The sequence below is a fragment of the Gordionus sp. m RMFG-2023 genome, chromosome 1 (genome assembly GCF_954871325.1).
Source record: "Gordionus sp. m RMFG-2023 chromosome 1, tfGorSpeb1-WG-v2, whole genome shotgun sequence".
NCBI lineage: Eukaryota > Metazoa > Nematomorpha > Gordioida > Chordodea > Parachordodidae > Gordionus > Gordionus sp. m RMFG-2023.
This window is the reverse complement of record NC_088775.1, coordinates 87,525,017-87,646,478: the sequence shown is the minus strand read 5'-3', so window position 1 is coordinate 87,646,478 and position 121,462 is coordinate 87,525,017. Positions and strand designations below refer to the sequence as shown.

Sequence of the window (121,462 nt, the reverse complement as noted above, 5' to 3'; positions counted from 1 at the left end):
TTAAGCTCCTACTTAAATTTGAAAAGTTAACCAGTTATAATTCCTTACAATTTCTGATTCGCAATTCAATTAAGGTAATTTCAAAAATGTTAGATTTAAGCCTTGTAGATTAAATTTACTTATCCAATTTTTATTTAATCAGTTTTATATACTGTAAGAAAAACATCACTGGCAAATTTTTTATGACAAAATGTATTTTTATATATATTACTATTTGTTTATGATAAATAATTATAGTTTATGTTACTATGTAATATACAAATAGTTTTGTGATTTAAAAAAAAATTGAGTATATTTTATGCTTTTTGTAAATTTGTTTTTTCCTTTTTAGTTTACATCTTGGCAGAATTTGAAATGCTCCTTAAAATAATAAATCTTTAGGCCATATTCTGGTTCGACTTTATTTTGATACTTATTTCTTAGTCTATGCTAAACCCCTTAACTAAGACACCCTATTTTGGTTTGTTTTAAGTGTTTAGGGGCATTCGTTATTTTTCTTTTATACATATAAGCCTGCTTAATAAATCTAACCAGATACTGCCTCAAATTTTTTCTGATTTATATGCATAAAGAATTATAAATAAAAAATTTTTTTTGACCTTTAATTTTATCAATATTTTCTCAACTAAATTTTTCAATATATATGGTTTTAAAATTTTTTTTTACTGTTTTTGAGTATTACACAAAATTTAACCTACTTTTAGGTATCTAAAAAAATTGCTCTATTTTTTTTAAATTTGGTTTACTTAATATCTGACAATACTTATGTTTACGAACATGAATTGAATTTCCTACTGCTCCAGTAACAACTTTCCTAGGGAGTCTTTGGCTTGCCCTAATTTTTATCAGAGGCGTGCAAGAAGTTATTTTTTCATAAACTCGAGTCATGCTTAAGAAATGTTTTTTCAAATACCCGGGCTGGGTCGAATTTATATTTTATAAACCTGGGCCTACCCGAATATTAACCATTTTATCGAGAAATTTTTATACATTCAAGGTGGGCTGAAAATTATTGTTACTGCTGATGAAAAGTTGTGTGCAAATATAACTCAGACATTATTTTTAAAGAATTTATTATAAGATAATTTTCTGCTAATTCTTTAATGCCAAACGGTATGTTATACAATGATATTGATTTGATTCATGTTATAAATAATAAATATTTTACATTTATTGGGAATTAATTAAAATTTTTAAAAATTAAGCATTTCAATTGGAAATTCATAAATTTTATGTTGGAAATAATAAATTAAAAAATATATTTCCGAAATTTATCATTTAATTGATCTAAAAAATTAAATGTAGGTATTATAAAAAATATTTCAGATAAGATTGGAAAACAAATTTATATAAAATAAAAAGTGGGTTATCGACTATTATATCAATTAAATTGTAATTCTTGTATATATATTGTTAAGGTTGGCAAGGAGAAAAACAAAATTAAGAAAGTATTTTAAAAATATTATTTATTTAAAAAATAATTTTAACTAAATTGCAATATATTTTCATGCTTATGTAGCTTGTAAAAATCAATTTATATAAACGAAAAATCTATTTAATAATTTATATAAACGAAAAATTAATTTAAATATAACTATTGAGTTAATATTATAAAATGAGTCGGCAAGGTTAGTATTAAGTTAATATATAAAAAAGAAATATATATATAAAAAAATTTATCAGGTCATCTCAACATAAATACTTTTATATAATTATCAAATTAAACTTCTAATAGTATGCAATTTGATAAGTTATAATATTGTATTACAAATATAATATTCAAATTATAACCTTTTAAAATTTATAAGATATTAAGATATAACATCGACAATCGTAGAACTATTTTATTTAATTAATTGATTCAAAGAATTCAACAAATATTTATTTTTATATTCAAGATCTATAAAATCGTTGAATTGATTTTATTCAAATTTTTTTTGCATTAATAATAATTAAATAATGTAAAATAATTGTACTTTTTAATAAATAATTTTTTAATTTAAATGTTCCAAATCTGCGACGATTTATGTATTTTTGATATAAAATATTTATTAAAATGATAATAAATTAAATTGATTGAATATGATAATGTATAATATTCTAAAATATTCCTTATATAAAATAATTTTATTCAATGCATAATTTTCTAGTGGCTATACTTGGTAAACAGACACTATTGGTATTTAAAATGATGGCAGTAAATTTTATAAATTTTACACCTGGATATAAATATTATATTTCTTACAGGTAAAATTAAATGTGAATTTTCCTAAATTTATAAAAATAAAACTCATAGTTTGAAAAACTGATTATTAATTGAAATTTACATTATAATATTCCTTCTATCATAAAAATTTAATAGACACTAGATTCAAAAGCGAAAAATATGGTATTATATCTGAGAGAGCATCTAGGAAAAAGTATCGCTTCTCGGCCTCTTGGCTAAGATCAAAGTGTAGTATCTGTTCTTATCAGCTTAATGAGGCCGAGAATCCGTCGATCCCCCACAGCGATTCCTAATCTACCATCCCCTATCATTCTCTAAAAGTGCGATGCGCATCGCACCCTATCGAGTGGCAACTATTATTCTTATGCCGCAGTTGGAGTATTCTATTCCGTAGGATCTTGTTCCACAGCCCAGTTATTCTATGCCGCTGCCGACGCCGCGAGGAATGAATTCTATCTGGAGACAGGAATATTGCCACGAGGGACGAATCTCAACGCGAAGGATGAATAAAGCCATGGACACGGAGGACCTATCCCAACGCGACGAATTGGAGGCACATTATCCCAACCTGATGCGATTTGGAGGCACATTATCCCAACACCCGACGAATTGGAGGAACATTATCCCAACGATTCAAATTGGATGAACATATTTCGCGCACTTTTTTTATATATTAATATCGCGTTTTTTATATGACATACCATATCTGTACAATATTTTTATATATTATTGTAAACATAGAGCGTTGTCTCAAATAAAATAATCTGTTCTTATCAGCTTAATATCTGGTACGTCCCCTAATGGGGACCAGTATATTAAACTCATTTTTGGAAATTTTGGGGAGGTGCTCTGGGCTTGCCTATCCCTCTCCTAAGGGTCAACCTAGTATTGCAGTTCATCTAGGAGTGGCCCAAACAATTAAAAAACATAATTTAGAATTATTATAAATATATAAATTTAATGTTCTCTCCACAAAAACTTTTCTATTCCTCTTATTAATCTGATAGTAATTTTTAAAATATTTATCCCCAAAAAGCATATTAATTTTTTAAAATAAATTACTTATTAATCTATTTGTTTATAATTGTCACCAGTACCACCATGTGTTAAAATATTTATTTTGTTTGTAATCAATTTATTTTAAATATCATTATTGAAATATGAATGTAATAATAAAAGTTAAAAATTCATGTATTGAAATTATGAATGATAATTAATAATTATGCTAGCATACTGCTAAAATTATATATAAAATATAAAAAACTTTATAGAAAATTTCTTATAATTTTGCTCTGTATTTAAAAACTGCTAAATAATTTAAAATAATATTATAATTTAAAGTTTAAATAATATTATACTGATTTAAAATGATTTCAAATTAAATATTTTTTAAGTTTGACATGATACTTTAATTTTAACATGATATTGTAATTTTGAAATTTAAATTATATTCTGCAGATATAAGATGTATTTTAAATTTTTTAAGGCAGCGAAGGGGGGGGGGGATTGGGGGCAGGGTGACAATATGAATAATGAAAGTAAAGCAATGCAAGATATTTGGTAAATAGAGATAATATTGATTAATATAAAATACTTATCTATATTATAGTATTAAATATTGGTGATTGCAGAAGAATATTATAGTTTTTTAATATCGTCAATTGAAAGAAGGAGTATTTGACCTGATCAAATACGGCCAAATATCTAAAATGTTATTGGTGAATAACTAAATTTATTTAATGAACTAATATATGTATTTCAGAGACCTGCAGAGGTACCATTTGCACGGTCCGGCCCTGATTAAAAAAGTTTCGGCCCGGCCCCTGAATATTTTTTTTAAAATTTTTTTACGGCACCACGGCTAGGGCTTAAAAATTTTAGGCCCAGCAAGGTCAGGATATTTTAAAAAAAAATTTGGAAGGGGGGGAGGCCCAGCCCGGCCTGAATTTTTTTAAAAAATATTTTTTAGGTTTGGCTCGGAATTTTTTAAAATTATATTTGACCTGGTATATACAAAAAATTTATCTATTTCGTATTTTATCATATTTTTCGGCGATTATTATCATTTAATAAGCAAGTATATTCGCTAATGTTGTTAAACGGTTCATTTTGAACCGATTTTTAAAAACGGCTAACTCAATATTTTCGCCAGAAAAATATTGATTAAGCCTCGAAATTTCGATACTATATTTCTAGACCTTTGCTCATTTTATGAGCAAAATTTTCAGGCTTGCATAATATTTTTCTGGATAAAAAACTGAGTTAGCCGTTTTTAAAAATCGTCTCAAAACGAGCCTTTAACAACACTACACATATTTTTTTTTATTCTAAACAGATATTTAGTATATTACAAATTGATACTATAAAAAATCTATGTAAAAAATATTACCATGTATTTATAAAAATAATAAAAATGATATTTTAATTAATAAAAAATAAACATATATTATATAATAATGCATTTAATCCGTTGCGTATTTATTCCATGGCAGGAAATCTATAATTATATTATGTAATAGATACTAGAGTGTTAGCTAGTGTTAACTTTCACAAAACATTATATTAATCATAACTATATATAATCATTATAACCATATCTAATTGACGAATTTAATAATTCATGTTGTATAAATCTTAAAAAAAAATACGGTCCGGCCCTGGTACCCGGGCCGGGCTTAGGGCCTGGCCTGCAGGTCTCTGATGTATTTAAAGCATATTTATCACTCTAATTTATTTACAAGTTATTTTTAAATATATTTGTATCATCAAGACATCGATTTAATTATAATTTTATATAAAAATATTAAATTTTCTATTAAAATATTAAGAATTTTTCTCATTATTAATTTGATTGGATCTAAATATATAAATAATATAATAATTTTACTTAAGCATGGTTTGAAAAAATTACTAATTGCTAATTTATATTACATTATGCACAATTATCCAAACAAGATGGGCATCATCATCAATAAGATGTAATGAGCAAATATAAATATGCAAAAAGCTCTGAAAGCAGCTGTTGAAGAAGTTGGATATTTGTCCGAGAGATTACCAATAATATATAAAATGATATTTTGGACAAAAAAAAATTTAAATTTTAAACTATTCATAAAAACATTTAGCTATCTTATTGACCTTAGCCCACCTAAAAAACGAGATGCTAATTTAGAAAAAACATAATACAATCATGTCCATGATTTATACCAACCTAAAAAAAATATAAAAGATTAGTTTGAAAAAGAAAAAATTCCAAATACATGTTCTCACACTGCACTACAAAAATTAGTCCATCCCATATAGAGATGATTATCAATATTTTAAGTGATATCATAAATTTCAGAAGTAAAAGCGGCGTATTTAATAGCCAAAATATGTGGAAACCAATAACTTTCATAAAAAAACAATCAGATTTCGGGCTCAAGTTGTTGGAATGGGCTTTGTTCAACTTGAATATAAAGAGAAGTGTCTAAGAAATCCGATTGAAGATCTCGATAACCAGAAAATTGGTAGGAGTATATCATAACCTAAGATTGATTAAAAAAAGTTGAAGAAAATGATAAGATTGAATATAAATTAGAACAAGGCTCTGCCATGGAAAACGAAACATTAATTATGGGATTTAGAAAATAATTTAATATATATACTTTTTTTTACTATTATATATAAAATAGAATTAATATTGTACTAAAAACATTTATTTGAATTTTTGACCGGTCAATTGCACAACCCTGGTTTAAATAAAAAATTTTCCATTGATAAATGGTAAAATTATCAAGAAATGGATCTTTCATGGTGATACGAAGTTTTGTTTTAATAAATTAAATTTTACTCATGACCCTTATGACAGTACATGAGGTAATAGGAATGGTTAATAAATATTTGTATAAAATTGTTAAATTAAGGAAAGCAGAAAAATTTAAAAGTAGACGATAAGCTAAGTTAACGAATTTTTTTTCCAGTCTGAATCATAAGTCTCAGAATTATCGTCAGAAGAAGAAGCTAAATAATGTATTAGAATTTTCATAATCTGACATATCTTTAGATTCTTTAACCTCTAGGGTAATAATTACATCCCCTGTTTTAGCCACCTTATAAATATTTCGAAACTTCAACATTTTTTCAAAAATTTGACTTGAATTTAAATGGTAAAATTCACAGATACTCTCGATATCATCTTTAACGATTAACTTTTTCGCCATTCCCTTTGGTGTAAAAAATTATGTCTGATTTAAAAATTTCATAGATTCATCATGAAATCTTTCATTAAACTGCATAATATCAGATCAAGTGCAGCTTCACATTGGTTTTAAAGCTAAAATAAAATATTATATTTAATGCTGAAAGTATATATATCTCTCCTTTTTAGATTGTAATGTTTGAAGTCTAGAACTTTCAAAATAAAAAGGTAGATTCCTTCATAAAATCTTTTGCCTTTGAAAAATCATCCAAAAATTCAGTGTTATTATCTATTAGGATTAAATAATAAAAGACAATAATTTAAATTATACTTCTCAAATTAATCAGACAATGCTTGTTATCATCAATATTTTATCCAAAACTGATAAAAAATAAAATAAAATTTTTCTATTCTAAAAACTATAATACTAGTCATAGTGGAAGTGGCAGGATCTTCAGAATCCTTTAAATAGCCAGCTTCTATAAATATAAAATAAACATTTTAATTCTAAACAAATAAGATAATATTACTGAGTGGTATTTTTGTTGCGTAGAAATCGTTGCTATTTTGTCAGTACATTACTCTGACAATCTTTGGGCACCTCATATCTTTTAACGCCATTAAAATATACAAAAATCTCGTCTAATATTCCTAAAACATTTCGCAGTTCTTTTATTGACTGACATTATTGAGCAATGATAAAAATCGATGACAATAGCACCAAATAAAAGTTGTCTTTGGCGCCTCCGTTATAATCAAGGCCTGCATTCCATTGATTTTTCCACTTATGAGGTGCCATTATATCTTTGTCCAACTAGGAATTCAAGAGGTAAATTTATCGAGCCAAGTTTGGATATTATATTCTTTTTAATATCTAGACCAGTTATATTTCCCATACAATATCTATCTATCAGTCTTTCAATGGGCTTAGGCGTCTCACTATTTTTAACATCTATCAAAGCTATTGCTTCTGATTTTGAAACATCATATGTACCATCAACTATGATTAAAAAGCACCTGTTAAATTCAATCTCATTTTGAATTTTTTTATATTTTTCATGGTTTAAATAAGAATACTTGGTTATGGATGGGTGTTGTAAAACAATAAAAGAATTAAATTTAAAAAAATTTTTTTTAAAAAAAAATAAATAAAAATACTAAAATTTTTAGAAACAGTTGCTTCAGACACCCCCCTACCCCCTTTCCATTGAAGGGGTCACTGCTAACAGGGTAAACATAAAAAGCATTTGAGTAGCTTTTGTGGGTCGGAACGAATTTGCCGTCATAAATATCATGTCTTAGAAGGTATTAATAAAAGCAATATAAAATAAAAAAAATTCTTTTAATATATTTAATATTTTTAATCCGAATCAAATACGAATAATGCACTATTCGATATGTATTCGTTTTTAATTAGTACTAATCAGGAATAAATTATAGTTTATTACGCGATTATTTTATTATTATAATAAAAAATTGAATTTGATCGATTTTTAAATGATATCGGGGTTGATGTGATCTTCCCAAAAAGGACCAATATTAGTGCCAATCCGATAAACCAAATGCCATATAATAATACCATGACTGACGCATTTATTTAGATGTCTAATAATACAAATTAGCTGATGGTTAACCATTTTGGTTTCCCATATAAACAATTTACATTAAATTTTTATCTTTTTATCTTTTTAAAGTAATAAAATAGAATTAAATGAGAAAACAAAATGGCGTATCTCCCACCTTTTTACTAAACTACGCTGCATGCAAATAAATGAAAAAGCCATCAGTCTAGTTAAAGTAGGTTTAAATGTCATTAATTGAATAAGGTAAAATAAAATTAATTTTTGAAACAACAAGAATTATAAAATGGTAGGTTTGATAGATATGGTTTTTATTAAAATTTCAATATAAAAAAAAATTATAAAAAGGCGAAAGTTAAAAGTAAAAAAAATACAAAGTGATTGAATATCAATTCTCGAGAAATAACTAATAATAAAATATATTCTTTTTGATTGACATTTTATGATATATATGTATAAATATATATCATAATAATACAAAACTACAACAATTTGATAGATATGGTTTTTATTAAAATTTCAATATATATAAAAAAATTATAAAAAGTCAAAAGTTAAAAGTAAAAAAAATACAAAGTGATTGAATATTAATTCTCGAGAAATAACTAATAATAAAATAAATTCTTTTTGATTGACATTTTATAATACATATGTATAAATATATATCATAATAATACAAAACTACAACAGTAGGGAACAAATATACTGAATATATTCAAGTAATACCAATTAAAGTTATATAAAATATCAATAAAAATTTAAATTAAAAATTAATTCCATTATTTAACATTCTCCTTCTTCTGAGATGTGAGAGCTTGTTGTTTAATGGTGTGTTATTTTGGTTGTTCAAGTTGTTTCATAAGTCAATGTAATCGTTGGCTCGTCTGCATCACATTTGATTTCTAACGTTGGTTTATCCACATCGTTAGCTTGATATCCTTATAGTAAGTTGCCTTATTCGATCATGATTTTGTCATATAAGCTTGGTGGATTTCGAATATTTTATAAATCATGATTGGTTTCACTTTATAGAATTCATAGCCTATTGTCTAACTTACATATTGGCTCTTGGTCATCACATTGAGTTACATATTGGTTATTGGTCATCACATTGAGTTACATATTGGTTATTGGTCATCATATTGAGTTACATATTGGTTATTGGTCAGCACATTGAGTTACATATTAGTTATTGGTCATCACATAGTTACACATTGGTTATTGGTCATCACATAGTTACACATTGGTTATTGGTCATCACATAGTTACATATTGGTTACTAGTCATCACATTGAGTTACATATTGGTTATTGGTCATCATTGGTCATCACATAGTTACATATTGGTTAATGGTCATAGTAAATAGGATTCTATTAAATTTACTAATGGTTATATATATATATATGGATATGTTGTTATATATTTTATAATGCTGATGAATATAATAATTATATACGATAAATTCCTAATATTTTATATATACACTTATTCATTCTGTTTGTTTCTGTCCCATTAATAATATATAAATTGGAATAAAGTAATTATGGCAAAACCCCAAATGTGTAAGTCATCACATAGTTACATATTAGTTATTGGTCATCACATTGAGTTGCATATTTAAATTTTATTTAATAAATGGTGTAGAATTATTTTTAAAATCATATCAACATTATCTATCTTGACCATATGTTTTATTTAAATTACCTCTAATTTAAATTTAAGAATTTTGTTTTCCCAGGTAAAGAAGACCCGAGAAATTTTTTTTTCTAAACATAATTTTCCGATCCCCTCCCGGGGCACCGTGTCAATATGGTGCCGAAAGTTAACAAAAGAAAAGTAAGAAGTTGAGTTTATTATTTTTTTACATTAATCTAAAAAACTAAAAAACTATTATCAAAAAATAAGGTACATATATATCTTCCATATTAAATCAAATTTGATTAAACAAAAATAAAAAGTATCAAAATATATTACAAAAATATTTTAAACAAAAGCATGGTTACAAGCTAAAATAATCGTAAGTTTTCATCAACATATTAAATAAAGTCATATTCAAATAATACCTATTAAAGTTATATAAAATAACAATACAAATTTAAATATAAAAAATCAATTCCATTATTTAACAACCCATATCTTTCAAGGATGCAAAACCCTCCTCCTATAAATTCAATAAACTATAACGGCCATGGATGTCAGTTTGAGATTCAAAGTTTTTTTATGAGAATATTGTGATTTGCGAATAGCATTTATTATTATTTTTTGTTTATTGTATATATTCTTTCTATTAAAAAATATTATTTTATTCTTTATTTGAAAAAATACAAGAATATAGAATTTGTTTTTAATTAATAAACCTTTTTTCAAGCCGGATAATAATTTTTCAGGGTTTCACAAATATTATCCTCATATTGTTTATTTATTTATATAAGATCTACTATATATTATACGAGTGGATGGAATTAAATTATAAAAATACATTTGAAAATTTGTAAACCATGTAAATATTATTTGACTATCTTATGAATGTAATTAAATTAAACTGATTTTTTAGAATAACAACTAGTATAAATCGTTCATTTCCTTTCAGGTATTTCTCAATATTTATATCAGACATATATATCCGAACCTTGAACCCTTGTATTTTTGCTGAAACAAACCTTTTTAAAGGTGTGGGGATTCAAGTGTCCTAGTGCCAAAAAAATCTTTTAAATCCATTAAAAATAAATAAAAATATTTTCTTCTTTTTTTAAAATTGTTTGGTTCCATTTTATATGTAATAGGTTTTGCATAAAGCGTTAAAATATTATCCGAGGGGTCACCCCAGATTCTTAGGTATTGGTAATAACCGTTACTAAATGATCCCTACATTCTGAGCTAACTCCGCATTGTATGCATCTCTTAAATATATCGTCGAAAATATTTTACTACCCATGATTCTATTTGTCAACGAAAGTTGATAGTAAATCATTATCTAGATAAATATTTGTTGATTGTTAAATAAAAATCTCCGCATATTCTTTAAGATATCAACCGTTGGCGTAGTCCAAGTGATTGAAGTTGTTGTTGGATCCGTCTTTTCGATAAAGCCTCCATCTAAAAGCCTATCCAACTCAGTTTCAACCGTTGATCTAGCGGAAATGGAGCTCTTCTTGCTGGTTAAGCTATCGGTAATGCGTTAGGTTGTAAGGATAACTCCTCGTTGGAGTTTTATTTCTCCTAATTTTATTTTTAAAACTTGAGGGAACTTCGATGCAAAAGTATCTAAAGTTGGATTTGTATTATTTATCCTAACTCTAAAGCTTTATAGCGAATTCTCTAAGAAAAGACATTCCACAAACAAGGGAATTCTCTCCTTTAGCTACACAAATAGGTAAAAATTTAGAAATGTTTTTTACAACTTTCATTGTGATTTACATAACCCTTGATTTAGATATTATTATACCCCATTATAGTGATGGATTGGCAATGCGTAGACTTCATCTATCCCATAGCACGCAACACCGTAGAATACTATTATAAACTTTAAGATATTTATCTTCGGTGATGGAATCATATGTATGACATGATTTCTACTATTTTGATATGTGGTTTGCCTCACCACATCAAAAGCATATGACTTTTTATGAATATAATTATTATAATTAAATTTGTTGGCTAAATAACTATTATTATTATTGAATTTATTATAGTTATCATGACTATTATTCCTTAAATACTTTTTTGGAACCTTGCGTCGATTATTATTTAATGATTTTGTTAATCTCTACCTGGGCATTCTTTTCCAAGGAAGGAAGAGCGATCTCTAAATGCACAGTATCTTCTAAAGTGGTACTGGCTTCGATATACTTTGACTGAAGATTTTTATCCAATTTAGGCAGCCCTACTCCTAAGATGAAAATATCTCTTAAAAGTTCATCAACAGGCTATTTAAAATTACATAGTGAGCAAATACTTTTTAATTTAATAGAAAAATCTATAATAAATATTATTTCGATATTTTCTTTAAACTATCAATTAATTATATAATTAATGCTAGAATAAATTGGGTAATGAATTTTTTTTACTTTTATTAAGTTATCCGTATCTATGTATGTTAGTAACAAATCTATTTTCTATTATTTTCGACAGTATTTTTTACTTTAAAGATGAGTTTTACATGAATATTTATTTTAGATTTGAAAAATTTTGGGATATATAATTGACTAGATGTTGATGCTTCTTCGTTTTTCTTCAGAACTATCTTCGAATCTTTTCGGCATAGTACAATTCTTCGTCTCTTTAACCTATTAGTTTAATACGCCTCTTTAAACTTAATCGTAGCCAATGTGTTTGAGATATAAAAGGTTTTATAAGAATCAAATTTAATCTCATTTTTAACAAAATGAAAAGATCAAAAGGATAATTTAACTTATGTTTATTATAAAAAATACCTAACGGGGTTATTTTATATTTTTTTATATATATGCAACGATATTCTCTTATTATTAAGGATTCTTTACTCCATATATCAAATCAAAAAAAATATATTTAAAAAAATACACAAAAATCAAGGATTTTTTATACTCTTCTCTTTTTTTCAATAAATATAATTTATTAATAATTTACTTATTTATCATCCTAATTATATAATATTTATCGACTCAGTGGCGTATCCAGGATTTTCTTATAGGGGGGAAAAATTTTTTGGGGGCTTCGCCCCCAAACCCCTTTTACCTGGCCTTCGGCCAGCTTTCCCCCGGCCTTCGGCCGGGTCTTATTTAGCTATTCTATTACAATATGAATAATTTAATAAATTATATTTCTATTTTTAACTATTATTTACTAATTCGTGCTTATGGATAGGATATTACAAGCCTCTTTTTTATTATTTCAAGTTAGGTATATTATATTTAATAAAGTTTTTTTAAATGTAAAGGTTTATTTATATGTAAAGTTGAAATAAAGTGTAATCTCATTTTTTTTATAAAATTTGCTTTAAAAACTAGCCTCAGCTTAAATTCTCATACAATATAAGTAGAATATAATTTTTTTTTATTGAAAATACTAATAGTAGTTTAAAATATTGACTAGAAAATAATTAAATTAACAAGTTTTTTTTAACTTCTTATCAAATACATGATTTTTAATTATTTCGTTTGTCTTTGGAACCAAATCTCTGTGTATATTTAACAGAGCTAACCCATTTAGCCGAGATTCAGTACTTCTTAAATATGTCTTCAACCTTCTCAAGTTGGAAAAAGTCCTTTCATTCGTACATGTTGTAATAGGCAAACATGCAAGAATATAAAACAACTTCGAAATATTAGGAAATTGAGCCAAGGTTTCTTTACACCGATTGAGCGCATCAATAGCATGCTCAGGTAAAATAGCTAAACGTATAAATATTTATACCACAATTCGAATTCACTGATTAAATTTATTTCAGTATCAATCTCATAGGAATAAAACTTTTCTAAATATTTAATTTTACCAATAGTGGCATTAGAAAATGAAGAAGGATCTTTGGGTAATAAAACTTGAAGATTGCTAAAGACTTGTTTTTTATCTAAAACCCGTACTTTTATTTGCTATAAAAAAGTATCTAAGAATGGGATGAAAATGGATATTTTAGAATATTCTTCAGTTGAGCCAATATTTATTTTCATCTCAAAAATGGCCTAGGTGCTAGACGAGGTTTAATTAGTATTATATCATAAAATTTAGCCTTTGATTCAACGTCATATTTATCTACATTCATTCTTATTGTATCTACCTGTTCATGTATATTTTCCGCCAAATCAATAACTTGAACCAAATCTAAATTTGGTTTTTGTAAATTTCTACAAAGTAGTGAGCTAAAAATAATTTATTGATGCAACTAGCAGCAATGATAAACTCTGATTGATCAATTGAATTCAATAATGATATCGCTGCTAACGACACATTACTTTTTTTCATGCTCAGCCTTATTTATAAATTATCGTTTGATTTCAATCTCTTTGACTAAATATTTTTACATTTTATTAATATTTTTGAATAATATGTTGGAAAATTAATATTCAAATATTTGTAAAATTTTGATTTGTGTGGGTAGGGGGGGGGTCTGGGGGGTGGGGGTAAAATTTTTATTAGCTTAAAATGATATTTATGAAAATAGTCAAATTTGCGATGGGGGGGGAATTTCCCCCTTTCCCCCCCATTGGTTACGCGCCTGTATCGACTTATTTATCTATAACGCAAATATATACTAATAATCGCTTTATTTATCTTTGACGCGCATCAATGATATACTCATATAAATTAAATTAGTATTAAAAATAGACTTTATCTCCTCACCAAACTCTCTACTAAATCAATACTCCTATGATAGTTTATATATTGATGGAAAGTATATTGCCATAATAATTCAATTATCATAAATTTAATTGTATCCTTAAACAAAATATAATTTGTTTAAAGTTAATATATTACATAACACATCATTGTATGAAACGCAAAAAGAATTGATTGGCTACTAACAAAATTTTAAATTTAACTTGTTCATTTTTAGTTTACTTTTCAATTATCTTTTTATTTTTACTTCTCAATTCTCGAATTGCCTGTCACATCTTGCCAAATCTTAGTATACTTGTCCGTTTTAATTAACTTGTAATGTCTCTTTACCAGTTTGATATCTATTTTTGCGGCGTGAAATTGGAATTTTTGTTAGAAATATCATTATTATAATGAATGGTAATATTCATAAAAATATATCATTTTAAAAGGTATATAAAGATATTGTTAATCCTAAAATGATATGGGTTGAAGATAGGCATTATAGAATATATGCAACAAAAAATAAAAATGATACTACTTACAAAGAACCTCTCGAAGAAGAGGACATAAAATGTGATGATCTTTTTTAATATTTTAATGTTATGTTGCTGGCTTTCAAATTAATTTTGACATTAAATTCTAACTTGAAAAATTTAAAATATGTTTGTAAACTATGATAGCTGCATATAAGAAATAAGTTTTGCAAATATAACATTTTCTTAAATATATATAAAAAGATCATCAAACAGAGATGGATAAAGATGTTTTTGATATCAATATAACCAAAAATGGTGACTTATTTGAAATGGATTTTCAAATACCTGATATATGCCTTGGGTAAAAAAATAATAAACATTTATTTGTATATAATTGTTTATTTTATACACTATAGATTTGTCATTGGTAAAAATGCCTCAAATTTAAAGCGTATTGAAAATCAAACACAGACTCAATTGTTGATTAATAAAGCAAAAATAAAAAAAAATCTAGTTGATAAAACCAAAACAAGTATAAATTACAAATAAAATATTGTTTTTGCTTTAATATAAAAATCATGAACTAATAAATATAAAATAATGCTTAATTTTTAAAGGTGATTCAGTAAATAATATGATTATAAAAAATCCCATCAATTAAATAACAAACTGGTACAAAAATTCTAAAAATATTTTTTTGACAAAAATATGAATTCTTGCTAATTAGAAGCTAATTTAAAAATATTAATTAAATCATGTTTACTAGAAGTTCACGCATGCCTAATTATTTATTCATGGTCCCCTGCTCAGATTACCAAAAAATATATGCCTTTCATGCTTAAAAATTTTTTAACCCCACTTGCAAAGGACAATATTATGATCAGAGACCTGCAGGCGAGTTCATATTTTAGTTTTCTTAAATATAACTATCCCCTCCAAAAAAAATAAATCGAAAACAAAATCATGTTTAAAATTTAATGATGATACCAAAAATGCTAACAAATATTTTATAATTAGAACTTAATAGAAATAAACTAAAGTTTAAAAATATACTAGTGTTTATTAGTAGCAATTTAAAAAAAAAATTGAAGGTGATTTTAAAAGGTAAAATTAAAAATACACATAAATCTCCTTTATGAAATATCCATAATTAGAAAGCAATAAATATTTTTTTTTATGGAATCATGTTTAACATCCCTCCCCTTTGGTGATTCATAAAATGCAAAAGTGAGTTAAAAAAAATAAATATATCAGATAATTTTTTTTATAAATACTTAGACTAGTGATCTGCATCGGGCCTAATTTTTCAAGCCTGGCCCAACCCAAAATTTTTTTAAAAAAGTTTTGCCGGCCCGAATCCAATTTATTTTTAAAAAAAATTTATTGGCCCGGCTTGAATTTATTTAAATATAGAAATTAATTTTTATAATTACTCAAAATAAAAGACATGTTATATGTCGTTTAATTTCAATAAATAAAATGAAATATTTTTATTTTACATAAAAAATTCAATATAAAATTGAGAAATTTAGATATATTTAAAAAAAATTCTAAGGTCAGACTCGACCCGGCCCGAATTTTTTTAAAAAATATTAGGCCCGAACCCGATCTCGGGCCGGGCCTAACTTTGCAGATCATCTCCACTAATTAAGAATAAAATTTTTTTAAAAAATAATGAAGTCTAGCACCTTTAAGGTGATTTAGAAAATACAATATTTAATTTAAATATAACAAAATTCATATTAATGAATAAATTATCACTCTATTTAAGTATTATAATTTTAGTGCAGAGCTAGAAATTTACTACGGGTATGGGATGTGGTTATTTTTTATATTTTAAAAAGATTTTTTTTTTGGAACGTTAAAAATTTATCAAAATTAATCATCATATAAAATTTATTCTACTAATCAATTATATTTGAAAATATGATAATTTCGAGAACGAATAATAAAATATTGGAAAAAACAAAATATTTTAAGAGCGAGCATAATACTTTTAGAAAATATTATGGCTATATAAACCGGTATGTAAATCACAATAAAATATAAAATAAAACATTTTATAATGAATTGAAGAGTTAATCAAAATATTCTTCATATTTTATATATAAATATTTAATCTTTGCGATTGCGCCAATTTTTTTTAAAAATAATTTGCTATATTGGAGATTAGATCTCAATGTATAATAAGTTAAGCTAGTCCATTCAATCGATTGTAAAATGTCGTATTTTGAGATAAGTTTTTATTCTCTATAATGAATAAAGGGTATTTTCATTTGTGCTTATACTAATTGGTTGGCATTGCCAAAATGTCACACTATTTCTTGGAGCATTTTCTACTAAAATTAATCTTTCATACCAAGATCAAAAGATCAAAGGTAGTTATGAGATATAGTGTCTGTAAATTGGATAGAGCCATTTGATGAATCGCGAATCGTTCATTAATTTGAGTCAAAGATATATCCAAAAGTGGAATAAAAATGGTTATTTTATAGTAATCCTCAATTGAGTGCATGTTAATATTAGCACGATTTGTTTGTCGGTTGAAGTCGAGGCTTGCGGATCTCAAAATCATATAATTTCACTTTAACCTTAACATTCACTTAAATCTCAATAAATTCTTGGTCAATATTATCTCTTAGCTTTCTACGTTGTAATATTATAATATTCGCGATTCTCATATCATTTATTAGAAAAAATATTACTAAAATTGTTGTGAAATAAATAATTTATTAATATTTCAATGAAAAAACAAATCGGTAGTCTTGTTAAATCTAATAATGTATCAACTTTAGAAGAAATATCTGTTTCAGGCCATTCTGATATTTCTCAAAGGGCACTCAAAATTGTTTCTTCTAAATCCAGAAAAGGCAATAACAGCTTGATGTCGAAGACTCCATCTTACCTGGCAGTTTCTTTCTTCCCGTAATACAAAAAGTCTCAGAAATAATTATATTCAGCAAATAATGTCCATTTCGATATCTGAACATTTCATATACTGGAATAATCATAATTATTAGTTGAGATAAATTAAATAGATTTTTTTTTTGGTTGATATAATTTTCTTATATATCCTTCAGTGTTTAAGGTTTAAAAAAAAACAATGTAAGAAAACTTTAAATTTTAAGTGAAATAAAATATTAATATACAGGAAATAAATTTTAACCTTTTGCTAAATATTTAGATTAGAATATTTAAAAATTTTTACTACGGGCCCCGCTGGCCACTCGTCTGTATACTACCAAAAAATATATAATGAAATAAAAACATATTTATCGATAAGAATTTTTTTTAAAACACTATTTTTTTTGGCTCCTAGTTTGATCGCGTTAGAAAGAAAAGATTCAAGTTTAGAAGAAGATATAATGGTATAAAACTGAAACGTTTAGATTGAAAAATTAATCGCTCAGAAAAACAGGGTTCTGGACCCGAATTTGGGTTCAGAAATTTAAAATTGTTTGGTTGGGCATTTTGACACTACAACAGAGACCGAATGGGCAACTCTTCGAACCCGGGGTAAGGACCCGGGGCGGGATCGGACCTCTTTTATAAATCGGTTTTCGATTAGGTTGCTGATGTCAAATAAAAAACCCTGTAGAAAAATATATGAAACTCAGTAAATCGTCTTCGCTTTTAAGAAAAAAATATCCGAGAAATTCAGTAAAAATTTCCGAGAGTTTCAGTTTTTATTCTGAGCGAATGATATAAGTCATTTTTTTAAAAAAATATATAAAATAGAGATTTAAAAATATTTTTTTCTTACCCTCCTCTATGTACTAGTTATCAAGGGCAAATTAGAAAAAAACTTGATTTTGGCGCGGAACATGATAGAACAGAGCATCCAGAAATACAGGAATATTTGTACGCCCACTCATTTCGTATCCTTGCCTTTAAATGTCCCATCCATTCAATCGAATTTCGAATTATTCAAACAGGAGATATTGGAAAAATATGCTAAGGTTTTTAAAAAAAATATATATAATCATTGACACTTTGGGTGAAACATAATTTTTACTCTAAATTAGATGATAGGACTGATAAGAATGAAGGGAAAGATTGGAATGACAAAGGGAGAGAGAAAGAAAGAAAAAAATGAAAGAAAAAAAAACGAAATGGGAATAGAGAACAAGTTTTTTAAAAAACATATATTAATTTTGCGAAACAGGACAAAGGCATCAACGAGCACCTATTTCAAGCACCACAAAAATTGCATTTAACTCTGGTCATGTTAAAATTATTGGATCAAGAAGAGGTTGACAAATGTGCCAAAGTTTTAAAAGATTGCTACGAGGATTGCTTAAAGTATTTATTCATTAATTTTGTTACTAAATTTTTTTTTTAAAAAAAATATAGGAAAATAATAAATGGGAAAGTTTTGCGGGTGAGGCTGAAGGGCATTGATTACATGAACGACGATCCATCGGATGTTCACGTTTTGTACGCGAAAGTTGACCCATTTTCCGATTTAGACAGGTTTAATTATAAAACTATTATATAGGGAGTCCTGAAAATATAAAATCCGGGCCGGGCGGTACCTCTGTAGGTCTCCGTGAAAAATGAATGTGGATGTTCATATTATTTATGGGCTTGTGTCGATCCGCAAATTTTTTTAACCTATCCCATCCGACATTATCCGATATTCGTATAAAACCGATCTGATGAATCGATCCGATATTTAGATTTCTTTTTATTTCTCACCCATCTTTGTAATATCATAGAAAAAAATCGATATAATTTTCTAGCTCAAAAAAGATAATAACTCTGTTAACAATTTTGCAAATTAAAAAAAAAGAAGACGCCTTTATTCGTTTTAAACGGCTCCGATTTCGGTCGATTTTTTAAAACCGCCCGGATGCCAGCGTTGCCCTTCCCGCCCTAGCCAAAATAATATTACGTAAACCCGAAGATTTTGCTCATAGATGCCAGCAAGGTTTGGGCCCTCTATTCAAACCAAAACTAGAGGCTCTGATATAATAATATTTTGGCTAAAAATCTTAATCTGGTCGTTTTCAAAAATCGGCCCGAAACCAGCCTTTTAACAACCCTACCTTGTTCCCAATTTTAGCTTTTAATGCCAACAATATTGGCGTCAAAGTCCTTCCTCAACGAAGTAATTTATTCAATGATCTACCCGATTAAGATTTTAGCCAAAATAATATTATGTAATCCTCAAATTTTGTCTAGTAGAAGCCCAAACCTTTCTTCCATCTAAGAGCAATTAATCATCAGGCTTACACAATATTATTTTGGTTATAATTTTAATCAAGCCGTTTTTAAAAATAGACTCATCGGGCTTTTTAACAACACCAGTGTCTACGCCCTAAATGAACGGGGAGGAGGTAGGAATAATCATTTTTTCTACAAATCCTTTTAGACAGGTTTTATTTTTGCAATTTAAAGAAATATTTCAACCTAACTAACTAACAGAGTGCAGTCGATAGCAGATATGATAGTAGACAGGTTGGTCAGGGAGTGCATCATCGAAAAACGCCTGGAGAACTTAAAGCTGCACGCTACCGTCATGATTTCTCAACACAAGGAAATTGACGCGTCAACGCGTAATTTTTTTAAAATTTAAAATTTAGGTTAATGGACGAGAAATGGGGGGGGAACAAAGCGGCGTAAATGTGGTTCATTATTTTTGAATGTCCGGTCTATTGTTCAGTCTGCGTCTTAGCTCATCTTAATTTTTTTATTTTATATTCAGAAAAATACCTAAAACATACCTTTTTTAAAAATATTTTTATAAATATAATAGTTATAAAGTGATTGATAAAAGTGCCAAATTAAGTAAGGTTATTATTTTTCTTAGTATTATAAAAAAATATGTAATTCAGACATCTAAAAAAAGAGAAAGGAAATTTTTTTTTTCTTCACAAATTTTTTTAATCTAACCTTATTTTAAATAATTTTTCAAAATAATTAAACCTGTTGTTGACTTTGACGGCATAAATTTATATATATTTTTCTCGTGGGAGATTTTTTTAACAAAAAGAAGTATTCTTGGCGCATCCCTTAAATTTTAATCTTTATATGGGAACATTTACTCAAATTTTTCTAAACATAGAAGAGATAACATACAACCTTTTATATTAAGAGCTAGACCTATTCAAACGTATTCGTAGTGTTGTTAATTGGTTGGTTGTGTAAACCCCAGACCCGGGGTTTGGGTCTAAAAATCGACCAAACCAAGCCAGCTCTGAGCACGAACCCCGAGTACGTCCAGACCCGGAGTTCGGGGAGTGCTCAGAGCAGCCCTGAGCACAAAATTGGGTGGTAAATTTTACGACCAAGCAAATTAACAACATTACGTATTCGACTCTTTTAAACGAATCGAATAATTTTACTATTCGTAATTATTTCCAATCAAATATGTAAACTAAATTCTAATTTTTTTAATTTACTTAATCAATTTGTTTAAAGGAATCGATTAACATAATGCATTATTCCTTTCCTATTCGTTTTTTGAATAGGCATAATAAGTAGTGTTGCTTTAACGGACCCCGATTTGAGTCTTTTTAAAAACGGCCCCAATAAGATTTTTACCCTAAATAATATTATGTGAGCCTGAAAAATTTTAATCTTAAATATCGGAATGGTTTGGAACTTCTAACAAAATCTCATCCCGAGGCTTGGAATATTATTTTGGCTGAAATCTTAAACTTACCGTTTCTAAAAAATTGCTATAAACCAACAATAAACGATAAGAAAAGCAAATACTTATACTCATGAAATATTATTTATTAATGATATTTGAATTTTATAGAAAATATGCCAGATGAAAGTCATACTCGTAATTTTAGATCTAATAAGCCACCTCCTAGAGAATCATTCGATGCTAGAAATATCCTAAAAGTATATTCTAATTTTTGTTTACACTGAAGGCACCGGTTCAGATCTTTGGCAGAGACAACGATTCCTCCGACTTGAATGCGGAGTGTCAAGCGGTTCGAACCGGTTCGGTGCTGACCTTTTCACTTAAACGCAAATCTTATTTATTATATATTTAAATTTTGAAATAATGATTATTTTTTTTAAAAAAGAGTGTATAATAATGATATAAGTTATTATAATTTTTAATACAGTAAACCAGTTGTGTTATATACTGAAGATTTTTTTTAGAACTTTCTTATTTATTTCTTTGCCTAGGATCTCGCTCAATACGATTTCGGGGAAACGGAAATTCCATGTCTACATTTATCTAAACGTTTCGCTGTGGATAAAGACGGATATTATCTTCCTGCTCTAGTCCTCGATTTGGAATAACTTCATTTTTTTTATATTTAAATCTTAAATTACAATGCCCATATTTTTAAAACTATTATATATATTTTTTTAAAAAAGTCTATGTATATTTAGTATATTAAACTCTTAACAAAAATAAAATAACAGATTTTATAAAAAATGATTAATTCAATTTAATTAAACTAAAATATGGAATATGAAAAGTTCAATATATATAAATATATATATATATATATTAAATGGCTACGGAGACGGAATGAGCATTAAAACCTCTTGGGAATAATGAAATATGTCTATAGTATTGTCTATGACAGTTTGAGTAGAGTTTTATTAATTTTGTTTGATTTTTCTAATGGGCGTTAGGTTTGTCTAGACACTATGTTGTGAATAAATTCGTATTTAAAAAGTTTTTTTTCTTCTTAGTTTCACTTATGCCCAACATAAGTTGAGCCAAATTAATAACATTATAGGAAATATTATTCCATAAACAACAGATGTGATTTCATAATTTTTAAGAAAAAATCGGTTAATGGTAGACGTAATATTGGACCAAATTTCGATGAATATTTTCGTAATAATTTTTTAGGACTTAAAAATAAAAAATCTATCATATCAAAAATTTCTAACCTCTTATTTATGACTAGATGCATGTAAAAAAAATATTTTAAAATCAGCTGATATGATATTTAAGAGACCATTTCTTTATACTAAAGACCTGCACAATTTGCCCGGCCCGGATTTAAAAAAATTTCGGCCTGGCCCGGATTTCATATTTTCAGGCTCGACCTGGATTTTTTTATAGATAATAATGGCGATTTAACGGTTTTAAAATATTCGACCCGGCCTAGGTATTTATCGGATATTTTTTTTAAAAAAAATTTTAAGCCTCGCCCAACACGGGTATTTAAAGAATTTTTTTTAGGCCCGACTCGGGTTTGATTTTTAGGCCCGCCCCGTATAGGTTCGGCCCCTGTTCCCGGATTCACTAAATAAATGATGAGAGGGGAGGATGAATTGATATGATTTTGTTTTTAAATAAGAATATGTTTATAATTATAAATTAAATTTCTATTTACATATTTTATTCTAGTAAATAAAACAGTTAAGTATTTATAATTCAATTTATCTTTATAAAATCTAAATATTTTATTAAAAATTTTATTATAGATGGCGCTAGTTAATATAATAATTTAATATGATTTAATTTAAGATATTATCGGCAATTATTTAAAAAACATAAAGGATTTCATAAATAATGATATAAATTGCAGATATTAAATAAAAAAAATATAGATATATTGAAATCTATCTGATTTATTAAACAAAAATATTTGTAAGACACTATATTTATATATAATAATAATATTATATATATATCTGATGAAAATTAGCCTAAAAAATGATATTTATAAAATTGAAAAAATGTAATTAATTGAAAGTTGTAAAGAATACACAACAATATATTTTAATTTTTTTTTATTTTTATAATTCCTTTGGAATATCCTTATCTAAAAACTTCGTTAATATTTTCACAATATTGTAAAAAAGCTCCCCTTTATCGAATACATTTCATGAAATAAAGTAATTACATGTCACTTGCAATTGGCAGGTACAACAGTAAACACGTTTTTTTTATAATATACTATTTATTAATTTGTTTCTAATATATGCGATTATATAATTGTATAAAAATAAAAATTCCCTAGATTCTTCTTTTTTAATTTTGTGAACTAATTTCTTTTAAAAAAACTAAAGTTGCTAGGAGTAATATGTCCACTGGCAGAAGTTGCAATTGGCGAGAATATGAAATTACCGAGGCTTTTGTATTTGTTTATTATTTAGTCTTAACTAGAGTAAGCAGGTTGCTATTTAAATTGGTGGGGAAGGATGAGGCACATGTATAGTCCCAAATAAGGGATTTGACCATGATCCAGGGGAGGGTGTTCAGGGCATCTGTTGAAAGATTGCAAGGTTCTATAATAATAGGTATGCGAGCCTTTTTTAAAAGGAGGCTTAATAATTTATTTATCGAAAAGTATCGATGATTTCGACCTTGTTTTAGAATTTTAAAATTTATATCTATGCATCTTTTTACCATATGTTTATTATGATGTGCGCATGCGCAATAGAAGGTTAAAAATAGTGGAGCGAGAAAAAAGCTTTGGTCGCGGTAATAAAAGTTGAGTGCGATTTATGGTATTTTAAGACTCGGAAAATAAGAGAACCAAAAAGTTATATTTACAGAGAAAAACAAGTTAAAATATTGTCACGCTAACACGAGTTAACGGATCAAAAATCACATTTGGGAATTATGAAAAAATCTTTCAAGATTTTATTTGAAGGAGCATTTAAAACTCAGATTTATAAAAAGAAAATAGAGTTTCAAAAAAAATCTTCAAAAATTTTTGATTAAAAATCCTTGAAGAACAGAGTTTTTGAATCAAATTTTAGCTAACATGCCAAAGTCTTAATTTTAATGTATAAAATATCTTATCAAGATAAAATGGAAAAATTTTTGAAATTATTAACTTAAAATTTTCTTTGTTTCCGCCTTAGTTAGGCCTTCCTTAGTTTCACGCAAATGATGAAAAATACTTGTTGTTTAGTTTTTCTAAATTATTTTAATTATGGAGGCTCGAAAATTATGCAGGAGGTTGAACATGTCTACTTTATTTGTGTTTAATAACCAAATTTCATGATATAAAGTTATGAGATGAATACTAGATCCCGTATTTATTTTATGGCGCACACGTTTCATATCGGATATATTAGCGTAATGAGGCGAATACCCATTAATAAATGAATACTGTATATCTGCGCTGAGTGAGAGGCGTTGAATTGGCAGTGGTGTCAATAATGATATGCATGGAAGAAATTTAGAGTGATGTTTTCAATTTTAACTGGTAAAAATGTCTCTAGCATTGAAAGAGAAGTTTATGCTAGATATGATGATGTTACTATAGCGAGACATAGTTAATGAAGGTAGGCACTTTAGGCCAGAAAGAATAGATGATGAGAGATATCTCTGAAAGAGAGAAAAGCAATCAAATAACTGATAGAAAGGATTGGGATATAAGCGATAGCATATCGTGAGAAGAAGTTGGCTAGGTTTAGACAAGTTGAAGACAAAGGACGATTGTATGAATATATACCGTTGGCTGGAAATGTAAGGAACACAACTCAACCTAAGATAAGCCAATTGAAAGTGGTAGATTAGATGATGATGACATGAAAACGCTAGGGTTGAAAGAACGATGCCCAGGACCGCTAAAAATGGAGAAAAGAAATTAAGAGGTAAATTGACCTACTCTGATAAACCTGAACTAGTTCTCCCCTATTTTTTATCGAATACTATATATTATTATTAGAAGCTGAATTTATGAGTTAGCAAATAGAGATAGGTTTGATAATATCTAAGTTCATCATAATGAGTCAAACATAAACAAATCCATTTATCAACTGTTTATTAGCTTCTTCAATATTGTTCATATTAGACCAGGATTAATTTATATTAGATGTCTCTTCAGGTCCTTGTAAATAGAGTAGTATTTGGGAAAGCTGTCATAGGCCGCTAAAATTAGATTGTTTTAGGGGCCACAAAATTTTGGTTCTTCCTTATAACCTAAATCATATTTAAATATTAGCGCCCTTTTGTGGCTCTCACTTTCTAAAATGCGAAATTTGCTTGTCAATATGACAAAAGCGCGTATATACATAGTATAAGAACCTTAAAATCCTCCTAGGTTAATCATTTGAATTTCGCCCCGATGACTACAAATAAATACTTCAGAGAACACCCTCTCGAGTTATCGCCTGAAATTTTTAATGACGCAATCTGCGACTAAACCGTAACGAACCATTATAATTTTCTAAACAGTTAGAGGAAAATTTGAAAGGAGGAAGACGGCTAATAATTGTCTTTAAAATTATAGCAAATTTAGAACAAATTTATGCTATTATCCATATTTTATGTTAGCAAATTTAGAAATTCAAATTATATTGCCTTTAATTTTTTTTAAAAAAAAATAAATGTCGATTAAACCATAGGTCAATTTAATAAAAAGACAAAATGTATCGAAAAGTACTGATGTAAATTTTCTAAACCTAAAATGAACCAACTGTTTTGCAACTTTAAACTAATATCCGAAATGGAACGGAATGAACCGTTATACTAGACTGTTTGATACCTCGGTTTTATTGAAATTGAAGGGAGATAGGTCGTTATGAAGACTCTTATCGTCATTCGAATAAAATTTAAAAGGGAGTTTACATTCGGATAAACTTTTTGTTGTTGTTGATGCTAAGTTTGGTAGAACCAATGACATGTAATAATACCTAGACTGACGATATATTCATTTAAAATGTACATCAATGAAAACAGCTAGGGACTCCATTTTGATTACCCATATCAGTATTAAAAAATTTAAACGAGAGCCCAATTTATTCCTATGTCTGTTGCAAACTTTATTAAAGAATTACCTGATCATCGAGATAAAAAGGAACAATTTATCAATTTAATAGTAGTTTTTAACATGAGAATAATTACTATATGGGTTATCAGAGGGTCCAGCTGATTTGCATTCAACGACGGTTTCAAAAGCATTATTATGAATGCATCAGCAGTCTAGGTATTATTATATGTCATTGAGTAGAACTAGGAGGATACTGGTGGAGTGAATTAAATTTTTGAGAGGAGTAAGATCGTTATTGGTTCACGAGGAATGTAGAAATTCCTGCTTAAGCCCTACGAAATTAGTGAGGCATTTTAAAATCGATAATTTATTTTTTATGGTCGTTTATTATTTAAATGCTCAAATTATAAACGTTAGATTAATTTTTATTGTTTTTTTTTGCTAATCGACACGTTATTATAATTAGATCAGATTGGCTATCATCGTATAAAATAAAAAATTAAGTATTCAAAATGTAAAATCAAAAAAAAAACAACAACATTTAAAATAGAAATATAAAATAATATAATCAATAAACTGGACCATAAGAGAAAATTCATGATAAAAAGTTAATTTTTTTTTAAATAAAAAAAGAAGCTAGATAGATGATAATTGATTTATCCTCTTAAATTTCAGTTTATACTTATGGTGGGGGAATTTTATATGATCGATTAGCAATCAAACTTGTCAAAAAGTATACACTTACTCCTATTAATATAATAAATACTAATAAGGGGGTAATCATTTGTTAGAGCGATAGATCCTTGGTTAAGCACAAACTCGAAAATGACCAAATAAAGTCTTAGTGATAGGACTGGTGCAGCCATGCATAGATGCCATGGAAAAATCTTTTTCAACCAAAAATCGACCTTTAGTAAGAAAGGCATTTTTCAGACTCGACTCACCCCTAAAAAATTTTTTTCTACTAGTCGAACCCGAAAATCAATATATATATAAAAAAAAGTTTGCCATAAAGTTTGATTTTAAAGAAGTAAGTTTTAAAATAATTGAAACTGATTTTTTAAAAAAATATAAGTGAAAATAATGTATCAAACTATGAAATATTTTATTATACCGATTTTAGATCACAATAAAAATATTTTTAAACCTAATTTCGAAATAAAAATGAATTACTTAAGGTGGGGTTTGAATAAAGACCTCCAATCTAAATAAAATAAAACATTTTTTAAGCTTTTTTTCTAAATTGTCAACTTGCCAATCAAATCAGAATATATGCCTTCCCCTATGAGTCAGCAAGATTCTAAACTATGATATGCACCATTTCACGTGATCATTAAAAATTTATAATAAAATAATGATGATTTTTTTTGGAAAGAGATAAATAGACAATTTAACTTTTTAAATGACAAATACTATTAAAAGTGACATTTTTTTATTTTGTCTCAATTTCACCAACCACGCCACAATTTAAAAAAATACAAGAAATATAATAATTAAAATTGTCCTCTTTAAATTTAGGTTTTTTTTTATAAAATATGAAAAAATATTTTATATAGACTATTTTAATTTTAACACCTTCGAATTTTTTTAAAAATAATATAATATAATTAATTAATTACAAATGTTCCTTTGACATTATAAATCATCTTTATAATTACATATTTAAATTTTCTTGTGTTTTTTTATATTTTAATATTTAAAATCATGACTTTGAAATTATTTATCTTTTTTAATTATACAAATATCATTTTTTTTGATATCCTTATAGATTTTTTTAAAAATATAATATTAGTATACTTATACTTTACACAACAATGATACCGCTTGAAAAGAGGGCTTTACATTATAAAAAAAAAATGCCCTCAACTATAATTATTAGATTAAAATTTACAATATATGTATTACGTAAAAAAAAATTTGCGATATTTATATGACAATGACACAAATGAGACAATTTAATTGTAATGTAATATAATTATAGATACTTTTATTGTGTATTATAATATGAAAAATGTAATTAAGTTTCACATGCGTGATATAGACTTATTTTGTTTGTTTAATTTTTGCCATCTTGAAGAAGTTTTAATTTTTACACAATTTTGTCTAATTATCTTTCCACCAATATATATAATATAAATCGTAAAAACGACAAAAAAAAATTCAAATAATATTAACAGATGGAATAGGTAAAATAAAAACTGAAGGAAATATTTATAAAAAATATCCAATTAAATAATATTTTTTATTAACCCTATAATTGGGTTAATTTTTCTAGAGGTGATAATGCCCATTTATTTTAAAAAATATCGTCTGCGACTAAAATTTATAAAAAAATATATTATAATTATTCATATTATTTATCTATTGTCGTGGATTTTGATCTATATATACATATAAAACACAAAAAGTAACAAAATCATTTTTACAATCATATATAAAAAAAGTATTCATAATTTTATGTAAGTTTATATAAATAAAGATGAACATTTTAATTTATCCTTTTTTTCTCCTTATAAAATATGTATTATCATTTAATTTTATTTATTCAAATTATTAAATATGTTTATTTTTTCCCCCCTTCTTCCATATATAACTCATTTTTTTTTCAATAATTTATACAAATCACAACTTTTTTAATTTAAATAAATTATTTGAAAAGTTTTTGATTTATTTTTTAAAATAAAATAATTTATAAATTATATTATATTATAAACCCTAATTAGTTAGTACCTTTAAAATATTTTATTAAATATTTTCTTTCATTTCTAAATTTTGACTTTTGAGTAATATTTTCTGTAGGAGGGGGGGTTTTATTTTAATTTCCTCTGCCTTCATTAATTATAAATTTTTTTTTTTTTACATTTTCACATCAACAATTGAATTTCTTTTTTAAAAAAAACTTAAAAATAATTTTTTAAATATAATTATTTATTAGTTCTCCATTGTTTCAATAATTTTTTAAAAATTTTATAATAGGATACTTTTTTTTTTAAAAAAAAATATGAAATTAAAAAATATTTATTATGAAAGAAAATTAAAACGGAAATTCTAATTAGAAATTAAGAATTTATTCATTAAATCAACTATGCAGATAAAAATGGAATCGCTGAAAAATATTCCGCTCATATTCTTCCTTTATTATTTTTTGTGCGTTTATCATCTATCCTCTCAATCCGATGATTTTTACGATTCCGATGCCGCCATTGATTCTTTAAATGATGAAAAAGGTTCCGTTTTTTTATTAGAAAAATGTTAATTTTTAAAACCGACTAAAATAATGAAATTTTGTAACACTAACTTAAAGGGATCAGCTTGAATCGAAGAAGTCATTCAAATTTTTTCTAATAACAATTTTCCTGTCAGGTCTATACAGCTGGGCCTTAGGCCTCTACCCGCTGTGATGATATATATATTAAGTCATCATCTTAAATCTCAAAAATTGATAAGAATGAATGAAAAAAAAAATATCTATAAAATTTTTATTACTTAAGGTTTCGTGAAAATTATGACCCTTAGGGGCTGAATAATTAACTAAAAAATAATTATGGATTTATTTGACTAAAAAAAAATGTCAAAAATAAAAAAATAAGAATTTTTTGCTTTTAATTATTTATTCCTTGTAACGACCCAAATATTTTTATGTCTCCTAAAATTATTTATTCTTTTTTCTTCCGTAATCAAATATAAAACCGAGCTAAAGAAATATCTCAATTTTAAGAAATATAATTTAATAAATTCTTAATAATTTGAATTTCCCGCGATTATTTAAAATTTAAAAGATCGCCTTCTAGTTATGGGTTCAACAGAGCTATAAGCTACGTATTCCTCATTTCCATTTAGAACTGACTGAATATCAAAAAGATTTGGGGAGAATTTATATGAGGAGTCCTTTACAGATTTTGGGAAAGGCTCACGTATTTATATACGAACAGTCCGAAGGACTGTTTTTTTAAACGTTTATAGGCGGAGATAAAAATAGTTGGGGGGTAAAGATGAAGTCTATAAGAATCACACATATATTTAATCACTTTATGGGGCTGGGTAAGGTATGATTTTTTAGTATATTATGAATAAATTTCTACCATCTAGAACATAAATAATATATAAATTTTGTCCATCCCGTCTCATCTTCTCGTTTACATAATGTTAATCTTGATCCAATGAATTCCCAACTTATTTTTTTTTTATCACCGGAAAAGCCGAACCAAGCCTCATTTATCTTTTTCAAATTTAATTTTCAAATTTAAATCTTTTTTTTATTGTTGCGGTAGAACCAGATTATGCATTTTCCGGAAATCTCCATTAACTGTGCTTAATATAGTTTACAACATGCCATTTCTTTATTGCCTCGAATCTTGAAATACGTACAAGTATCGAATAAATCAGCAGCGGAAATAAAAAATATCTTTGAGTTCAAATAAAATTTGAGTATTTGACGGTCATTCCCTAATGGCATCAAGCATAATGAAATTGGGGTTATATTAGCCTGCGTTCACAGTTAGTGCGAACGCGGTGAAGTTTACTTGTGAAAAAGGAAAATAAATTTAAAAAACTAATATAAAATTATATAAGGAACATTTTGAATAACTTTTATGAATGGCTACAAATTTATTTCAATTATTAAGCGTTTTAATAATAGAAAATAATTTTTTCTTTGTTTATTCACAAAATAAAACTAGAATCTTATTTTTAGAAAAAGTCCTTAAGATGTTGTGAGAAATGTATTGCCCTGCAAAACTTTGAAAATATACATAATTAAAAGTTGACGAGAAAGAAAACGTTCCATCTTACCACCACCTTAATCTCTCGAAGTATTTGCTAACCCCCCCCCCCCTTAAAATATTTAAAATTGATTCACCCGTTAAAGAACTATTTTAAATTTAAAATATGACCACACGAAAACGCAAATGGAAGGTGGATATATAGACTCTGCATGAATGTGAAACCGGAGTTTGTAATCAGAATCCAAAACCCGTTGAACCCTGTTAAATATTAGAACCGGAATCAGGGGAACCTATCTAAAAAAAAATAATATTCGAAATTGGAACAAGTTAGAATTCTAAAATTCTTTAAGTTTTCTAAAACAGTTTAAGCGGAGTAAAAATACTTTATCAATGATCTCTTCTCTCTTTAAGTTATGTCCCAAAACCTTCAATTTTTTTTTGATATTATATTCGAAAAATTTCAAAAATTTATCGAAAAACATGAAATAATAGAAAAATAAGTGAAAATTTTAAACCACATCATCATTAGGTTTCCTTAAAGTTTTTTTTATTTTTTAAAACCTTTGAAAATGTTCGAAAACACACCATAGAGTTAAACCTTAGAAGAAGGAAAAGGAAAGTTATATAATAAAAATATAAAATTAAGAGGCATTATGCATTAATTTTTAATAATTATCCCAATGAATATTTTGTTAAAAATTTTTTTATAAAATGATATTTATCATCTTTGTAAGGAAGTCTTTGTAAGTTAAAGTATTAACCGAAGAAAAGCACTTTAACATATTATATTTTTTATTAATCAAAGTATTCTGCTAAAAAAAAACATGAATAATTGTATTTTCATGGTTGGGTAAATTGAAAGCAGATCCGATAAATCATTTTTTTATCCAATAATATATAGGATATTTGAATACATACGCAGAATCAATTAACCTATTAATGGTTAACGGTGCACGGCTGATTTTTTTTTTAGAATATCATATTAAGGCATTAATCAATATATTTTGGAAAAATATAGCATTTTTATCCACCAGAAGGATCTTGACCATTAATGGGTTAAGCTGTACTACTAATAAGACTTAATTGCCGGGTTTCGCCATTGTGTATCATATAAAATAAATTCATATTATTAACACACATTTTGGCGTCTATTAAAAATCTTTGACGTCACCGGGGGGGGGGGGCAAAATAGGATTTAAATCGCTTAAAATTTGATTTGTTGACTAGTCCTTTTTCTTTTTTTTAAAAAAAATTTCTATTAAATGGTAATTAATATTTCTGAGCAATTATTTACCCGTACACATTCTGGTTATGTGCGCGCTAGAAGCAATACTCAGTTTCTAAATTAACCCTCATACTGATTGGATGAATCAGGAATCGCTGGCTTAATTATTATTTACAAATAAAAAAAAATGAAATAAATCTTAGGAGGTCATTAAAATAACTGATTTTAGTATTTGAGCCATGCAAATTCAAAAAAAAATAAATTTCTCGAGAAGATCCCGATCCGATCTTTTAAAGTCCGAACCCGGGGTTAGACCTATTTTTAACGTTTTGATGATGAGCTATCTAGCCCGCCCTAAGCCTAACGACTGTCAAACCCCCTCCCATGATAACTTGAATGAGAAATTTATCAATTATAAAATGAATACAGACTATATATGTTAATTTGAGAGAGTGTATTCCCCCCCCCCTTCCCACCTCACCTAATTTACTTCTCTAAAATCTTAACTATCCTACTACATTCGTACACCCCCCCGAGTAAAAAAAAACAAATTTTTTTTTCTAAATCAAATTAATTTATAATTATATGGCATCATAAAATATAATTTTTCACGATTATAATTTTTAAAAAAAAATTCTCACCGCGTTGCACATGGTTATGGTATAATTGTTGTTGGCTATATATAATAAAAAAACGAGTGACAACATAAGATATAAATGTTATGGCCTAGGTAATTGTAAGTAAGCTCACCTTTATACCAAATATAAATTTAATTTGATTAAAATTCATAAAGTGTTTTTTTATAGCTTATAAATTTTATGGGGCCAATTACGTGGTTTTTTTTCCCAATGTTTATTTATGTTTTTTTTGAAGGGCTTTTTAAAACTACAAAATAAAGTCAAAATTTCAGATTTTATTTTTAAGTATATTTGGAATTTTGGGTGATGCCACTATTTTTAATCATCTCTGAATCAAACCTAAAACAATTTATAAACAATTAAGACAATCCTAGTTTAATCCACCCCTACCTTAACTTGTCCAATTTGTTTAATTTGAGCTAGACATTCCGTCAATGCCGCTCAAATTTAGTCAGATTATTTGTATGAACCGTTAAGGTTTTCAGATGGTTGTAAAACCTCCTACCACATACAAAGGTTTTATTTAGCTGTAAAGGCAGAAGTTATAGCATGCTACCAATAGACGTATAAAATTAAAATTATTATAGGATTTTTTCCTTGTTTAAAAGATAGTTATATTTGTCGGTAAATAATTTTAAAAAAACCTTTGATTACTTTTTGTAATTTAAAATTCGTAAAAGCTATTTTTGGCTAGGTCCACAATTTTTAGTTTTAAAACTTTCATAAGTTTTAAAATTTGAATGAAATCGTGTATTAAATTTTTGAAATTTTTTAAAATTGTCTAGAATTATATTTTGGACACGTTTTTAATTTTTATTAGTGTTGTTAAACGCCTCGTTTTGAGCCGATTTTTAAAAACGGCTATCTCAGTTATTTATCCAGAAAAATATTATGCAAGCCTGAACATTTTGCTCATAGAAGGAGCAAATGTCTAGACATATAGTATCAAAATTTCGAGGCTTAGTTAATATTTTTCTGGCGAAAATATTGAGTTAGCCGTTTTAAAAATCGGCTCAAAACGAGCCGTTTAACAACATTAATTTTTATACAAAAAAGCTTCTTTCTCCTTTTTTTCGATAAAGTTTTAAAAAGTTTGCGAATCGAATTAATTATTTTTTTGTAAATATGATAATAAACTTTTAGGGTTGATTCCTAGTCATAGGCCTCTCCAAGATTTTGCTAACGAGGGGGGAGAACTACTAGGTAGATATTTCCTTATAAATTTTTATAGTGGATCATTAGGTCCACTTATTTTAGGCTCATGGCTAGTGTTGTTAAACGGCTCGTTTTGAGCCGATTTTTAAAAACGGCTAACTCACTATTTCATCCAGAATAATATAACTCAAGCCTGACGATTTTGTTTGTAGAAGGAACAAAGGTTTGGACATCTATCAGCAAAATCTCAAGGCTTAGGCTATATTTTTCAGGCCAAAATATTGAGTTAGCCGTTTTTAAAAATCGGCTCAAAATGAACCATTTAACAACCATGGCTATATTAGAATTTTATAAAAATATAAATGTGGTTTTTTCGCTTTTTTTTTTCATTATAAAAAATGCTTAAAAATTTTTTTTTTTGAATTATAGTACTTTATTTTTGAAATTTTTCTTTATTAAACTTTTACTAATTTGTCCTTCAAATTCTTCCTTAGAGTTGTGTACGTAGTGTTGTTAAGCGCGATTTGGGTCGATTTTTCAAAACGGCCCGATTAAGATTTTAGCTAAAATAATATTATGTAAGCATCGAGATTTGGCAAATAGATGTCCAAGCATTTCTGCCAGCTATAAGCAAAATCTTTAGGCTTACATTAATGATTTGCATCGGGCCTGATTTTTCGAGCCTGGCCTGGCCTGAAATTTTTTTTAAAAATTTTTGATGGCCCAACCCGAACCCATTTTAAAAAGTTTTGCCGACCCTGCCCGAATTTATTTAAATATAAAAAATTAATTTTTATATTTACTCAAAATAAAAGTCTAGATATAAAATCAAATATTTTTATTTTACTTTAAAAATTTCAACGTAAATTTAGAATTTAGATTTATAAAAAAAATTTTCTAAAGCTCAAAACGACCCGGCCTGAATTTTTTTTAAAAATAGGCCCGAACTCTATTTCTTTTTTAAAAAATAGGCCCGGCCCGAAGCCCGTTCGTGCAGGGTATCGGCCGAGCCTACTTTTGCAGATCTCTAGCTTACATAATCACGAATCGGGCTTTTTAAACACACTAGTTGTATGCATTTGTTTTTTTGGTGAGAGGAACTCGTTTTTTCTTTTCTTTCTTTTTTTCCAAATAAACAGCTGTCTGTTCTGAATGGAATGTCCAAATAAACAGCTGTCTGTTCTGAATAGCAAAATACCATCACATTATAATGGAAGTCTTGGGCTTTTCTATTAAAAGAAAGAAAAAGAAATGCAAATGACGACACACTAGGGACGCACCCTAAGAGTTTAATGTTTCAAAGTCTCGCTATAACCCCATTCAACAAGGGTGTGCTCACCTCCGCTATATAGATGTGTAACCGGTTTTGTAATAATACATTCATCTTAACAATTGGTCGTTATCTTTCGTCGATAAATAAAATTGTAATTGACATTCGAATATGTCATTTAAAATCAAATAAGGGAAAAGGAGGTACCTCGTGGATGGATAATTTTTTATATATTTTGAACAAATGATTTCTCAAAATCAATATTTATTCTGAGTCTTTTTTTTTTATTAAAAAAATAATAAAATAAAATAATTATGGGTTGCGATCATGTAATATAAATAAAAAGAGTAATAAAAAGTGGAACCTTCGACTATATATCTTGACCGCTTTCTTAACTCGATACATTTATTGCAACCGAACCCTCAAAAAAAAATCTGAATCAATATTAAAAAAATGGTTTTTATAAAATAAAATGTCTCACTAAATATATTGACCACCTTTTGACCATCTTTATTAAAAAGGTTCACCTTATTAATTATTTATAATAATAAATTGTGAGAGAAATGAGTGAGTATATAAAAGAAGTACATGCAAATAAAAAAAATAATATAACATAAATTTTTTTTTGATAAATTAGAAAATCAAAGGTAAACATTTTATAATTTTATTATTATTATTATTATTATATTGCTCAATGTCAATTGTCCCGGAGGCCCTTCATCTTCTTACACTCTTTGAAATGATAATTTCATAAATTAAAATATTTTGTACAAAAAAAAAATATTAAAGATTACTGGATGAGATAAATGAATAATTTATAATAATAAATTATTTTTAGAAGAAGGGTAAAAAACATCGGAACATAAAAGTACGGGGCAGGTATGCCCCATTTTTTAAATAACTTGCAAAAATCTAGGGGAGGAAAGGGACAGTCTGCTTCTGGAAAAAATAAAATAGGCGGACATTTTTTTATATGTAGCTAAATGCTAAGACTTATAATGAGTGTTTTTTACCATTGCATATATATTATAAGGCGCCATTTTATTTAATCTTTTTTTTTAACCTAAAGAAGCTGGTCTATTTCCGGTCGTCTTAAATTTAGCGAGTGGAGCTAAAATATGGACGAACGCTACCTGTGGCCAACACGAACCCGAGACGTATTGCAAATTGATGGAACATGTCGAGAAGAAACCATTTGATTGGATGTATTATATATTAACTTTTGTATTTTAATGTGTAATCATAGTCTTGTTAATGTGGAGGGAGTGAACGAGCATGCGCAACAATCTCAAATTAAATTTGAATGCGCCTAAATTATTTTCTATTTTTGAGCAATTCGTATTGGCTTGTTTACAACTAATTTGTCAAATTTTATGTCGGAAAAAAGAAAGAAAGTAGAAAGTAAGAAATAAATAAAGATAGTTAGAAAGAAGAAAGGAAAGAGGAAAATCTCAACTATTTAAAGAAATAGAAATAAAGGCCTGCTCTCTTTTTGAAATAGTTGTTTGTCTATTTGGCGTCGTGTCAAGTTATCATTCCAAGCTCCAACTGCGAATTTTTTTTTTCGTGAATAATTTTTATGTTCGATTTAGAAAATACTCAATTTAAATAAAATAAAATGAAATGAAAAGTTCCAACAAACAATGCGATATTTGCGACGGAAAAAGCGCCATCTTAAGTCAAAGGCATCCCATAGAATACGCCATTGATGGGACGCAAAGATGGTGGCAAAGTCCTTCTATAGCCAAAGGATACCAATATCAATTCGTGGATATTATCATTGATTTGAGACAGGTTTTTATATTTTAAATAAAAAACGGGTGCCATATTTTTTTTTGTCATTTTAAGTTAATCAAAGGAATTTCCTGTCTATCTATATTTTTTAAGTATTTAAAACTTAAATGAATGTTTTAAAATAGGTATAATGGATACACCAACTGTTTAAAAAAAAACTCATCCTTCCACCTTATGCGTCAATAATCATAAAAACCAGATTATTTTTAAAATTAGAATAAATTTCTTGAAATTTTTGGTTTCCCAGAAAAAGTTTCGAATACGAAAATATCAAAGTAACGGGAACTGAACATTTTTAATTTTGAACGGAAGGAGAATAGAATGCTCCTGTTCCCAGTCCCTATTACATATATTCGGTTACATCTATCCCATTTCTGTAGGTAATTTAATTTGAAATCCACGTTCGGTTAGCTTATTCGTTCAGAGACTCCGATATTGTACGAATATTTGTAATTGGATAGATTAAAATTTAGCCTTGCTTCCCATGGTTACAGACGCTAGTTTAATATTTAATTGGACTAAAACTCTTCAGATAAATAACTCTCTCTCGCTCTCGCTCTCCTTTTTCTGATTATTAATTAAATTGCTTTTTAAAATACATTATTATTTTTTTTGTTGTCATGTTTGGTTAAAAATTTCTTGCATATAATAAACTATATGAATATTATATAATTATATTTAATAAAGGTGTACCAAATATACTACTTGATAATTAAATCTGGACCATCGCCCAGGCCCGGAAATTGGATTTTGGAGAGGTCCATAGACGGCATAACATTCAAGCCTTGGCAATTCTTCGCCACTAACCCTTACGAATGTAACGAGTTGGCCAGGGAGTATTATTACGGTTATAAAAATGATTAATTAAATTATTTCACATTTTTTTTTGTGGTGGCCGAAATTTTATTTTATAAAATAGGACATAACCTAATTCTTACAATCCATTTTAAATAATATATCAATATCTTTTAAATATTAGGTTTGGTTTTTGATATTTAGTTTTTTTTAAAAAAGGTAACTATTTGAAATTCAAATTTTTTGTTATCTCGATTAATGTTAAAACGCAACCGTTATCGAAATAACAATTTGATAAACAGTGACCAAAATTAAATTTTTTTTCCTGCCATATATCATATCACGTAAACACCTATATAAAAAAACCCCGGTAGTATAAAAGTCATTTCTCAATTCTACAACTATAGTGACCGAGCTATAAAGGTTACTCGAAAATAACAATTTTATTTGTACCACATTATAAACCATATGTGGTAGGAAACATCTTCTTTCAAGTTTTAACATTAACCATATTTATTTTCCAACCTTCAGCAAATTTCAGCCGACTCCAAAACGGCTTAGCTCGAGTTTTTAGGTGAAAAAATAAAGCTAAACCTAGTTGAGCTTAGCCCTAAAAATAGTCTAAAACTAATTAGTTAAAAAACTAGGCCTCAGTTAAGGGTCAGCAGTTACTATAGCGTTATGCAATAAAATAATTATATAAAAAATAATTTTGATATATAAAATAAATAATAATTAAGGGTATGCATAATACTCTGCATAACGCTGACGGACGATCAGCCGATGCCTAATTTTTGACTAATTAGTTTTAGATTTTTCCGAAAGCCTGATTAGGTTTTCCCGATTTTTAGGCTACGCTTAAATTAGTTTCACCCGTAAGCGAAGTTTTTAACCAATCAAGCAACACTACCAAACACCTTTAAAATATTATAAAACGGTAGCTCTCCATATATATATTTGTTAAAAAATTCTCTGGATATGAATATAAAAAATACATAATTTTGTTTTTACTTTTTCTTTACCAAAATTATCTTTGTCCCCTTATCAGAGCTGCTTAGAATGTTTTTGATTAGCCATCCCCCCTCCCCCATCCCTCTTCTTCCTATGATAGAAGAAAAAATAGAAATCACATGTTAAATATCCGCGGATTCTGAATTTTTATTAAGTTAGGAACCAAATTCTAAAAAAACATAATTTTATAAAAAAAGTTTTTCTCCTGGTTTTTTGAGTCCTGCAAATCCGGACGCGAAGCTCGGTACTAACAATAGATAAAATAACTGAGAAAGCCTAGGTTAAGTCTAAAAATGTGGTGGGGGGGGTGTCATGGATCGAAAAATAAATTGGATTGTAGTGCTTTTTATCTAGTTTAGAGAAATTAATTTTGTTTTCAATAATAATTTTTATAAAAAATTTAAACAGACAATCCTCAAGGAATGAAAGATTTTTCCTTCGACTCAGGGGCAATATTGACCGGGACATTTTGGTTCGAAAAGGATGATCAAGTCATTTGCACCAAACAATTTAGCGAATTGTTACCTTTAGAAGATGGAGAGGTTTATATTCGATTTTATTAATTCATTTAAAATTTTTCTAAATTTAAATTTCCTCCTTTAAAAAGTGTTTTTCAAAAATAAGTTTTAAATTCTATTGAAACCTTATTTTTTTTAACTCCTAATTCGCACTGAGTAATTTTTCCAGAAAGATACTATATTTAATTATTTTAATTTTTTTTATAAAGTTATAAACTGAAATTAAATTAGTCAAAAATAAATCCAAATAAGATAAGGTGATTATTATCATTTCCTTGCAAATATAACTATGGTCATAACTTACTATATTTTTTTTTCCATTTCTTTTTTTTTAAAGAATTATAATTCAAAAATTGAATTTTAATTGGTATGTCAATAAATTTATGCTTGTCTTCTAAATGACAGTATATTGAAAATTGAAAAGAAATTTAGTATTTTTTTTGTGCAGAATTTTTGAATATAAAATATTGATCCGAATTGTGGGTAGAAGAGGAAGAAAAAAAAAGAAAATTGAGGTAAATATATCTTCTACGATTTTGTGTATAAAGGTACAAATTATACAAAATGAACGATTAAATTTTTACGTAGATTCACGTGTCTCTGATCAATGGACGACCCGGCATTAGCGGACCCTCTCAAACGTTGATAGTAATATAAATTATAATTTTAATAATTTGCAACTTTTAGTGTTAAGAAACGAACATTGCTGAGTTATTTAAACGATAAATAAATTATATTACAAGCCAGTTATTTTTTAGCACCCCCATCTTTCGGACGAAGGTTGAACCAGAATTTTATCAAGTTAATCAATTTCTTAACTCTTAAATCTTCGTTTTTTAAATTAAACATTCCTCTCCCCTTCTCGAACTTAGAAAAAAAGAAGCTTAATCGAAAAAAAATTGGGCCCATCATACCTTAAGAAAACAATATTATGCACGCAATTTTCCGAGTGATTTTGATGAATAATGTTTCTTTTGTAGCTCAATTTCTTCCCCCATCCCTTCTCTTCTAATTGTCACGCTTTTTCGATTAATACAGGAATTTACTTCGGCTCGATACATCCGACTAAGACTGACAAAAATAAGAACTCTAAGCGCTGACTTCATGACCATGGGAAACAGGATTCATAAAGACCTCACGCCGCTACGGCGTTACAACGAAAAAATAGGTAACGCTACTAAACGCTCCGCGGGAGAATTTCGGAAAAGGGGTGGAGAGAATTTTCGGCAAGAGGATTACGATAGCGAAAGCAGTAAGAAGGCCAGGGACGTGAAGGATCAAATATACAACCAAAACTACTATTCATCCTTTACGTTGGATCAGACTGTCAGTAGAAGGGTAAGTAAAACAAAAAATCTAAAATATTAATGGGCATCAGAGACCTGCAGAGGCACCATTTGCACGGTCTGGCCAGGCCCGGTTTTAAATTTTTTAGGCCCGGCCCGGATATTTTTTAAATAAATTTTTTACGGCCCGACCCGGCCCGGATTTATAGATTTAAGGCCCGGCCCCGATAAATTAAAAAAAAATTTTTTAAGGCCCGGCCCGGATTTAAAAATTTAAGGTCGGAATTTTTTAAAATTATTGTCGACCTGGTATATACAAAAATTCACCTATGAGGTATTTTACCAAATTTTTCAGCGAGTATTATCGCTTATTATTTAAAAAATACATGAAAAAAGCTAATATCTATTGAATTTATAAAAATTATAAAACTGTTATTTATAAAAATGGATATTTTGAGCATATACTATATTTTTTGCATTTATAAAAATAAAACTAATATTCATAAAAATGGTAATAAGAGCATATACTATATTTTATATTGCATTTAAAAAGAATAAAACTAATATTTAATTTATAAAAATGGAAAATATTTTGAGAATATAATATATTGTATTTAATTTACTATTTAATTTATAAAATAAAAATAAATCGCTATTTAAAAAAATGCATGTATAATAAATAGTATTTAGAAAATATAATCTAATTGCACAATATTAATATAATTTATTTTCTAATTTTTAAATATTTTATATTACATTTATAGGTTGGTTTTTCAGGTGTAAAAAAAAATTATTAATTTTCATGGATTTACCATCACATTTATGTCTTTTTAGATGTGATGTACCATGTTTATAATTATAAGATAATATACTTGAACAATTCTTATATTGTACGTAGCCAATGTTTTTTTTATTTTCATCTATGATGATGTTAAATTTAGCCCATATTTCAGATTTTAAATTATTATTTGTATTTCTAAAAGAATAAATATTATTTTTAATTTTATTAATTATATCATTAGTATTTTGTGCCATGATATTCCTTTATTTGATTGTTTTGGTAAATATTCTAAAAATTTAGATATGAATTATAAAAAATATATTATTAATACTTGAATATTGGGGCTTATTTAAGATATTCCTATTTGATTGTTTTGGTAAAATATGTTGTAAAAATTTAGATATGAATTATAAAAAAATATATTAATACTTTGAATAAATTTGCAGGAAATTAATAATTAGATCGATCTGTGGGTGTTAGGTGTGTTAACCATTACCCAATATTATATTAATCATAACTATAATATAATATAATCTTATAACCATTAACTCATAATGTTAAAATTTTTATAAAAATTATTAAGGCCCGGCCCGGCCCGGGTTTAACAATCTTAGGCCCGGCCCGGCCGGGATATATTAAAAAAAAAATTTTTTAGGCCCGGCCCGGCCCGGGTATATTTAAAAAATTTAAAATACGGCCCGGGCCGGGCCGGGCTTAGGGCCGGGCCTGCAGGTCTCTGATGGGCATTATACTATTCGATGACATATACTTGGCTAAACGGAATTCATACATTAAAAAGGCATTATGAGATATCGTTAATTACATATCAGCCAGTGCAACGCCATTTTGGTTTCCCTATTGAAACTCTGAATTTTTATAAAATAATATAAATTATTGAAATGGGAAATCAAAATGGTGTGTGAATGAACTGTCTTTATTTGAATTGATATTATTATAATTTTAATAACTCTTTTTTTTAAGATTATAATTTTCAAATTTAAAAAAAAATGGCAGCCTTTATTTAATCTTCTAAAGAAATTTTTTTTTTCGAATCTTCCCCGAGTAGACCACAATGGCCTAAAGAATATAAATATATTTAAAAATAAAAAAAAAATAGGATCCATCGTAGTTGAAAATATTATATAATCTAAATTTTCGATATACTTTAGTTATGTATCATCTTCAGCAAATTTTGTTTTTAAAAAGAAAAACCAGAAATATAAACGAGAGAGAATGATTGGAAAACTAATTCTATCACATATAATAAGAAATAATGACCACAGGATTTTTTCTTATATATTATTATAATTAGCTTCCATTGTGTCTTATTTATATTTATATATTTTTCTTTATAATTTTCCCGTTTTTCTTTATAATTTTCCCGAAAGATGAATTCTTATTTAAAAAAAAAAGTGTTTGTCCAAATTTAAAACATATTTTAATCAAATATGAGGCCAAGAAGTAAGAATTTTAATTTAAATGTCCAAATTGATCTAGTCCAAAAAAAAATCAACAAAACATTGAAAAAATTTAAGATTATTCATTTTTTTTATTCTTCTTTTTTTTTTATAAAATGGAACTCCAGTATTACTACTCTATACGGGATATTTCGATAGGAGGCCAATGCATCTGCCACGGTCACGCCGAATTATGTTTGTATGACTACGCGACAGAGGTAAGTTTATTACTAAAAAAACCCATTTGTTTATAAATTTTTGACAATATCAGGTAATCAGCTAAAGTCAAAAACCGGGCCTAAAACTGGATCAAAGATATCCAGACCGGACTTTAGACCTATTGCAAAATAGATAACATATTTAAAAACACAAAACTGAACCGTTGACTTCTGCTACATAAGGCGGAAACTAGGTTTCCTCTTTACAATCCTGATATCCAATCCAAGCGTCTCAAAAATTATCGAACCCTCCCCCCCCCCTCATCCTCTTCAAAAAATGAAGAGGCTAGTATATGGGCTAGCAAATGCTTTTCATGAAATACTTATTCACAATTTACAAACTAAAAGCACGATGGGTGGTAATGGATAACTATTGATAAAGAAAAGTCTTAAATAAATCAGTAGGACTTAATTTGGTTCAAATATATTTTTTGAACTGAAAAATAGGATGTTATAATTGCCCGGGGTAACGAGAATATTTTATGGGTGTGCAATATTGAATTTAGAAATTTTGATTCTCTCTAACTAAGCTGAAGGTTTCTTTAGGAGTTAGAATATCTATATTAGTTGTCGAGAATAAAATTGAGCCCCATCTGGGTTATAAACTGAAGAGGTAAGGATAGATGCAATTGTGTATATACAGAAAATATTAAATTAATAAATATTTATTTTCCCATAATTAAAAAAAAGATGTATTATATTCTATTTAAAAAAAAATATTAAGAAAAAGATATGCAAATGCAATCACAACACTTGCGGAGAGTCTTGCGAGGTTTGCTGTCCGGGCTTCTACCAAAAGCGATGGAGTCGCTCTACTTCTAAAACTAAATTTATTTGTCAAGGTTTAATAAGGGTGAAATAAATTATATAGGCCATATCTTTTACATATGGTTTTCCCCATCATAATCTAATTAAATTATATTGTGTGATTTTTAGATAGAAAGAAGGAAAGAAGGGAAAAAAGAAAGATTGATTTGATTTTTTTTTTCAAAAAATCGATATGTCGAAAGACACTTTCCAGACTAAAAGGTAAGTAATTTAAATAAATGATAATTTCCTATTTACACCACGAAAAGCTTGCAATTGTAATTCACATTCCACGGATTGCGTGTACGACGCCAACGTAGATAAATACAGTCAAAGCATGAATTCGATGGGTCTTTACGAAGGAGGTGGAGTGTGCGTACGTTGCCAGGTAAAAATAAATATGTAAAACAAAGGATCACGAGATTTTTGAACAAATAATGAGTAGATAGTAAATAATATATTTTAAAAAACCTCCGATAAACATGTGATTAGCATAACACAGCCGGTATAAACTGCGAAAGATGCCAAGACGGATATTTCAACCCTCAAAATGTACCCATGAATACGAGTGACGCTTGTAGACAATGTCAATGCCATGGGTCGGGGGTGGCTTCCGATATATGCCTCAAGGAAAAAAATTTGATGAACCAATTAGCCCACTTCACTGATATGGTAGTTAACCAAATAATATTTGTAATTTTTTAAGATTACATTTATACTTATTTAAGATGCCATAATAGGTATACTATATATTATACTTATATCAGAGACCTTACAGAGGTAACATTTTTCGGCCTGGACCAAATTTTATATTTTTAGAACCGGCCCTGGCCTGCCCGGGTATATTAAAATTAAAATAGACCTGGTCCCCCGTGTACTCAGGTCGGGCCAAGCTTATAGCAGGGCCTGTGGGTCTCGGATACCTCATTTGTTTGGCTTTAGCTTGATTAATATAACCTAACTTACTATATAAATGATTTTTTTAGCAACCGGGTGACTGTTTTTGTAAACCAAATTTCCGGGGACCAAAATGTGATAAATGCGCCAAGGGCTACAGGAATTTTCCCGAATGCACCCCCTGTCCGTGTAATATAGCCGGAATGAGCGATATCGATGATTGCGATGGTGATAATTGTAAATGCAAGGTTTGATTTTGTTTTCTTCACGGCATTCTTTTTGTCCCAAACATCATTCGTCACAAAAATCGTATTTTAACGTGGGACGGCATGATTCCTTTCTCGACACAAATCTATGAATTTTAAAAAGTATCTTTAGTAGAAATTTGCTAACCGGAATTTTATCTTAACCGATTTTCCGAGAGTTTATGAGAGGGATCCAAACCCACCCCTCGTCCATATTACCCGTGATTGGTTGTGCATAAATTTGTCCTGTCGAACCAACAATTTTTAAATTTCTAAACCCTAAATTAGGGTTAACAGCCTTGCTCCCCTTCTTTACACCGACAAAATGAAACATATAATTTTTTTGGGTGTTAAAATAAAAACAAAAATTAGAAAAATGTGAGGGGAGATTATTGTCAAATTTGTGCTGACGGATATTTCGGGCTCTCGGAGGCGAACGCTAAAGGTTGCGACAAATGTTTCTGCTTCGGCCTATCTAAACTTTGTGATAGTCAAGAATGGTTCATAAAAGAAGTTATAAATATTTTTAAATATGATTCATTAGTCGACGGGTATAAAAAGTGTTTGGTAGAAACTCCACGGAAAATATAGAAACCGGGTTGACTGTTATAAATAATCAAAAAATCTCTGGCGGGGAGAAAAATTGGGAATAAATAATAAACAAACCCCGAGCAATAAAATGTATTTTTTTTAAATAAAAATACCCAGTTAACAAAATTACTTATTATAAATAATAAAAAATATTTATGAATGGGTTAGTATATTAAAATATGTCCTTAACAGCATATCTTATCTAACGTTTCATTCGCAAAGGTGTCAGACAACGAATAAAGATTTGTAAAGAAAAAAAAACGTCTCACATATTTTCATTCAAAGTTGTTTTTTTTGAAAACATAACATAATTAAAATGGATAAGCAATTAAATTATTTATTAATTGTTAAAAAATGAAGTCATTTTAGAAATTTGCACAACTTAACTTTCACTTGTAACTATAACAATTAAATTGTCTCTATGGAAAAACACTTAAATTTGTTATTAATATTGTGTAAACAAATTTAAAATAATACAATATTTATAAATTTATGAATTATATATAAACACTAGGGTTTTAATAAGATTATTTTAAAAAAATCTAATTTATTATTATGAAATAACGCTAATTGGATAAATGAACGAAATAAAGAAAGAAAAATAATGAGAACATATTACATTGAAGGGAAAAAATATATAAAATATTATAACACAGGTGTCGCACATGAGAGGTTGGTCTATATCCGATATAGCAGGTAAGATTAACGTGCCTGTTCCGTCCCTCGAAAAATCTGCCGGCAGATCTAGTGTGCTAAGCTTAACGCGGGAGCAGTTAGAGACTCTTATGATGACTTATACCTCCTCCACGAGCAATTCGAATTCCATATCTAATGGTTTTTTTTAGAAATTATAATTAAATTCTTATATCTCAAATATTTTTAATATTTTATATAATTGTATAATCGCGCGTGTGTAAAATATTTATAGGCCTGCAATGGCGTAATAATGAACCTCCCAGACAAATCTTTTCCACCGACCACTAATAAAAAAATATATAGCTACTTTCGATCTTTGTTATTAACTTTCGAGCCACTCAAAATTTTGAGTGAAGTCCTCCTGCCGCTCAACTCTTGTTACCTTGTTTGTTACGACATTGTAGGACTAGGAGCCAATATTTAAAAAAAAAATCAAATATTGTTTATATTGATTTTAAAATATTATTGATTGCAAAAAAAACCAATAAATATTTGATTGTACAATAATCAAATAGTTCCGCTCCTAATGTACCGTACACTCTTGTAATTGTATTTAAAATGATAAATATCATTACTTTTTTTGTATTAAGTATTTATTCTAACAACTTAAAGAGTGTTATGTATTTTGTATTTGTATTAAATACTTAAACTGGTATAATAATTACGATTTGAAATAAGTTGCAAATTAATTTCAATTTTTTTTATTAAAATTGATTTTATGCATATTCAAGGGAGATCGGTGGCGAAAAATTTGTCCCTCCTTCCCCTTTAGAAAATTAATCAGTTTACATAAATATAACTATAAATTAATACCTACCCATCCCTTCCCGATGATATGATTGACCACTCGTCATACTTAATTGCGACTATTGAATATAAGCAAAATTTAAACAATTAAGATGTTATACATAAGAAATCCGCAAATTAATTTATTTCAAAAAATAATTATTTTGTGATGAGTTGGATAAAGAAAATAAAATGAGGATCTTATCTGTTTCACCCTATTTTATTAAAATAAACATCAATTTTAGTGTTGTTAAACGGCTCGTTTTGAACCAATTTTTAAGAACGGCTATCTCAATATTTTATACAGAAAAATATTACGCATGCCTGAAGATTTTGCTCATAGATGGTTTCAAAGGTATAGATATAAAATTATCGAAATCTCGAGCCTTAGGTAATATTTTTCTGCCTAAAAAATAGAGTTAGCCATTTAACAACACTACTAAATTTATATTATAAATAAGAATTTATCGGTATGTCCGGTATGCATTTACATGGGTTTTTTTTAAAATATAATTTGTTTTTTAATTTTTTATAACCCTTTTCTGCGGTAGTGCAAATATAAAACTACCTTTGGACTAGTGTTGTTAAAAAACCCGATTTGGGTCTATTTTAAAAAACGGCTCGATCGAGATAAATACCAAAATAACATTATTCCCCTAAAGATTTCTTTCATAGCTGGCAGAATTGCTTGAACATCTATTCGCCCAATCTCGATGCTTACCAAATGACATATATAATATCTAGACTGAGGATTCATTCATTAAAAGTGTACATTAATGCAAATCAGCTGGAGACGCCATCTTGGTTACACTAATCATTATTAAAATTTTAAACGAGCGCCTAATTTATTCCTATATCCGATGCAAACTTTATTAAAGAATTACCGGATCATCGAGATGAAAAGGAAGCAAGTTATCAATTTAATAGTAGTTTTTAACATGAGAATAATTACTATATATGTTACCAAAATGGCGGTCCAGCTGATTTGCTTTTAACTACGCTTAAAAATGCATTTTAATGAATGAATCGTCAGTCTATATATATGTCGATGCCTATATAATAATATTTTTAGCTAAAATCTTAATCGGGCCGTTTTGAAAATTCGACCCAAATCGGGCTTTTTAACAACGCTACTTTCGACCTTTATATCCACTAAAGGACATCATATAAAATGAAACCACCAGGAATATAAAAATGATTATTTATTATTATTTTTTTTATAAAAAAAGAAGATGGAGTAAGTTCGAATTTAGATATTTTCCGTTCCAACCAATTTTGGCATTATTACTGGTCCGCCCCACCCGATAAATACATAGACGATTACAAACTCTATTATTCGAGGGGCCTAAAAATTAGCTTCGATATAACTTACTACGCCGACGCGGAGAGTCCAGATTCGTACGCTAGCGGTAATGCGCTGAGACACCAAAAGTATAATTTCGAAAAAAAAATGAATAGGTTTTTGCATACATGGTAATATATGAAGTGACGATTAGAAAAAGAAGAAATCAAAGAGAGACCTGAAAAAAAGAAATTGTGAATTCTTACATTCACTATAATTTTGTTTTTTTTAGTTATTCTGAATACATTTTTTTTTGGATTCTATGGTGGTGTTACAAAGTAAAGATTTATTACAAACACAAAAGTTTTATTTATCCCATATTTAATAAACCAAAGACCCTATTTGTTAATAAAAAATAATGTTATATTTATAATAATTCTAACTTATAAAAATGAAAGAAATATGGCCAAATTTTTTAAAATAAGGAACTGTTATCCTCTTTTAATAATACCTACCTGTCCTCAGGACTTTTTATTGGTTTGGCAAGGACAAAATTGGGCCCTGTTCCAGGGAGACGTTTGACCTTCTTTAGAGAATATCTCAAAGTAGTTTGGGTTTTAAAAATTTAACGAACCATTTTCGTATTATATAATATATGTATATAAACGAAATCACATTTAACCTTTTCTAAGGTGACCTTCCTAGAACAAATATGATTTTAAGAAATGTAAAATGTTATTCGAATAAAAAAAATATTGTCATAAACAATAAGTTTCAAAAATACAATGATCAATTAATATCTAAGTGTTTGCTCTATAAGAAGACTGATAATTTTTGGAAAGAAGTGCTTTTAGTTATTCTATATTATGTGATATTAAGACACATTTAAATTTGTATTATTTTATGGATAACCAATTTGGTTCATCATCATTTTTATTCTAGGAAATGTTTTTTAAAAATGTTTTTTTTATAATATTCATATTCATATTTAAAATAAAAAATATTTTTTTTATAAAAGAAAGAAACAATCCATGAATAAAACTAGCCAAAATTTCAAAAAATCATTTGTAGACTGTCCTTTCAACGAATCGCCATTGCTAATAATCGAAAATCGAAACGGAAGAAAAATAGGATATTACGACAATGAATCAAAAGTTTAAAAAAAATTGAATTGTTACCATGTAAACATACCCCCCTTCCCGCCCCGCGCTTCGTTAGAATATAAAATTAATGTATATTTTTTTGCGTAAATTAATATAAAAAAGGTATAACAAATGTTAGATTAAATAGTCTCTAGTGTTTGTAACGGTCCGATCTCATTCGGCATGGTCCTTTTTTTCTAAAATGGGACTGGACTCATGAACCGTTAAGTTAGGTGAGACCAGACCGTGGGACCGTAGGTCGTTGTCTGGTTTCATCTAAAAAAATGTTTTTTTTGTTAAAATTTTTATTCTGCATTTGATTTATTAAAAATAAAATGTGCCTATAGGGATTTAAATTTACATTTCTAAAAATAAAAATATAATAGCTAATAAATTCAATCACACCTAAATTAAATTTTTTAATGAATTAACGAAACGTAAGAATATAAAAAGTAAACGATGAATGAGCTATTATAAAGTGTTACTAAATAATCATGTTTTACTTGTTCATGTACACTAAATAAAAAGCAATTCATAGTAAATTTTTATATTTTTAATCGATCTTCAGTTAGACCGGACCGGATTACCGGGCCGTGTTGTTGTACCGAACCGTTTAGTTGGACTTAATAGTCAGATGAGAGAGGACTGAACCGTAGGTCTGACCGGACCATTGCAAACACTAATGGGGTCCAGTGTCCTTTACAAATCATTAGCTCATAGTAAATATAAAGATTTTATGCAGAGAAATCTTTTTATAATATTTGCCATAAATTTAAGACATTTTCTCCAAAAGAAAGAAAGAAAGAAAGAAAGAAAGAAGGCAAAAAATAGTGGCCTTAAAAATTACTTAAGCTACCGATTATTTTAAAAATAGTCTATTTATTTTTTAAGAGAATTTTTTTTAATAAAGAAAATACCTAGTCCCGACAAAAATCCCCAAAATGGTGTCAGGCAAAAATACGTAATAGAAATGGATCATAAAAAAAATTGGTTTTTGCTGGCCCGGGATAAATTAGACCAAAGTTATCATATATTTATATCGTTTTTTTAAATATATTACAAGTATGATCTTTGTTTAAAAAGTTCAGGTATTTTTGTAAGAAAAAGAGAAAATTATTAAGTAACTTGACCTTGACCTAAATATCAAAAATATAATTAATTAAATTTAATAACTTTAACGGAAAAAGAGAAATAAGCTATTTTTAATGTTAAAATTAAATAGTGGCCTGTATCATTTTTTCCAATTTACGAAATTTTTATATTTAATAATTTTAGCTTAAAATTTATAGAGTTGTGAAATTTTTAAGAAAATTAGGTAATATAAATATATGTATATTTTTCAAATAAGAAATGGGCACCTATATTAATCATATTAGGAAGTATAAAAATAATTTGGTAAGAATTATAAATTCAAAATTTAAATAACTTTTAAAAAAGTTTCATGAAAGATTTTGGTCACGTTTCATAATTTATAAAATTACGAAAAATTATAAATTTTGAGATTTTTATATTTTTGGGTCACATTACATAAAATATTTTTTAGAGAAGAAAGTTTAAACTGAAAATCCGCCAAATTCACATGAAAGAAGCCATATATATTCACATGAAAGGCACCATATTTTAATTTAATAAGAATTTCCTTTTTAAATAGTTATTAATTAAAAATTGGGCAGAGTTCACAGATCTTCTTTTGTTGTTCGTTATTCTGAATAGAACATTCCATTCAAGAAAAAAAGATGAAAAAAAATAAAAATATGCTAACGTATTAAAGAAGAATACTTATTTTATCTCTTTTCTTAAAAGTCTAAAAATCACATTTGAGAAATTTAAATATAGTTATCAAAGACCTGCAGGCCCGGAACCCGGTCAGACACAACACGGGCCTAAAATGAATATGATTTTAATAAAATCTAGAAATATTTTTTTTTTCCAGTTAATACTGAAAAATTATTTAAAAGTTTAATTATTCATTTAATATTTTTTAAATTTCTCTTTGAAATAATTTTCAAAAATTCCGCTCCGAGCTAGGGTATGGGAAATCGATTTTTTTTAAAAAAAACTTTTTAGATAATTTCTGATATTTTAGCGCAAGTTACGCTTGTTAAGATAGGACTTTAGATAAATATAGCGTATGACGTAAAAATATTGCATTTAAAGTATTAATATATATATTTTACATAACCTTCCTAAAAAAATCAAAAAATAGTGCAAACTTTCAAAAAGCAACGTTTATCTCATAAAACATTCGCTACAATCTTAGCCGGAGCTAAGCGATTATTGATACGGAGTCAGTACTGCAATTCGCAATCGTTAGTGTATTTTAGGAACTTTTTGCTGACACATGCCTCGCCACATGATGGGATAGAAGCGACTGACCTAATAGGAATAATCAAGTCAGAAACTTTTATTTATTTGTCTTACGCGTGCTTATTTTCCAGCTTTTTGTTTTTTACCAGGAGCTTCAGGAAACCTATATTGGGAATTTTCCAATAGTTTGTTAGCCCTAATCATTATCAATAATTCTAAAAATATTTCTTAAATCATCTATTTATTTTTTTAAAAAAAGAAGGAATGATAGTGTAACCCCGTATCATATACCACCATCAAAAAGACATATAGTCGAAAGCTGCCATTGTCAGAGCCCGGGATCACAATCGCCAAGAAATGGATCATTAATTTCCAAGTATATTGATCTACTATTTTTATTTTCCTCGCGTATCAATTTTTTTCAGTTAGTATAAATTGGATGGAACTAATAAAAATTAAAATTAGTATTTCAATTTTGGTTTAAAACTAATAAAATAAAATAGATGGGAAGAAGACAAAGAAGATGATTATTATTTGGATTATCAATCAAACCAAGAACAATCTCCATCAAATGACGATTACAAAGCGAATAACGAAAATAATTATACCGGATTATCCTGCCAATCTTGTCGGAAAGGTTTTAGAAGAGTCTACGATATCACCTACAAAGGGTTGTGCAAACCCTGCAACTGTAACGGACATTCGGATAGCTGCGATAGTTTTACCGGGAAATGTTTGGTAATATTTTTTTAAAAAAATTATTATTATCAAACTTGTGATTCCGAGCCTAATCACCTCTCCTGCCAAAATCTTAAATGTATAGCCATAAGATAATCAAAACCATTTTATAATTTTTTTTAAAAAAATTGTAAAAATCTACAGTGAAATAAAAAACAATCGAAGGATCAATTCAAATTCTTTCTCCAACCCTCCCCCCCCCTTTCCTTTTATATTATCAGAAAAGTTTAAAGTGCATTATATATAAAAAATCGGTTCGGCCAGTAAAAAATTGGCACTAGTTGCTAAACCCGGCACGTTTAACAGGGATTTGAGTCGAGCAGGGTTTAAATGTATGTTTATAAAATATACTTTCTCAATTCTTTTATCATTACAAAGTGTAAATAATCTTAATTTTTTTCTCTTCCCAATACACAACAACGCATTTATATATAAAGTCATGCAAGCACAACACGCGCGGGTTTAACTGTGACTTTTGTGAAAACGGTTTTTACGAACTCGCTCATCATCTCCTATCCGCCCGACTTAACAAAGTTCACGATCATTCGTGCCTTCCTTGCAAATGCCCCTTCGCTGACAAGAAGCACCCGACTCAAGATGGGTTATGTACAGCAGCTGCGAATTCTCGTATAGACAAAAATGATGATTTCGTGTGTACCAGATGTCCCCCGGGCCATACTGGAACTAAGTGCGAAAGGTAAAAACAAATATAATCCCTAAAAGAATCAATTAACATTTTCTTTAATGTCTAGAAATTAAACAAATAATAAAATAATATTTTTTTCAAATTCAAAGACGAATTGTTTTTTTTTGGAATTCAAAAGTTGCTCATGTATTATTTGTTAAATATTTGATTGCCATTTTATTTTGAATCTCATAGGGAAGTAGGATTGTTAAGCATAATATGTATACTATATACTGGTTAATGGGTAAAATAAGACACGTGACCAAATATATTTTTATAGGTCATATGGTCTCATACTAGTCACGTAACCCTACTTACATATTTACCGGAAAAAAATAAAATAAAGGTGCATGCAGGGATGGTACGGTGACCCAATAAGAACGGGACAATTTTGTATCCCTTGTCAATGTAACGGGAACAATTTGGCTCACCCCGTATCTGTATCTACTCCCCATCGCGATAAAATGGCTTCTTCTTTGATAGCCGACAATAATTTAGAGCCAGTTAGTAAGATGGACGATTATAAACAAATATGCGAGGCGAAGACCGGAGTTTGTTTGAATTGCCATAAAAATACGATGGGGAAGCACTGCGAATTGTGCCGAGACGGGTTTTACGATGCTAGACCTTATATGGGATGCAAAGGTTTGTCAACCACCTGAAATAATATGTCTGAATGAGAGAGGGATAATGAATGAGTGCATGAATGAATTTATTGTTTCGATGTGAGTAAAAATAAATAATCAAATTTTGTATAAGATTACTTTAAATAAATTTTTTTTTGGTTAGTTTGCGATTGCTATGAACGTGGTTCAATCTCGGATAATTGCGATAAAATGACGGGGCAATGTATTTGCAAAGATAGATATGTAGGCAAACGATGTGACACCTGTCAAGTAATCGTATAATTAAAATTTTAAAAAATGTTTGCATATCTTCTAAGCTTTAACGTAACATGCAACATAAAGGCCAACCGATCAAGCTATCTAAGTTAATTTGTAGGGTTGAGGTTAATAATTAAAAATAAATGGAAGAATCTTCGCTAACAGAAATTTTCGAATTTTAGCCGGGTTTTGGTGATGTAACGTCCGGCTGCTTGCCGTGTAAATGTGACGAAATCGGTTCATTTTTCGGTTCCAATCTCGCGTCTCCGTGCAATCAGATGACCGGAAATTGCGTTTGCAAACTAGGAGTAAGTGGAGCGCATTGCGATAAATGCTTACCGGGCCATTACGGACTAAATCATAATGGATGCGATTGTAAGAATAAAAAAATATTTTCTGATAACTTTTTATCGAAGTTGAGTTTGAGGTGATAATTAAGCATAAATAATATAAAAAAATTATTTTTTTTTGGAAATAATTAAAAATTTACTTATTTATTTAAATATTTGTTATCATCTTGAAAGATTTTAATTTAAATTTCATAAGATTTATTTAAAATAGATTTTAACATTTTTAGGTAAAATTTGATCAAAAATATGTCTTCAAAAAAAAGAATATTCAAATTTTTTTGTATATAAAATCAAGTGGGCTTTACTATTGAACATTCGAGTAATAGCTAATATTACGTAATATTTTATAAAAATAAATAAATTTCACAAAATCGAACCCGCGAAATTTTAGTTTACTATTATCCAAAAAAAATTTCTCATTACCTTACTATAACAGATATTTCTATCTATATTATCTTTACTAACTTATAATATTTAATACATGATATATTGTATCATTATATCATTAACATAACAAATCTTTCCATAAGGATAGCTGACAAAATATATTAACATCTGATCACACATATTAGATATTCAACCATTACACTTACATACATATTTAATTTATTATCCTTTTAAAATAAAACATTTATTATTGCCCAAACGATTAAGTTTGTCGATGCAATCAGATGGGATCTAATGGCACTGATTGCGATTCTATCTCAGGTCAATGCAATTGTTTGCCTAACGTTGTGGGGAGAACCTGTGACACTTGCAAAGTTTATATAAAAAATATATATATAAGATCTAATGAGATCACTGTCCTGATGCAAATTGAGAAGAACTGTATGGGGAGATCCTTATTACAGTTATTATCCTCTACACGAAAGATCCTTATATTTTCATAACCCTACCCATCTATCATTATTTTTTGCCACTATTTGTTAAGATATTTAAATATTTTAAGTGTGATTCATTCTGTAAAATATACTACCATTTTAGTGCTGGCAAGATCTTATACATTCTTATTTTTTTTTACTTCGATGTTTTCGTCTCTTCTTTATTTCGACTCGATTATATCTTAATCTAACATCTGAAGGCTTAAATTTTTTTTTGAAATACAAGGTTTACAACGAATGGCGTCTCTTTATCTCTCTAGTTTCTAGGCCATTCTCTTTATATTTTTTGACTTAGATAGATTTGTTACCCGCCTAATTCATTTTGTGGATTTGGTGTCTAATTTGAGGCATTTCTAAAAAACAGCTTTCGTTGTTTCTTGATTGGCGGGAAAGCCGATTTTACGCCCACGCGATCAAATTATCATTACCAAAATCCCTACGGAATTTAAAGACTTTCTATTTGGTTATTTTAGGATACCTTATTTAATTTTAATATATTTTTATGCTTGTTTAACAATGTTTTATCATATTTTTTTTTTTCAAAACCTGTGTAAATAAATGATCATTCAACACAAATAGGATATCCATCTTTTCTTCTTCTTCCTGTTTCTCATTTTAGGTTATCCAACTCTTATAAACTTATAGCTTTGTCTTTCTAAACTTTTTTTTAAAATCATCGTTATTCAAAATATAGTCAGGGCATTGGGGCATTCATCTTTCATCCTCCTCTTTCCTCAAAACCACGATTGGCATTATTAATAAAGATAAAGAAACCAGAAATAGTACGATGGGTTGCACGCATTGCTTATGTAACCCGCTGGGATCGGAATCGCTTAGTTGCACGCAGGATACCGGAGAGTGCGCTTGCAAATATGCGGTAGAGGGGAAGTATTGCGATAAATGCTCCCGCGGTTTTTACGGAAACTTGATTGTCCCCTCCTCGCCGAATAATGGTTTTTTTAAAAAATAAATTATTTAATTATAAAATGGCGTTATTATGACGTTAAAAATTTTGCTAATTATTAAAGTTTTAGAAAAAATTTTAAATCTTTAAAAAAAGAAGGGAAAAAAAATGAATGAATAAATTATTGTTACGAAGTATAATAACCGATATTTTTTTTTAAAAAAAACTTTAGAATATGAAGGAACCGATTCTTCCATTGCTTGCCGACCCTGTCCAAAATGCCGAAGTAAATATCATATGTGTGACAGGCTGACGGGCGTTTGCAAGTGCCCTCCCAATACTATGGGAGAAAAATGTGACAAATGCTTACCTTACACCTGGAAATACGATTCCAAATATGGATGCAAAGTTTCTATTTATTGCATTTTATTATTTAAGAAGAAAAACTGCAAATCTTACTTTTTTATATAAAAAAAGAATTAGTTTTTATTATCCGAACCGATACCTTACTGGCAAATGGCAAATTATCTAAGTCTTCGCCCATCGGTCTGTTTTCTCTAATAAAGACAGTGATCCGGTGCGGGGATCTTAGGACCCGTCGTCAGGACGGCTTTTTGGCCTTTGCTAGTCGAAAGCCCTAAAAAATCAAAATTATTTGCACCCTAAAAATCCTTTCTTTTTTAAAAAAAAAAATATTTAAGGCTTGCGATTGCAATCCTATCGGGTCAAAATTTTTGAACTGTTCAACCGGCGAAGGAATCTGCACGTGTAGATCTGGATATTCGGGTAAGGACAAAATATACTACATTTTATTTTATTTATTCTTCACGAGAAGGGAAAATAAAAGAAGGAAAAAAAGAAACCAAAACACGTGTAAAATAACATCTGATTAACTAAATGACGAGGCTATCTACCCATTTGTGGTTATAAATAAGTTGTTTTAACTAGCATAGTATTTGCTTGGTTTTGATGAAGAATTTTTCCGGCATTTTTTTGGTTTTGCTTTGGCCACTTTTTACGAGCCTTCCTTATATAATCTATAATTGTTTTTTAAAATTTCAACTTTTATATTTCCATATACCAAGGGAGATATTGCGACACTTGCTTATTCGGTTATTTCGATTTTCCTAGATGCCGTAAATGTAGATGTAACGTCGTAGGTACAGAGCCCAACACCTGCGCAGAAGCAAATTTAGGTTAACCCATACATACATTAACTATTTTTTTTTATTTTAGTTCTTCGAACCCATTAGTGATCATCAAATCTCGGTCCGATTCAGTCAGATTTTTTAAAAAGAACTGTTTTTAGTAACGGGTTAAATTAGACCAGACTAAAAGGACCCCCAATTTTTTTTATAATGGCTGCTATTTTAATGAATTATAAATAATAATTTAAATATATAATAATGCAATAGGTGATGGACCACTATGTCAATGCGCAGATGATGGGCAATGCAATTGCAAAGTGAGTATTTATTTATTTATAACAAACAAAATGTACTCTTTTTTTCAGAATGAAATTGAAGGGGGGGGTCATATTTAATTATTTTTAATTTTATCACTTTATATTTATTACAAAATGTTCATTTCTCCTTACTTTTATTTTTATAAATATTAGATTATTAATTTAAATTTTTTATAGAAGGTAAAATTAACCATTAAAAAAAACTTCATGATATATTTGTATGTGATATTGATAGCAAAATTTGCTAGTTTTTATAAAAACCAGCATATATATTTTTTTTTATAGAAAAATAAGATATAGAAATAAATATCTTTTTATTTGTTAAAATTATAATAAATATTTGTTATAAAATGGTCATTTGAAATGCTATTCATTTTTTTAAAAAATTAAATTCACTATCAATTTAAATTGGAATAAGACAGGATGGTTAGAACCTCTACTACGATTTATCAACCATGAACAATGAATAACCCTGCATTCACAGCTTAACATATTTTATACTTTTTCAGGGTAATCCCTCATTCACAGTTCAAACTCGCGGCGGAGAAATACAGCGTATTTTGTATAATTCGCCCCGAATTTGCCACTTACTATGAATGAGGGGTAAGGAAAAAAAATCCTGAATTGTTTCCCGCCATTACTTATATCTAGATTTTTACTAATTTTCTTCAAAAATATAACAACTATTTTTATGTCTCGAAGAAAAATGCGAGGGGCAAAACGTGCAATCGTTGCCAACCCAATACGTTCGGTTTATCTCCATCGAAACCCGAAGGTTGTACCTCTTGCTTTTGTTTCGGCAGGAGCAACGACTGCGAGTTAGCACCGTACGATACGTCTCAGGTGACTCTCAACACTAACATGGAAGGCAATTATTTGCCCCCCGACAAGGAGGCGGCTGATGAGAAAATGGGCAAAATTTTTTCCTCCCACAGTAGACCCAAAAAATACGAGGAGTTTCTGACCAACAAAAATGACAAAGGTGTTAACGATTTGAGCCCTCTAAGAGTCACCGTTATATTTGACCAGAGCTCGGAAAAGGGATTAAATAAGAGTGGCGGTAATAGATTCGAAAACGACGATAACGACAACGGCCCGATAACGGGAAGCGGGGATAAGGACGCGTATGTTGGTCCGATTAACGTTTACGGGGAAGATGGAGAGTTTGACACTAAAGGAACTTATTACGGGGGGAGACGAAAGGGAGCCATCGATATTCGGGATTCTGATTTCGTTTATGCTAAAGAGAGTAGAGATTTAGGGTTAGAATATCTTCTTTTTTTTTAATAAAAAAGAATTATATAAAGTGTGCGCTGATTGTATAAAGGACATTATAGTAATTTGAAATTATATAGTTTTAAAAAATAATGTATTAGATTAGATGCCCATCTAAGATTTGGTCTGAAAAGTTAAGAAGCGAGTATTTACAAATTAAGGGAATATCTGTAAAATTTTTATATATAAAAAAAAGAAAATTCGCAAATATCCCCCCAAAAAACAATGGGAAGAACTAAACAAAATTTATATTATAAAAAAACAAGATATGACGCTGTTAGCAAGGATGACATAATAACGGACGACTTAAACAGGATTCTGAGAAAGAGGAGAAGTCCCTCCGATCAAAAATCTTCCGAGGACCAAGTTTTTACCGTAGATCTTCAACATTTATCTAGACCTAGTATGCTATAAAGATTTGTTTATTATTATTATTATATTCATCTCCCTTAACCATATTGATATTTATTTATACGTATAACTTTTTTTTAAATTTAAATTTAGATAATTTTTTCGGAGGATGAATAAGCATTTCTTTTTTAAAAAAACGTCCTCTAATCTTTAAATTCACAATCGGAAGTGACGAATAAATTTTCTTATTTCTTAAACATCGAAAAGAGTAAACTGAGTGATGACTTGTCTGTCAATCAGATATAATCTAATCACACATTCATATAATAAATTAATCAATAATGTGATAAATCTTTTTGAAACAGCTCTTTTAATTAGAATTGATAACAAAAAAAAATCTAAATTTTTATATCAGAGTTAAGCTAGGTTCTGGTTCCAATTTTAAATATTTTTTGAAAAAAAGAAACAAATATGTTTATGGACCCTAAAGATTTTATTCCAGTTCTTAGATTTTACGCGCTTAGAGTCCTGGCAGGTACTTATGGGCGCGGCGAGGTTTTTCTCCCCTCAAAAAAAATTAATGTGTTTAAGTTGACGTAAACCGAATATCAGACACATTATTGTAAAACTCTTTCTTCGTGATTCTATATAAGGAAAACCTTTTTTTTTGAAAAAATACAATGACAGATTTAGATCACGATCAGCAGGATTTAGCGATTCTGACACTAAAACCTCCCGTGCAAGGTCAAACTTTCTACTGGAATTTGCCCAAACAATTTTTGGGGGACAAAGTTCGTTTTTATATTTACTTTCAAAATATTAGGGATTTACTGAATAATGAAGTGTCGCCAAATCCGGAACGGGATTTTAAGGAGATCGATATCCGGTCAGTCAGTCTTGTGTAAAGGATCGGCTCTGTAACCGGTTCTTATATATTTAAAAAAATTAATAACATGATCTTAATCAATTTTCCCGCCAAAATTAATTCTTTGTGTTTTATTCGAAGAAGGTTAAAAAAAAATATATATAATATATTTAGAATAAATTTATTTTTAAATTTTCCTTTGGGTCAAATAAAAAAAATTATTTATTCATTTTTGTTCTAATTATTTGGGGAAAAACAGTTACATTTTTATGGGAAAGCGCTGATTGGTATATTAATATAGTTTTGTGTGGTAAAACGGTAAATGTCAGAAGTGCGTAAGGGAAAATCTATTTGGTTTAAATCATGATTTAAATCAGGTGATTTTTTTTAAAAAAAGACATTAATTTAAATCAAAATTTTTTTTTCTATTGCAATTACACGTGATAATTATCAAAATTCATAACTTACAAATCACTTGACATTAATATATAAACATATTTTAGCTATTTTAATAAGTGAAAATTATTTGGCGACCTTTCCTAAACTTCAATATTAATTTTTCCTTCGCCATTTTAGTTGATCTTATATTTGAGTGTATAACTTAGTATTCTATCTTAAAATGCAAATTTCAACAATTACAAATCAAATTAAATATATAAGATTTTAATCATTAAAATATTTTAAAATAAAATGAATTTTTCCAGATTTTATTTGTCCACAAAGCCCCATTAATCTTGTGTGTTTAAAATTATTTTCATACTAAATAAATAATATGAAAGTATTCCTCTTTAATATGTAGAATGTATAGGCATATTTAGAATTTCACTAAAACAGAATACGTAGAAAATATAGGCATATCAAGGATTTTACTAAAGAGAAGGGGCACTATTAGATGCCCCCCTCCCTTCCCTATAAACTATGTTAGATATAAAAATTATTTTGAGATTTCCCTTGTTTTTTTTTCTAAAAATTTGACTCGTAGTCGTTATTTTTTAACTCTTAAATTCTTGTTTATAATAATTTATTGTATACTTTAAAGGATGGGGTGTGCGGGAGACATTTTTTATTAACTTAAAATGATATTTAGTAGAACAGCCAAATTTCAGGAAGGGGGGGATTTCCCCTTGCCCCCCCCTTTGGCTACGCCTATGGTTAAAAGATATTACCAGGCGCGTAACCAATGGGGGGGAAGGGGAAATTCCCCCCCCATCGCAAATTTGACTATTTTCATAAATATCATTTTAAGCTAATAAAAATTTTACCCCCACCCCCCCCAGAACCCCCCCCCCCCCACCAATCAAAATTTTACAAATATTTGAATATCTATTTTCCAACATATTATTCAAAAATATTAATAAAATGGAAAAATATTTAGTCAAAGAGATTGAAATCAAACGATAATTTATAAATAAGGCTGAGCATGAAAAAAAGTAATGTGTCGTTAGCAGCGATATCATTATTGAATTCAATTGATCAATCAGAGTTTATCATTGCTGCTAGTTGCATCAATAAATTATTTTTAGCTCACTACTTTGTAGAAATTTACAAAAACCAAATTTAGATTTGGTTCAGGTTATTGATTTGGCGGAAAATATACATGAACAGGTAGATACAATAAGAATGAATGTAGATAAATATTTTCATAATATTTATCTAGACGTTGAATCGAAGGCTAAATTTTATGATATAATACTAATTAAACCTCGTCTAGCACCTAGGCCATTATTGAGATGAAGATAAATATTGGCTCAACTGAAGAATATTATAAAATATCCATTTTCATCCCATTCTTAGATACTTTTTTATCGCAAATAAAAGTACGGGTTTTAGATAAAAAACAAGTCTTTAGCAATCTTCAAGTTTTATTACCCAAAGATCCTTCTTCATTTTCGAATGCCACTATTGGTAAAATTAAATATTTAGAAAAATTTTATTCCTATGAGATTGATACTGAAATAAATTTAATCAGTGAATTCGAATTGTGGTACAAATATTTATACGTTTAGCTATTTTACCCGAGCATGCTATTGATGCGCTCAATCGGTGTAAAGAAACCTTGGCTCAATTTCCTAATATTTCGAAGTTGTTTTATATTCTTGCATGTTTGCCTATTACAACATATACGAATGAAAGGACTTTTTCTAACTTGAGAAGGTTGAAAACATATTTACGAAGTACTGAATCTCGGCTAAATGGGTTAGCTCTGTTAAATATACACAGAGATTTGGTTCCAACGACAAACGAAATAATTAAAAATCTTGTATTTGATAAGAAGTTAAAAAAACTTGTTAATTTAATTATTTTCTAGTCAATATTTTAAACTACTATTAGTATTTTCAATAAAAAAAGTATATTCTACTTATATTGTATGAGAATTTAAGCTGAGGCTAGTTTTTAAAGCAAATTTTATAAAAAAAATGACATTACACTTTATTTCAACTTTACATTTAAAAAAACCTTTACATTTAAAAAAACTTTATTAAATATAATATACCTAACTTGAAATAATAAAAAAGAGGCTTGTAATATCCTATCCATAAGCACGAATTAGTAAATAATAGTTAAAAATAGAAATATAATTATTATTAAATTATTCATAATTTAATAAAATAGCTAAATAAGACCCGGCCGAAGGCCGGGGAAAAGCTGGCCTTCGCCAGCTAAAAGGGGTTAGGGGGCGAAGCCCCCAAAAAATTATTTCCCCCCCTATAAGAAAATCCTGGATACGCCACTGGATATTACATAGAATAAGATGGTATAAAAATTTTATACGTAATTCTCCTTAACGCTTTTTTATATAAAATGCAACTTTTCTTTAAAAAAATCTGTACAAAAAAGTCCCACAATTTAAAAAAAAGTGTTTTTTTTAAAAATACTTTTATCAAAAAATCAATGATTTTAAATATACCTTTGATTTAAAATTTTGGGTCAAGCACTGGCCGAAATTGAAAATTCGGACTTAATCGGGTTTGGTTCGGAAAGAAATAATTTGCCGAACTTTATCATTTTACTATTTTTTTTTTCAATACCACTCATATTATGATGAAATTTAAACAAAAAAAATTTATTATTTCGAAGATACTTTCCTATGGTTCTAACTTGAGTTTTAAATTAAATACGTTCCCCATATTACCGGACCTCGATAACCCTACTTATTACAAAGAGCCTTTGGTGCAAGTCAGAGGCGGGAACGGGAAAATCACCCTCTTATATTTCCCGATACTACCCGTGCAACGAAATTCAGCTGATTTGGACATTGATTCGTCCGATAATTTAGTCGCAGAGCGAGAAGTAAATTTAATGTTACAAAATAACTCCTACATTTCATATTTGACATTTTTTAATGGATACAAGTAATTCATTTTGGAAGGATTTTACTTAGAGAAAGTTGATGGTCCTTCCACAATATTTTATTTTCAGATGAGGGGTGGGGGAGAGCGAGGATTCTAATGTATAGAGAAAAAAAAATCTTCTCAAAGAACGCCTAACCAGTGATAGGACTCATTCCAAGATATAGTAAATCGGCAACCTTTTTTTTCTAGACATGACCTTGATCCCTAATATCGTTAAAACATCATAACTTAAGGAAATAAACAGGATTCGCCATTTTGACCGACGGAAAACAAAATTCAAAAAATAAAAATTCATATTTTTTTTTCTTAGCGGGATCGAGAAAAACTCAAAGACGCCAACCTTATGAGGCTCGCCGACCTCATGCTGAGCACCGAAAACGATCCTATCTCGAACGTCAGAGACTTTAAAAACAGTCATTCCTACAACCGATACAATCGTCATAATTACAAGCGTAATCTGGTGAGAGAGGAGGAGCAGGATTACCTTTACAATTTCATTTTCAATACTCGAGATCCAAATAGGTTACTAACAAAGAATAAATATTACATTTATTACAAAAAAAAATACAAACACCACCATGGGAGATTTTGGTTCCATGTCAATTCAGCGAAGCATTTATCGCGAATCCACATTAACAAATACTATTCCGCGAAGACAATATCGCGATATTTTTTTATAGCGAAACCCTTATCGCGTCGCTGATCAAAAAGTTTTATAGCTAAGTCATTATCGCGAAACCCAAATTGGGAGGACAATATAACGAAAATATAATGAAGATATTTATGGCGAGGTCAATATCGCGATAATTGCTAATAGTTACTATTTCTTTAAAAAAAATAATTATTTTTATGATCATAATTAATTGAATAATATTTTTAAAAAAAAAAAAGTACAAGATTGATTCAATGAACATATATTATGTTTTCCCCCTTAAAATTTAACTTCTTAAAATAACTTTCACTTAATTCCCAAGTAAAAATTTTTGTTTTCTCACAGTTGAACTACTTAGAAAATATATAATGTATCGCTCAAAAAATTTTTGAAGCAATGATTTTTTTAATTTTTAATCATTACTTCTATATTAGTGTTGTTAAAAAGTCCGATTTGGGTTGATTCGTCAAAACGGCTCGATTAATATTATGACCAAAATAACGTTATGCACGCCTAGAAATTTTGTTCATAGCTGGCAGAAATTCTTGGACATCCATTTGCCAAATCTCGATGCTTACATAATATAATTTTAGCTAAAATCTTTATCGGGCTATTTTAGCAACACTACTCTATATCTTCTGGTTTTAAGTCATGAAGGGATGGGAGGGGGGGGGGGGGTGGGATAATCATTTTTTTTTCAAATATAAATCTAGACAAGGGCATCAAATGGAATCCAATAAAATGATTTCCTATTAAAAGTATCACCCACTCATAGGCCCTCGTTTCAAGGTTTGAAGAGATTAATATTTCTTTTACAAGAGATATACGACAAGTACATCAAATGAAAGTGAATAAAAAATTTTTTTTTGATTGCTATTATCCCTCCTAGGTTCTTTGATCTAGCTCATTGATAGGGGATGGGGGGGGGCGATGTAGAAACCAACTTAAAAATAAAAATATAAGAGTATTGAATGAACGCTAATTTAAAAAAGATATTTAATTCATGTTAAGCCACTTAGTTTCAAGTCTGAGCCTAGTTGGAGGGACGGGAAGGGTAAGATATTTATAATATATATTTTTACATGTGTATCAAATGAAAGCTAATAAAGGATTTGTTTACATTGTTACTCATCTCTATGTTTTTGTGGATAAATCAGGGAGAGGTGGGAGGTGGTGTAAATTATAAAATAATATCTCTACAAGAATCTCACCACAAATCATGAGGAAAATCAAAACTTTTTAAGACATATATCTTAGCATGGAAGGGAGGGGGGAATATTACCATACGCGTTTATGATTTTAGGAACATTTGTGGGTAAATTAATATTGAATATGTTGTTTTCCTTTAAATAAATGCATTCACAATATATTTATTGTTTCGCGGGAATTCGTTGGCAATAATGACGCGCAAATACATTCGCGTAGAAAATTCGCTATAAATGTTTTGCTAAATGTATTAGCTCTATAGTATTCGCGGTTAAGGTTTCGCACAAATAAATTCGCGATATTGTCTTCGCTATAAATATTTCGGAGAAAAAATTTTGCGGAATTGGTTACGCGATAATACCTTCGCTAAAAATTTCCTTCATCAAAAAGTGTTTCGCGGTAAAGTGTCGCTGAATTGACCTGATACGGTAGATTTTACATACTTTTTTCTCTCAGACGGATGGCTAGAAATTTTCTTTGGGACGAAATTATCATTAAATTTTTATTCTTGATAAATTTTTTTAACAGAAAAAAACCATGCAATAATAGTTTTATTTTGAACAATGAAATGGTGTTTAGTGTTTGTCCATTTGATAGAATATCTAATTATCAATGGCATATTTAGTTTATATTTAAATATGGATGTGTTTTATTAAGATTTTCATATTTTTTTTCAAAATACTCATTTAGAAAAAAATAATTAAAATATGTTTGTAGGATTTAAAGTGGCGCATATTGATATTACTGTCGGTATTATAGTTACAAAAAAAATAATTAAAGAACCCCGAGGAAAATTTAAAAATATAAGATTTATTTTATTTCCCCACCCCAGATACAAAAGATCCACGTCGCCATCACCAGCCGCTATCAATCGAATACAGGTGAAAAATACTCGCCACCACTCACTGACGAATAAACGCCCCAGAATACAATACGATAGGGATATAGTAAGGAAAGATAAGGGGAGTCTGATTTTTAGAGTTCCATTGCTTCCGTCCAAACGTTGGAGATGGAGTCAGAATCCGAATCACGAGGTAACGAGAGAAATTCTGATGCTGTGCCTGCAATCGGTCAGTCAAATAGCCGTGAGAGCGAATTTCGAGAATTTAGAAGATGTGGATAACAATGATAAGAAGAAAAAATTTGTCGGATTAGAACTAGCTAGCATATCGCATCTGGCTTTGGGAATCGGAGTTTTGCCCGATAAAGATATCAGTATAAAATGAGATAAATTGGAATTTTTTTTTCTACTTTTCTTTTTCCTCGGGGGAACGAAAAAATGAAGTGGGGGCATGCTTGGTAAGGGGTAGGTTTGGGGTATAAGCAAAAATAATTTTGAAAAAAATCAGGTTTATAAAATAAGAAGAGGGTTCATAAATTATTTCTTTCGAATACCTCTTAGATATTCCAACAATTTTTACATTACCTTATCTTTTTTTCCAGAAATATTATTAAATATTTTATTAATCTGGAATAATAAATCGTTAACTATTAAAATTTAAAATACCAATACAAATGACTTCTTCTGTCTCCGTTAAATGGCAATTTCTAGGTTTACCCAGGGTTGGCCAGTTTTCCCTTTGATTTTTCCTTTCCATTTTTGACGGTCGAGCATCAGTATTTGTAAAATCCATCTTTCTCATATCCTCCGCTATCATTTTTATCCACGTCATCTTGGGCCTTCTTCATCAATTCAATGACCATCATAAATAAAATAATATACATATTATTTTATCCGTAAATAATTTATAAAATTTTTCTAATCATGAACTTTAATGAATGAAAAAAAAAATTATTATTATACCAAATGTTCTAAATTAATTGTAAAGTTTCAAAGGTTTCACCTATCCCGGTCGAAAGTGTCGAATTATGTCGGTGCAAAACTTCAGCCTATGCCGGAACGTCATGTCAAAATATTGGTTCGGGGTATTACAGGAGCTATCAACCTCGAATACAAGGCACCGAGCAGTTTAGCTCTATGGGTGCGAATAACGCTGATAAGGAACACGATTATGGTACTTTTTGTGAAATAGCTTTGTGGTCGTTATTTACATTTTTTTTTTTAAATATTATTTAGCTAAAGGAGGGAAAATAGTTTCTGAAACATGGATAAATAGCGTAATAGGTTCGGCGGAGATATGCGATTGCAACGGTTACGGAGGACGGAAGTATCAAGACGGACTCGAAATATGCGATAGCGAAACCGGAAATTGCTTGTCTTGTAACGGTAACACGGCGGGACCTAGATGCGGATCCTGCGCGTTGGGATACTATTATACTAAAGATATTTTTGAGAATGGTTTAATTAAATATATATATATTTTTTTTACATAAAAATGTAAGGAATAATTGGTGAAAAATATTTTTATTTGACGATTTTTTTTTGCTTTTAAAGAATCTTTAATCTATTATTTTTTTAAAAAACAAATATTGTAGAAAAATTAACATATTTTATTTTATCGTGAGTGGTGTTGTTAAACGGCTCGTGAATTCAATATTTATATCCAGAGAAATATTACGCGAGCCTGAAGATTTTGTTCATAGAAGGAGTCTAATCATATTATCCTCGGGGACCTAAGCAATATTTTTTTCTGGCTTAAAAATTGAGTTAACTCTTTTTAAAAAACGAGTCAAAACGGTATAACAACATTAATCGTGAGTTATGAGTAGAAAGAAGGTATTATCAAACGTTATGGGAGGTTTAATAATCAAAGCTAAGTCGTTTTTTTATTATAGTCTTAAAGTACTCGGCCATTTCTATGTTATAAAAGTTAGCTTGTTTAAGTTAAATTACTTATTATATACCTTTCCAAATACTCTATACCAATGTTAGACAACAGCGCACCTCGTCGACATACGTGCTTACCTTGCGCTTGCCCTCTGACCTTAGCGTCTAACAGTTTTTCTCCGACTTGCAGGCCTAAATTTATAAATCTCCCTGACCACCCTTTATCGCAAAATAGTTTGGAGACGGCAGAAAATTTGATTTGCGATGCCTGCGCTATCGGCTACGCTGGAGATAGATGTCAGTTCTGCGCTCCAGGGTAAATATATCATGACAAAATTAATAAAATACGTATAGTAATAATTTTGTTTCGGTAACAATCAGGGTTGGTGCAGGATTTAATCAAATTGATTTTAATCATGATTAAAATCAATTATTTTTTGAATAAAAATCGAGATTTAAATCAATTATTTTTTGAATAATAATCGCGATTTAAATTTTTTTATTTTTTTGAATAAAAATCGCGATTTAAATTAATTATTTATTTGAATAAAATACGCGATTTAAATCAGTTATATTTTTTTGCTTTGTAATCTATAATAATTAGTTGAATTTTTTCTTTGTAAATTAAAACATACTCTTATATCTTTTATATATTTTATATATAATTTGTAAAATTAATTTCCAAATTTTATTAAAAAAAATTATTTTATATACTGTAGATAATCTTAGAATAATTTTTTTTAAAAATTATAAATAGATTCCTATAAAAAGAAATCATTTAAATTATTATTGTTAATTTTAAGATACATTTCACTATAATTATTTTAATTTTCCCTTTTTTTTAAATTTTAATAATTCGTACAGATACAAAATATTAATAATATCAGTTACTTTAAATTCAAAATTTGTAACTTAGTATCATATCCTGATCTAATTAACTTTGAAAATGGAAACTGAGAAAGTTCAAATTGCCACTATGTGTATGAAAAAAAGAGACAATATATAACTAAAAGTAGCAGTTGTTAAAGGATCTAGATACAAATATCTAGATATAAAAATGTGGTATCTGTTTCTAGATAGATTTTTGTTTAAATAATCTGTATCTAGATATTATTTTAGACGTTGTATCTGTATCTAGATCCATTTAAAAAGTATCTTTTAACAACTCTGAAAAGTAGTGTTATCAAAACGGCTCGATTTTTTAAAAATTGGCACTCAAGTCTAGAAATTTTACTGATCGATGGCTGAAAGGTTTGGACAATATATTAGCCAAATCTCGAGTCTAACCTAATATTATTTTGACTAAAAATCTTAATTTGAAAATTCGCTAAAATTCGCAGGCTTTAATAAACACTTAAAAGAATTTTAAAAATTTTTCAACTAAATTAAAATAAACGCACATTATCCATAAAATATTTCTTCTTTAATCTATAATATATTAAAATTGAAATAAATTAGGTCGAATTTTAAAATATAATCAAAAATTGTATTTGATAATAGAGTATTTATTTTTGTTAATCCAATATAGCATGGATGTTTTAAATATAATAAAAAATGAAAGTGTGTTTAATTTAATTAATTTTTTTTTAAAAAAAGATCACGGTTCTATCTTTGGTCAGACCGGACAGCAGACCGAATCAGGGTCATTACAAAAAAGATCTATCCAGACCGCGGCCTTAATAAAAAGACCACTCCTGAACCCTTCTTTTTATTTTGTTATTATTTTAAAAATAAATATTTTTCGTCCTATTATTATTCTTGTTTATTAGGGACCATAAGTAAAAAACTTCTTTGAAAAACTGATGGTTCTCTATTAAAAAAAATTTAAAAATCAACTAAAAATTCGCAAAAAACTATCTAGAAAAATAAAACGAAATAAAAATATACCAAAAAAAAAATTATTTTAATTAAATAGTAAAGCAAACTTAAATGTTAATAAAAGACCGATCCGGAATGCCCTCAATATCTACAAACAAGTTTATATATTGTGTAGGTAGCGTAATACATTTGATTTTTTATATGTGTGGCATACTTGTTTTTTTATTGGAGGGGTACACCGAGTTGTCCAAAGACTTTTGATTGACGGCCCGGGGCGAAAATAAAATTCAAAGTCCCTTTAAAAAAACACGACGACTTGATTTACCCTAAACACCCCAAGGAAAACAAAATCAAAAATTAGTAAAAGAAGAAAAAAATCAAATCCAAACTCTCCCCCCTTCCCTGGTAACAAATTTTTAACCCATGATTTCTGAAGATGCTTCACCCTGCATTAACGTTTAAGATCAAATTCACAGCGAAGTATAGAAAATATGCCCTATTTTTTTTTGTATTCTCACCTTGTTGAATGACGTCATTGAAAAAAAAGGAAAAGAGAAATTGAATTGATTCGTAAATTCTTTTCTTTTTAAATCAGATATCACGGTTCGCCTACCATAATAGGAGGAAAATGTCAGCCATGCGAATGTTCGTTGCCAGGCTCGGCCGATAACATATGCCACAACCAAACTGGGGCGTGTAATTGCTTGCCCGGCATAATGGGTTACCATTGCGACTCTTGTTCCTTGCCCGGTCACGCTATAACCGATCACGGAGGAAAATGCATTTGTATGTATTATATTTATGAATCACCATCTATTTCTTACTGCAATACTTTTAAACCTTTTTACAGAAGGCAATATTACCTGTCCACATTATGATAAGCCCGAGAATTAACACTGAATTAATAGCGGTTGTAATGCATTATCTGGCAAAGTTTTTGATAAATTGTGCCGTTTGCTTTGGGTCTTGTAATATTATTTTTATCTATATTTGATTTAAGCATTAGGAAATTGTCATAGCATCCATCTATTGAGTAGAGCTTACCAATATTCGATATTCCAACAAAATAAAACATTTTTATTGGTTAAGCTTACGAGATTTTACGATTTTAGAGGAAAACATATTTATATATAGTGGCATAAACAGGATTTTTTGATTAGGAGTCCAATAATTAAAAAAAAATATATTTTCGTGGCTTTCGACTTTTTGATTTTTACTTTATACATTTGTTTTACGAACTTAAACGCATATTTATTCAATAAGGTGCAAACAAATTTCACAAGGATTAACCAAAAAATTAAAGTTTATTTAATATTTTATAATCGGGGTATTTATTTTTTTAAAAAATAAATAATAATATAACTGCTATTTCCTAAGTAGTAAAATTGCACATGGTGATTTTCAGTTATTAAAAATGATAAATTCAAGGGTAAATATGAATATACGGGAGTAAAAAATGATTTTTTAAAAAAAAATAGTTCTCTTCCCCTATTCTTCTAATATATTTTCATGGTTGGGAATGAGATCCCGTTGGTTTGCCCGTTACTTATTGATCGAGGAGAAGTTATCCATAAGTAACTTTTCATTCAAAAGAAAGGAAGATAGGCCTCTGGGATTTTAAGGGCAGCTGGAAAGGCGCAATATAGCTTAAATCATTGTACAAAAAAAATTGGTTATCTCTAGTATTGATATTTCATAATCAACTATTATATCGGAAGCATAAAACGGAGCTATATATTTATATTAATCATAATATCGGTTATGCTGTAAAGTAGTAATGTCGATGAAAGTAGCCTCGTTACTATTTTTTGAGGAAAAGGAACGCCATCGTTACCTATTTCGAAAGGGACCGATTAACGCTCTTTTTTGGAGTATCACGTTTCCCTTTTTCATAAGGTAACGTGTCATTAACCCGTTCCTTTTCCAAATGTAATGAGTAACGTTATCGATACTAGTTATAACTGATTTTTCGACCAGATGATAAGTTATACATTTTTTGGTAATTTTTACAAAAAAGAAATAATATTTAAAAGAGTAAAAAATATCCCTCTTAAGACCGTTTATCGTAAAACTTTGAAAAAGAAAGTCATATATATATTTACTTTTTCTTTATCCATATGAATCACTTTCACTTATATACCTAAATATTAAAAAAATAAATATATTTAGCCTGTTATGTGGGATGCAGTGCGGACTTAATGTATGATTTAGACATTTTAGAAGAGAATCTCAAATCCAAAAATTTGAGCCAAATATCCCCCATGCCTTGGGGCAGATTGAACATCATCTCCAACATCACCAAACATTACAAGGTATAAAATTAAAAATCACACATAGGGCTAACCCCTTTTTAATCTATAAATAAATTGAATAATCATTTATACGCCTAAATTAATATTTACAACCAGGATCGTGTGCTTAACCTGACCAAAAACGATATGGCGGTCACCCCGGGACTTAATAAAATAATAGCTGCCTTAAATAATCAAGAGAATTCGATGAATATCTTGCAAACTAAGGTATTATTAACAGACTTTTGAATCTATAAAATGAGCGGAAAGAGGAAAGAAAGAAAAAAATAAGGAATAAATGAATGAGGGAAGAAAGGAAGGAATGAAGAAAATAGATAAAGATAAGAAAATTTAAAAAAAGAAGAAAAGAATTGTCATTTTAAAAATAACAGGATCAAGGAATGAAAGACGCCTTGAACAAAACGATGCTCGAATACCAAAAATACATCAACGCTTCGAACGAATGCAACAACGAGATACGGCAGACCCATAACGATTTGATAAGTCTCTTGATTTTTTTTTGCTTTGATTTATTCAGTATTATACATATTTGTTTTTAATGAAAGAATATCGTCGCTAAAAGCCTTATAAAATTAAATCCACTATATATTTGTATTGAATCGCAATGACCAACTATAGGAAAAAAAGAAAAGAAAGAGTGAAAGAAACTATTTATGATTTTGACCTAAAATTTAAACAGAATCAGGGATTGAAATGGAATTTAATTACCTAATAATCATTTTCCTTTCCAATCTTCTCCGAAGAAACGAGAAAATAAATCTCATACTTTCCTAAATATACCATTCTATTTTTAATATTAAACCTTCATATCGCTTTTCAGCCTCTAAATCTTTTTTTTAAATGTTTGGCCAGACTCGGACCTCGGCAGAAATGTTATAATTATATTATTTTCAATAAATAAAAAATAAAAAGGTCACCAAGATATCTTTTTAATTCTAAAGGCTTATCGTGCTTTGATAAATCGTCGGCTTAGTATTATAGTGTTTCTAATATTAAACCTTCATATCGCTTTTCAGCCACTAAATCTTTTTTTTAATGTTTGGCCAGACTCGGACCTCGGCAGAAATGTTAAAATTATATTATTTTCAATAAATAAAAAAGAAAAAGGTCACCAAGATATCTTTTTAATTCTAAAGGCTTAATCGTGCTTTGGTAAATCGTCGGCTTAGTATTATAGTGTTCTATATCCAATTAAACATTGTTTCAAGAGAGAATTTTAAAAATAGGAGATTACTTTATTCTAACATTTTTATTGTGGATATATAAGAATATAATAGGCCGGTCCTCTCGATTTAATTTGGATACTTAATTGCTTCTTTTTTTTAGTGTAGTCTAAGAAGTTTTTTTTTGAACTAGGACACCCTATTTTTGGTTTGTTTTAAGTATTTGGTGATATGTTATTTTTCGTATTTTATTCTCGTTTTTTTTAAATGTTTTTTTCTTTTTAAAATGTTTTTGTTGTTTTTTGTAATAAATATTTTATTGTTTTGACCTAGGACACGACCATAGCACTGAAGAATTAATTTATTAAACTTTTTCTTAAAAATAAAAGTGGATATAGAACAATATAATACTCAACCGACGAATTATATTCTCTAGAAATATATCGCCTATCAGAAAAAGGTAGTTATATGTAGATTTTCAGGAGATATATATTTTTTTTTTAAAAAAAATCTCATAGATAAAATGAAAGCGAGATTAAAAAAAACTAAGAGTTAAAATGGCTACCAATTTTTTTTTTTAAAAACATGTTTTCAAAAATAAATTATTTTAAAATTTTAGATCTGATAAATTCCTTATCCATTTTCACTGGTCGGGTCAAAGGAAGGCTTCAAGACACTCCCTTCCATCCTACAATGACGCAATTCTTTTCATCTGATCTCGATTCGAATCGTTCCAGATACGATGAACTAGATGGTAAATTTTACCTTAAGTTTAAAGTCCGATATTTTACTATTCTTAAGTAATATCGCATTAAGTTACAAACAACTCTTTGGACAGTTGTATCTTAATGCGTTATTTGCTTTACAAAAGGCAAAATTACAGCTTATGGAATTTTTTTATTTAAAAAAAAAGAAATCCACCGCAGGGAGAACAGTACGTTGGCGGTTCAATCTCTCATGGAAACGGTGGAGGCGGAACTAGAGATAGAGAAGCACTTAGTGATAAGCGGTGAAGAGAATAATTTTGCCAAAGAATTTAGCCACGAAATTCGAATGTCCTTGTTCGATGGTGGCGAAGGAGGAATGGGCATGAACGCCAGTGCGAAATCTAGGGCTTTGCAAGCTCTGGTGGATGTCGAGGAAAAGATCGAGGAACTTTCCCGGGAATTTATAAAGAACCCTGAGGGATCGATTGATAAGGCTTTGCAGTATACCAAGTCCGGTCATGCCTCCGACGAGATAATCAATGGGTTGAAGGTTTTAACAAAAAAAAAAGACAATACTTTTTAACCTCTAAATTGGGAGGGGGTGGAGTGTGACTGGGAGTCGTGTGTTATCATTTTTTGAGCAAATTTTTATGGGAGTCCGAGCCCACTTTTGTGCCCCTCCATAGTGACGTCATTGATTTTAAGTATTTTAGTTTGGAAATTCTTTACCACCCCATCCTTGACTGGGGAAGTCTATTTAAATTATATTAAATATATTTGCTAAAAAGTTGGATATAATGGCTATCACAGAGATGACCAATGGTACACGGGATAACCTGCGAGGAGTAGCGAAGTACCTAAATTTGACGGATGAGACTCAAGATGAATATCTATCTTTGTTGAGGGTATATTACTATTTGCAAAAAAAACAAAAAGATGAGGGAAGTGGTTAATATTTTATAAGAATGGCGAGGGGTAGTTAAGAGTAAAACGGAAGGCGGACTCAGAGAGTTTAGAACATGGGTTAAGTTCGGCTTCTATATATTTTATCCAAAATGGCAGTTCTACTTCCGGTTTCTTAAAGTAGAAAGAGTTCTTGTCCTGGTTTTTAGATATAACCGGCTTTTTGTTCCGGTTTCAAACTCAACTTTTAATATATATACAAACAAAACACCCCCGATAATAGCTAATTTAATTTAATATTTTATATGTGTTATATTATTCGATTAATAAATCATTGAAGCGATTCAATATCTTGATGGATGAAAGTAGCTCAACGTTAGAAAATCTGGAAAACGATCCGTTAGCCGCTCCCATTGATAACATCGATATGGTTGTTAATTACGATTTTCTTGGGCCTAGTAAATCTCATTCGTTAGAACTGGAAGATAAAGCTCTTTTGTTGACTAAGTATATTATAACCACATAAAATATATTTAAAAAAACAGATAAAATTAAATACGAATCAAAAATATGTAAATATATGGGGAAGTTTTTATTTCTAATAAATTACGCCCATTATACCTTAGCCATACAAGCCAGCCCACGGAGATTTTTTTTTCGTCTCGTCAGGGTCTTTGTACATCTGTCAACGGATGTTCAATATAACAATGATATTAGTATTATTGTTTTTAAGATAACTACAGTTATAATGAGTTTAATTGCATTTTGATGATTTTATAAGTTTACGGACAGTAGTTAAAGGACTCGGTTTTTTTGATAGAGGTTCAGAGGGGACCGAATGTCCACTTGGCATAATACAGAGATACGGCGACGATTATTGTATCAGTCATTATTCGGTTTCGGCCTAAACTTTCGATTTTAACTATGAATGGCCCAATTTCTGAACCCAATAAGAAAAAAGGTATTTATTTCTAAACCAATAAAAAAGGAAAGTGGCAATTTTCAAACCAATAGAGCGTGCTGTTAATTTTTTTTACCACCTCCTCCTATTTCTATTTTACTTTTATAAATTAATTATATATTTTTTAAAAAAAATGATAAAATTGATAAATTCTATCTTGGCATCATAATTTATTGGTATCAGCGAAAAACAAGTGATGTGGGGGGGGGGGGGTGACTCCTTAGAAATTAAGTTAATAAAATTCTATCTCATGATTTTATCATTTTTTTTATCCTCTAAAAATTATACATTTTTCAACCGAAATTTTATTTTTATATCATTTTAATAAAAGTTTGCTCGGCGCGACAAAAATCGTGTATTCGAGACCCATGGACGCCTTAAACAAATTAAAATCTATTTACTTTGTTGTGCATAACAATTCGATAGGATCTTTCAACTCATCCAAACTTTTGGACACTGTTCTGGACCAAGTAAAAAAAATTTCCCCGAATAATTATTCGAGAGGGTGGTGGAGGTGGGGGTGGTGTTTTAAATCTCATTGATCCGGATATTTAGGAGTATACATAGTCGCCATTTTTGACCAAGGTCCAATTTACATTTTTCTAAAATTAAATATTTCGCAACCTACTAGGGCATAAAAATAAAAATTCCGGAGTCGAGTCGGGTTCAAAATAAAATTAAAATAGTGATAGATTTTTTAGCGACTTATTTTTAAAAGTGCGCAGGCGTTAAAGCATAATTTTGACTTAGAAGAACCCAAGAATATTTTGTGTACATTTATTTATTTTTTAAATCAAAAAAAAAAGGTGATGGGTTATCTAAACGACCATCTTAACGTTCCCAATGATATTTTTAAGAATGGACAAATTATTGAAACCAAGGCCAACGTATTTAATTCTCACACATTTACGGGTAATAAATATTTTCTATTATAAAGAGAAAGAAAGAAAGATAGATAGATAGATAGATAGATAGATAGATAGATAGATAGATAGATAGATAGATAGATAGATAGATAGATAGATAGATAGATAGATAGATAGATAGATAGATAGATAGATAGATAGATAGATAGATAGATTATTTTTCCGTTCCCAAATTTTATCACTTTAAAAATGTTGCAATATCATTTTTTTTAATAATTAGAATTTGAGAAAAAATATACTATAAAGAATGAATTATATTATTCGCTAAAATGTTATTTTGACAAATGGAAAAGGTATGAGACAAGATATAAATAATTTGCAAAGTAAGATGAACCTCAGCATGGAAGGCGTGAACGAAGCTTATCAACAACTCTTGCTTTTGGATCAAGATCATTTCATAATTCCCAGTAAAAAAAATATTTATAAAATGACATCTGTGTTGCAATTTTTTAAATTTCAGATGTAGGTGTACTATACGATAAGAGTTTCATTCACACATAGTAATTAGGGCTTAATAAATAATTTAAAGTTTAATTAAAAAATAGCAAGAAAGGGAAGATATTTTACTTATATAGGCTTGAAATGATACGTTAATCCATATAACAGTCAGCCATTACCACATAATCATATATATTATTAATTTTAAATGCGCAGATTCGAGCATCGCTATGTCTCAAGCGGTTGCCAGTTTGGAGCGGGCAGATGATTTAGCTTTGAAAGTCAATGAGATCAAACAAAAATTGAACGGGGAATTTAAGGATAATTTTTCGAAAATCGCTTCCTTGTCCAGCGCGAGGAGCGTTAAAATAATCAATGATCAAAGTTAATATATCAAAAAAAAATACATATAACATAAAAAATTTTAAACTTCACCAAATAATAGCGGCATATTTATTGCTCCCCCCCCCCGATGGTTATTTTTAATGTTTTAAAGTTAGGAAACATTTAAACTAGGCAGGTAACATTTCTTTTTAAAAAAAAAAATCTAGAACATTCATCAGATTTAAAAATCTATCCATTCCAATTCCAACGCCATAATTTCGTAAACAAATTCATCAACCCCATATATTCAAATAATAGAGATTTAGGGCTGCATCTAGTTTGTCTTTTCCCTTTTTTAGAATAAGAGTGTCCTAACTATTTTTCTTAATAAAATGAACACAAATTAATATATATAATTTTAAAAAAAACAAACCAAGTATTTCAAACTAGAAACAATGTTAGCTTGATACAAAGTAACGCGATGATATTGGAGGAAAAAATCAGGGGTTTGAACGATCAAAGAAAAGAGTTGGAGGTAGAATTGGAGTCCTTGAAGGATATCATACTCATGGCTAAATTGACCGCTTCCAACGTGAGGAAAAAATGATTTATTTATTTTTTAGTTAATTTTTATTTGTTACACGAGATAAGATGTGCACTTTAATATATGTGATTCTGTCATACTATATTTATTCATCGATAATGATTGATGATGTCGATATATGTTAGGTAGTTAAACTACACATTATTATATAAATCATAAATATATATATAAATTCATATCTAATTGACGAATATAACACATAAATATCCAAGTTGAAATATATTTTTTTAATTTCCTCGAGGAGAGGAAAATAATTTGAAAATTAAAATTAAACGAAGTATAACCTCTTTTTTTTACAAGTTAATTAGATGATTATTATATTTTTTTATATTTCACATATAAGATTCGAGTATCTATGCAATCAGCGACAGGAAATTGCCAGCGATCTTACGATGTCCATAATTTGCTGACACCCAGAACTATCAACGAGATAACGCTGGCTTTTAAGCCTTCTTCTTTCTCAAAAGATGCTCATCCGCTTGAGAATGGTAGCCATTCTGGCGATGATACGCGTATGGATAGAGAAAATGGATACAAGGTTTTTGGTTTCTGGCTTATTTTTTTAAACTTGTAAAATTTGAAAGAAAGATTAACATATTTCCAAAATTAATTGAGAAGTTTATCTTCTTATTATTTAAAAACTTTATTTTACATATATAAAAAAATACATACTTTGCCAAATTTTTAGTTTCCATAAATATTTTCTTTTAAATAAAAGATTCCGATAATTTCTTTAGTCAATTATGACCCCGAGACAAACGATATTGGCGATGCTAATCCACATCGCGAATTGAAGAATAAAGATCGACTGAGTCTCTTCCTGAAGGATAAAATATTGGTATTTGAGTGGAGCATAGGGAACAACTCTATGGGGACGATTTCCGACAATTCAGTAATTTTTGATGATAAAACTGTCGCCAAAGACGTATGGTATACCCTAAGGGCTAAAAGGTATTATCGATGTCTAAAATACATTTTTTAAAAAATAACTTATTTCCTAATAACTGATTTCAAAATTTATTTTTTGAAAATGATCAATTTTTTTGTTCCTTATTTTTTTCAATTTTTTGTTTTGTTTCCTAGCCTTATTTATATATATATATATATATAGAATTGGCAATAAAGGTGTACTAAGAGTCAGCGAAACATTATTGGATAGCATCGAAAATAATCTATTAGAAACACAGCACATCAACTCCGTCAACCAATCCAAGATCCAAAATACTAATCCCGTTAACGGGATTGACAATAGTCACAATTATCCTATCTTCAAAATCGATAAAAATACGGTCCTGCAACTCGGAAACTATGAAACCGAGGTTGGCTCGATAAATGAAATGAAAAGATAGAAAGAAAGAAAGAAAAATGGAAAAGGAAGCCCAAAAAAAAAGATTTCAAAAACGAATTAAAATATATTTTTTTTTATCAAATATTTTTTTTTGATTCAAAAGGTACTCAATGATAACGGAGAAAATGAAATTATTAGAAACAACGGTTTTCGCGGTTGCGTTAGTGATCTTACGATAGACGGCAATAGAATAGGGCTTTGGAGTTTTAACGAACAAAAGGGCGCTTGCGATGGTTGTTTGGAAAGGTTTTTTTTAAAAAATTTTTCTTTTTCTTATATTCGTTTATTTTATTTTTGTATTTTCTTTCCTATGTTCTAATTTATTTTATAAAAAACCTAAATTTGTTTTTTTTTAAATAGAAGAAGAGGGCCAATTATATATGGAAGTGAGCTTGAATTTTTATTTAGTTCTAAGAAAAAGATGTATGATTCGTTTCATTTATTTACCCTTTGTTGATCTCATTGCCAAGATCTCATATAATATGTAATTATTTTCTTTCGGTGCGTTTATTTATACGTTTTTTCAATCAATATAATCCCAATCGGAAATGTATTATTTTATCACGTGTTATAAATTTCTATTTTTTAATTTACAATTTGAAACCAATGTACATATATCACCGCTTCAGTGTTGAGGCCAATCTATCTAAACACCTTTCTTTTAAAGATGATAAAATCAAAATATTTTTTTTTTTAAAAAAAAAAAATTGTATATAATAAAAATCTATTTGAAACTAGACACAAATTTATTTATGTATTTCGTTCTTAATGTGTTTTATATATAGATAAAGATATAAGTATATTATATTCAAATCAGATTTCATTCATTTCTTCATCAAAAAATGCCAGATTGAACACTTAACTTATTAAATATCAGATCTCATTCATTACTTTATTAAAAATGCCAAATATTTTGCTTCAACACTTAAATATCTATCAGATCTCAATCATCTTCATCAAAAATGCCAGATATTTTGCTTAATACTTAAATATCTATCAGATCTCAATCATTTCTTCATCAAAAATGCCAGATATTTTGCTTCAACACTTAACTTATTAAATTTAAATTTAACGGTTTAGCATTTAATTTAAAAAAAACAACTTTTTTTCGCATCATCTCCCTCTGTGAAATTTGAAAAAAAATTAGTTCTTTTAAATCTTGCAGTGCTAACATATGATTTTGTATAGTGAAGCTTGGCCCATGATTGACCGTTAATATTACATTTTGATAAATGTGAAATGACCCCCGTTAATTGAAATAAAGAAGGTGTTGGGTTTTTTATAGACCTTATTTGTATTTCGTTTCGTTTTTCGCTACTATCTTAGAAAAATTATATTTAAAAAAAAAAAAAATTTTTCCTAATAAAAAGTCCTAAAGAAAGCCGTGAGGATTTGACTTATCAGTTTAACGGACGGACCAGTTATGCCAAGATTCCTCAGATATCTCGTTACAATTCTAAAAGGTATTCCTTGACTTTCCAGTTCAAGACTCACCTAGCTAATTCTTTGCTATTCTTCGCCCAAAATCGGGAACAGGTTTTTAAAAAAAAAGATTTTTCTGGGTTAGGTTAATTTACTATAAAAAAATTTTTTTATAAATTTATAAATGATGGGAATAGGTATATAGTAAATGGTCACGTGAGATTATTATATTTAATAAACGTGAGCATGCGCAGTATATATTTGTTTTTTAACTTCTAATAAAAGCATCCTTTTAATGAATACGCTTTTACGTTTATATAATTTCCTAGGGATTTATATTACTGGAGGAGTTATAAATTGAATTAGAAAAAGGGGAATGAGGGGTGAAAGATTATTTTTTATTCTATAAATGCTATAAGTTTACTCAAGAATAATATTATTTTTTTAAAGGAACAATACTTTAGCATAGAATTGAAAGGTGGCAAAGTTTTATTCAAATTCACTTTAGACGGGAAGAACGTAGCCAGTATGCAAACTGCTCAACTCTACAACACCGGAGAATGGATATACTTTTCGGCCGAAAGATTAAATTATAGAGGTTTGGCTTTCTTATTGTTTAAAATAAAACTAGTAAAATAAACATATCCTTCCCAGGCCAATAACGATAAAGCTTTCCTTTTGCCCATGATATAATTAAATTATTCATCACTCTTCTAAAAAAATGATTGGTATTTGTTAAATTTTATATAACCGAACCTTTAAGCGTGGGGATTTATGAATAAAATTTTTGTACCATCTTATTTACATGATATTTTTTTATTCAAATTAACTGGAAATACCTTCAAACTCGAGAAAAGATTCTTTTTAAATGTAATAATTACTAAAAGTTTCTTTAAAAAAAATAGTCTCAGAGTTAAGTTTATACGGAATTGTATAATGATGTCAAATTTTTTTGCCTGAAGCTTCTTGGTAAGGGGGAAGGGGCTCATGTTTTTTAGCTTGGGCCTAAAAATTGTTTTTTTTGAGGGTGTGGGGTTATGCGGTAACCAACACTCGCTAAAAACTTATAAACCAAAATTTTAATTTTTACATTAAAAGACAAAATTATTTTTCAATTCAATAAATATATGAATGTTTTTTTTTGTTCGAGTATTATACACAGTTATCGAAAATGAGTTAATTCATCAAGTTGTAAAATAAAAAATATTCTCTAAATTATATTTTGTATCAGGACATTTGAAGGTGAATAATGAAATTGTGGAGAGTTCGGCTAGCCCTTACGGTACTCAAGAGTTAGCGCTAAACGAGGCGGAATTGTATTTCGGGGGTACGCCACCTGGTTTTAATGTCAAAAGGTATGTCTTTCTAAAACATTTATATATTATATATGTTGCAGTATTCAAACCGGTCACACCTACAATATAATCTAGAATAAATTATAATGAAAGAAAGAAAGAATGAAGGAAAAAAATCAAACAAATATTAATTTCTATTTTTATCTATTTCCATTATAGTAATTGGAATTTGACGGAGAACAAATACTTTATGGGTTGCATGAGACTCATACAAATCGGTCAGACTTCCATTGAATTGTTCGAAGGGCAGATATATGGACTAGAGGCCGGCTGTGTAGCTAAGGTAAATTAGATTATAAATATATTTGTATTATTTTTAAATTGATTTTCTCATCAGCCAAAAATTGGTACATTTATTTAGAAATTAAAAATTATTTATTAATTGTCTGTCGTTATTCATTTAGATTTAGTCCATCTTTGGGAATCATCTTTTTATAAACAGTAAATCTTAAGGAATCCAATATATATATGGTAATATACCCAATAGAAATATACAATTTCCTTGGCTTAAGTCGTTATTCATTTAAATTTAGTCCATCTTTGGGAATATCTTTCATGGACAGCAGACCCTTAGAAATACAATATAAAATGGAATAAAAATTTAGCCAATAGAAATCTACAATTTCCTAGGCTAATCCTGACCATGCATGATAAATACAGCTATTGCAATTACCAAAAACATTTTTAAAGCCAATATATACCGTCAATTTCGTGGGATCGGGCTTTGCCGATTACAGGCTCAAGAGGTTTGCGAATGACGACATTGAAACTTTGAGTCTTACATTTTCGACTCTCAGTGCGGATGGCTTGATATTGCTCATGTTGATGAAACGAAGGATGGGTGAAACGAATTCCGCGGGGAGCGTATTGGATCAAGCGGAGAAAGAGGGGGAGGAGGAAAAGGTGGATACTAAGAACGTGAGTTTATAATCAATTTACGGACGTTTCATTAGTTTTTACTTTGTTTATTTAAAAAAAAAAAAATAAATAGAACTTCGTATCCATCCATCTGCTGAACGGCCAGATTTACGTTCAATTAGGTAACAGAGAAGCCCGCCGACTTTTGGCGCTGAAAAGCTACACTGATTACACTCACGAAAATGAATCCGAAAAATCGTCTAGGGACAAATCTAGAAGTTACAGCGACGGGAAGATGCACGTTTTGACTCTTTCCAAAAGAAGATACACGTAAACTTTTACCTCATATTTTGGAATTATTTAAATTGAAGAAAAATAAAAAAAAATGTTTGCACTTGAATATTTGAGTGCCGAATGCAAGAGAGGTTAAAATAAATTGCAAATGTGATGTGAGAGATGGAATGCCCAAAAATGGATACTGTGCTTGTGAAATTTAGGATTACCAGTCTTTTTACGGTATTTTTTAATATCTTTTCTTATATTTGAACCCAAATTTCCCCTGGCATTTAAATTTATAATTTGGTTTGGCAGTATAAATTTCTCACGACACAACGGCTCATATGATAAATTATTGTTTATATTTATTTTGTAGATTCATATTTATTTAACTTAAAACATAAATAAACACCAAAATGTATAATTATTTCTTACCAGACTATCCCTCTACATCGACGATGAGTATCTAACTTCCGTATCACTCCTCAATTCGCCTCCATCTCTTTCAATAAAGCAAGACGCGTTCCCACATTCTTTTGACCTTAATGATACTAAACTGCTATTCAGTTCTCTGGATCCTTTCTCCACTTCGCCATACCCCGATACAAATAATCCCGAACTTTCTATTCTCAGGATAACTAGCTTCGATAAAGCCAAGAACGTCCACCTTCAAGATGCAGATGGAGAGATGACCGAAATGGAAAAAATTCAGAGATTTACGAAAGAATACCGTGATAAGGATGGAGGGGGAAAAGTTGGCGAAAAAAATGGCGTGATCAATATATACCTAGCTTTGGGAGGATTGCAGCATGAAACCTACAGCGCGCTTTACGGAACCAGTACAACCTCACCTTACCTGAAACCGTTCAAGGGTTGCGTATCGGATATAGTGCTCAATGACGAGTTTTTTTTATACTTAAACTTAATGTTCCTTGCTTTAAAAGTTTAGTCAGCTTAAAATAAGCTTTGCATAATTTACATAAATTTGGATAATTGTCGCTTAGAAAAAAGACATTAATGAACGACATTTTGGATATAATTTAAGTCAGCATTATTTAGGCATCTTAATAGAAGTAGCCCTCACAAGCTATTAAGATGTGACAATCGGTGGCACTTTTTTGCGCGCATCTTCAAAAAAAACTAGGTGATATGTAACTAGCAATTTATCACATGTTCTTTATTTATTTTTTTTAAAACATATTCAAACGAATTTTTTTTTATTCTCTCATCTTTCCTTTGTTTTTTTTAGATTAATTTCTCTTCACGACCCTTCGCGTTTCGAAAAGATGGAATTCAATTCGTGCTCACTCACCCACCGCCAATCGATCACCTCCACCGAGGACCAAGTACTTCTCGATCTACGGGGCACATCCGATCTAGATTCCTATGATAATAAATATATAAATTACACGTCCTCCACCCCGCCCCCCGACGAAGCGGTGGATGAGGGGAAGGAAGAATTTTACGATTACAAAGATAAAGGCGAAAATATCGAAGAAATTACAATGTTGCAGCCTACAATCAACGTTGATGGAAAAATGGATTCCAATGGAAGTTCCTGGGATTTTATAAGCACGGTACCGCCTCCCATTCCTCCCCCTCCACCCCCACCGTCTACTCATTTCATATTTAGGAACAACGAAAAAACGGATCAAAGTACATTTCATTCACAAATTTTATTCGACAAAACAAAATATCTAAAAAAATCTTGAAATTTGTAAATGAAAAGGGTTGATGAATTTTTTAAAATCACTTTTTTATAAAAAAATGAAAGAAAAGGAAGCTCTATATTTGATATTTTTCCTTTTGTAGTAACTTTCTGCATTTACCCGGGATATTTTTATCTAGTCAAATAAAAAAAATTTTTACAATAAGGAGTTATTATTAGGATATTTGAATGAATATTCTATCTCGATATTTACAATTAGAAAAATTGAATATCTTAGGTACTATCAATTACTCATTCTTTTCGGTTTAAATATCTGATGAGGTCAGGACAATACTTTTGTATCTGTCTTGGAATTCCTCTTATATATATAATTTTTTTTTTAGTTATTTCCCACTATCATGTGACTAGATGAGCCTTGCAAAAAAAATCTAAATAATCATCTTGTTAAAAAATAAATTGTGCATTTGATGTTCCAAAAAATTTTATGCGAAGGGAAACTCGCTTTAACAGCAGGTTTTCCGTGCAGATTTGAGTTGGGCTTTCAAATTTTATCCGACCCTAAGAATAATTTTCTATGAGAGGGCCAAGGAATTTGTATATTTTGTTTTAAAAAATAAAATTCCTTGGGTTCTGATGTAAGGGCTCTATTTTGCCGCATATATGAGGGTCCAAATACCAAACATCCTGGAGCATGCTAATTTATCATTAGATGATGGCCTAAGACTAGATGGCTTAACTTCTGTCCCTTGGTCTTTAGGTAAATCCTTAATTTGGGACATCACATGCGTCTCTTCATTTCCAAAAAATTTAAATTTTGACCCGGTTGATATATAGCCAAAAAAAACAATTAAAGATTCGAAATTAACAAATTTTGATTTTTTATCGTTATCTCTTCTTCTTGTGCATATGTCATGATGGGGAACTTTTATAATTTTAAAAAAAATATAGGCGCCATTTTTATTTATTTATTCATTTTTAATATAATAATGATAAAAAAAAAATTTATAAAAAAAAGCACCTGAAATCAAAATAAAGGAACATTTGGAGGAAGAACAAACCCCCCCTAACGTCAGCTTATCTATCGACGAATTATCAGCTAAGAGGCTAAAATTGATATCCGCTAAGAAAAACTCGACCTCAAAACTCACCAAAGAAAGATCGAAAGATGAGACTAAAGTTGTTTTTTTTTACAATAAAAATTAGCAAATTTTAACCGGTTTACTTAATTATTTAAAGGTATTGAATATTTCAAGTGTTAGACACGCATCTTGCTCCCCTCTCGTGAGAAATCACTCGATAGATTCCAGCGCTGTTAGCTTTGGCGAATCTTCCAATAGCCACGCTAAATTTGAATTCAACCATAACGTCATGAGGAGAAAGTATGTATATTTTCAAACATATTTATCCCCTTATAGGGAAATGTACACTATAATATATTTTATTTGTTTTTTTTTATAGACTTGATATAAGCTTGGAATTCAGAACGTTTTATTCGGAAGGTTTATTGATATACCTTAAGGATAAAGGACAAACGGAATATTTGGCTATCCAGCTCAGGGATTCACGATTGCAAATAGTTTATTACACTATGGGCGACAAAGAAATACTATCCCCCGCGGGATTGAATGACGGAAAATGGCATAAGGTTAGTTTCATATTGATTCAAAAATAAAAATTGTTTTAAAAAAGTATGGGGTTTCTTCTTTAAAAAACATTAGCTCATTTAAATATTATGAAAAATATAATCTTTATGTAATCTAGAAAAGTTTCATCTGTCGCTTATTATAAAGGAACATTCTTGTATATTTTCATCCTTTAAAAAAAATATATATATAGGTAAGCATACGCAAAGAGAGACGTAGTTTAATAGTCAAGCTAGACGATTACGAAGAAATTAGGGCGCCTATAGTCAAACTGCTAAACGTGGTTGCTCCTGGATATATAGGAGGTATCCCAGAATCGTACATCCCTAGGCCAAACGTGGTTTGTTAATATGTATATATATAATCATGTTATTATTTTTATTTTTATTTGTAATAAACCCTCTGTCTTTTTTTTTGTTCTTAGAAGTTTTTTAAAAAAAGAAGCCTTGTAAAGATTTCACCAATAACTTTAGAAATATACTATGATAATCATACCAGAATTTATCAGAGGATAGTCATCTGTCAAATTCGTTTAATTACGGTGAGAGTTGTGTATATATACAATTTATAAATATATATATATATATAAACAAAAAGAAAACTCAGAGTTTTAAAGGTTGCATAAGAAATCTGATGATCAATCGAGAAATTCACGATATTTTTCAATCGGAGTCTTTTATCGGACTCTCTCAGTGCTTCATGAACGTTGAAACGGGGGCACATTTTACGGGGGATTCCTACGCTATATATGGTTTGAAAATCAAAGGAAGGAAGGAAGGATAGAAAGAAAGAAAGAAAGAAAGAAAGAAAGAAAGAAAGAAAGAAAGAAAGAAAGAAAGAAAGAAAGAAAGAAAGAAAGAAAGGGAAGAAAAAAGAAAAGAATTATTATACAAGTACATAAAATTTTTGGGAGTTTAAAATTTTAGACCGTTTTTACAACACAATTACATGCAATAATATATTTAATTTTTTTTTCTAGAGAAAAACTTTAACGTTGGTAGCGAGATGGAGATATTGATAAAATTTAGGACCACCCAAAGGAACGCTGTGCTAGTGAGTATAGGCGAAAAAGATGGGTACCCTTCGTTAGGACTCTCATTATTTGAGGGACAGGTTATAAAAAGATTTTTCTTGATAGTTTTATGGAGGATCTATTGCTTTTTAATATATTTTACTAAGTTTTTTTAAAAAAAAGGTCTTTTTGACGAAAAAGAAAGAAAACTAATTCTCGAATTTTAATCCCTAATGTAAAAGTCCTGTCGGGGTTTTTTTTTACTGTTTAACCCAATATTATTGTAGAGAATTCATCATTTTAAAAATATAAAAAATTGGGGGGGGGGGGATTAGGTTTACCCGGCCAGTAGTAAAAATCTGTTTATAAATTGTCCGTCCCGGCCTGTGGAAAGCGATAAAAATCATGTTTAAAATATTTTCTCTAAAAACAAAAAGGATAGAGCAAAATATGAACTATAAATTTGCCTATCCCCATATTCTCAATTATCATTATTTTTATTTTTTTTAAAAAAAGGTGGTATTCTCAGTCAATATGGGAGAAGGTCTGGGTCCTTTTAAGGCCATCAAAAAGTTTGACGATTCAACCGAAGTTGGCGCTGCCGACAGCCCAAATCCTTTAGGTGTGCATACTTCGTTTTCATAGTCTATTTTTAATTTGTGAAAATGCAAAATTTAAAAGAATATATAGGTTTGGGTGGGTTTGTTGAGGCTGTGTCCAACATTTTCAAAATATTCGAAAAATTTCAAAACTATCACAAATTTTAAAATTTGCCAAAAACATAAATGTTTTTATTTTTATATTTATGATAGTTTAATTATTTATTTTCATACTATTTCTAATTTAATTTTTTTTTTTTTGAATAATAAGATTACAGAAACTAAAAATATGTATTGAGTATTTATGAAATCTATTCACCTTGGCACATAACAAAAGTTTATTTAAATAATAAGCCGAAAATATTGGCCTAAATAAAAATGGGGTTTAAATAAAAGAGAGGATCCGACTTTAGAAAATGGATAACAAATTTTTATTTTTTTTATTTTCTTAAAAAGGTGGCAATTACATATGCGACGATAAATGGCACACCGTGTTAGCAGCTTATGTTAAAAATATCATAACTCTCAAAGTGGACGAATTTGACATAGAGTTCGGTTTCGACGAAGGCAATCTCAAGGAAACTAAAACCAACAACTTTTTGTATGTCGGCGGTTTTCCCGGTAATCAAAAAAATAAATAAAATAATTAAACTTGAAAAAAAAAAAATGAAAAGAAAAGAAAAGAAATGGAGAAGTTTTTTTAATAAATAAATGAGAGGGGCTCTCTTTCGTTCTTTCTTTTAGTTTTACGATTATGTTCTAAAAATACAGATAAGATGAAGAATAATCAAGGATCAGTGCCGACGCATCAAAGATTCATCGGTTGCATGAAGTTTGTCAGCATCAAAAAGAATAAGAAAGATTGGGAAAATATGTATTCACTTCATAATTTGAACAATAATTGCCCCATCACACCGTAAATTTTAACAACGTATATAATAAAGCAAGATTTTTTGACTTTTGTGATTACTGTTTATATATACAAGAAGTATGTATAATATTTATATTTTCATAAAATTTTCCCAAGAATTGTAATAAGTTTTATTTTTTTATATCTTTTTATACAATTTTTTTTTAATACTTTTATTAGCTAAATATAATAAAATTTGACCCCATCATCGTGAGGACAATTAGGCCTAATAACTAGATATGTGTATGTTTAAAATATCTATTAAATTTATTTGATTTTAAAAGGGCTATGGATTTCGATAAAATGCAAACAGGCATGTATGCTATATGAGCTAGGGTTATTCTGTATGAAAGGGCAAGGCTTACATTTATATTTTATATCAATAAATAAAATGTTTGCTCGAATTCACTTTATAGTAAAAACTGATTTGTTATAGCTCTCTATACTAGGTATCACGTCAACTAGGCCCATGACGTTCAGCAGCGAGTGTTTAAGACAGTTGCAATATATTAGTATAAAACTAAATGATCATTAAATAGAAGTCATGTTGAGGGTTAATTATAAAAAAAAAATTAATTTAATAAACAAATATTTATACTCTGATTTCTTTGGTGGACCAATTTACCATGTCATAAGATATGTTTGAACCAAAAAAAATCGATTTATTTTTTTAGAAGTAAGGAATTAACAATAGGGAAATCTCATGCTAGAGGTTAAATTTTCCAATCATATTCAACTATAGTATTAATTTATAAAATAATTATTGACTTAAAATTAGTCTTTCCTTTAAGACCGACTCATTTAATAGATTTATTAAAAATCCTTAAAATAATTCTTATTGTTCATAAAAAATAAATATTCATTTTAAATCACCTTAACCGAACTGTTATAATATTCTTGAACCGATTTAACCCTGTTCACAAGAGTTTTTTAAAATAATTAATTTTAAATTATTAACCTAAATTTCAAATTTTCATTTTCCTTGGTGGCAATTTAAATTCGTGATTTCCTTTCAAATTAAAATTTTTTATACTTAGCTATTATCTTTATATCAATAAAAAAATTTAATCTCTAGCATGAGACTTCCCTTTTGTTAATTCCTTACTTCTAATAAAATTTTTTTTAGATCAGCACATCTTATAACATGGTAAATAGATCCATCAAAGAAATCAGAGTATTAATTTTTTTTATTTTTGATAACCAACCCTCAACATGACTTCTACTTAATGATCCTTTTTGTATACTAATAAATTGGGACTGTATTTGATATTCACCGAATTGACGCCAGCTGTTGATGCCATATCCAATTTTCCTCGCCGAATTGACGTGATACCTTTTTAACACCACTAGATTAAAATTACAACGCACCAAAGCTTAGTAAAAATTTCCCCTAAAGCCTGCCAATCAACCTCCATAAATCTCTGTCTAAGCCACTTTACAATATCTCGATGAATAACTAGGATTTTTGTTAAATTTCCAAAGTCCGACCAGAACCGAACCCAATTATTTTAAATAGAATTAGGCCCAAGCCCGGCCCGAAGCCCGTTCGGGCCGGGTACGGACCGGGCCTAACTTTGCAGATCTCTAATATATATTTCTAATTTTTACAAATATAAAAAAATTTCTTAGCGTCCTTTATAGGCCGGGTCGGTTCGTGGCTCAGTATTTTCTAACGGGCCTGTGCTGGGGCTTAAGGTTCTAAAAAATATTTTTAATGGGGCTTGGGCCTATAATTTTTTTTAAATTTTAAAATTAGCATATTTAAAAAAAGTTGTTAATTTAAAAAAAAAATATTGCAATTTTTTTATTAATAATAAATTTTAGTATTTGCAAACAGAATGATTGCCTTAAATACACTAAAATATTTTTTGTTTTTATTAAATATAATGAGTTAAAATATTTGGATATCGGCTTGAGCCGGTGGCTTAGCGAAAATTTTTTTAAACTTATTATGGACTTGAGCAGGGCCCGAAAGTTTTTTTTATTATAAATATGGCCGGGCCTAAATAAATTTTTTACTGCGGATCTGGGCCGGGCCTAATCAAAACTCTTCTTTTTATAAAAAATAATCGAAAGTATTACAAATATTCTTCAAAAATATGCATCTAACTACAGATACGAACGAAGTTCAGATAGAAAAGATTTTTAAAAAAATTTTTAATTTAAAATTCACGTTGCATAATTATTATTTTTTTGAAAATTAACTAAAATAAATATGAATATAGTATAATTCTATTTTTTTAAAACAAAGAAAATGTAATTATATATATATTCTATTAAATATAATATATTTTTAATGATAATTTTAAAAATATAAATAATTGCCATCGATAATCATTGATAGTTCGTTTAGATTATTAACTACAACCCAAACAGGGAAATATTTGGGATGAGGTAGTGATTTTTTCGTAACTAATTTGCAATTCGGTTTATATTATTGCCGATAACTCCGCAATCTATTAAGATTTAAATGATAAAAATAATAATAGCTATATAATGTACAACATACCCATAGAGCCAATTTTTTCATAAGCGCATTCCATATATGCGGTTGAAGATGTAATCTTTTGTCTCGAATAAAAATGTCTCTCTCTTTCCTCCTAGATCCACAACACAAGCATCTAAATATAATAATGATAACCATTTTAAAAAGTTAATTTAAATAATTTAACGCACTTGAGTTTTTCGTAATTCCACCCATGGCCTGAGTATTTATCCTCAGAATAAGCTGTAGGTTTCCAATAGCTGCCAAAAGAAAGGGGGGGGGGAAATCAATTACCGAAAAAAATGATTAATGTTTAGTTTGAAAATTTGTAAATATTTAATTTAAAAACATAAACTATATTTACTTTGCTTAATTAACCTTGAAATTTTGTTAATTCAAATGGAAAACATAAATAATTATAGTTTTAGATGTCTTATAATTTAAGACGGTTAGCATTTTAACCAAGAGTTGTTTGTAATCAATCATTTGCATAATTAAGCTGCGAAGTAAATTTGTAATAAATCACCATTCTTTATTAATATTAATTATTTTTGCCTCATATTAATATAGTAATTTTAACAAAGCTCGATAATAACAAATAAATCAGGGAACTTAAACTGGCAAAAAATTTAAAATAAAATTTTGACTTGATAGAGATTTAAATTAAAAACCATATGAAATAATATTAGAAATTAATTATATTATAAAGAAGAAGAAAAATATTAGAAAATATTTTTTAAAAATTTTGAATTGAGTTCCCAAAAATTAAATTTAAAAAATGTCGATTTAGATTTCTTGCCTAAGATAGAAAAAACTCCTTGGCATCATTTGTTTATTTTTGAACTTAATGTTTTTAAAAAATTGAAAGTAGGGAAGACCTGGGATCTTATGAACTCGAGATTCTTGAGAGCATAGAGGTTTTATTCTAGAGTACTCAACTCTCTAATGGTTAATTTTTTAACCAAATATGTATAAGTGCATTATGCATATGAGGCTATAATTTTTTTTAATGTTCAGATCACATGTATTTTTTATAACACAATATATGACTCATGCCCTCAGAGGTAACATTTTTAAATAGTACAATTTATAAAAAAATAATAAAGGTTTTAATTACCTAACAACTATCTTATATAAAAGATTAAACCCTATTCTATATAAAATTATTCTTTATTTTTCAACTACTAAATATGTTTAGGGGTAGCCGATTTTTTAAAACGGCTAACTCAATATTTTAGCCAGAAAAATATTGCCTAGCCATCGAGATTTCGAAAATATATGTCTAGACCTTTGTTCCTTCTATGAGCAGAATCTTCCGACTTACGTAATATTTTTCTGGATATAATATTGAGTTAGCTGTTTTTAAAAATCGGCTCATAACGAGCCATTTAACAATACTAGTTGTAACAATATATATGGTTTTTATTTTTAAAAAAATACTCAATCTTAGCAACTCTAATGCGCCTCTGGGAAAGCTCATCCTTCCTCGGGTGTGGCTCACCCAGTGGCGTAGCTACGGGGGTGGTTTTCGGGTTTGGACCCCTCCCAGAGCAAATTTAGATTATACATTCAAAAGACTTAAAAGTGACTTTGTATCAAATAAATACCATTAATATTTATATTTTTCTGGTTTTGATGTTTGAGAAAGGATATTATATTACTATTGAAATTATTCTGGGTAGTATTATTATAAAGTCATTGAGAATAATCTACTAAATTATAATAACATATTATTCATGCATTTAAAAAAAATATTTATTATATATTGTCGAAGATGTGGTTATGATTTTTAAGATAAACCCGGCCGAAGTCCCGTTAAAGGGGGTCTGGGGGCGAAGCCCCCAGGGTTTTATATGTATGAACCCCCTCTAAGGAAAATTCCTAGCTACGCCAATGAGCTCACCCTTTCCCAAATATTTTTCTCGAAAAATTAATATTGTTAAAAAATGTATAATTTTTTTAAAAAAAAATTAAAATGGGATATAATTTATTCAATATTATCAATTAATTTTAATTTTATTGACGTTTGCCTTTTAAGGCTCGCATGTTCTTTTGTCTTACCTAATAAGTGAAATATACCTAAGTTTTATATAGGCTATAGGAGTAAATATACAATTTGTTAATTTAGCATATATTACTGGATGCCAATGTATAGAGGGAAAGACTCTATTCGAGTAAAATCCCGAATGAGAGATTATCCCAGGCTCTGTAGGATTGTTATTTTGATACAATAAATAGATCAAGATAATGCACATGCAAATTTTAAAAAAATGCAGATAAAATAAAATTGCATAGGTATATTGTTCAAGATTAAATACTAAAATTAGTTTAAAAGCACACGGATGAAAGTGCCATTGAAAAATCATGAAATAAATAAACTATAAATTCTTATAAATTAATAGAAATTGACTAAATATTTTAAAAAAATAAAAATTTTACTTGTCACGCAAAGGCTCTCTAGTAGAAATATAAGTCCAAGAGAGTTTATTTTTGGTATACAGCAATTTTTAAAATAGATTATTGTTAAAGTCAAATAAAAAATCATTAAATCCTAATAGACCCAAATAAATAGGGTTTGATAAATTATATTATAAAAAATGATGTTTATAATAATTTATAAAGTAGTTAAATGTAACGAGTGCTATTATAGGTGAAACTTTTAACTGTAACTATATACTTTTTTGAAAGTAAAATAAAGGGTCATAATCATTTTAAAAAGTTGCAGAGAGGTTCTGTCTACGACGAGTAGAGTGTCAGTTGATCTCATAGATAATTTGAATAAAAAGATTTGCTTTTGTTTAGATTCAAACGAAAAGACCAAATCGATATAAGGATGAATTTTAATCAAAACTTTCTATTGTTTTAAACAGCGAAAAACATATTTATCAGAGACCCTCAAAGCTCGACATTTTAGGACCGCAGCCCAGACCAGAAAGAAAAACATTTTTGAGCATGGGCCGGATATTTTTTTGGATCCTTATACGACCCGACCCGACAAATTTTATTTTATAAATTTAACTATTTTTGAATAATTTTGACTATATTTTATAAATTTTTTCAAAAGAAGAATTAGAAATATAAACATCTGAACTGATTAATCGACAGAATTGAGAGTGAAAAAATATTAATAGCCAGACAAGGTTTTTTTTAAAACAAAAATTGCCCCGGACCTAGGCGTGCAATTCTTATATTTATTGTAATTTCAATTTTTTTTCTTCTTCAATTAAGTGCAAATTTTAAGTATTTGTTATTTTGCTATGGATCGGTCTATTTTTATGAGAGGGAAAAAATTGTGTATATACAGTTTTTATATCAATGCACAGTTATTTAAATATGAGATCTTACATTTTTTAAAAATTTAATTTCACAGTTTTTTTAAAATAAGTGCGCCAGCATAATTATATTCAAAATTTTTAAATTATTTTCCCAGTTTTTTGAAGAGAGAGTTTTATATTTATATACTACAGAATTTTTAAATTATTTTGACAGTTATTTGAAAAGTTTTCTAAATAAATGTTCAGTTTTATGATTATATTTACTAATTTTAAAACCCACTAAACCAACCCACTAGGAAAAAATCTAACTTATACTTCGCAAAGCGGCCAATAAGTTCCTGTTATATTTTACCAAGCTTCACGGTTCAGGCTAAGGCATGATGCCTAGCTCGTGGACAAAGCTCGAAGTTAGCTTACTGCTATGACAAATATAAGGGTTGGTGTTTACAATTAATGTTAATTACTAATTTTATTAAACTCCCAAACCCACTACACTAGATGAAATCTAACAAAATCTGAAAAATTTTATTCAGATTACAATGAAATGGTAACATAATTTTTTTTATAAATATAACTTAATAAAGAAATATGACTAATAATTCGTTATTACAAATCAAATATAACAATAATTTTTTTTATAATGATAATTTAAAAAAATATATATAAATTTCGCAATTATATTGATAATATTTGATAAAAGTCGCTAAAATCATCAATCACAAACGTAATAAGGGCAACACTGAGGATAAGTCAGATTTGTTTTGGACACTAATTCGCAATTAGGATTAGGAGGGTCGTCCAAATTATCGCATCTATTAAGATTTAAATGATAAAAATAAATAATAACTTTATAATGTACATACTTTTCACAAGTAATTATATAAGTGCCACCTCTGGTACATGTGCATCCAATACATCGAGTTGTAGGTGTAATCGTTTTTCCCTGAGAAAATGTGTATGTCAAATCATCTACTTCCCAAATACAAACATCTGAAGATAGTAATAACCATTTTAAAAAAATAAAAGATAAATAATTTAATTCACCTGGGTTCACAGTCGTAGATTCTGTTATTGAAGCGCATTGGCCAATGAACCCCAAAATAAGCGCTAAAATTCCAAAAGCCACCAACGTATACGCTGTCATTTGAACAAAATAAAAATTCAATTATAAATGAATGATGCTTAAGGCGAAAAATTGATATTTATATTAAAAAAAACATTAAAAAAATATATTCTTGAAATTTAATTAATACAATGGCAACATAAATAACTAAATGTCCTTCGATAGAAGAGATAATTTATGTTATAAATTCAAATTATTGTTGGCATTTTAACCAGGAATTGTTATAACCATTTATTCATATTAACGCTGCACAGTAAATTCTGATGGTGTGATTCTTTCATGTTAAATATGATATTTTAAAAAAATGGCGAATAAGTTTTGCGATATTATTCCCAAATATTAAAATAAATTTTAAAAAAAACTGTTGTTAAATGTAATCTAGACTGAAGTTGATAATTTTTCTTTTGATTATATTATCATCGAATCAGGCTTATTTTAAAATCTGTTTTTGAAAATTTATCATCAGTTTAATCAATGATGTGCATATCGTTTTTGGCAGACTGGCGATGTGCGACCTCGTTAGGCAATTTTTTCTAGCGACCTTATTTTATGGGGAGTTTCCTCCTCCCCTATATCCCTCTTTTTAAGGGCTTTTCGTCCGCTTTTACTTGGCCTTCGGCCGGGATGCTTTTAATGGCCTATCCTTATTATACATGTTTTTTTTTAAATATTTTTTTGGAAACAAACATGTTTTAAAAACGATATGTTAAACACTATATTGTTCTATATTATTTTAAATAAGAAAAAGACTTATGACAGCAGTTCTTGGTGGAAGAAGCAAATTTTCAATGCGAACCTTGAAGACTGAAGTGGAGAAGGGTTCCATGTGAACAGCAGTTGCACATGGGTCAGTCGATCCTATGCCAAAGGAGAAATCCGTTGTGAAGCGGTTTGACTACGGCTACCGCCTCGCTTGGATATATTTTATTTTAAAGATATTTAAATACATACTCATTGCACATTTTACAATATACTTATCTCTTTATAAACATACTTGCTCATATAAAATTATATGTAATCCTAGATATGAAATCAAATTATTTGCACATATAAAATTATTTTGTAATTTATACCTTTTTATGATAAGGTTATAATTACGAGAAAAAAAACTATTATAGCTATGTTGACCCCCTCCCCATCCATTTCCTTTGATATGTTGGTATACTAATTATTACTAAAGTTCTCGTTCAACTTGATTAATTCTATCTTTTCAATTCTAACCTTTCTCAATAAATACTACCACACTCTAATCTAATATCTACATGGTGGAGGATAGGGGCACCAGTTTATTGGAGGATGTTGGGGAAAGAGCCCGCATGCTTCCTTCGCTCGTTATTGAAGATGAAGAGACACTTATTAAAAGAAAAATTGATAATAGATACTTTATAAAAAAGAAATTTTCCATTTGTTCCTGCGCAAAATTGAATGGTATTTAAAACAAATAGCTGAGTATTGAAAAGTTTGTAATCAGCCTTTTTATTATACAGTTAAAAAAATTTTAAATTTTTTTTGTTGTTGAGCATTTAAATAAAGTAAACATCATTTTTATTAACAATGATTAGTATTTTAACGTAATATATTATAGGGCCTGTCGTAATATAATAATTAAATTTAACTCATTATTAGTAAAATATTATTGTAATAATTGTGAAATTTAGAGCCTAAAAATAAAATAGAAGAAATAATATTAAATACTCTTTCCTTTATTAAACTCTTAATTATAAATTAATCAATAATAAGCACATAAGGAAAAAGTAACAAAATATAAAAATAAAAAGATTAAAAATTAAAAATTAAAAAAATTATATGCGAAAAATAAAAAGTAAATAATTCTAATTGTTAAACTCTTAAAGTATGAAAAATCTACAATTATCACGCGTTTTCCTCTCATTTGCATAGTTTAAGACTTAAATAATAAAGTAACAATTTTAATAAAACATTATTTTTGTTTGAATATTATCACAATTTGAGTAATAGATCCTTTTGTAACAGAATGTTACAACAATTATTATATTATATCAATTAGCCCATATATAGTGTAATTTATGCCTGTATATGTCAAGGGTATAATTACGAAAAAAAATTGTTATGGATAGCTATATTGACCCCTCCCCACCCATTTCCTTTGATTTGTTGGTATACTAATTATTGTTATTTTATTCTTTCCCCAATATATCTACTTTCTTCCCCATTATAATTTAATAAAAAAATATTTCATAAATTTAAATTTTAGTCATTAACTCTCTTTTTTTTTTCATTTTTCTCTTTCTCAAAAATAATGCCATAAATTATTAAAGAAAAAAACATCATTTTATTTAGTGATCTGCATCGGGCCTAATTTTTCAAGCCCGGCCCTGCCCGAAATTTTTTTTATAAAGTTTTGCCCAGCCCGACTCAGCTCTAACCCGAAATTTTTTTAAAAAATTTTGCCGGCCTGGCCCGAATTTATTTGAATATAGAAATTAATTTTTGTAATAACTCAAAATTAACGATATATGTTATTTGGCGTCTACTTTCTATAAATAAAATCACATATTTTTATTTTACATAAAAAATTCAACATAAAATTGATAAATTTAAATATATTATAAAAAATTTCTAAGGCCCGACCCGAACCGGCCCGAATTTTCTTAAAAATTATTAGGCCTAGCCCGGTCCGAAGTCCATTTAGACCGGGCCGGGTACGGGCCGGGCCTACTTTTGCAGATCTCTAATTTTATTACGTTAATATTACTTCCATATGTTATATAATTTTAAAGGTAATTGAACATAGTTTATTTTTATATTTTAATTGATGCATGTTGTTATATTGATATTTTTATGTTTATATTTTACTGTTTTAGGCGTTAATTTCATATTATATTAATGCAATTGATTTTAAAAGTTTATATTTTTACTATCTGAAACGATATTTTACCATATAAAGGAGACAATTTATTTTTATAAAATCGAATTTTTGACTATATACCAGTAATTGTGACATTAATAATTCGATTTGATTTATTTTTTTCATATCAATCCTAATAGTAATCTCGTATAATTTTATTTTATTTACGTAAGCTGCTATCTACTTCCTTTAAATTATATTTTTTCTATTATAACGTCTCGATCTTATATCTCTGCTTCAACTTAAATAGGGTTCCAAGTGAGTACATCGAAATAGAGAATAACTCAAAATTCAATTGATATAAACTTATAAATATTGATAATAGTTATTAAGGCTTTCACTAAAGCATTTAAACTTCAAATCAGCCACCACCCACCCTTAAAATAATTAAATTATATTGTAGTTTTCGGGTATTGTCTTTTGTTTTGCCCAATTCTTTTGTTAATAATCTATAGACGTTTAGACAACAGTTCTCTGGCTGTTTTACGTATAAGTACGTGAGGCCTGCCCCGTGTAAAGGGCTCCTCATTTTCTCACCCTAAATTAAATATCCAGTTTGATGGATTTTGAGTAAGACCTAGGGACGCGAAGCTCTGTTGTTCCCACAACCAGAGGGCGAAAACATTTTCATCATCTCGTAAATGTTGTTATTCAAATAAGATACCTTTTTTGACCACGTTTTATTTTTTTTAATATTTAGATAACAATTATTATTAAAAGAAAAGAGATCTTTTATTTTTCATTATTATTATTACATAATTGAAAAAAATATGTTTAATAAAAATATATTATAATATGATTACTAGTTCGCACTTTTGGTATTTAAGATTAAAAAAATGATGGTTGAATACCATAGCCATTATCTTACATAATGTGTAACTGCAATGTTAAAAAGTAAAATTATAAATAGTTGTCAATCACTTAATTTTTAAATAATTACAGTAATGGCAATCATGTTGGAAGAAATTTTAAAAGTTTTGCAAACCTTAGCGTTAGAAGGTATATATATATATGTTTTAATTGTTCGTAATACTTTTAATTAGGTAAATACGCGGAACTCTATGATGGAATATTGAAAAATTATGACATCTTTGCAAAAAATATTTCTTATATAGATAATTACATAGCAAATGTTGATATAAATGAACATTCTTTATTAATACTCTTTTACTTGTATGAATATTAATAAATTTTGATCTAATTTTATGTAGGAAAATTAAATTCAATAATTTCCCAATTGTGAATGCAACAGTTAACAAATTTTATGAATTTATTGATGCGATTGATGTTCATCAAATAAATTGTGCCATAGATATATGTAGATTTTGATTATATATCTATTTATTAATATTATATATAGATTCAAATGTATGTCATAGTTTCACACAATATCTAATCATAAACAAAACAGTTAAATATTTTTAAATTATTTTTGAGAATTTTTTTTATCCAGCCTCTAAAAGGCATGAGTATAATTGCAAAAGCAATTACAAATATACAAAATGAATCTTCTGAACTAACTACAATACATTCGGATTTATTGCATGTATTAAATTATTTATTTAATTAGTGACACACAATAATATTTAAGTTATGTTTATCATCACGTGATTTAACACCTTCCTTGCAATTTTTGGATATTGATATAACATCTATTAATAAAGAAGTAATTATTATATTTATTTATATATATTATTATTATATAATTTTAGAACAACAAATGTGATAGCAAATATATACTTTTATATTATTATTATGGGGGCCTTATATACCTTGCATTAAAAAATTATGAACGCTCATTCCTCTTTTTTGAAATTGTAATAAATTATTTAGATATAATATATTAATTTTAATAAAGGGCTTAACTATACCAGCACATTCAATCAGTTTAATCATGGTTGAAACCTTAAAAAAATATATTATTTTATCTTTACTAACCCATAATAAGGTAATTGTCATTTTTTTAAATAGAATATATATATATATATCTAAACAATTTGTCATAGGTTATTAATCTCCCAAAATTTACATCAAACATTGTTGTTAGAGTTATAAAGGTAATAATTGAAACCATATATTATATTTATATTAAAAAAATTATTATTTATTTTTTTTATACAGTTTTTAATTTTTGGGGGAAATAATTACTAAGATTACTTTTGTGGCCCTTAAACTCAATTTAATCATTTTGTGTCATTCATTATTATTTTATTTATCATAATTTCTTTTTTAGTTGTTATATAAAACCATTTTTTTTAGAGGGAATAACTACATTATGCTATCTTCTATAAAAAATCAAATAAAACATTTAAAAACGAATAAATATGTGAATTAAATATGGAGAACTAATATTAAATAATAGGAGGAAATGTATAGGAACTAGGTCTAGAAATTGAAATTATAATTGATTGACTTACCCAAAATTGTATCTATTACATTTAAAAAAGAAGTTTTTATATTTTACCAGTATAGTCTTAAAATTTAACTTTAATAATAATATTTGTTTTAAATTCTCTTTTTTTTGCTGTCCATTTTGATAAGAATCCACAGTTTTTGTGAGAAATATCTAATTAATTTGTGTTGTTGTATAATATTTTTGAAATATTTAAATAATTTTAATTTATAACATGATTTAGCCAATCTGTCAACCATATTTGGATATTGCCAATGCCTACATGAATTCGCCTAACAATATTGCTTTGCTGGAAAACAAATTAGCCGAACATACTGAATTACTAAATAAGGTTATATAAATATAAACCATGTTCTAATGATATATCAAGGGATATTTTCTAGAGTTTGTTTGTTTCTTAAAGCCCCTATTATATCTATCACATTTGCATAGAATTGGAGTGCTTCACTTGACATTTTTATTGAATATAACAGTTTTTTGGGTGCATTTATTAAATTCAATAGGTCAATTATCTAACAAGTTTCATCAAATTCATTATTCTTGAGATGTTGTCTTTGTTATATGGGATCTAATAAAGGCATCATAAGCAATTGTATTTAGATCATTTTTTTCTTATTTCAAACTTATTTTTATAAAATTTTCTACTGATATAGAAAATATTGGGTATTGGAACTAAAGGTCTGCAAAGTTATTTTTTCATGGCCCAACAAGCCCGAATTTAATTTTTCAGTCTGAATTTGAGTTTGAATATTATAATATCCAAAAAACAATTAAAAATTATGTGTATTACCTTAAATGAAAGCTCATTTGATCGACCTAATGTATTTATATTAAATTGGAAACATATACATTTTATTCAGTATAAATATTAAAAAAGTTAAAAAACAATTGAATTTAAAATTTATTGGCAATATATAAAAATATGTGCATGATATAATAAACATATAAATCATTTCTATATTATATTAGTGGGGGTGAGGGGTTACCATTCAATGTTTATAAATATATATATATTTATATTAAAATTGATATTGATATTTTATAAAATAGAATACTAATAAGAAGCAGTAGATACATGCTGGGAGGGGGGGGGGTAAATATTATCATAGTCTTTAAGGATAGTGAATAAAAAATTTAGGTGTAGGAAGTATTTTTCTCTCATGTAGATGCTGCTAGTTTAAAATTTGTCATTAGACCCTCAAACTGCTAATGCAAACCAAGGTAATTATGTTTACCTTGATAATATTTTTAACATTTAATCAATGATTTAACATTAGCCCATGAAACTTCTGCCTTAGCCTATCAAACTTTTATTTCAAATCAAAGTAATTCAGGTGCTTTCAAGTTATTAATTCAGATATTGGAATTGAAAGTATCCAATGCACAAATTGACAATTTCTAAAATATGTTTGTAGGTAATAATGATCTCCCTTTAGAAGTAGCCCAATAGATCTGCATCAAAATATAGTGGTAAAATGACACATAATATAATAGCCCTAGATATTTAATATAGCAAAAAGTAATTTTTTAATTATTTTTAGACATGATCCTGGGATAATTAAAAAATATTTAACATATCCTTTTTAAAGATAAATAAGAAATCAATAATTATTTATTTGTTTAAGTATCTGGTTCTGTCTTATCTTTTTATAAATATTAGAGCTCCTTATTAAGATATGATTTTTATATTTATTTAGATCCTAGGTTTATTAAATCTCAAAAAGGAAAACTTCTTCTTTTTTTCAAAATTATTTATATCGTTATGATTATCAAAAAGATGATAATATACATTATCGATGTAAAAAAGTTGGCTGCAGTGCTTCATGCAAACTTGACGCAATATACATAATCTCTGGTTTGCATGAACATCAAAATAAAATCGGTCTCTTTGAAAAACTTAGAACTCACCGGGTTCTAGAGGATACTGTTGCCGAAAATCCTCTAGAAACTAGGCATAATATTTACGAAAAAGCTTTAAATAAAAGATTCTTGGAAACGCCAAACATGAATATGTATCCAGAGGCTATGCCCTTCTATATTTCAATAAAAAGTACAATAGATCTATTATTACAAAAAAAAATCGGGCCTCTTTGCCTCAGTTTGTAGATGACATAGTTCTATTGCCCGCCACAAATAGGAGGCTCTATATTCTATTGTTAACCCTAATACCTAACATTTTCGTCATATGGGTTGGGAAATGTGGAAGAAACAGTCTATAAAAACTTATAATAAATTAAGCTTTAATTACTATTGTAGGGAATTACAAATCTTAGAGCTGATATCGCAGCAGCTTCATAATCAGTATGCCCGTATCTAGGATTAAACCAAATATTATTTTCTGCACAACATCTTAGAATTATTTGAAATAATTCTATATATGTAGCTAAAAATATTAAAAATAGCCTAGCTATATTAAACATCAAGGGTTATTATATTATGTGACATTCTGTATTTAATTATTTTATTTAAATAAATATAAAAAAATAGCCTTATAAACATATTTTTACCACTAAAATTTTGATGTAAATCTATCAACATATTGGCTACTTCTAAAGGGAGATCCCTATTATCTATAAATATATTTTAGAAATTGCCAATTTGTGCATTGGATACTTTCAATTGCAACATCTGAATTAATAACTTGATAAGCACCTGAATTACCTTGATTTGAATAAAAGTTTGATAGCCTATGGCAAAACCAGAAGACGGGCTAATGTTAAATCATTGATCCAATTTTAAAAATAGCAAGGTAAACATAAATACCTTGATTTGAAATAATATTTTCATGAACTAGCGCATCTGAACGTGAGGTTTGAGGAGCTGATGCTGAATCGGTGATTCAATGTTAAAAATATTATCAAGGTAAATATAAATACCTTGTTTTGCATTAGTAGTTTGACTTTGAGGGGCGAATAACAAATTTGAAATTTGTCAGACTAATAATTAAAAATTAATGTTTAAAATAAAAATATCATAAATACCTTTGATATTTGAAATAATATTTTGATGGGCTATGGCATCAGAACTAGAAGTTTGTGGGGGTTAATTGATTCAATGGTAAAATAATATTATATAAATAATTACCCTGATTAGCATTAGAAGTGTGAGCGGCTACTAAGCTTTGACAGTCTGAAGAATGTTTGTTGTGTGGTGATAATTAAATAGAGGTCAATCATTAATATGGCTCTATCACCACATCTTTCGCGACAAGTAAAGTAAACGACCTTTAGCTTATATAGTCCTTCTTCTTCTGTGTTTGCTGAAAGCAAAAATAATAAATATGTAAAATGGTTTATTACTTTTATTTCAAGATGTATGTATTTAAAGATAATTTTTAAGGTTTTCTGCTATAGTTGGAATCATATCAAACATATGGCGGTCATTTTTGTGATTTTTTTTTCCCGAACGTTATTGTGAATATTCACATTTTTTGCCATTGTTACTCGCTATTTATGTCTCTTACAGATATATCATTATCAATAATATCACATTGTGAATAATTGTGATGTATAAATTATGATAAATCGAGTTTTTCAGGCTTTAAACGAGTCCTCCTGTCTGCAAAGGCCCTACCAGCTGCTGAAAACGCTCCTTCGCTACTAGCCGAAAGAAGCAGGGAGAGCCAGGAATTTAAGAGCCAAAACGTTTAAAGGGGAAGTCCTTTTGGTAGGTCTTCCACCTTGTCATCGCATGTAATTTTGCATTAAGTTATTTTTGAAGTTCTTAAGGGAGACTAACAATTCGTTATCTTATGTTAGCGATGAAGTCGATGAACTTTGCAAAAATACCTTGACGTAAAATTACATATTGAGGATGACACACAACTTAAATTGGTGGAAGACTTACCAAAATGGCGTTCTAAGTTCAAGTATTTGGTTCTTAAATATTTGGCTATCCATGCTTCTTCGTCTAGCAGCTAAAGAGCCGTTTCAGTGGCTCCTAAGGCCTTTGAAAATAGGATAGATGGGTTGAGTGACAAACTCGACTTCCCATTATTTACATATCACAATTATTCTCTATGCGATTATATTAATAATGATATATTTTTATAATATGATCGTTATATTATGGCAATAATTTTTAAATTCAATATATTTTAACTCTTTTACAAATATTTAAACTGATAAAATGTATATGTTTCCAATTTAAATGAAATACACTTAACATTGATTAGATTTATGTAGGTTAGATAAATTTTTATTTATGGTAATATAAATAATATTTAATTTCGGAATTATATTATTCCAAACTCAAATTAAAATTTTTCTTTAGTCGGGCTGCGAAAAAATCGCCTTGCAGACCTCTAACGGCACATCCATAATATTGAATTTGGTTAAAGGCTGATCTGGAAAATTCCAAGAGCAGCTTTCATATTATCTGCATTATTCCTAACTAAAGAAATACACTTTTCTAGGATTTAATATTCTTCGATTGTATTTTTAAATTGAGTGGGATAATATCCGCAACCTTCACTTCTATATTTTCGAAAGATTTATTATAGATAAAAAAACCAAGCCAAATGCTTTCGACCGGGTAACTTATAAATTAAGGGCGTATTGTTTTTTTAGAAAAAAAAAACTCTTTTATATATGGATAGTTGTTTAAAAATAACATTAGAGTGTTTGACCTGCCAAATATGCATCAACCCTGAATTTGACGATTCTTTTTTTTTCTTATATGGTTCTTGATCACTTTAAATGTTTTACTCCTTTCATATGAAATCAAGTTTTAGTTTATAAAAATATTAATGATTGACATCAGTCCTGTCTCCTGTCTATCATAATTATACCTTTTTTCCGGTATTCTCTTAGCTTTTTTTTAAACTCAAATCTTCTAATAATATATTCATATTTTAAACTTTTAAATACCTATTTATTTTTTTAGGATGGAAACATGGGTTTAGCTAAACAATTGAAAAAAGCTTTTCATAAAAACCACTTGAAAAAACTATCGAAAGTTTGAAAGGACAAAATAAATATATGATCTTATTATTATTTTTTAACGATTGCTCTGAAATAAAATAATAGTTTTTGTTTTTCAGACAGGGGCGGGCCTCTTTGGACCAGGGGCAAGAAAGGAAATATCTTTAAAAAGGCTATCGTTTTATTTAGTTATTTTTTTAAATATCTTTTATTTTTTTAATGCATTAAGATATATTTGACAATCTCAATCGATAATCTGACCAATCAGCTTAAGTTACAAAACGAGAACCTAACAAAAAGGCTACTGATAGAAATGGTTTGCTTTTTTTAAAAAATTATTATTTATTAAAATTAAAAATAAATACTATTTACGAAAATTATAACTTGGAAATAATAACTATTTCTTGTATCATATTTTAAACTTTTTACCATCTTACAAAGAATTATTCGTTTGTAAGATTTCCGGTCTTTCCCTCCTTTATAAATTTGGCATCTTCAGCTACCGATTCCTTGATTTACTTGGAAAACGGATCTCGGGGGGGGGGGGCAGCGATTGGGTTCTCATAGTTATTAAGACTTCGATATAAATACATTAAATTTAATTATTTTTCCGAATTTTCTTTTAAGGGAAATTAATATCAATTTTTTCTAAATTACCTTAACGATTTTATTTGCTATGGGTTTTTTAAAAAAATAACAGATTATGAACGGTGAAATTCACGGGAAAATAGATGAATACAAAGGGATAATGGTTTTTTATGACGAAGATTTTAAGAGTTATTACAGCGATGGAGATAAATTAATGAAAACTCTTAGGGAAGAGGTTTGTAATATATCTTACATTATTAACATTTTTCAAAATCTTATTGAGGGGGTTTCATATGTACTTCTTTAAAAATCTCGGATTATAAGCTTATTTGTTTTGTATCGAACTAATATAACTTTTCTAATTCATGAGTTAATTAATAATCAAGATTAAGAGAATAAAAACAATTGTTTTTAAATTAATTATCAAAATAAAAATATTATCTTTAAAATTTATTATAAAAAATTAATCATTTAAAGTACAATTTTAATGCGCTATATATAATAATTTCCTTTTTAATAAATTTACATTATAAAAATTGGCAATTTACATATCTGACGAAACTAAAATTGCACCTATATCAAAATACAACATATTTATTATAAATTATTTTAATATCACATTTAAACTTTCAGCTAATGCAAATATAAAAAAATTATGATCCATCCTTATGACAGTTCGATATTAATGATATAACATTAAAATTCTAATAAATGTAAAGTTTAAATTAGGGCTCTAAGGAGTATTTTGATACCTTTTTCCCCAGCAGTTACCACGTAACGATAACGTCTTGTATCATTAGCTAGGTTAGATGATTTAATCAATATCATATATAGAAAATGAATATTTTTTTCCCCCCCCTTTTATGCCTAAAGGGTCAAAAATGCATGGATCTTCGAAATCACATGGAAAAGATTACTAATAAAATATCCACAAACCCTCAATACATCCAAAAAGTATTTATAAATATACAACCTAATTGACATTATATTTAAAGTTTTGCCTTATATTCGAAGATTAAGGGAAAACTTTGAGAATTTTTGAGTCTATCACATTCTATTTTTATACTTTAGTTATTAGGAATGGAAGATATCAGTTCGGGAAATTTCAAAAATATAGTACCTTATCCTTGAATCTATTAAACTTTATTATTGTAAATTTTTATTATTTATATTACATATTTTAAAATTGTATCATATATTTTTTTGCCACTACCTGTACATATTAATTTATTTATAAATATTTACCATTGCACAAAATACGAATATTTCTGGCATCAAATCATTTTTTTTCGTGTTATATCTATATAAAAATGTTAGCGTTTCAAAGTTAAAAAATTAAACCAAATATTCAGAATAAAATTAGAGATCATCATGATCAAACATAGTTTGTGGAAGTAAAAATCAATAATTTGGATGAATCGGGGCCAAGCCAAGAAATATTTGGCACAAGTTGCCTAGCCTGCTGGCTTTCATGCCATGTAAGTCTTTTGTAAGAATGATCATTTTTTTAAAAAATAATCAGATTTTGTGGCTAACATTTAATTTTTAACATTCATCCTTATTATTGGAGTTTTTAAACATCTTAAAATCCAAAATAAGTCCTATCAATTAAAAAAAAATGTCCAATGATTTTATTCACATGTTTTTTAAAAAAAAAATCATATAACATCATTTTAGGATGAAAATTATTATAATAAAGAAAGAAAATATAAAGTATTGTTATTATAAATGCATAAATTAAAATAAAAAGATTGAGTTTGTTATGAGTGCCAATTTACCTTAAGTTATTACAAATATGATTATCATTTATTGATAAAATTATGGCAATTAAAAATTAGATATATTCTTAAAGGATTAATTGAAATACAATAAATATGATACTCTATTATGAATTTAAAAAATAAATAGATGTAATTTAAATACTGCCAAATTTTAATTATGGTAAATAATAAAATTTTAATGATTTGATAACGGAGTTTTAATATGTGACGTTCCAAAAGGTAGTTGAATCGCATTATTGATTATAAAAAGTGATGAGTATTTAATTAATTTGTTTAAGGTATTATAAAATTATATATGGAAAGCTATATAAAAAAAATTATTATTTTTAAAAGGTGTTAAATGTTTTACATGATTCCTAATAAAATTTAAAAAAATATTTTTTATATAAGGAATGGCATATTGTTTTAATATATCTCTTGATAACACAGCCATTTCAAATTTTATAATAAATAGTTGTGATAGAATGTAATAATACTGCTTTACAACAACAAATAACACATCAAAAGTAATATGTCATTACTATTATGACAGGATCTGAAGAAATTTGGTTGAGACCAAATTTTTTACATAATACTCTATTTTAAAAAATATCTTCTGTAAGATTTTTTCACAAATGAGCAACTATAACGGTATTCGTAGATAACTGTTGTTCATCCGGTTTTTCGGGAGGAAAAAGACCGAAGCTTTTGGATCTACTCAAGTTGTTACTACATGAATCTACGAGATCCTCGACACAGTCAACTCTATTCGCGTTTTCTTCCTCTTCGATTTCGAATTGGGCCGTTATGCTCAGGGGAGTTCTTTCGTCGGCAATCTTAAAAATCGTGTTATAGGCCGAGTCAGTTACATCGATGCTAGGAAGTCGCTTCGGAGTTCCCGCGGTTTCCATCGAGTGATGAGAATGAGTCGTAGATCCCTTTCGTTCAAATGAAAGCTTTCGCAATCTGGATTATTTTATTTTTTTTTAAAAAAAAATTAATAAATCCAATAATATAAAACGTCCATTTTTAAATTTTTGACGTATACAGGTAAGAAAAATATCTGCTAAGCATTGAGAGCTAGTTAATTTATATATGATTTCGACAATGTTGAGCTGATGATTTGTATTCAAATACAAATCAGCTGATGGTATGTCATTTTAGCTTCCAAAAAAAGATATACAAATTAGCTGATGGTAGTCGTTTTAGCTTCCCATGTAAACAATGTTTGTTTATAATTAAAAAAAATTGAGCGTGAAACTAAAATGGCGTGTAATTAAGTTTTTATTCGTCTAAAAACGGAGCAAGCTACCCAGCTACATATTTGTTATACACATTTTTTTTAATGAAAATCAAGGGTGGGAATCTATTTTAAAAGAGTACATACATTGGAGTCAGCTGTAACGCCATTTTGTGGTTTGCACTTGGACTAATTGTATTATTTGATAATAGGAAAAATAAACCTCTCCTTTAAAAATTTCACATAAAAATAGTTTTTTTTTATTTAAATCAAATTTGACGCTATAAATAACACTTTTTGAAATTCTCACAAATAATATAGAATTTCTTCTACGAGAATATCAAAAATCGAAGAGTGGTGGGGAATTATTAGGGATGCTTTATCATATTAATATATGGGAGTTGGGTAAAGCAAGGTTAAATGTGGTTTTGATTTTTACCTTTTTGCTAATTTTTATTTGGAATATTTTATTTTTTTTTAATTTGAATTTATATTTCTTCTTTTTGCTAATTTTTATTTTATTTTGATTTACTTCTTGAAGGAGAGGTGAATAGTTTTTTTTAAATATCTGGGCTGGGCCCAATATTTTAAAACGCCATTATTATTTAACTATAAAAATTTAAAAAAAAATAAATAAAATATACTTAAAAATTGCTTATCATAGATCAATATATCGCATTCATTCATTTATCGTATTTCTTATTTCCATTTTTTTTTTTGAAAAATCAACTAATCAAATATTTTATATCTCAAAAATAGGAATTTTTTTTAAACAAAGATTTCTCTGAGAATGCTCATTTCAAGTAGGATTTTTGATCAAATTTCAATCTTAAATTATCCATCATTTTAAAAATAGAAATGTTTAGATCTTCTTAAAATATCGCTCAAAAATTTAGACGAAAATAAATTAATTTTATTTGAACCCTGAAATTAAGCCATTTTATTAAAAATTAACAATCAAAAATTTAGATTTTTTAAAAATAAACATTAAAATAAAAATGAGTGAGTTGGATAAATATCCTAGAAAAGCACGGACTAAAAGTAAACAGATAAAAGACGGAGGTTCAAAGACTTGCCAACCAAAGAATCAGACGAGAGAAGTCTACAAACTATGGCGATGAAAATGCAGATGATGATTGCTGGGGTATCAAGAAAGGATAAGGTGCGAATTACAAGAATATTAGGAAGTTTAAAGGTAGTGCCTATTAAGACTAAGATAATGGTGAACAGACTTAGGTGGTATGAACACACAATGAGAAGGCCCATAAACTATATAAGAAATAAGGTTAAGAGTTTGTAAGTGATGGGCAAATGTATAAGAGAAAGGCCAAAACTTCAATGGGGCCATAAAGTTAGAGCCAATAAGAAAAAATATAAATTAGATAAAAGAGATAGCATGAATAACATAAAGTGGAGAGAGATATTGAAGGAGCTTACCACCAGAAAAAGGTGAAAACTAAAAAGAAAAAAAAAAGAAAAATAAACAATAAAATCCAATCCCCCCCCACTTTAATTTTGTATTTTGAAGAAAAATAAATAAACTACTTATACAAAAAGATTCCGAGAGGAGTCTCACAAACAAATAATTTTTTAAAAATAGAAGTAAATATGAAATGGTATGATAAAAAAATAAAAATAAAACTTTCAAATAAATTGTCGCTAAAAAAAGTAAATTAAGTGTAACGAAACGACAATTTATCATACACAAAAAAAGTGTTTTAGTTCAAATATTAGTTGATATCTTATAATAATTAATTAACAAAATATACAAATTTTAAAAATTTAAATTATTCATGCTTTTTGGGAACTTGTAGTCCCAACTCCGTTTTTATAGAATGATATTTTAGGAATTTATATAAACATAATGATTAATAAGGATAAAGGTAAATAAAGGATAAAATATTTAGCAAAAAAATTTTTTTATTAGAAAACATTTATTGATTAATTTAATCTAATTCAAACCTTAATTATCATATTTATATATGTATATATGTTGCATTGCGTATCAAATCAACTGAAGATTCACAGATTCCACCCGACCCTCTTTGATTTATTATAAAAATTTGTATGATGGTAGCATATATATAACTAGTAAAAAATATATAATTTTAATTCCCATCTCAGCTTTACTTCATGAGATTATGGGACATCTTTAGAAGCGCGAAAATTCCAAAATACACTATATTTAATTTTAAATGTTATATTATTTTTTTTCAACTTTAAAATCGTTTTTTAAGCGCGTTTTTTTTTCAAATTTTGATTTTAATACATTTCCGGTAAAATCAACAAAATTATCTGAAATTTATATGGTAGGTATTCCAAACATGAGGGGGCATACATTTCTGGTAAAACCAGATTTTTAAATTTTTTAAAAACGCGATCAAAAAATGATTTAAAATTTTAAAAATAACATATTGCCGGAAAAAAACACATTTGACGCTATCATATATATACTACCAACATACAAATTTTTTTAAAAAAATCGAAAGGGGGTCGGGTTGAGAATAGATTTGGGTTGATTTTTTTTTTTTGGGGGGGGGGGGGGATAATATGTAGTAGATCGGACTCGACCACGTGATTCATAATATATATTTAAAAAATAAATGGAATCTTATTGTTCATATAAATTTAAAATATATTATCAATAAAATCATTTTGAATCCTTTATTATCAAGTTTAAAGAAATCTAATTATACAATTTATCTCGTAAAAAAGAAACGTGTTTTGATTATATAATTTTAAATAGACGCATTCGTAGTATAAACTCTTTGATGATTTATTCGACAAAATTATTTATATTATATATTTAAGGTTAATTCCCTCGTAAAAAAAAATTATATAAATTTAAGCGTAAATGATGATCGATAAATCGTCGGTTGAGTATCAAAATGTTCTATCTCCATTTTTTTTAAAAATTGTTCAGATCATTTTTTAAAAAAAAATGTAATAATAAAAATATTTTTATCGTGAATATTATAAGAGATAGTGTGCGGCTTAAACTTCTCGATTTTTAAAAACGGCTAACCCAATATTTCGACCAAAAAAAATATTAAGCAAACCTGGAGATTTTGTCTAATAGATGGCACAACGTGGACATCTATAAACGAAATCTCGACGCTTGCGTAAGATTTTTTTGCTAAAATATTGGGTTGGCCGAAACAACACTATATAAGAATACGGTACTGACCACTGAAGGACACAAATTTATATATATTTTAAAAAACAAAAAAAAGAAGATATAGAACACTATAATAATATCCAACCTAGAAGTTTATAATAACTTTGGATGGTGACATTATATTCCTTAAGTTAATATTTGATCAGGTTATAAATTAGACTTTTTTTAAAAAAAGGAGGGTCTCGAGTTTTGAATATGTTATTCGGTTTCCGAAATTTTTTCGGTTGTACCCGGCTTCGATGTTTGTTAGAACGGATTTCGTTTCTTGACATGGAAACTTTAAAAGCGAGTCCCGGAAAGGATGCTCCGGGTCTTGAATTTAACCTAGACGATTCCGACGGTCCTTTTTACGAAAACTACTTAATTTGTTGGCTCCGATCCCTTTCCCATCCTTCCTCTTCCCCATTCCCTTCCTCGACTAATACAATATTGAAGTTTACATATTACACAAGAATTTTGCTCATAAATGGCAGAACAGGTATCGGACATCTATTTACGAAATCTCGAGGCTCGCGTAATACTATTTCGCCTAAAAAATCTTAATTTAAAACGGGCTAAATCGAGCCGTTTAACAATACTTCATAATAACATACAAAAAAAGAAATAATCCCAAACCAAACATTTCATGAGGAAGATAAATAATTACCTTTCTTCGGCCTTGGCTTTTTCTTTTACCCATTTTCTGTACCCGAACAGGCAGATAGCTATTATTATGATAACCGATCCCAAGAAGCTTGTCCAAGGAGGTATTTTGCGCTGAAACACGATTTGTAACAATATGGTAAATACTATGGTTAGGCTATTAACGGCCGCTATAACTCCAGCGTTTTCGATTCTCAGAGCCAGGAATAGAAATAATTGGCCAAGGGTACCTAAGAAGGCGGAACCTAAATAATAAAATTTGATTAGTATAAAAAAAATTTTGGAATATAGCCTAATTATTACTTTAATAGCTTCAGGGATTTGACCCGTAACGAATATGGGGTGTGGTGATGAAAAAAAATAACGGTTCGGAGTTAGGATTTAGTTCGTAAAAAAATGATAAAAGAGGTTCGGTTAAAAATTCGCTTTTGTTATAAATAATGTGATAAAAAGAAATTCGATTTTGAGATATCCGTCGATTCGAACCCGGCCCGGGTTTTAATTTTTCAATCTTGATAATTTTTGGTTCAGTTGTATAAAAAAAAATTCGGCCATTTTTAAAATTAAACATGTTTGAACTTGAATTGACTTGAAATATAAATGGTGGAAGGATATTTCAACAGCAATAAAACATTTGATTTTATTATTATTATTATTTGATGATGTATTAAAAAAATTTTATTTTGGCAATGTGATGGGAAAGGGAATTAACCTCCAATTTTTTTAAAAAATTTATTTTAGAAATTGAAAAGCAGATTGGCAATATGGTGAAACCGGAATTAACCTCCATTTATCTTCATATAAAGGCTTCCATTTTTAAAATTATTTACAAAAAAAAATTAATTAAATTAATCGAATTTTATTGCGCATCCTAAAAATGGCGTGTTTGAAATTCTAAGAAATTCTTTATAATATGAATATACATATTATTTATTCATATATTTTAAATTTAATTACAATTTACATTTTATAAATGATATAGTATATTAGAAGGAAGCCTTTATATTTCATACATTCATTAAGCACGTTACACATATTTTTTTTAAACACGTTTTAAAAAAATTATAAAATTTATTTTAAAAAGCGGGAATTTTGAAAGTTTTATATCTGACGAATTGAACAGAACAGACGACTTCTATTTATTTAAAATATATATTTCATGATATCGCATATACGCTTAAAGTAAAAAATAGATATTAAAATAATTTTTAAACATCTGGTGGGCGGGTTAAACTGGGGTTAATTTTTTGTTAAATGGACCATAGGCTGTCAGGCAAACGGGTTAAATTTTTTCTAAACAATGGGTGGGCGGGAGTTTGGATTAAAACCCTCATTGCAGACCTACAATCTGTAATTTGTATTCGTAACTGGATCATAAATCTTACTTTTTTGTGAATTTATTATGGACAGCTCTTAAAATTGAAAATATATAGGAATACGCGTATATTGTAAATTAATTTAGACCTGACCTCTTGAGCCGGGCTTTCCAGATCTTTGCTTTATATATATTCACAATAATTGCATATATACAAGATATCCATAAACGGCCATTTTTCGCCATTAACCAATAAGTTTTTTTTTTTAAATCTTGGCATCAAAATTCGACATTTTACAAACGAAGTCAAAGATTTTTATACATATGTATGTCAGAGACCTTTAAATTTTTTTAAATCTATCAGGGCCGGACCACTTAAAACCGAATATTTTAAATCGCCATTATTAGCTATAATTAAGAATAAATGTAATATCGTTTAAAAAAATTCGGGCAGGGCCTAAAAATTATAAACCCAGGCTGGGCCGGGCCGGATATATTTTTAAAAATAAAATCCAGGCTGAACAGTGTAAATGCTACTTATAAAGTGAATAAATGTTAAAAATCGATCATTTAAACATCAAAATGAGGGTTTATTGAGAGACATGTAACTGTCTTGTTCATCAAATTTTTAAAGCTCTAGTTCAAATCGAATTGGAGTTATGGGGCTCTCAAAGTCGTGGCTGCGAATGCCATTTATTTATTATAATAAATTTCAAAGACTTGTTTTTACGAAAGTATTGTTAACGGTTCGGTTTACTATATTCAAAAAATTATCTCTTAATAGTTCGTTTATGGTTACGGCTAGGGGGAATTTCCAGTGGTTTCGTTTGAGAAAATATTATGCGGCTTCCTCGAAAAGATTATACGCATATTTCAAAAAACCTTTCATTTCATTCCATTTCTTTCTTTTCTTTCCTTCTTTCTGGTAAACTGTCTTTAGCCCGTATGCCAAACTGGCACGAACACGATAAATTAAATAAGACGCGACTCAATGAAGTAAAGTCCCGTTTTTGCAAGTTCTTACATCGCGCCATTTTCCATTAAAAATAAATGAAATTAATTTAAATCTTAAAAATTTACCCAATATGAAATAGCGCTCGTAAGAAAAGGGACCAAATTCCCGGATCCCCATAAAATTTCGACCGGCATAATAATTAGAGGGCAAACAGTCCGGTAAAGAATAGTGTCCCAAGATGGCGCAAAGGGATGCCGTGCCGATGACCCCCACCGCGGAAAAATTTACGATGACGGTGGAAAAGGGTAGTTTGTTAATTTTCCTTATGGTGACCATGGCTACGGCCGTCAGTACGGATGAGATGGCCGCAAAAATCAGCCCCAAAACTCGTTTTGGGTATTCCCTGACTACCGCCTCTGTCCGCGGTGCGGCTCTCTTCTGGTTAAAAAAATTGATATTGTTATCGTTAATATTGTATGGTTTGCTATGATTGTTGTTGTAAAGGGATGAAAAGTTGTTCGGGTAGCTATATTTGTCATCGATGAACCCCTTGATTCGAGCCATATTACCATGGTCCATATTGTCCAGATCAATGAGGTGGCTCGGATCCTTCAAGCCATTCAAATTCTGCTGGTTATACATGGGGGAAACTACGACATTCAGATCGTCGAGTCCGTTTTTACCCGAGCCCCTGAATAAAAAAGCGGGTCGCGTAACAAAAACCACCCCCGTCAAAGCTAAAGCTATAAATCGCGTTTAATTTATTTTTTTTGAAAACAAATAATCTTGAATATAAACATCGTTTTATTACTTCCAAAATAAATAGTTCGGCAAATTAGTAATTTATAATATTTAATAATCAAGTCAATAACAGTATTTTGAAAACTATCGCTCAAAAAAAAATTGACCAATTCAAACTGCAAAGGTTAGTTAGAAATTTGACTACATTAATCTTGTTAATAAAAAAAAACCTAAAAGGCCGGCATCGGCGACAGCTATTCGTTCCCCCAGAAAAATGCGGGCTAATATTGCCACGTATACGGGAGAGGTGTAGGATATCGTGCTAGCATCCGAGATAGGGGCATAAACAAGCGCGAACGTCAGACACGTGATTCCGACGGTTCCCGCTATGCAACGAATGTATAAGGGGAATAAAAGTTTGCGGTGGTGGGTGTTCCGGTAAGGAATCTACCATATTAATTAACAAAAATTGCTTTGTTTTTGGAATTTATAATTATTAATCATAAATAATGGCGCATTTATAGTAAACGCGTTTTGTTCAAGCGATGCGTTATTACAACATAAATCCAACAAATATGGAGAGTTATGATGATAACGCTATGATAAAATTTGAAAAACATATGTTGCGATGCGTTTATAACTAATATGCGATATGATTATAAAAAAAATATGTAATTCGATAAAATGGTAAATGATTTTTCATAAATATTATAAAAAATAATTATCTCTATTTTAGCTTTATCTTAAATTAGTTTTTATCGGCTGTATTAACGTTGCTGAGTTAAATAACGCAACGTTTGAACATAACGTTTACTGTAAATGATGCCTAATCCAGAAAACAAAAGAGATCTTTCGGGTTTGGAAATTTATTAATTATGATTTGTTTTTCAATAAATATGTATCGTAAATAATTTATAGGGCTGTAAAGTAACGTCGATAAAAGTATTTTTTAGGGTAAAAGGAACGCAAAAGGAAAGGCGATGTCCTAAATATCAAAAAAATAAATTCGCCAACTTTCGAAAAACGAAATAAGCTTTTTTTTAAATATAAAAATATAAACATGTCCAAAATATAATTCCAAGAAATTACAAAAATTTAGAATATTAAGATTTGAATATTTTACGAATTTTTTTATATAAAAGAAAAGGGGAAGATATTATTATATGAAATTAATTTAAATTTTTACCAATTCCGTGGAGTAAAATATGAGGGCCGGCAGCGTGAGAAGCAATTGAACTATCATACGAATGTTGGCAATTTGAAGAGGATTCACAGTTCTAACCCTGGCTATAAGTAAGGAGGCAAACGCCGTGCAAATGCATTGGCAGATGCCCAAGAAAATCCCCAAGAGAGGCGATTTCAGAAGCGTATCGTAAAAGTTGGAACAAGAGGTATAGGTGCGACGGACAACAAAGAGAGGTAGACTTACGATGCGAACGGTTAAGGATATGAGCAGAGAGGGTATGGAGGATAAAGGCGGGGCCGAATGGAGTCGGGAGTAAAATACTTTGTGCTTCAACATGTTTGGCTTTGTACCGACTTTTTAGTAACGGCTATTAATGATTTTTTTTTTAAATGTTACGATTTTATTTGATTATTTTGGAAGGAAGAATAATATGATGAGTTTTCAAAATACGATTACACTAAATAATTTTAAGGCAACATTTTCTTATTTAAAAATAATTTATATACAAATTATGATAAATTAAAATTAAATATAATATTTGGTTATGATGTTGAGATACTTTATTTAAATAACGAATTTCACAAATTTTTCATTTACGAATTATAATTAAAAAAATATATATATATATAAAACTAATAATATATAAAAAATGAATTAAAAATCTTTCTTTCTTTCTTTCTTTCTAGGTAATTTATTAGAAATGAGATTAAAAAAAATAGAAAATTTTTTAAAAAAAGAGTACAAATACCCTAGAAGAGTAAATGCTTAAAAAATTGGACTGGCAGATGTCCAGGAAATCTGCTGGCGAAGACCCACGTTTTTTTAAAAAAAAAAATCCTACTAAAATTTACAATTTTTTTTAAATTATATTAAAATATATTTATTCAGAGAGAACCTTGAAGGCCCGGTCTGGAACAGGCCATGCTCGATTTAATTTTTTTAAAATGATTAACTCAATATATTATCCAAAAAATATCATGCGAGCAGGATTTTGCTAACAGGTGGCAAAAATATTTGAACACATATTAGCAAAATCTATAGACTAAAGCACCATTATTCTGGTTAAAAAATATTGAGTTAGGTCTCATTCATAGTGGCATACAATCCAACACGATTTAACAGCTGATAATTTTTAAAATCGGTTTTATAAGATCATGTTTTCTTTATTAAAATCAATATTTCTTAGATAACAAATTATAAAACGATCAGCTGTTAACTCGTGTTAGATCTGATCCCAATAATTTGAATGACTCCTTATTTGAGCCATCTAACACCATTAGCCATATGTATCAAATAATTGGTGGGAAAATGTTGTAAAATCCTTTAAATGGAGCATTTAATATTAATTTTCTCATATTTTAAATTTTTTTTTGAAGCAATTTGTAAAAGTCCAAAATTTCAAAAATTCCAGGCCGAGTTGTTTATGGACCAAAAAAAAATCTGCAGTTGGTCAAAATATTTCCCTAGGCTTGAAAAATGGTAGAAAAGATTAAATCTTGGCCTAGGGCCAAATAAAATACAAATTATACTTTACCAATATTAGGTAAATAACTTAGTTACTGATTTATATAGGTGAAGGCTGCCTAAAAATTGGGGCTGGGCTGGAGCAGGTCAAAAATAAAACATTTCAATTTAAATAAGCTGGGTCAGGTCCTAAAAATAATTTTTACAAGCATGGGCCAAGCAGGGTGATGCCATTGGCACCTCTGCATGTTTAAGAAATTACATCAGAATATATATAAATTTTTATAATTATTCTAGTATATACAATAATCTTCTATTTAGATCCTATTTTTTAAGATTCGAATTTTAAAATTATTTTAAAACAAAACTATTGATTAGCAATTAAAAAAATAATATAGTATAGTTAGTTTTTAAAAAAAATTTTGGCTTAAAACCTTAACCGAGACTAATATGTTAATTTATATATAAATTATGAGTTGAAATGATTAGTGTTACGATTCTATAGTCAAAACAAAAATACATAACAAGTTACAGATTCCATAAGTAAGTAACTGATTATGTTTTTCAATTAAGTGAATTTGAATTGATCACTTTAAAAAAAGTTAGTTATATTTTAGAAACAGTTATATTTAAAACATGAATATCTATTACATAATAAATGAATCAGCCCCTCCCCATCAAAAATTTGTATGTTCCAGTAAATATTGTTTTTAGCTAACAACCCCCCCCCTCCCAATGTATATAAAATGTTGCTACAAGGAAGAACATGAAGAAAAATTATTAAAAGATATAATGATTATAATTCATATTTTATATAGATATAGAATAGTTGATGGCCTACATGGAATGACCTGCAATAAAATTTATGGAGGAAACCCCCATCTAGTAGTGCCCCCCATGACGTATATAATTAGTTTTAGTTAGTTATATTTTACTCAAAAGTATGTGGTCATTGCTGTCATTATTTTCTAATTTAATTAGTTATACCCTTTCTAAAAATGTGACTTATACCTAATTTCACTAACAATACTAGAAATTTAATATTTTTTTTATATAAAAGCAAAATATACTTGATCTTTTCTGATCAGAATAACCAATTAACATCTATATTCGGCCAATTAACAGTTGAGAACAGTGAATAAATGCAACAGATGTTTCTTATTATTTATGTTTGACCAATCAAATTATGGTCATTGTTTATCCATATTTATTTATCTTTAGTTTATATTTCTCTTAATGTCCATCTTTCTTAATAAAATAATCAGATAAAGGATATCTTGTTACCCGATCATATAATAACATATTTACCATGTCTTTTGACTAGTTAGTTTGCTTATCTTTGTAAATTAAATAAGGCAAATAAACTCCAATGTCTATTGTGATTATGTGATTCGGATAATATCAAGGTAGATAATTATAACACCTCCTCCTTCTTCAATATCTGATTAGGCATATCAGACCAGTAGCGTTACTAGGAGGGGGGTTACTAGGAGGGGGGGGTGGGGGTGGGGGGGGGGGGGTGGCTATGGAGGTTCGAGTCCCCTTGAAAATTTAAAGAACCCCTTTAAAGTTTTAAATATTTTTAAAATAATAAATATAATTTTGATAATGTTAGCTAAAAAGAAAGATGATTTTGAAAATTTAAAAAAAATATTTTTTAG

At 28.5% G+C, this 121,462-nt stretch overlaps 5 protein-coding genes, 1 long non-coding RNA gene and 2 pseudogenes across 8 annotated transcripts; 5 read left to right on the top strand and 3 right to left on the bottom strand.

Annotated features, from left to right (window-relative positions):
• The first annotated feature begins 2,422 nt into the window (after nt 1-2,422).
• LOC135923059 (U2 spliceosomal RNA) lies at nt 2,423-2,585 on the top strand (annotated as a pseudogene).
• Nucleotides 2,586-2,940: 355 nt separating this feature from the next.
• LOC135923055 (U2 spliceosomal RNA) lies at nt 2,941-3,146 on the top strand (annotated as a pseudogene).
• An 11,431-nt stretch (nt 3,147-14,577) lies between these two features.
• LOC135931711 (activating signal cointegrator 1 complex subunit 1-like) lies at nt 14,578-22,172 on the top strand. Of its 2 annotated transcripts, none has more exons than XM_065468983.1 (10): nt 14,578-14,701; nt 14,744-14,857; nt 15,022-15,121; nt 15,177-15,292; nt 18,541-18,719; nt 18,926-19,062; nt 19,114-19,233; nt 20,188-20,318; nt 21,645-21,722; nt 21,910-22,172. In XM_065468983.1, exons 1-10 carry the CDS (start codon nt 14,695-14,697, stop codon nt 21,963-21,965), a joined length of 1,038 nt encoding a protein of 345 aa, XP_065325055.1. In that variant the 5' UTR covers nt 14,578-14,694; the 3' UTR covers nt 21,966-22,172. The 2 variants fall into 2 exon arrangements, with proteins under 2 accessions (XP_065325055.1, XP_065325054.1); XM_065468982.1 differs by lacking the exon at nt 21,645-21,722 and adding an exon at nt 21,527-21,615.
• A 7,330-nt stretch (nt 22,173-29,502) lies between these two features.
• Nucleotides 29,503-89,738, top strand: LOC135930890 (uncharacterized). Its single transcript, XM_065467689.1, has 73 exons — nt 29,503-29,644; nt 36,499-36,634; nt 37,061-37,223; nt 37,911-38,070; nt 39,438-39,571; nt 40,136-40,195; nt 40,586-40,885; nt 43,200-43,289; nt 44,014-44,131; nt 44,366-44,484; nt 44,589-44,768; nt 45,083-45,241; nt 45,611-45,751; nt 46,486-46,663; nt 48,541-48,742; nt 49,612-49,747; nt 50,646-50,757; nt 51,942-52,128; nt 52,302-52,418; nt 52,546-52,780; nt 53,218-53,477; nt 53,812-54,110; nt 54,255-54,361; nt 54,532-54,724; nt 55,354-55,460; nt 56,275-56,533; nt 56,717-56,892; nt 57,186-57,270; nt 57,570-57,680; nt 57,900-57,949; nt 58,652-59,211; nt 59,491-59,627; nt 60,263-60,366; nt 63,519-63,731; nt 64,104-64,315; nt 66,484-66,866; nt 67,481-67,666; nt 67,729-67,950; nt 68,485-68,695; nt 70,793-70,983; nt 72,367-72,509; nt 72,606-72,716; nt 72,881-72,992; nt 74,292-74,426; nt 74,586-74,929; nt 75,168-75,284; nt 75,623-75,789; nt 76,575-76,713; nt 77,050-77,155; nt 77,463-77,576; nt 77,824-77,991; nt 78,369-78,523; nt 78,879-79,073; nt 79,254-79,486; nt 79,647-79,854; nt 79,987-80,129; nt 81,254-81,419; nt 81,756-81,903; nt 82,537-82,660; nt 82,820-82,943; nt 83,351-83,578; nt 83,652-83,848; nt 84,233-84,697; nt 85,044-85,450; nt 86,479-86,639; nt 86,700-86,842; nt 86,922-87,108; nt 87,300-87,446; nt 87,704-87,857; nt 88,086-88,219; nt 88,635-88,740; nt 89,174-89,338; nt 89,489-89,738. Exons 1-73 carry the CDS (start codon nt 29,503-29,505, stop codon nt 89,635-89,637), a joined length of 12,930 nt encoding a protein of 4,309 aa, XP_065323761.1. The 3' UTR covers nt 89,638-89,738.
• Nucleotides 89,739-91,872: 2,134 nt separating this feature from the next.
• Nucleotides 91,873-92,488, bottom strand: LOC135923175 (uncharacterized). The gene is made up of 3 exons (XR_010571150.1): nt 92,304-92,488; nt 92,137-92,248; nt 91,873-92,083 (listed from the first exon to the last, which is right to left on the bottom strand). It is a non-coding gene; the product is annotated as an uncharacterized LOC135923175 (long non-coding RNA).
• A 3,400-nt stretch (nt 92,489-95,888) lies between these two features.
• On the bottom strand, nt 95,889-96,593 carry LOC135931841 (uncharacterized). The gene is made up of 3 exons (XM_065469148.1): nt 96,432-96,593; nt 96,251-96,377; nt 95,889-96,199 (listed from the first exon to the last, which is right to left on the bottom strand). Exons 1-3 carry the CDS (start codon nt 96,529-96,531, stop codon nt 96,100-96,102), a joined length of 327 nt encoding a protein of 108 aa, XP_065325220.1. The 5' UTR covers nt 96,532-96,593; the 3' UTR covers nt 95,889-96,099.
• A 3,724-nt stretch (nt 96,594-100,317) lies between these two features.
• On the top strand, nt 100,318-108,620 carry LOC135931685 (COP9 signalosome complex subunit 3-like). Of its 2 annotated transcripts, none has more exons than XM_065468952.1 (15): nt 100,318-100,396; nt 100,441-100,570; nt 100,609-100,715; nt 100,758-100,807; nt 100,851-100,943; nt 100,989-101,063; nt 101,110-101,214; nt 101,256-101,345; nt 101,404-101,454; nt 102,034-102,141; nt 106,695-106,766; nt 106,962-107,048; nt 107,433-107,555; nt 108,194-108,274; nt 108,392-108,620. In XM_065468952.1, exons 1-15 carry the CDS (start codon nt 100,342-100,344, stop codon nt 108,449-108,451), a joined length of 1,287 nt encoding a protein of 428 aa, XP_065325024.1. In that variant the 5' UTR covers nt 100,318-100,341; the 3' UTR covers nt 108,452-108,620. The 2 variants fall into 2 exon arrangements, with proteins under 2 accessions (XP_065325024.1, XP_065325025.1); XM_065468953.1 differs by having other exon boundaries at nt 108,316-108,433.
• A 939-nt stretch (nt 108,621-109,559) lies between these two features.
• LOC135931207 (uncharacterized) lies at nt 109,560-120,959 on the bottom strand. The gene is made up of 6 exons (XM_065468152.1): nt 120,872-120,959; nt 118,338-118,704; nt 117,382-117,598; nt 116,536-117,153; nt 114,145-114,385; nt 109,560-110,046 (listed from the first exon to the last, which is right to left on the bottom strand). Exons 2-6 carry the CDS (start codon nt 118,671-118,673, stop codon nt 109,710-109,712), a joined length of 1,749 nt encoding a protein of 582 aa, XP_065324224.1. The 5' UTR covers nt 118,674-118,704; nt 120,872-120,959; the 3' UTR covers nt 109,560-109,709.
• Between the last annotated feature and the right edge of the window lie 503 nt (nt 120,960-121,462).

Coding starts and splice junctions, on each gene's coding strand:
- LOC135931841 (XM_065469148.1), bottom strand. CDS start 96,531: ATGACAGCGTATACGTTGGTGGCTTTTGGAATTTTAGCGCTTATTTTG. Junction 96,378..96,431: donor ATCTACGACTGTGAACCCAG/GTGAATTAAATT, acceptor TACTATCTTCAG/ATGTTTGTATTTGGGAAGTA. Junction 96,200..96,250: donor TATATAATTACTTGTGAAAA/GTATGTACATTA, acceptor AAATCTTAATAG/ATGCGATAATTTGGACGACC.
- LOC135931207 (XM_065468152.1), bottom strand. CDS start 118,673: ATGTTGAAGCACAAAGTATTTTACTCCCGACTCCATTCGGCCCCGCCT. Junction 117,599..118,337: donor TATTTTACTCCACGGAATTG/GTAAAAATTTAA, acceptor TTAATATGGTAG/ATTCCTTACCGGAACACCCA. Junction 110,047..114,144: donor AAAGCCAAGGCCGAAGAAAG/GTAATTATTTAT, acceptor AAAATAATCCAG/ATTGCGAAAGCTTTCATTTG.
- LOC135931685 (XM_065468952.1), top strand. CDS start 100,342: ATGGCAATCATGTTGGAAGAAATTTTAAAAGTTTTGCAAACCTTAGCG. Junction 100,397..100,440: donor GCAAACCTTAGCGTTAGAAG/GTATATATATAT, acceptor ACTTTTAATTAG/GTAAATACGCGGAACTCTAT. Junction 107,556..108,193: donor TGAAAACTCTTAGGGAAGAG/GTTTGTAATATA, acceptor TTATGCCTAAAG/GGTCAAAAATGCATGGATCT.
- LOC135930890 (XM_065467689.1), top strand. CDS start 29,503: ATGCAGATAAAAATGGAATCGCTGAAAAATATTCCGCTCATATTCTTC. Junction 44,132..44,365: donor AACTAAATTTATTTGTCAAG/GTTTAATAAGGG, acceptor CACCACGAAAAG/CTTGCAATTGTAATTCACAT. Junction 55,461..56,274: donor GAACCTGTGACACTTGCAAA/GTTTATATAAAA, acceptor TTCAAAATATAG/TCAGGGCATTGGGGCATTCA.
- LOC135931711 (XM_065468982.1), top strand. Junction 15,122..15,176: donor ATACCTGATATATGCCTTGG/GTAAAAAAATAA, acceptor TATACACTATAG/ATTTGTCATTGGTAAAAATG. Junction 20,319..21,526: donor GGAAATTGACGCGTCAACGC/GTAATTTTTTTA, acceptor TGAATTTTATAG/AAAATATGCCAGATGAAAGT.